Below are 136,678 nucleotides of genomic sequence, written 5' to 3' on the forward strand. Positions count from 1 at the left end.
ATACATCCATTTTAGTGCAGTTTAAACTATAGTCCATTAATCAGTGATCAATTTGGTACGTTTAATATAACTAAACACACTTTAACTCAAGTTATACTTTCAATGCAGGACGTTCACTGTGTACTATTATTCCTTTTATTCCACCACTGAACTTCATTTTACTTTTTTAAAAACACATTGGGCAGACCATTTCAACAGACACTTCACTGTAGGAAAAAAAATCTGAATAATTAAATCAGAGATTGATGACTTTTCTTAACTGTAAAGCCTCGCAGTCACATAAGAAGTCAGAGTCCACGTTAATTTGCTATTTAATTTTGAACAAAACATATGTAAAGAGGCACAAACACTGATTTTAATCTGAAAATCTGCATATCCTTAAATTATTAAGCTTTGAATGGTGCGTTTTGCTTAAACAATAGGCGACATCTTAGCTATGGTGCTGTAAATATTGATCAGAAAAGCAGAAATCTGAAAGACAGCAATTCATTAGTGACTAAAGTTTATTTTCTACTGAAAAGGTGGCTAGTTTTAGATAAAATGCAGTTAAGTTCCAGTTTAATGAAGCTAACAAACAGACTACAGGTCATACATATGATTGTAAATGTTAGTGAATGTTTAAGATAGATGTGAAGGTTAAAGGCAGTGAGGAGACAATACGACAACAGACTGATTTGGTGGTTTCAGTTCTCCTGTAAACCTGTCACCAAATGCTACTGACAAAGTTCCTTCTTTTCTTCTGTGCTTTTCTACAGTTTTCAGCTAAAATCTAAAATAATCTGATATGTATTGACGCTAGAAAACAACAGTCACATTCGAATAACAGCTACGTCTCCTTTACTGTCATTTAAAAACCTGACTCTGCTACTGATAACTTCCTATATCAGATGCAGCTCCTCTCCAGGTCTTTAGCTGATATAGTTCTCAGAGAGTGAGAGGAGAGGAAGAGGGGAGGGAAGGGCATGGCTGAGGGAGGAGGGGACAGACTGGGTGGGACAGAAATGATGGATGGAGTGTCCGAGAGCGAACCGTAACCTGCTTTACGCACATCCATCGCACTGGAACCTGGAGAGGCGTGGAAAAACACAGCAGGAGGGTCCATCGGGTCTGTGGTTAATTCTGTGGACAGAGATGCAAGAAAGCTGAAACTTTAAGAGGTTTTTTATAAATGGAAAAGCTGTTTTCAGCTCATAGGACACATGATTGAGCAGAGGACACTATAAAAGTTGTTCACAGAAGCAGAAAATGACACATTTCTGCTCGATCTTTAGTAATACCGGACTTGTTTTGCTGTTTGTTTATTAACTAGAGAACTGGGGATGTTCTGACCCTCGTAGGTCAATGAACCTGATCACGAACACATCATGAGCTCAGTCATGCTATCTGTAACTGTCCAACAGAAGAGTAAAGGATTTTTTTAACTTGCTATTTTTAGCATGCACTCATCGACTGACACTGCAGCACTTTGATAAAAGAAGAAACTTCTTTTTGATTTCATGAAACAACTACAAGAGCTGACAGAGGTAATGTCTGAGATTTGAAGACAGATTTTTCAGCTAAAATTGGAACAGATAAAAATAGGGAAAGAGTGATTTAATTGTTTACTACACCGCCAGGGAACACGGTGGACTTATATGACGATCAGCGTTGGTTTGTCTGTTTGTTCACAACATTACTCAAAAACAGATTGAGGGATTTGGATGAAATTTTCAGGGAAGGTCAGAAATGACACAAGGACCAACTGATTAGATTTTGGCAGTGGTGCGGCTTATAGTCTGGATCCACTGATAATGACACAGAGTCATTGTAATTATGCAAGTGAACACTACATCAACTACCTTCTGATGATCGTTCTACTACAAATCAACCGCTGCGGACTTATCCGTCGGAAATGATACAACCAAGCAGCCTTGGCCAGGTCCTGCGCTCTCCGAGTGCTTTTCTAGTTGATTGTTGTATTTCTGCATTCATAACCTTTGAACTGAATAGCATTTGTGTTGTTTATTACTGGTATCTTCTGTCGTAGCAGTCTGTCATGGCGACAACGACTGTTTCATTTACAGTAGGTCTGGTCAGATTCCTCCACGCAGCTCTGTCCTTAACGTTGTGCTGCCAGGAACTCCTAGGCCATTTCATGAAACAGCTTGCAAAGTGTTTGAGTACCGCTAGCTTTAGCTGGACTAGCAGCGCATTCTTGGTAGATAAAGGTATTTTCAGTGGTAGGGACAAGCAAAGACAAACTGACTCCAGTATCTGTTGCAGTGACAGACCTTCTTCTTTTGTAAATAAAGTCATCAAATCAAATAAAGCTCATTATCTGCATTTAAAAGAAAATTCTTCCGAAGTTTGCTTTCTGAAGGTTTCAAGTTTTAAGTGCCACTAGTCTCTATTTGGTCACAAGGCTTCAGATGAAGGCTCTTGTCAGCCTGAAGTCGACATTATCCTGACAGAAAAGCATATTTGCAGCTTAGATAATATCCAGAAAACGGAATAAAGATAAAATGGAACTGTCATGAGCCAAACTGTTGGGGTTGGCCAGTCAGAGAGACAGTGAAATAGAGGTGTGAAGGGTTTAGGCAGAGGACAGTTGGTCACTGGATGAATTTCCATCACTTCATCTTGTTTTGATGTTTGCTCAGGTCAGCTCATGTTTCCAGTTGAATTAATCAATAAAGTACCTGGGTAACTGGAGCAAAACTGGTGTTTATGGAGCTAAAAATTTGAATATTTATATACACACGTGGACAAAATTGTTGGTACCCCTCAGTTAAAGAAGGAAAAACCCACAATTCTCACTGAAATCACTTGAAACTCACAAAAGTAACAATAAATAAAAATTTATTGAAAATTAAATAATCAAAATCAGCCATCACTTTTGAATTGTTGATTAACATAATTATTTAAAAAAACAAACTAATGAAATAGGGCTGGACAAAAATGATGGTACCCATAACTTAATATTTTGTTGCACAACCTTTTGAGGCAATCACTGCAATTAAACGATTTCTGTATTTGTCAATGAGCGTTCTGCAGCTGTCAACAGGTATTTTGGCCCACTCCTCATGAGCAAACAGCTCCAGCTGTCTCAGGTTTGATGGGTGTCTTCTCCAGATGGCATGTTTCAGCTCCTTCCACATATGTTGAATGGGATTCAGATCTGGGCTCATAGAAGGCCACTTTAGAATAGTCCAACGCTTTTCTCTCAGCCATTCTTGGGTGTTTTTGGCTGTGTGTTTTGGATCGTTGTCCTGTTGGAAGACCCATGATCTGCGACTGAGACCAAGCTTTCTGACACTAGGCAGCACATTTCTCTCCAGAATGCCTTGATAGTCTTCAGATTTCATCGTACCTTGCACACTTTCAAGACACCCTGTGCCAGATGCAGCAAAGCAGCCCCAAAACATTACTGAGCCTCCTCCATGTTTCACCATAGGGACAGTGTTCTTTTCTTCGTATGCTTGGTTTTTGAGTCTATGAACATAGAGTTGATGTGCCTTACCAAAAAGCTCCAGTTTGGTCTCATCTGTCCAAAGGACATTCTCCCAGAAGCTTTGTGGCTTGTCAACATGCATTTTTGCAAATTCCAGTCTGGCTTTTTTATGAGTTTTTTTCAGCAGTGGTGTCCTCCTTGGTCGTCTCCCATGAAGTCCACTTTGGCTCAAACAACGACGAATGGTGCGATCTGACACTGATGTACCTTGGCCTTGGAGTTCACCTTTAATTTCTTTGGAGGTTGCTCTGGGCTCTTTGGATACAATTCCAACGATCCGTCTCTTCAATTTGTCATCAATTTTCCTCTTGCGGCCACGTCCAGGGAGGTTGGCTACTGTCCCGTGGGTCTTGAACTTCTGAATAATATGAGCCACTGTTGTCACAGGAACTTCAAGCTGTTTAGAGATGGTCTTATAGCCTTTACCTTTAAGATGTTTGTCTATAATTCTTTTTCGGATGTTCTGGGACAATTCTCTCCTTCGCTTTCTGTTGTCCATGTTCAGTGTGGTACACACCTTTTCACCAAACAGCAGGGTGACTACTTGTCTCCCTTTAAATAGGCAGACTGACTGATTATGAGTTTGGAAACACCTGTGATGTCAATTAAATGACACACCTGAGTTAATCATGTCACTCTGGTCAAATAGTTTTCAATCTTTTATAGAGGTACCATCATTTTTGTCCAGGCCTGTTTCATTAGTTTGTTTTTTTAAATAAGTATGTTAATCAACAATTCAAAAGTAATGGCTGTTTTTGATTATTTAATTTTCAATAAATTTTTATTTATTGTTACTTTTGTGAGTTTCAAGTGATTTCAGTGAGAATTGTGGGTTTTTCCTTCTTTAACTGAAGGGTACCAACAATTTTGTCCACGTGTGTATAGGTCAATATTCTTTACATATGTATACATACAACATGTTCAGATGTGAAAGGTGCTCTGCTACATGTGCTGCTGAAAGGGCCGAGTGGATTGAAAACAACAGAGCTGGAGCCACTCTAAAGTACTCTGACTCTCCCTTTCCTTCTTTCATGTTCTGATAATGAAAATTAGTGCCACACAGTTTCCCCAAGTGTGACTCGGTAACAGTGAAGCCCTCTACCTGGGTCGTCGTTAAGCTGGGTGTGCAGGTACTGCTGTTTGGTGTAGAACTTGTTGTAGATACAGTAAACTGCAGCCATCAGAGCGAAGGTCCCCATGGCAGCGGCGATGAACAGACCTACTTTGCCGTTATCTCTGTCTACATGAGCATCTGTGGAGGGACAAACACCATCAGCGTTCTCACACAAACACAGTGCAAAATGAAGGCGCCAAACTCCAAATTCTTCACAGAAAAATAGCCAAAATTTAACAGATAAACTGCTTTTCTGAAAGAGCAGCTATTGCACTAATTATCATAAGGATAATTCGCCCAAAACACATCAGAGCAAAAAACAAATAAACCCATCAAATTGAACAGGTCTTAAGATGCATGTAATGTTTGATACAATTTTTTTTACAGCACCAGAGGAACAAAAGCAAATTTTTAAATATGGTAATTTGTGAACATATGTTCTGTGACAAGCTGTGATGCATTGCAGCAAAAACATTTATTTTATGAGGTGCAACTTTTGAAATTTTAAGGACACTGGTTTTGAAAGCGAATACAAACACAATTTGATTTACACCAATCAGTTCAAGAAATATAAGTGTTACTCTTATGTCAAGTGTAATGTTGATTGTTTTTGTTTGAAATAACTTCATTTTTGACTTTCTGGAATAACTTCTTGCTTGTGTAGGAGACATGGACATATATCACAACAAAACAAACATTATCATCCCTGGTGGTTGTAAGAATCAATTTATTGTTGAATTGTAATTAACCACGCCTGACGTACGTCAGTGGGGTTACTGCAATCGCTTCGGTATGTGGCTGGCTGGGTAAATATGTACGTATGTGGGTTGGTATGTCCGGTCAGATATCTCTGCAAGTGCTGAAGTCAGGATGATCAAACTTGGCACTGAAGATCAGTCTAAGGTCCCCTGCTCAGTTGTGGAGTTAGAGGTCAGCAGATCAAGTAGGAAGGGAGATATGTAGGATGATCAAAATTGAAAGCTACATGTGTGACAGTAGGGGCTGCACAGTGGCAGCCAGTAGATGGCGTGGTTCTGCCATCTACTGAGGGCTTGTCTAGTTGATAATCTGATAGTTGACGTGTATTATTCTGTCAGATACAGGTTTTAGTCTGCATAAATATATGTGTACTAATATTTATTATTTAAATTGGTACACAAAGCTAATTTTTTACTCTGCTAATGAACAATTTTGATGTTCTATTGTCATCTTTAGAACATTATTAAATAATACTTCATTGTAAATATGCTGTTGATACCTTTAGAGTAGCAGTTTCTAAAATATTTCCAAATTTCAATACTAAATGTAGATAATTTACTTTCAAATAATGGCAACCATCTGTACATAATGATATTTTAGGCAGAAAATAGTGAAATTTTACAGTCAAACACTGTAAAGGAACAAATTACTATCTGTGAAATTTGGGAATTGTGTACACTTCAGGATTTATTTATTTTTGGTTAACGTGAATTCATACATTTTGCTGTGATTTTACCAGTCATCTGTAATTTAAAAGAACAGGGAAAACCTGAAAAAATGAAAGTATATACTTAAGTCTATACTTAAAATGTATCTATAACATTTCTTTATCAGTGTACTGCAGGCTGGAAGTCTTTGCTGAAAGTCCTGGTTTGACCGGCGTCTGTCGAATATTTAACCTTCAAACTAGACTTACAAGTCCGCTTGGTGTTTAAGTGAACGGTTTCCTCTTTCCTGAGCAGGTCTCGTATTTGTGGAGGAGGAGGAGGAGGTGGTGCTGCTGGGGCCTGATGGTTGCTGATCTGCTGGGTGCTCTGGGAGCTGCTCAGTGGAAACAGCAGCAGCAGGCACAGCGCTGCCAGGCTCGCCATGAGGCTCATCCACTGATACACCTGCAAGGAAAAGGACGTTTCTAGCAAAAGTGCAACCAATGAAAACAAACAAACAAACCAAAAAAAACATCTGCAGTACACTGTGCTTTCTTTAAGGATCAAGTTGACAAATTTGGCTTCTTTCCAGGACAGAAAGATTCAGAAAATCTTTCTTAACATCAGCAATTAGACTATTTAATTCTAAAGTAAACAGATGACACCCCAGACAATTGCATTTCTCTTCGGGGATTAATAAAGTTATTGTATTGTATTATATTCTTTATTTCTTTTTTTAGGGCTGATACTAATGCTGATTATTGGTTATCAAACTAGACCGATGACTGATATTTGGAATTGAAAAACATTACATGAAAAGTTTTAATAGCATGTGTGTGATAGCAGAGAACCTGTCATTCATAACGAGGCTATTTCATTATTAAGAAGAGTGATTATAACCGAATATGTAAAACAGAAATAGGAGTGATTCAATTAGGACACTGGCTACTGTTTATCAGTTTGTCTCCAGCTATTCCTTCTCTACTTTCTTAACCTTTCACTGTTCTACTACCTTTATTACCCAGTAAGGTCCAGATCTTAAAGCAGAGGTGTCAAGCTCATTTCAGTTCAGGGGCCACATTCAGCTCAATTTGATCTGAAATGGGCTGGACTATTTTTTTTTTTTTTTTACAAAACATCATGAACAACTTGAAATTTCGTGAGAAAAATAAATTAAATTTCAATAACATTACGACCCAGTTCATCATTTAGACATTACAACCTACAGATCACAGTTTATCTACAAAAAGGCACATGACATTTAGTCACAAGTATCTGGAACTGAATGATACCGTATTTTACTTTATGATGATGAACAACAAAAGTAAGACAAAAAAGACAACAAAAATAAGACAAGACATTACAAAAGTGAGACAAAAATGAGACAAAATGAGAAAAATTAGAAACAAAATGACAAAAAATTAGAGAAACGACATGAAACAAAACAAGAAAGACAAAAACTGGATGAAAAATGGACAAAAACAAGATGAAAAATTACACAAATGACACAAATTAGACAAAAAAGAAACAAAAACACCACAAGTGTGACAAAGAAATACAAAACGACACACAAAACAACGGATAAAAAACACAAACGAGACAAAAAGAAAACACAAAATGACAAACATGAGACAAACAACGAAAGTCAGACAAAAAAACAACATAAAGACAAAATATTACAAAAAAGAGGCAAAATTACAAAAGAACGATGAGTAATATAGCATTTCACTTAGGATCAAAGCAACTTATGGTCTAGAAATTATTTTAAATTCATAGTTTTACAAATTTACAATTTGTAGTTAATGTCTATTCTGTAATTTTTACACTTTCCAAAGTCGTCCCACGGACCGGATTGGACCCTCTGGCAGCCCGGTTTTGGCCCGTGGGCCGCATGTTTGACACCCCTGTCCTAAAGCATTATTGTTTCCAGATTCTGCTGTATCGCCCCGACGTCATGAATTAACGTATCTATCTAAAATTTGTTGCAGCTTTCTAACTTAGCCGTTAGCATAGCTTTAGCCGCCGTGAGACAATGTCCTGGTTTGTGGCAGCAGGTTGTGTTTGTTGTTCAGTTTTTGCAGCCTCTGCTTGAGACATTTCTGACACCACAGAGAGATACAGACAGACAGGTGGCTGCATCAGACCTGGAGTAGCACATTTAATTTATGAATAATCGGCAAATAAAAATACAGATAATCTGAAAAACGCCAAATACTGGCCATGATAATCAAATCTATCCCCACTTCACTTACTTTGAAAATAACCACATGCATGCTTGTGAATTACCTTGCTACACTCACCTCAAGTAACTTTGTGGCCTCAGGTATTCTTCCCAGTTATATGATGCAAATCCAACCCAGTCCTACACCAAAAAACACGGTTCCTTAAACCATTTAAGATCATCCCTGCCACACACAAACCCTCACTGCTACACAAAGCAAATTTTGCAGACATCTTACCAGCTGTGTTTACCTGAGGTCGAAGCGAGGAAGTCGTTCTTCTGTCTGCCGGGTGTTGGCCTTGTCCTCTCTGGCTGACTGAACTGAGCCCGCATCCAAGACAACTGAACTCTCCAGACACCTAATATTTCCACGGGGACACCTGCGAGCAGCTCTCCACATAAGAACACACATGTAGGAAATGGTTTACGAGTGCTACGTTTAGCTCAGCAAAGACTTCTTTTCTGGCACAATTCTTTACTGGCACAATTCTTTACGAGCTTTTAAAGCCCTGACCTTGAACAAACTATTTTGTTCAATCTACAACGGTAAAAAAAAAAAAAAAAAAAATCGGGATTTTTATTCAAGTCTTAATAAAGTTCAAAGAAAGATGCATCTATTGCAAAAATGTGAAACTGAATAAGCGCTTAAATCTTTTTTACTGAGGTCCCAACTGTAACGTGAGTGCAGCAGAGCTCCCTGCTGACACAGAGAAATACTGCTGTAATCTCAGTCTACTGGCCTAAATGAAGTGTTTAAATCTCAGCCTATTTGAAATGAAGTCCAAATAATTACTATAAGAAAAATTAACATGGGATTTTCTGAACAGAGATATGAAAACAAACAAAAAAAAAAATCACTGAAAAAAATACTACTAAATCTACTAGGAATGGATCCAGTAGATGACAAACCTTTTCATTATTGTAACATATGATGCACATCCAGCATAGGTCACATACTCAGTGCTTGTAGAATGTCTGGCGGCACAGAAATAAAACGCTTAGTCAACTTAAACCATCTGATGTTTGATCATCTGGGCAGTTCAAAACACTTCCCAGCAGTGACGGCGGTGGGCGTTTCATTCCTGTAGTCTCCACAACCCTGCAAAGAGACTGCTCAAGGACTCAGAGATACGAAAGAATAACAAAAGAAAGTGCACCGTAGCTAACAATGAGAACAGTGTTGTGTAGGCTACATCAGGTCAGCCGCCTCAGCACACATCCTGTCAGCATTAAGGTTCACGTTTCAGGCCACCTGCACTGCTTCTGCCAACATGAGCTGCCAGACTTCTACACACAAGAATACAATCTGCCTTCAGTCGGCCAGGGATGGGAAGGCAGAGGAACGTTTACAGACACTGCTCTTTGATAGCACAGGCCGTGAAATAACAAATGATTACATTGCATCTAAATGTTGTCTTCATTACAGCTGTTCAGATATTTACCTTGAAATAACTCGCGATATGCTTCGACTTTCCCAGGCAGATACTAGTGCAGCACGCAGCGGGCTGTGGAAGTGTGTTTATGCGGAGAACTTGATAGCAAAAAGCTTCTTTACTCCTGCCAGAAAATCTGCACCTTCAAGCGAGAGAGCCACCAAATGCAACAAAGAAACCTAAAACTGCAAAGTAAATGTTAATGCTGGTTCACGGTTACCAAGATAATGGAAAATGTGGCAAAAATAAAGCCCTCACTTCTGTCTGTTGATACTTATTAACACTTGAATGTATCTTTAAAGCAAACAACATTATAAAATGTGCAGAAAAAAAACATTGTGAAGTCAAAACTTGATCAGATAAAAGTCACAACATTGTGTCAACAGAGTGCTGAAAGTTGTTTTAATAAAATAGAAACACTTGACAGAGGAGTGGCATATTACACTTCCTTAAAAATTTATATTACACATTTAGAATCAGCACACTATCGATCTGACAAATGTTCTATAAAATTGTACATATGCTGGAATTCGTTCAGGTTTTTGTTCATTCAGCCCTATTAAAGTCGAAGGCACCCAGAATTCTACAGCATTCAAGTTCATGAACTCAAGTGATTTTGATAGTAACCCGCTGAAGTAACAGAAAAACTAAAAACAAACTACAGAAAACAAACTATGACACATTTGTAACCTGCCATCAAGTTTAAAAAATACAATCATATACTGCATGTAAATCTGAAGTGAGAAAGTACTTTGTGTGGATTTGCGTAGCTTGTTTAAAAACATACACAAAACTACTTTACTTTCCATACGAGCTTTACAAAAACACACACTCAATGCTTCATGCACATTTCCAATCTACTAAAAACAAAGCGGGATCGACATCCCAGAGGTTTCATCACTTTGTTCTTAAAGAGTTTTTACATTATATACATATTTACACTGCTAACAGGAGTTTACCTCAATGTTTTTAACCATGCTGACACAACAAAAAACAGCTCAGAGTCCTTGTGCACATATGCTCCGTATTACTTCAATGCTGATTTATTTTTCCCTCAAACATTCCAGACAGTATGTATGAGCTGCTGCTTTGAAAAGAGAATGCTAACATGCATATTTTGTGTAAACTGTGCAGCTACACCCGCTTACTGTATGAATAAATAGAAAAGTAAAACAGTGGCTCTGGACTCGTGTTTTTTATGGTGAACATGGTTGGATAGCTTTTGTGTAAAGGAGGGAGGATTTTAAGGAATCCGTTAGCAGAAATGGAACATAGCATTCATAATAACTTTCACATTAGTGTAAAAATTAGCTGACATTTTTACACTGAAATGGCATAAGCTGTAGCCTAGCCATTTGGAAAGGGAGGCTGAGTGAGTCGCTTGCACAATAAATCCTCCACACTGGACCTTTAATACTACCTTACAGCTGTACTTAAACCTCAAGTGGGGAACTTTTGTCTCCCCCTTCTGGTAGTGAGAGTAATTACACATGCACTGTCAACACTTCAGGGTCTTTACTTCTAGTTGCTGCTATCACTGCCTGATATGCAGCACAGCTCCATGTCTCTAGCCATCATTCCAAATAACTGTGAGGCAAATTTCATGCAATATTTTCAAAGGTTGCAAAAACATAAAAGCAGAAAATAAGAATTTTTACACGAACTGCTTTGGAGCAGGGAAGCTGTATAGAGTTGCTGGAAAGTGGCGGTTTAGGCTAAGCTCCTCGTGGCTGTAATAAAAAGAGCAGAAGAGGACGAAAACAAAAGCTATTGTTTGTCAACTGCTAAAAAAATGTAAAGAAGAAAAAACAAATCTCTGGCCATCTACAAGAGAAAAATGTAGAGTCCTCAAAAATTTTTTCAGTTGAGCAAGATGTAATTATCTGTTAAAGTCAGCTGGTATTGGTCAAGTTTCAGATGATGAAGTGGAACCAGCTGATCAGCTGTGCTTCCATCGCTCAATAGGCCTGCTATCGAAAACCACGTCAAGCAGGTGAAAAGGCTTTTTTTTTTTTTTTTTTTGCAAAAATGGGAAAGTTTTTACGAATTTTGCAGTTTATATGAATGTGATACTTCAAAACACATTATGGAAACATGGCTTCTGCCACCATAGTTGCTCCCCATTTCAGCTCTGGCGAACCAAACGGTGTCGGTTGACAGAAAACTTTGCTGCCAGTGCAGGAATGTTGCCACAGAGAGCAGATTAAAAGCTCTGTGAAATACAGGAAGATTTATCTGGTGCTGCCAGGCTTCATCAGCACTGCGTCAACTCAATTGGCAAAGGTTTGAATTTAGCAAATTCATTTTTTTTCATTTATACATTCATGTGAAAACGTCCCGGACTTCACCTTTAATTTCAGCATACATATCTCTCCTGGTGTAACAGTCTTAAAAAGTCTTTACTGTGCAGCCAGTTCACAAGGAAAACAAAAATATAAACATGGAAGAGCTTTAAATTGAAGAGAAGAGGTTTTTGGCAGTGATGAGCTGTAACTGTCCTCAAATGAATAGTGAAAGATTGTTGGAATATTTTCAGTAGCAGGTGTGAATTGCTGAAATTAAGGACAGCTTATATGCAATTATGTGTTTTTTTAAAGTGAAAAAATATTATAATACAGATAAATTAATATCTGAAATACTGAGCCAAAACAACCAAACTGCAGCAACATGACATGTCTTCTACTGAAACATTGTTTTTGCTCATTTGAATGAATGAGTCGGTCGTGTTGTTGATATTCCACATTGTAGGCATCAAACAGAAATAAATTATTTGCTCCATATTTTCCATACTACATACTTTTTAAAAGCTTTACTTGCTAGAACATTATTAGAAAATCATATCCCCTGGATATTCTTGGACTTAACCAAAGTTGAAAAACAGTGGAAGAAAGTTTTAAATACTAAAATGTTTTTTGTGTGGCATGTGCACTGAAAGCTGTGAGATAACAGAAGGGTCCTTAAAAATGGCTCGTACAAATTTATAGCGTGTACTTTAGGTCCTTTCCTTGATGCAAGTCCAGAGTTTAGGAAACAGAAGTAGCGACCCCGTTCCTGTGGTCCAGTTCTGACATGTCAGTCATAGGAGTGTCGACAGTGCTAACGATGCTGTACTGACCGATCTCTGTGTCTCTGGATCTTGGTTTTCTTCTGTCCTGCAGAAGAGCGTGGATCAAGGCCACTGGGACAGGCATCATGGCAAATATGATCAATGAAGCCAAAACAGCCAGAGCCCAACCAGGATACTCCAGATATTCCTCAGAAGCCTAAAAAAAAAAAAAACCATACAAACCCAATGAATCTGTCCAGAACTCAAACAACCTGAAGAGCATTAAAAATCCATTGTGTTAGTTCTTTCAAATAGAGAATTACTGTGCTTGGAATATATGCAATCACTTATTTTAAATTAGATAATTATTAATTGACTTTACTTTGTAGAAATCCGTTTATGAATTCTTGTCCAAAAACCCAAATAAAATGATTCAATGTTGAAAAGCAACAACACAGGAAAACTTCCAGTAAGGGAATGCTTTTTTCTAGGTACAGCAGGTGCAGAGGGAGCAAGACGTTTTACTTTGTAGTTTGAGTTTTTGATGTGCAGAAAAAAAAAAACCTTACTCAAGGCACAGCATGTCTTATGGCCTGAAGCTGTTGATAATTTAGAAGGCAAAGAACACCATGTTCAGATTTGTCTGAACTTATCCTCTGCATAGAAAAAAACATAAATGCACCAATACATCTCAAACAGCTGTTTGTGTGAACTTCTTTTCCACTTTCATGAAACTCTCCATACCTTCTCCTGGTTCCATGCCATGTAAGTGGGGCGTGCGATGAACATGCGGATAGTGGTGGCTAACAGCAGCCCCAGCATGGCGAGTAGGCAAATGTACTTCCACAGGTACTTGTAAACAACAGATGGACGCCATCCCAGCATCGCCTCAATGTCATCAAGGAATCTTGGGGAAATTGAAAAAACAAACAAAAAGATTCAACTTTAAGAACTTCCATGTTTGTGATGAAGATTTGTTCCACTGAGAGGTCGTGGAGTTAAATGTACAATGAACTCAGGATTTCAGTTTCCCGCAGTCTGAGTAGAAACCTCACCTATCGGCTCCATATAACCAAGACACACTGAAGGTCTCAAACACCACGACAATGATGAGGGGAAGAGTGGCGGAGTAGTCATCGAACATCGTCACAAAGTAGTTCCCACAGCGCTGGGTGAAGAGCAGGCCAATCACAAAGCCGACGATGCAGCTGAAAACTACAACAGCAGAAGAGACATAAGGTACAATAATACACCTGGGTTATCAATTTAATTTTAATATCTTTACCCAAAATGAGACACAGATCGCATGGTAATATCCTGTGACTGTGTCCATAAATGTTCCTGCTTCAAATGTGAGACCAATAATAGCGGGAGAAAGGTGTGTTTCTCTGATCTCTCTTTGCTTCATTGCAATGGGCTACAGGGCTTCCAGAAAACCTTTATTAGCTTCATGTTGAGGGCATGCGGCAAGACACAAATAAAGAATGAAATACCTGCCAGCACAGCAGTAAGATAAGACTGTTCTTTCCAAAAGCATTTACTGGGTGACATAAAACAGACACTTAAATTCAGGACAGTGTTCATATTTTTGCTCTAACTAATACTTGAACTGCAAAGTCAAGATTTCAGAGTTTTGGTGCTGTGCTGTCTTTTAACAACAAGTGCTCAGTCAGTCAGTCAGTCAGTTAACTGTGCTGAATCACTAATGTGATGTTAATCCATGAACATTTTTGGCTTCGGTCACATTTTTACTTACTGTGCGCTAAATTTTTCACTGCAATATAAAGTCCTGCACCCCTATGGAAACAGTACGACCATGAATAAAAGGAGAGAGCGCTAAATAATGTCCTGTTTGTGCAGTAGGACAGTTACAATGTTTCAAATTCTAGAAAAAGAAGCAAAAGTGGAATTTCTTTGATTACTCATTTTTACTAAAATGATACGACAATGGAATTAACATGTACAAAAAGTGCCCACAAGTGTTAGAAATACTGGAAAAATAATGGTGACTTCACATACTATAAATATTTGTACACATGCTCGGTGTAAACACAGCCTGCAGTTCAGCTGAAAAGCCGCTAAATGCTTATCAAGTGATTGCTGGTTGCAGAAATGTCACTAAACCCTTCAAAGTTGTACGCAGGAGCATCATTTTTTTACTTGTTTTTAAAGAATCCGCTTAGAACAAACTACATATTTTGTTCAAATTGTAAATAAGACATGGAGAATAACAAGATTTTTTTAAATATAATGATATTAAGCATAGATTTGGTTCATCTTCCCAACGGAATGGTTTTTCAAAGACACCATGCCTCTCCCTAACCTGCTGGTGGGGTTGTGGGAGACATAAGATCATTAAGAAAAACAAAAGTAGAGGTAATAGAGGTGTTTACCTGTCAGTTTGATCTTGTTGTTAGCCAGAGTTTTGAAGCGGTCGCTGAGGGGGGCGAGGATTCCCTCCATCGTGCCGAACATGGTGCTGAGTCCCAAGTTGAGCAGCATGAGGAAGAAGAGTGCGGACCAGAAGGGACTGCCGGGCAGGAGTGACATGGCCTCTGTGAAGGCAATAAAAGCTAGACCTGTGCCCTCAACACCCTGAAAACAAACAGAAGAGTGTGCTTTAGGATTTATGCACTGCACGCAAGCACAAAATAATGCTCTAATCAGTCCAAGAAAATCTGTGTTTACCTTCTGCATCTCCTTTTCCAGGTCACAGTCTGTTAAATTGCCGGTGACGTTACTACCGTATTGTTTAAACCAGGACCTGTACTCCCCCAGAGCAACAGACTTGGGATCAGAGTAATTGAATACTGGCATCAGCCCTTGGTCCACATAACCGCTGTGAAACTGCTCTGACAGCTCCTTTAAGTTACTAAAGAAAGCCAAAACAATAGACAATCAGAAACATATACTCATTCGTGTAAAAATGTGCCCAAATATTGACTATACATGGTATCAGAAGCAAGGAGAATTAAGCATGCATTGCAGTACCCTTCAAAACATACCCGACTACACATTTGATGACCTTGTTTTTGGCGCGGAAGCCGAGCACAGCAAACACCACCAGAGTGGCCAGCACAGATGTGAGAAAGTTAATAAAGGAGACAGTGAAGGCGTCACGGTGACAGTTGTTGTTCTTGGGATTGTAGGAGGAGTAGGCGATAATGGACCCAAAACCGAGACCCAAGGCAAAGAAAACCTGGGTGGCTGCCTGCCGCCACACCTGCACATCTGCCCAGATTTCCAGCTGTAAATGTGATGGGGAAACACAGGTGGGTCAGGGGGAATACTGACATTTGCCTCCTTTCTCTACACTCAAGCAGACATTTCATCAGCGGATACCTTGGGGTAGAACATGTGGGATATTCCCTCTAAGGCTCCATCCAGCATTAGTCCACGGACAAGAAAGCAGAACAGCACCACGTAAGGGAAGATGGAGGAGAAATACATCACCTGGGTAATGAAAAGCAATGATTATCTGACAGCAGAGGCACTTTGGGTTAAAGGGAACTGTTGTTTTCAAGTGGCTCCCCTTTTTTGTTTTTAATCATTTACAGGAGCAAATGACTTCATTTATTTTTACACATCTCCGTGTTTCTTGTTAGCATGCTGCGCTCCAATAAACTCCTTTCCTCAGACTGCTTATTTATATTCTTGCATGCTTTTGTAAACTGCCTTTTAGTTAGGTCTCTGCTGAATTCTAACAATTATGCTGCTATAGCAACACATTTCCCCCACGGAGAGGACTACAAATTGAAAACAAGACTATCAGGTTCACAAGAAAAGATATTATGCTCGGGCGACTGTGTGAACGCCATTCAGCAAACGTCAAAACAGGTGAACGAGGAAGTGTGAAAATGGTTGCACTTTCTGTTATTCGTCTCTGCAGTTTTAGCTGCATTCGTACTTTCAAGACACAAATGTCAAAGACGCATTTGTAACAAAGAGTAACCTTGACAGAAAGTAAGAAAGCTACAGCCTGTATCTTCATGGATACTTTGTCATTGTTTCTAACAATGTGCCTGTTGCTCGCTACAAACTGAACATATGGCCCTTCTAATCAATACAGCATGTGCGTAAGTCTGTTATCAGCTTGAGTGGGTTTAAACTCTCTCCAATGTTAGCACCAGCACAAAAAAATAACTTCCGCTCATGATATGTTTACTTGGAGTTTCCTTATAAATCAGAATCCATTTAGGTAGAACTGTTTGAAACGCTTTGCCCTGGGTTGTTACTGTATATTGTCCTACACAGCTTTACTAAGACTGGACTGGCTAATATGTTCAGGAAAACACAATACAGTATAAAAAAATGTACATTTATGTAAATGTAAAACGCATTTTGTAATCTTAGTTTTGAAGCAGGTTAACACATAAGCCACACATTCCACAGATTCTCTCACCCACACTAACCCTGAAATCTAAGCCTAACACATGACAGGGATTTAACCCAGCTGAGAATGTCCACACAGAGAGAGCAGGATGTAATTTTGTCGGTAAATCAGGAATTGTCAGGAGGACAAACGATGGGCTCCTCTTCATGTTTCTGTTGTTTAATATTCAGTCTTTCACTGAGCTAAGTCCACAGTAAACATGGCATTCAGAAAGTTATTGACAGAGTATTTGTAAGATTCTTTTAGAACAGTCACTAAATCTGCCCAGCTTGATTTTAAACTAACTTTTAAACGTCTTTGAATGGCACACCCTCCGTGACAGTAAAAATGAACATTTTGAAAGTCAGAAGTCACAACAGATTCGACGCGCACCTTGACAGAGGACTTGATGCCCTTGAACATTCCCAGGCACACAACAGTCCAGGCTGCCAGCAGACAGCAGACGATGTAAGTGTTGAAAGAACCCGTTTCATCGATGGAGTCTGTGATATCCAAAGCTTTACGGTACCAGAAATACGACGTGGGGGAGCTCTTTTCACATTCTTTCACTGGAGGGAAAAGAAAAACAAGATCAATTACTCGTCTTACACGTGGGTAAATAAATTTAGAATTTGATAACTCCCCGTGCCTTGTGAGCTCTGAACCTTAACTCTGTGTGTTTACCTGTTACATTCCCATGTTTTGGACACTGTTCCCAAGGTAAAGGATGCTGGAATGAATTCCCAAGGTAGAAAAGACTCCACGCAAGGATCACATTGTAGTAGAGGGCCACAAAGAAACAAACCTGAGAACATTTAAGAAGAAAATCATCAGATGATTAAAAATGATATTGTGCTTTAAAGGGAAATGTTGCTAATATCATTTATCAATCAATAAATCAATCAGACTTTACTTAAAAAGCATTTTTCATACAAATTACATGTAACAGGAAGTGCTTTCAGATGAAATGAATAACAAGACAATAAAACAATACCCCCTACTCATACAAACATAATGTTGTAAAAGAAGGACTCAAAACATGGATTGAGGAAGTGACATCATCATAAATAAACATATGGAATGAGGAAACACCGGTGGCAGGATCCATAAAAACATAAAAGCAAGATAAGAAAAAAAAAACAAAAAGGAAGTGATAAAGGACAGAAAAAAGACAAACTATATGTCAAAATTCACAAAAGAAAAATAATAAATTAAGAGAACATTAAGTAATAAATCACAGAGAGAGAGAGAGATTAAAAGACGTAAATGTGTGAATAAAGGGAGAAATCAATAAAAAGAATAACTGGGCAAGTGTTTCTCTCTGCAGTTAGAGCTGCATGTTGACGTTCAACAGACTACAAGAAAGACAAAACAGTCAAAAAAGGCACCAATCCAAAGAAATCTACAGCCTGCATCTTGGCAGTTCGCTCAAGGTAATATTTTGGAATAAAACGACATATCTAATCATATCATTGCTCTCTGTCTGTACACAATATATGAATAATAGTCCTACATGTGCTTTTGTATCGAAAACTGAGCTTGAGTGGACAACACACTTGGAAAGAATGCCACAACATATCCTTAACAAACTACCAGCATTAGAAGGAGGACTAATTATTCAGCGGTTGCCAACTCACCACACAGCTGGAGTAGCCAATGCCTGCGAGCCTCGGGGAAATGTATTTCCAGACTCCGATGCTGCCCTGTCGGATGGCTTGACCCGCTGCCAGCTCCAGGAAGAACAAGGGAATGCCCACAAGCAGCATCAGCAGCACATACAGCAGGAGGAAAGCTCCTGAGAAGAGAGGAACAACGCTCAGTCAGCAAAAGAGCAGCACATCTGAGTTTCTTCCAATTGTGCCCCAGCAGGATTTCTAACTGATGACTGCTCGGTGCAACACTACTTCTACTGAAAACATGTTTTATTTCGCCTTCAGATTTTAATATTAGACCATTTCTATTCTAAAAACGTGGACCATTTACTTTCCTGTCTGAGTAAATACTGTGTAGGATAAAAACAATCGTATAAGTTATACTCACCTCCTCCATTCTGGTGGCACAAATACGGAAACCTCCAGACGTTGCCGAGCCCGACGCTGAATCCCACCTGAGCCAAAAAATACTCTATTTTACTGTTCCATCCTGCTCGCGTGGACGACGATCCCTGCTGGCTCTCTTCACCAGCGTAGCCATTAACCTCTGACTCTCCAGCATCTGTTTTCTCATCATCGGTGGGCAAAGGCTGCTTCTCCATCTAAAAGCAAAGACGGCAAGGGAAAACAAAATAAAATCATCCTGCGATTATTTTTAGAGATGTATAATTAGGGCTGCAACTAATGATTGTTTCATTGTTGATTATTTTCTCAATTAATCTATTAGTTGGTGGGCGTATAAAATGTCAGAAAGTGTCAGCGTTTCTCAAAGTTCACGATGATGGCCTAAAATGTCTTGTATTGTCCATAAACTAAAGATATTTCATTAACAGTCATATAGGAGGAGACAAACCAGACAATATTTACAAGTAAATAGCAGAAATCAGAGAATTTCGGCTTTTTACTGAAAAATTACTTTAACTTAATTTCAGAAACTCTATCAGAAATAAGCACGTGCAATGAGCAAACACCAGAGACAGAGTCCAGCAAAATAAATAAAAAATAAGTTGGGCTAAAGGACAGATTAGAAAAGACTAAATATAGGTCAAAATTCATAAAAGCAAAATATGAAAGTAAAACATGAAGTAAAACTAACTAAAATATGTAAATAATAGATTAAAGAGATAAAGCAACAAATAGAATAACAGAGCAAGTGCTTTTCTCAATCTAAAGGCAAAGACGACAACAGAAAACATTAAGTAGAACATGCAATACTGCACCGGTGAAATAAGATTGCGTTTGTTTTACTTCATTTTATTTGATTTACGTCAACCAATTATCAGAATAGCTGATAACTACATGATAAATGGATTAATTACTGTAGTTCTAGTCAGCTTGAGGCATTACTACTGAGACAACACAAACCAATGAATTCTCTGGTGGTCAGTTTATTAGTTTAAAGCTTGCAATAAACAGCATTTTTAGTAATATTTTAACGTTAAATATTTTTTCAAATTGCTTTAGAATGTGCTCATCCTAATATTTGACTTTGGAGACAGTAGTTAAGACTAAAACGTGCAATAATAGAGTCTTTTCCTTGTATTTTATCTCACCGTTTATATGAGTGACTATGCTATGCTAGGTAAACCTCAGTGTTACAGGAACTGGCATCCCCGCTATCCCACCAGGTGGTGACTTACACTAAGTGCTTTGTAACCTAGGTTCACAATAATCCCTGATTAGAGAGGGACCAGTTAGCACATCTCCTCATATATGTAAATATGCTTCACATTAGAGTTAAATCGCCACTTGGATCAAAAACAAAGCTCGCTTTAACGACTTTGTACGTGAAGTGACACGTACCGGTGAAGCTACAACCCGTCATAGAGCATCCTCGGCAAGCTGACTCACAGAAAACAGACCCCTTGAACAAAACAAACTGACCTGTGAGCCGGTAAACGACGTAAACGTGGAGGCAGAAGAAACAAATCGATGAACACACCGGAGATAATCGTTTATCCGTCGCTCACTGATAACGAGCACGTGCGGCGGCGACTTCAACCGTTACTCTGCTGTGGATCATGTCCCGCGACAAGCTAATCCTCTATTTCATTTATTCACATTAGCTTTAGCTTAAAACGCGTTCGATAAACGTTAATAACGTCTAGTAAATAAATAAAAACAGACACATGTGTTCTACGCGCCACCGTAATCTCGCGGTTCACGGATGTCGTCGTGCGTGGGATTGTTTCTTCCGCGTGATGCAACACCAGCACCACACCTACTACGCGATGTGTTCAGTGGCTGGAGGAAATCTGAACACCAGCACGAACCGCAACAAAGCCGCATCCTGAAAGCATAGACAATTACAATCGCTGTGTTTAGTAGGGCATTTTTTAAAAATCTGGGGTTTGCAAAGGGATTTGACAGACAAAGCTAAAGCGGGATGCTTAGTCATTTATTAATTTATTGTCAATATTAATAAATATGAATAAAACGAGAAAAACTACAAAAAACTGAATTTAGCAATAAAAATAGCACATGCAAGCAAGTTGATAAAACAGATTTTAAAGAAGTTCCTTCACGTCTTATCTCTGCAAGCAGGTTCATCCAAAGCCGAGGTTTGAATCAGAATCAGAATCAGCTTCATTGCCTAAGTATGCTGACACATAGAAGGAGTTAGGCTGTGGTGTTGTCTTTGCTCTCAAAGTACTTACACAAAATAAAACACACATGCATTTAAACAAAGGAACATAAGAGTACAAAAAGTAGATTTAAACCTCCACTTCGTAGTACCAGAAGCGCCTCAATCTGAAAATCTGAAGCTGCGAGCTGACCTACATGGATCCACCTTATATGAATCCATCTACTGTGTATCTTCATAATAAAAGATCATAAATGAATGTAATCAAATCTACTCATCTTTGCTGATGTACTTAGTGAAAACATAAACATCAAATAAACCAGCTATACTTTCTAATTTCTGGTAAATTGAACCTAAAATGTGTCATTTTTTATTTTCAGATCACTTTAGAACTTATCAACATGAGTTCTTATTAAGGTGGTAGTGTATGAAGGTATTTCAGGTGCAAAATGTTTGAGCACCTGTAACATTGAATTTGTATGTGTATCAGCAAATCTTATTATGTATGTTTTAAGTAGACAGATTTTTACTTCATCTAATATTTCTGCTCAAATAGAAAAAAGGACTCTTTTCATGGTTATCATTCAAGTATACAAAAATAGGAAAAGTTGTCTAATTAAAACATACATATAACATAAGGAGTCAGCACACCAAATTTGGTGTTGATAGCTATTTTCCTTCTGAAGATATTTGTTCCATAAGATTTTTTGTATCTTGCCAAATCTGTTGCTACCATGGAAACTACAAAATGTGTAAGACTTTAGCTAAATGTAAAATGCTTCTACCAAATCTATCTTTCTTTGTGCCAAGTTTTGTGTTGATTGGTTGCATTGTTTAGAAATTATAACAAAATATGTTGTTTAATAAATTAGGGTAGACTACCACCTTAATTAAGGGATTTTGTCTTAAAATAACAAGCTGAATGAACAGTTCAAAGTTCACTCAACTTATTATATTAAGTAAGAGAAGAAACAACTCTAGCATATAAGTTGACCTCCTGGGATGCACTGTTAAGAGTTAAATTCCCTCAAAACTCTTGTTTTTTTGTGTTTTGATTGAACAAAAATGGTGGAAAGTCTTTGTTAAATTAAGTTGTGTCACGACGAAGGTCAATATTGCAATCACTTAGACTCATAGTTTTGTCACTGCAATTGGGAGCAGCCTCACTGATTATCTTTATGCTAACTCTGATCAAAATGGCTTTAACAGCTGTGACTTTAAGTTCTCAATGTTAAATCAAAATTACACTCCATTAACTTAGAAATTGTCCAAGTGACTACTTGATTCAACTTAATATCTTTAGTTTAATTAATAATTTTTCAAATCAAGTTAATTCAGTACACCTAGTTTAATACTTTTGCAACTCACAAGTAGACTTTAAACTAAACAATGAGAAGGGAAAAATTACATTTTTAAGCTGAACGATGTTAAAATGATTTACAGTCTAGATATGCTTTACAAATGATCAGAAAAATCTTAAAATCACATGGAGCCAGTGGAAAGAAGTCAGACTATAGGTGAAAGTACAATATTTGTGTATGAAGTGTAAAGGAACATACGTACAAATTACATAAAGTACAAGTGCACTAAAGCTGACATTATTAAATGTTATAATTCAAACTAGACCGGCAGATTTTGGAACTTTTATCTCCATTTAAATGAGCCGCACGGTTGAGTCCCGACGGCTCTCACATGCACACGACCGAGCCTGAACGCAGCAGTCGAACACGTCTATGAGATTTAATTTTCCGACACGTGTGAATGTGAGAAGCCAGGTAGATCCAAGTAGATCCGCACTCAGAAAGTGAAACTAGGATCCGAGAAATATTTAGAGTTTGTGGCAAAGACAAGACTTTAAATAAACTTTAAATGTTATGTTTGCACAAGCTAATGAAATAAAATTTAACCGGTATATTTCTGGTTTCCACATTTGTGAGATTACGACTTTTACCATTTTAACTTGTGACTTTTACGATCATTATCACTAACACTCGGTTTTCGCTCTCTATGATATGAAAAACTAAAAAAAAAAAAACTGGCTGATGCAATAGATCCCTCTGTCCTTGACTGACTGTACCAGCATCAGTGTTTAGAGTATAAATAGATCTACAAATATTATAAAGTGCATCCAGTCACACTGACCTGGCAGAGACATTTTTCTGGTCACACACACGCACTCACTCACACACACACAAACAGTGATCCGTGCACATCGTGTGCCACGTATGCCTGCTCTGGAGGTAAATAAAACAGCCCGCTGTCACTCCAAACTCGCAAACTACGAAATAATCAAGGTGTCTGAAAGCACCAGCACGTAAGCATGAATAAATGATAAATACCTCGTGGTGCCAAACAATAGTGACTCTTGGGAAAGTTCTCCAAATGTCCTCAAACCCAAAGTCAAGCGGTCAAGTCGCCGCCGCTTCACCTGACTGGTCTCCGCCCAACATCTCCCCGATTGGAGAATAAAAGGGAGGTCTGTCCGCTGCCTATCAAACTCTGTTATGAAATGTGACACCCCGCTTTCCATGTCACCCCACCGACCAGGCTATTTAGCTTATTTCCAAGGTCTTAAGTTACTGCTAGCCTGCAGAGATCTCACACAAAGAAGTGTCTTTCCCAACACCTTTTAAAGAGTCGTAAAGTAGCCAATTCAAAATAAAATATAAGGTAAGAAAGGATAAGCTCATCTTTAATGTTCCACTGAAGGGAACATTCATATTGATACAGCATCTCATGGGAATATATTAGGATCAAAGAAAGTCTTTTCCATAAATACCTACACATGAGATCCAACCATCCATTTTTATAAGTTAGACATCATCTGTGCATATGAGCAAGAAAACCAAAAACATCAATCTGAGCCTCAATTTTTTTGTATACATGTGCAATATCAGTGTTAAAGCATGTACACAACTGTTCAAAAGTTTAGGTTCACCCAGGGAATTTCATGTTTTCCATAAAAACTCACACTTTTATTCATGTGCTACCATAATAAGTGTGCAAGTGTTTTCTAATCATCAGTTATCCCCTGCGTCAGAGAGCAGAAGAGAGAATACATTAGTGGCATTTTATTCAAGAAAAGTCAACTAAATAACAAGATGCCTGAAGAAATACACCAAGAGGAGGAGCCTGAGACCTTTGCCCTCCAGGCAGAGATCGCTCAGCTGATGTCCCTGATCATTAACACCTTTTATTCCAAGAAAGAGATCTTCCTCGGGGAGTTGATCTCCAATGCCTCTGATGCTCTGGACATCGGAGGCATGAGCTAACACCATTAGCTAACACAATGTAGCATTAGAACAGGAGTGGAAATGTTCCTCTGTACCCCTATGTAGATGTTCCATTAAAGTCAACAGTTTCCAGCTAGAATAGTCATTTATCACATTAACATTGTCCAGACTGGATTTCTGATGAATTTAATTTGTCTTCATTGAAAAAAAAATGCATTTCTTTCAAAAATAAGGACATTTCTAAGTGACCCCAAACTTTTAAACGGTAGTGTATACAAGTGTAATATCTTTGGTACGGTATATATAGGCTACATGTGTACAGTGTACAGCGTTTAGTCACATAGATAAAAATGATTGAAACGCACTAACAAAACCTTTAGCCAAATAACGTATTGACAATCAATGTAAAAAAAAAAAAAAAAGAAGAAGAAAAGCTCTGCTACACTCTGTCCTGATTATGATTCCTTTCTGATAAAAGAGAGGCCAGATATAAAGCTGTTCTGGAAACTCATCAGGATTTGTTTCTTTTTCTTAAGGAATCTGACCGTTCTGTACTCCTGATCCTCCTCCTGACCAGCTTCAGTTCTCTAGTGGATTATCCCTTGTCTCAGATTTCTTTTGTAGCACAATCTTTGTGGTTGTGCAAGATGTAATATCTGCAACATGTGCAATGTTGGTATATAGATGTGCATTATCAGTATACTGTTTACATCTAATGGGCAGGATCTGTTGTATGGTGTAAACGTGCAATATCTGTGGTATAGTTCATATATATGGACAGTGTCTCTCTATATAGTACACACACATGCAATGTCAGTGTGGTTTATTCCTCATACATATGCAGTCATTGTGGAAAAGGGAGCTGTGTGTTGTTGTAAGTCTCAGTCAGCAGAGGTTGGAGGTACTGGGTGGCACTATGGAGACCGATGACATGAAAGATCACTCCACAAGTTGAAGTACGACAGATCAGTCTGTGGATAAGCATGCTGCTGAACTGACTGAACTAAGCATAAAGAGGAAAAGAAAGTGTGTACACGAGGCCTTTAAAACTCCTTCATGTCCTCCTCTCTGTCTCCACACTGCCCACTTCTGTTCCCCACCAGTTTGTCCAGTTTGGTGGCACCAGAAGTCCCAGTGGCTCAGCGAGAAGAGGCCACTGGACACGAGTGACTTCTTGGTACCCGTGTTAAAAAAACATGCATAATATTGGACTCAATCACCATGAGTATTAAATAAATTTGTGAATTCACCCCATTTTTTATTTTTGTTTTTAGAAATAACAATGGCCATGACCTCTGTTTTCTTAGCTACAGGCCTGCATAGCTGTCCTAAATACATCCCTGTGTGAATTATGCAGGCTTGTAAGTGTGTAGGTGTGCAGGAGAGAGAGAGAATAAATGTTTTTATCCCTAAGGTGGAGTGGTAGTCGGGGCGGGACTGCACAAGGTGACACACCTCTGCTTTGTCAGAGCTTTAATGCCAAAGAGAGCCGAGTGAGATACCTGCAGACACATTGAGACTCAGAACAGGTTTTACTGTCAGTATTAACTCACACACACAGCTGGTAACATCAGGGGGAAAGCACTGGAAGCAAATCGACCTTGGTGAGTCCATTCTATATCTATTTCCAATTATCTATCTTTTGTATTTGATGGAACTTCTAGCATCTAAGCCTACTGATTTTCAAATGTATTTAAACAGTAATTATGGATCAGAAACGATAGTGGAAGAAATCATGTAATTATTAATTAATAGTTGATAGTAAGGTATCAAACAAAAAGTTTAGACTGCACTGCTAATTGAGTATTTTATATCTGAAGGTTTAATAATGTTCACTCTGCATTAGCCATGTTAGCTGGACTCAAATGATCATTTCACAATATATGAACTGAAGAGTGACCTTTTTTTCTCCCAAATAGTTTTCATTTATATTAGCTTTGGTATAAACAGGGCAACGTGCTAAAAAGGTTGATTTCTTGTAACATTTTCTTCTTTTTTTCCAACATTTTAAACAGCATTTTTGCTTAATAATAATAGGCTTGTTTTAAACAATTGCACTGTCGCAGTCTTTCAATTTGAAATGTGTACATATGACAGCAGCCCCACCAGTTTGGCACTGATAGTGTAAACAAATGCATAGAAACAGTGACATTTTTGATCAGACCGGTTTAAGAAAGTGTAACTGATACTAGACTGCTCCTCTCATTGATACCGGTGATTCCTGTACTGGTGGTCTGACGCGGCAGCAGAGAAGCCGAACTGGGAGATTGACTCTACTGCAGACAGACTGGTTGGGCAGCTCAGTCACACAGTATAATCCCAGATCTGAGGCACAGGCACGCCGAAATAGAACGAAACAGGGGAAGGGCAAGTTTGAATCAGGATGTTGATTTCACAGGCGCTGGTTACGACTTGTTACTTTAGAGAAAGATGAGCAAAGATTAAAGCAAAGATTAGCAGCGATGGAAGAAGTAGTGAGATCATTCGCTTAGGTAGAAGTACCAGTACAGCAATGTTAAATATTCCATTACAAGTAAGAATCCTGCATTAAAAGTCTCACTCAAGGAAAAAATATACTTAAAGTATTAAGGTAAAAGTAGTGGCTTGGTCCCTCATTATATATGACATCATTCAGTGTGTCAGCAGCATGTTACTGTTGAAGCTGCTGCAGGTTTATGTACAGTTTTATATACAGTTCACTTCTACAACATAAACCTGCTTCACATTTTTGGACTTTATCTCTAATCTGTTATTTTTGGTGGAATATATTGAAATGAAACCACATAAGCAGTTTAAATAGGTATTTGGTGAAGCTGTTAAGAACCCGTAGACATCAGAAATGTGCCCCGACCACATACTGCTTTTCATAAGAACCTAAAAAAAAAAAGGTTGGGAACCACTGTTAATATTTAACAATGTGTTGTACTTGAAAAGCAAAGTCTTCATCTTCACCGTTTAACACCCAAGGGTCATATAGGATTTTAATTTGGTCTGTAAAAGAGTCATAAAACATACTATAAGTTTTTCAGAACAACCTAAGCTTTCAATATCTGGCAATATCTGACATAAACTATGTGTTTAGACAATCTAACAATAGTTTCAAGTGAAAAAAAACTGACTTGGATTTTTCTGGATTTGACTAAATTAGGAACTGGAGTTGAACATGCACAAAACATTAGACAACAAAAATGTAAAATATGAACTATAATAAACATTTACAAAAATTTTAATTTTATAATACTTATAAAATGGGGGCAGCGTCGCTCCTGTGGGATTTAAAGGGTTAAAGGTAAACAAATCTGCCAGATAGTTGAGTGTTGTGCTAAATAATAAGTAGGGAGAGTGATTAGTACTGAAATGTAGTGAAAGGGAACTATGAAGTGGCAGCAAATGGAAGCACCTCGAAATTGTACTTGAGAAAATGTATTTATTTATTCTGAGAAAAGCTGCTCTAACTCAAACATCTCTTCTTCCTCCCTCCAGAGCAGCGGACACAGTGGACACAGGATGACACGACATCTTGTCACCGTGAGCCTTAGTCTTAGTCCCATTTTCTGACAGACTGAGGGATATTTTAAGGCGCATTTCTCCTCACTTCATCCTTCCTTGTTGTCTGCAGCACCTCCTGACGTTCTCGCTCCAAGACGGCGACGTCCAGAGCGTGGAGGAGGCTCAGGCTCGTCTGTCCTCTCTGGCTCAGAGCAACAAGCTGTGGAGTCAACAGATGTACCTCGATGTTGGAACGGAGGCCATTCATCTCCGAGACATACAGAGCCAGGTCAGAGCAGATCAGTCATGGAAAGTGACTACAGAGATTTACTCAAGCACTTGTTGAGTTACTTTCATTTATTTAGTAGTTCCTGGTTTGTTACTTTGTCGTTCTATCATCTGTCCTCATTTAGTTGAGTTTAATGTTTCCCACATTATAATAATGTGGCCAACTGACATAATTTGCCTCATCTTCTCAATGGATTATTGTTTGCCAAACTGAAATATTCCTTCATGTTTACACAAATTGTGTACTATTTGTCAGTTGCCCAACACCAATTTATTGTGTAATGTTAAAGTTTTTTCTTCCAGTCCAAAGTACCAGATTTACAGCTTCTCATCCAACCTGATCTCTTAATATTGATGTGACTCAATGTTATTATGCAACTTTAAAGCAACTTCATTACATCCCCATTGCCTCACTTAGGTTTGTAATTCAAATTAGAAGTCAACTCCATCCAAATGTAGGCATAGTTTCACTGTTTAGTGTTTACAAATACAAAATAAATGCTGTAAAATGACATTTAAAGAATGATTTCCATGGATAAAAACAGAAATACACTACAATTTAGCATTGAATAATGTACTTTTTATTCCACTGCATTTCTTTGAGAACTTTAGAATTACTTTAAAAACACAAAAAATGCAACAAGTATGAAAATTTGCAGGCTCCCCAGCAGATAAACTATATAGAGCAGTTATTTCAGCGTCAACATTAAAGTGGTAAACACAGTGAAGCATCATTCTTCTGAAATATGTCTTTCTGTATAATGTGGACTTATACTTTTGGTATTTTAAGAATACTTTCACACTTTTATTGAATGAACCTTTTACTCTTTTGAGACATGAGTTCAAGAATTTCTTCTTGATGGTCAACAGGCCTGGAGGTTGTAAGTGACGAAACGAATGAAGAAGTAGCTGAGAAATATTTGCCATATCCAAATTCATGATAACCTTCAGTTCCATCTCCTCATGCAGGACGAGCTGGAGAGGTACGCTTTCCAATCCATCTACCGCTGCAACGCCGTCAACACAGAGAAACACTTCCCATCCCTCCTGCTGCTAGTCTGTCAGAGTGCGGATCAGAAGAGGCCCGACATTCACTTCTTCAACTGTGAAACCGTGAAGGCGAGTGTAGTAAAACTCCAGAGCAGTGAGTCACATTCGAGCTGTCCTCCTGGTTCAGGTTTTACAAGTGATGCTGCTTCCCGATTCTCGCAGGCAGAGCAGATCTGTGACGACATCTCCCGTGCGGTTTCGGGTTCGTCCCCCGGCAGGCGCAAGAAGGTCCCGGATGCCATCAGGTGAGGTGAATGTCAGGGTCAAGAGCTCTGAAGAAAGACGTCACAACGAGGCTCAGAGAGTCTAACTGTTGATTTGATGTTGTGTCCAAGCTTTCAAGTGCACAATTTTGAGATCTTATCATGGATTTAGGGGTGTTTTTCCCCTTTTCATTCTCTCTGTTTGTATTCATATTGTTTCGAAGGAGGTTGATGGAAAGCAACATGATAACAGACCCGTGACCACACAAAAAGCCCTCATAGACAATGAATGATAATTGAGGCCCATCTCCCGTTCTGCTCGTTTCGATTTTCTTCTCTTTTGTTGCCATTATGTCTCATTTTCCACTGAGTCGAAGCAGCCTTGTGCCACCATCCACCTGCCTGGGTGAGAGAGGGCAGTGTAAACAGCTGAGAGGTAGAGAGAGAAAGAGAGAGAGAGGCTTGCTTAACCGGTTTCTACATAACTTAAGAAGGTGTGACAGAGATAACAAGGCCATTGTGACAGAAAGTAGAGGGAGCAGAGGAGGGATGACGACGGCACTGTGCAGGCTCGGGGCCTGAATTGGATTACTCGTTTTGAAAAATCGAACTGGGCACACGTGTGGTAAGACAGACAGAGGGTGTTTCTGTTTTTTACTGTATTTAAATGCTGATCTGAATGCTGACGAATTAGTGAGAAGTTCTTTATTTGCATGTGTGTGTGCAAGAGCTTTTAAACATACAAAACATGTAACTTTGAGCGATCCTGAGCGTGTCATTGTCTTTTAAAACTGTTTCATTGCATGCTGCTTTTTGAAAAACAGCTGTGGGCAGTGCAGGGTGGAACCGTGAGTAAGCACTATCAGGATGTTTACTTTCATAGTGGAATAAGGGCTTGTGGGATTGAATTTCAGAGGCATTATACTTTTAATAGAGGACAGCGTTTGTTAACTGGATTCGCTTATTAAACATTTCCTCATGTTGCAACCGACCTCCAAAGCTGCATCCATTAGAGGCCTCTCAGATTGATAATGAGGCTTTAAAAGTGTGCGTTGTGTGTTTGACTTCATACGTCCTCGCTGAAGGGCGTTTTCCTGTGATGGTGCTGAGTGAGCGGCGGCGCCATCATCAACAAGAAAGCTGTGTCACCTGTTGGAAGTGTTGAAACTCTCCTCTCGTCCCCTCAGGCTCCCTCCCAGCGACGGAGAGATGCTCGACCCCTACGAAATCCCCAGCCCGCCCATCCCTCACGCTCCAAACCCCCCACCGTCCAACCCTCCGCCTTATCCCGGACTCAGAGGTAAGAAAAAAAAAAAAGAAAAGGTTTCTTTTTCCATGTGAATGCAGCATTTGGGTTGACATGTTGAGAAGGAAAGGGGAGAAGCGATCGGTATTTAAGGTTAGAAAGCTCCCAGGAGCACAGAGATTGCTTTGTGTGTGTGTGTTTGTGTTTGTGTTTGTAAGGGGTGGGGGGGTGGGGGGTTTTCAGTGGAAGGAATTCCAAATGTGAGAGAAGACCAGGATCATGAATGAAAATGGATGGACTGAATCCTGTCCCTTCTTTCTCAACACCAGCGAACGGCGTGAGCGGCGGGCCTGATATCTCCTTCCTGAGAGCAGAGAGAGAAGTGGTACGAGTCCTCATCACCTTTGTGCCTTTCTGGTCACCTCTGGATGTGTTTCATGCAGCTTAACCGATCTGGCTTTTTCCCTTTAGGGGATCCTCAATCACTGCTTCGATGACATTGAGAACTTCATGGCCAAACTGCAGCAGACAGCAGAGGCTGCCACGGTGCTGAACCAGAGGAAGAAGAAGAAGAAGAAAAGCAAAAAGCAAAATGCCGAAGGTAAAACATATACACTGACACCTCAGTTGAAGAAGCAGCAAGATTTCATCCGCTACAGCTCACAATAATTATCACATTTTGTGTGTTTATATTGCTGAACAACAGAGGATTTACTCACTGCGAAGGCTCGACCCCCACCAGAGGAGGAATTCATCGATATCTTCCAGAAATTCAAATACTGCTTCAGTCTTTTGGTGTGTATTCAATCGAGCCACGTTCATTGTTTACTTTTTGCTCAAGCTGCTCAGCTTTGAATTAAATTCCTCTATTTGTTTCTCTTTAAAGGCCCGTCTGAAATCAACTATTGCCAATCCTTCGTCGGAGGAGCTCGTTCACCACGTCTTCAAACCCCTCGATATGGTGAGTCAGAGTCACAACTCAGCACCTGTTGTTGCTATTGTTGTAACCATGAGGTCTTTCACATAGACATCCCATACAGGACACAACGGACACCTTAAAATAAATCCAAGTGTCTCATGATGATATCTGGACACTGATGTGGTAGTTAAGCTATATATAGAAGAGGTTATTTTAATTCTTTACCTTAAAGGCAATGGTTAAAAACTAAAAACGTCTGAAAGCTGTAAGCATGTGTCAAGTCAAAATATTGGCAAGTCCTCAGTGTGGCTCAGTGGTGTTGCCAGAAGCTACAAGTCTCATTTAGTGTTTACACAGGGCAGCTCCCTCTAAGGCGACCTAAATGAAAACGCCAAACACTTGATAAATGCAGCATTTGTTTGATCTGATTTGTGTGTTCTCGGTGCACACGTCTCAAACATGCGGTCCAAATTTAAAAGGCCCCATCGCTGTTGCTCCTGTTTGCTGCTTTGCATTAGGTTCTCCGGCTGCAAAAATAAAAGTTCAGAAAAATAGCGACCAAAGTCAGAAAATGATCTGAACAAGCAACATTTATTTATTCATATTTTGTGCCTCAAAAAGCTTCCAAAGCCTTTTGTAAAGCTGCTTTACTCTTTATGTGTCTGCAGAAATGAAAAAAATGTATTGCAAATATATGCAGTGTTTACATAATCTCAGGTACAATGTGAAGCATCTGATGTGGAATTCTAGGTGTGTCCCAGCTGATGTTTGTCCTTATAGGCATATACTTGAATTTTCCATTCAGCTATGAATCATTGTCCTCATCAAGAGAATCAAAGGCTGGAATGGGTGTGTGTTCAATTAGTATGTACTGGCACACCTGAGTGGAAACACACAGCCTCATATCTCCGGGACTCTCCGTGCCTCTTCTATGCACTTTTATGCACAGATACGTCCATTAGGCTTTTATGTGTGTCTGTGCTCCAACAGAAGAATTGTCGACCTCACTTGGTCCAACCCATTAGTGATTGTTTGACTTTTGAATATCAGACCCGTCTCTGCAGATCTGGCAATGTTGACAGTGATTTTGTCTTATCTGGGTGTGTGCAGATGGTGAAAACAACAGGAGGACCAGCTCTTGGAGCTTCAGTGTCCAGCCCTGCTCTGACCAGCTCTGCTGTGTCTCTGCTGCAAGACAACCTGAGCGAGGAGGAGCGGCAGCTGTGGACGTCTCTGGGACCCAACTGGACACTTCCTCGGTTAGTAGCAACAATCACCAACATCTGAGGCCTTGATAATCACAGTCACCTGTAATGGCACAGTGATATTTTACACGTTGTAAGACAAGAATTCCAGTTTTTATCTTATTTTGCTGGTTTACCATCAGATAATTAATGATGCACCAAATATTTCATGGTGTGATTTAGGTATTTATGTGTTATCTTGAGGATTTATTGAATCCTCATAGTAAGAAAATAGCTAGATGTTTATTATTCAGTGTCATTTGTATCGAACATTAACCTCTTAAATGATGGAGATTCTTAACTGATCACAGCTGCATGAAAGCATAAAATCTACAATGACGTTTTTTTTTGTTTTTTTGTTTTGCTTTATCTTGTAAACATCTGCTCACTATCTTTAATGGGGAATTTTAGTGTAACAACAATTAATGTGCTTTTGAACTGGGGCAGTCTTAACATAAGTAAAGGTGTCTAGAAGTGTCTATTCAGAACTTCAAAAAGAAAATGTAAGAATTGGTATTAACATCCAAAAACCTGGATTGAACCTCATTAAACAGCAACCATAGTTTTGGTTGCGTTCTAAAAAATGCCGCTACAATCAGGCCGGAGACAGTGACTTCCTCTGCTCTGTCAGCTCTCAGCTCAGAGGACCTGTAGCTCCGTACACTCCTGTGTTCCTGAGCGGCTGGAAGCCGGAAGCCTCGAGGGCAGACGGGCAGGTTTGGGAGGATCCGGTCGAGTCACAGCACAAACATGAAGCCTTCCGAGTACAGCAAGAGGTATGGAATACCTGCGTAAGCTATGAGTTTGAACTCGCTGCATTGTCTGTCAATAAAGATGAAAGCTCAAAATGTGTAAACACCGGAAGGGAGCTTTTTCTTTATAGTTGTTCCACAGTTGTCACATAGGTACTGATGACTGTATTTGGAGGATTATAGATCTCCTTTCAGTGAAGACTGTTATCACTAAAATGCCCTTGTCTGCAACACTTTGGCTCTAGTGAGATAAATTTAACATGTAGCAGCAGAATATTTGGACTTGAATTTTTTTTTTTCCAATATGTTTGTTCTCGAAGTTTAATAATTGCAAATCCTGAAATATCACCTAATGATTGGACCTTTTTTTCCAATGTGTAGGGCTCCAGGTTTTGTTTATCACTTATCAACATTTTGTCTTGGTGGTGGCCTTGGCAAGTATAGCATTTTAAGAGTGTTGCTTTTGCTGTTTTAGAGTGTCTGATTTTAGACATCCCCATATTGCTGCCCCCCAAACACCCCTCCACCTCACCCCAACCCCTCCTTTTTTTCTTAGCAAATTAATGTCAGTCTCAAATGAACACAGAATGTACAGATCATTACTTACACCATACCTGTTATCTCCCTGGTTTTAACCCTGTTACAAACTGATTGTTTCAGTGCCTGCAGCTTTATATCTGCCTGAGCTGCTGCTGCTGCTCGCAAAGTGCAGGAAGAGGGCCTCAGACATACTTTTCTCTGGCTGTGTGTCAAGTCACATACTTTGTCTTTTCACTTTCAGCACTTGGGTCACCCTATGTTATTGTAATGTAGCACCTTGAGCTGACTGTCTTGCTCATACTGTATATCTGTTACTAGTCACCTGTGTGTGGGCTCTCGGTGGCTCAAGCTTGTTTGTTCTTGCACAAGACACTGTGTTGTGCGCAACATATTTAACATACTGTCTGCTGGACAGTTGATTGTGGGTCAAAATGGCCAGAAATGCTTGCTGGTTGGGACATACTATATTGCCTTCTGGGATGCTATATAATAGAGTATGGGTATGGGTATTTAAATGCACCTCTGCTCTGTTCTGTCAGTGGCATGCAGGAGCTGTAAGAAGGAGGAGAAGCCAGTTAGGAGCGATGCATTTGTGACAACACAACCAGCTGCAAAAATTAATTTAAAGACAGATTTTATGTTTAATGGAGAAAAGATAGAAACATGGGGATGGTGTTTTCCTATATTTGTGGGTTGCAAGACACATAATTATATTCAAAACCAATCATTTATTTATTGATTTTGTTGCATAGTATGACCTCTTTAAAGAGTGATTTTTCTCATAAATAAAGGAGATTTGTACTCAACTTTCTTCCCTTGGCCAGCTGCCTAAAGCTCTTTGAGAACAAACTACGCGTGTGTTGAGCAAACTTTTGTGTATGTTGACCACTCACCTGTTTATCTGCAACTGTTGATGCATTTTTCTACTCTCAATGTTCATGAATGTCATTTTCTTGCAGCAACAGCCACCTCAGCCCATCAGTCCTCCAGACACTCACATCGATGAAATGTAGGTCATCTTTATGAAGTAAATCACTCAGCTGCTGCTGTCATTTACCTCGACTGCATAAAAAAAACTCCTGTGTTTCCTTTTGTTTTAGAGACGGCCCAGAGCCTGACAGACTCTACAGCTGCAGCTACGACTTCATAGCCAGAAACAGCAGCGAGCTTTCAGTGCAGCAGGGAGAGACACTCGAGGTGAAAAAGTCGAATAAGTTGATCTAAAATGACACAGAAAAGCATGTAAATGGTGCATTCAGGAGCCCACCATGAGCATCTTCATGGATTTGCGATCAGCTGTATTAATGGTGATACAGTAGAAAGGCAGTCGTTGATCCATCCCGACTCCTCCTCCATCTGACAGGTGATTGAATCCTCCAAGCGCTGGTGGAAGTGTCGTAATCGGTTCAACCAGATCGGCTTCGTCCCCTTCAACATCCTGGAACCCGTGGCTCACATAGACAGCCCCGCCGTCCACAAACCCCCACCTGTAAGACATAAGAACACAAACAGTGCAGTCACACAGGAATCACACAACATACAGGTGTGCTCTCACCTTGTACATTCCAATGTGAATTCCAATGTTACTGTCTCTCCACTCCACCTTCCTGTAGGCTCCAGCTCCTCCTCCCCTCGCCAAGACTTTTACTGTCCCACCCAGCCCTCCTACTCTGCCCAGCGTCCCCCCGGAGTCCCCCAGAGACCTCGCAGCTTACCAGCGTACAACCAACACATGGCAGCTGCAGAGGAAACAGATAAAGGTACCAAAGTTGATGTTTGAGTGAGGCAAGACGGCTCTAATGTCCCAGACAATGCTGAAGTTTCAACATTTGAATAAAAAGTTAGATTTTGAGCCTAATTGTGAAGTAGTTCCTGAGCTGAACAACTGTCTTGAGTTGTTTGAAGCCCAACAGTCGTGTGATTTTGTCAATCATCTTCAATCTTTTCAGTCATGCTGGTGAACGACGAGCTGCTCCAGAGGCTGACCAACGGAAAGGCCAATCTGAACAAACCTCTCGTCATCCCTCGCTCTTCTGAAACCTCCGTCCCTCTCGACTATCACTCTCCTCCAGAGGAAGTGGCTGAGTGGCTCCGAGGGAAGGGCTTCAGCGAACCGTGAGTGACGTCACGACTCCTGAGAACAGACCAGATGAACCACATTTCAGTTTAGTTACACTGGGAGTGCTGGCTGTACACTTGTGTTGATTCATTAGGACGATGTGAGAGGAGCAGCTATTCATTTTACTGGCTTTGTTTTAATCATTTCCTTTTATGTCCCTCAGGACGGTGTCATGTCTGGGTGTGCTGACAGGCGCCCAGCTCTTCTCCCTCAACAAGGAGGAGCTGCGAGCTGTGATTCCAGAGGAGGGAGCCAGAGTGTACAGTCAGCTGACTGTGCAGAAAGCACTGCTAGAGGTACATTAAAGGAGGATTAGCGCAACTTTAAAGCTGGATCTTATTACCCTGGTGTTTTTAAATCAAGGCCATCAATGACAAATTTACTGAATAAGCAAAAGAAGGTTTGATTGGTACTTGAGTAATCAATAAAGTGTGCAGAGAAGTTTCAGGACTAAAGGCCCAGTTCTAAGTGTAATCAGTGTTTTATACTTGCCAAACTATGAGTTTTTTATCCAACACTGAAGTTAGCCTCTGATTTGGCCGCTAAGGAGAAGGCAAAGTGAAACTTAAAGTTCTCATATGGTAATTTTTAAATTTGTTCAGTAGTTCTTAAAACAGTCATGAGACCCACTGACATATTAAAACATTCACTTGTATTTTTCTCAAGACCCACCCACAATCAGTTAGCTTCCTAGCTTCATAAAGGAGTAAGAACTTAACTGCTACATAACAACTAAGCAATAATCATCAAGTGGATTGGTTTGAGAGCAAAACAGTCCATTTAAAAGAGCCTTAAATCAGGAGTTGTACAGTCACTGTGAAATGAGCCATCTTTGAAGTATTTAAGCTGAAGAACTGACAGACATACGTCTGAGACATAGGAGATTTTTAAGAATTATTTGAAGATTCACAATATGGGGCCTTCGACTAACAGCTCAGAGCCACCGGTTCTCTTTTATCCACTGCACACTGTACAACATTTTACCTTTAATGATGTCTGAAACCTAATATCAGATTGTTGAGACCTTTATTATGTTTCTAAAAGCAGAAATTTCACAGATTTTCTGTATGTTTTTTTTGTAAATACCACATTCGATCATGTTCACATAAAATTTTTTATATATTGACTCGGGTTTTGGATACATTACTTGCAGCAGAATCAGGCGTACACTAACCTGGCCTTCATTTATTTCCTATTATTTTCCTGAAAATACACCCTAATGACCATCCACAGCAGCATTTATTAATCACAAAGTGTCAGAAACATGAAGCAATTGATGAATATTAATTTGCTTTGTGACTATCAAGTTTACAATTTGTGTACCATCATACTGACGTCAGTTTATCTGGTCATTCTGTGAATTATTTTTATTATTGGTAGAATGTGTTGGATGCTTTTTCTGAGCAGTAGTGGGATAAACGGAATACCACACTCTGACATCTCTGCCTTTAAACTCAGTGACTCGAGAACTTCTTAAACCTGCGCAAATAGCATTTTATTACCACATATTAACAGTGTTAATAGCACTGAACCTCACCTTCGTCTGATTTGATTTGCTTCTACTTTCTGCAGGACGCCCGAAGAGCCACAGAGCTGGAGGCAGTGATGGAGAAACAGAAAATGAAGGTTGATCTGAAGCTGGAGAGCAGCACGTTGTGAGCTGTAGCATCGGCATCATGAAGCGTCAGATGAAGGATCGTGTTGTTCTGCAACGGCTGTCACTGAACAGTGAACTCTTGAATTATTAATTCTATTTACCAGAGAGCGAATGTGACAGAGACGAGTAGTTATGTCAAAATGTCTGCGGTGACACACTTATTTCATGTTAAAAATCAAAGCATTTGGCAGCAAATACAAAATTTAAGCTTCTAATGAAAGCAGGCGCTGTGCAAATTAAATATTATTCAAGTGCCCCATTTGTAATGCATGTTCATTTCAATGTGAATAGTTCTCTCCTGTCTCCTGATCTGGTAGTTAGACTAACTTAAATGTATTTATCTTTGTAACATACTTGTCTAATCACAATTAACATGCTTTGACGATGACAAGACCTTGGCAAGAAAGGTCAGCAGACAATAAAGATTCAAATGATGGGATTTTTTTTTAATTGAGACTTTAAAGAAAAATTTTCCAGCAGAACATAAACATATGACTTCGCACATTAGGTAAAGCAGTGCATCCATTAAAATCGGTTTGCTTTTGATAATTCTAGCCAAAGTTGGGCCAATATTCGGATTTGTGACTTCATTCAAAGGTGTGTGCAACTTAAACATTGGATTTTCAATGTCGTGTGTCTGAACCTGCTGCTTCACATGCCAACACTAATTCTGAACATACCATTTATTTTCATTATGTTAAATAAAAGTAAATCAAAAGAGAAATGAATTATAAAACAAGAGACTTACCACCAACACAATTCATAACAATCATGTACTTATACTGGTCAAACTCTGGACCAGATAGATTCCCTTCACTACTGGAAGCATAAACTAAAACCTGATTAGAAAAGAAAAAGGATAACAGGAGGTTTGACGCTAACTCTAGGAAATTTTAAAACCTTGGCGTTTTAAATTTGAATCCCTAAAACTTTAAGTGGGCATTTAGAAAAGTATTTACTGGACACAATTATGTGGACATTCGAGACCTGCACTTCACCATGAGACAGTGAAAAGAACTCTTTAGAGGGGAGAGGGGAGAGAAACTACTTGATAGGACAAGGCTTTTCAGACCATGACAATCAGTAAACGCAAAAGATATTTACAGACAAACTCTTTATCAAAAGACCATCAGTTAATAATAAAAGAATATGGATCAGTTATATTTTATGCTCCAGTCCAGCAGACCAGCTCGTATTTGCGTTTACTACTGGGCTTCTTGTAGGGAAGTTTATAACAAGACATGGGATGGACTGGATACAGACAGCCACCAAATTGCAGATGTGGGTATTACAGCACACTCCACTACTGATCAATAACCAACCTCCATAATCCCAATGCAATCTGATGGATGTGGATACTAGAAAAGTGACTCCATACAATATTTCAGTTATGTGAAGACTCTGGATCGGCTGCATTGACGATTAAAGCAAAGAAAGGAGGCAGGCGGGAGAACAGAGGGATCAAGGCAAGGACTGTGTGTAACATTAGGTTATTATAAATGGACAGACGGGTGAGAAAGAGAGACGGGGGGGAGGCTGTGTGTGTCGTGGTGGATGGAGTTTGGTCTTCAGAGGTCCCCTGTGTCCCTGTCGTCTGCCCGGCGGGCGTCCGACCTGCCGTTCATACCGTCCCTCCTGTCCCGCTCCCGTGACCGGTCTCTGGATGAGCGCTCTCGGTCCCTGGACGACCTGCGTGAAAAAAACCACACAACTGTTCAGGGAAATAACACAATATGCATGTACAACAGAAAAGGATTTGAAACTAGATTGGATCTGTAGCCAAATTACAGGCTTCAATTGAATTCTCAAAACCTGAAGGTTTTTTTGGATTGTGAGATGCAAAATTCTAACAACCAAAAAACATTAATTGTTGTCTCTGCTAAAAACACTAAATAAGCTCTGTCCAAGTACCATTATGACCGCTTATATACATTGACTGCATTATTGACTGTGTAATAACGTACTAACTTTCCTGTTGTCCTCGTTTACGGGCACCAAAAAAATGTTGTTTCCTTGTCTGAAAAAAATTCTGAAATTCAGCAAAAAAAAAAATCCCCAAATTTCTGAACATTTGCGAAACCTGCAGAAAAATTTATTTTCAATAATTCCTTAAATGCTTCCCTTAAAAGTTTTATTTTTTAAAAAAAATCCCCCATAATGTGGCAAGAAAATTCTTGCAAATATGTTCAAAAAATAAGTAAAAATCTTCCAAAAAATTCCTAAAAATATCTAAAGTGATTACATATACATCAGTAAAACTTCTAATATTTTCTTTAAGAACATTCACAAATATTTTTTTGTGAATGTTCTTAAGAAAAATTTTTAAAATTTATTTTTTCCACCCAAAAAATGTTCAGATTTTATCAGAAGTTTCACTGAAAATATATATACATTTTTTCCACATTTTCAAACTTTTAAATGGGTCAATTTTGGCCCACAGGACAACACGAGGGTTAAACGGCAACTGGTTAAGCAATGATTTATTAACATCCAACACAAACCTTAATGAGTCAATCTACTCACAAAATGCTGATCAGCTTTCAATTTTGCACAGGTCTGAACACAAAGAGGCAACCCTACACCTAGCAGCATAAGCAATTTCTCTGGAAAATAATTAAAAACCCAACAAACAAGTCCTGACAAAACGCTTTCTAGCAGTTTGTTAAAAGGAACACAATGCTGGGGTTTGGTGTGAAACATGTAAGCTGTGATTACTTGTGTCTGGAGCTCTGCTCGTGGCTGTGACGGTGTCCTCTGCTGCGTGAGCGAGATCGGCTGCGATGCCGCCTCCTCCTCTCCCTGGAGCGTGAGCGGCGCCTGTCTCGTGAAGAGGAGCGTGAGCGCCTCCTTCTACGGTCGCGAGAACGAGACCTGACAAAAAATAACAGATGACACTTTCTAAGTATAACATTCATCTCATATCCCATTTGAGCAGAGCAACCCTGACTGATTAAAAATAGTACACCAAATGCAGACTAACTACATGGATGAGGTCGCTTCCTTACCTTCTGTGCTCTCTGCTCCGTGACCTGGTCCTATAAAATAAGCAGATGACAACCACAAGGTCAAACGGTTAAATATGCATTTGACACAACAATCACATTTCCATAAATACCACCAGGATTTTAAGTGTCTTCACTCACCTCCTCCTCATCCTTTCCTCCTTCTCCCTCTCTTCTCGTCTCTTTAAGCGCTCCTGGTTTCTCTTCTCTTGCTTATCCACCACAGTTTTCTAATCAAAACAAAAAAAACTCTACTTAGTGACAGTTAACAGTTTATCATCCAGCACGATCATCTTCAGTATGTGACAGGCTAGTGCATACCTTTAGCTGGTCCAGTTTCTCTCGGATCTGGATGAAGCCAAGATGAAGTTTTCCACCAAAATGGTCGGCCAAACGACGGTCGTTGTCATGGAGGCCCAGGTAAGCAGAGCACACCTCACACACCCGAAGCTTCTGCTGCTGGAAGCTGGAGGCCGGCATGGAGTTTCTGTATTCTTCCTGAGGAGGCAAAAGGAGAATGAGGATCTTGACAGCTTAGAAGATCAAAGTATCACAATAAAAGCACAATATTCTGCTAAGCTTCAAATGCCTCCCAAGCACTCCTTCCTCACCTCTGCATCCTTCTTCCTGGTGCGGACTTTCTCCACTTCCTGCAGGACCTTCTGAGCCTCGTCAACGTTGCCCTCTGCTCCGAGCTGCTCAGCCTTGGCCAGGAGTTTTCCTATTTCCTCATTCAGCTCGTGCACCTTCTCTGCCTAAACACAGTCATAGCAACAGAGTTCACGGCTGGTAACGTCTAGCCCAAAGCACACTGACAGGATAAAGTGAACACTGCATTAAAACGGTAAAGATCCACAAACTGCTTCACAGCTTCTATTAATCTGTTGTCATTTACCTTTGCTGCCACTTCAGCACTGATTTCTTCTTGGGTCTCAGCAAGGCGCTTCTTGGCTAGTTCTGTCCTTCGGTCACAGTCAGCAATGAATGACTCCAGATGATCCACCGCCTTCAGGAGCGAGAACATTTGTAAACAATGAAACAAGACTTGTGTATCTGACTCAGATGCTTGTGGATGTTACAAACCAACTTATCAAGGAGCTTTCATCAGAACTTCAACCTTATTTTGAATGTTCTCATTGAACTACTGTATTTTAAACATACGGATTCTTAAATGTTTGAGCTAAAATAACAGCTATTTGCTCCTGACTGCAGATCTTTTACACTTAAAGTGTATATCTCTAACAAAGTCAGCCATCCCTTTACCTTACAGTAACAGTTATTTTAGTATGGTAGCTAACAATTTACAATCAGCACTCTATTTATATTTATAGGAGGATATTACTTACATCAAGCTCAAAGAAAAGATCCCTCTCCTTGGATGCAATTTCATAATCTGCTCGTAGTGCCAGGTCATGGATCTTTGTGCACTCCCCCAGGTCCATACGCTGTCACCAAGACAAAGGCAGACATTAGTGAAACTGCAGAAATTTAAATACAAATAAATGATATTGCATTATATTATTGCATACTATCAGTTATCTCAAAATACATATTCAGTTTCAGTTGCTTCTTCTTTCCAGTATTTTACTGAGGAGGGTGGTGGCATCCTGTTAAGAATCAAATGAGGTTTTAAAGCTTTCACCACAAAACTGCAACCAATTTTAGACGGTCTGAAGCTAACTGTAGGCCACTTACAGTTCCAGACAGGATGTCATGTGGACAGCAGTTGAGAAGGTGACTTTTGCAGACTCGCTCATCAGTGAACTTGACCCTCTGCCGCGTCTCATCTCCTGAAACAGTCCAAAAAAATAAACAGTGAGAATGACCTCACATACTTGGTAACAGGGGCGAAGCATCCAGTGCTTTAAGTTATATTATGGCAATTACAGGACATTCATTTGGCAAATGTGTGTCACCATTATTGCATTTAAATATTTTGTGCCCATGTACATGAGTAAAACACAATTATATTACCAATTGCTAGAGTTTTCATTAAACTTCAATAATGTAAAATTACATTTCACATTAATTGAGGACTTGTGCCTCTAGCGGCTATAGATGTGTGTGATACGTCCAATAATTCTTGGTCCTTACCTTACCCAAACCTTATTAAAAATGTGAGACTGTTAGAGGTTGAACTCAGTTTATCTTGGTGTGAGACTAATGTCCACTTTGTAAATGTGGAGCATCGAAGGACTGGGCTAAGCGGAGTTCAACACAATGTAAAAAATACTACAAGACAAGCGTTTCAGTGTTCTAGTGTCAAAAGAGATATTCTAATTTTGTATGCATGAAAGATGGCTATTGAGACTATGAATAAAAATCTCAAAGTTTCATACAAATATACCAGCCAAGCCTTTACAAATATGAAACATTGAAAGAAAATACAAAACAAAAAATGCAAAAATAAATCCAAGGAAAAAAAAAGTAGTTTATACACACTGCGATCTGCACCACATACTGTACCCTTCTGCATCTTCAAGACCTCAGCTGCAGTATTTTAAACCCGCTGTAGAAAAGTATAAATGGGAACAGTTTTCTTGCCCATACCTGTAGTAAGAAGTTGGGAGTCATACACAAGTCAGAGCGTAAATGATGTGTGAAAAGTGTTTGAGTGGACTGATTGCTAAAATTGCCTTCTGTAAACAGACGTGTAATGGAAAACTGCTCGTTTGGATTCAACGCGACCAGACGTCTTAGCTCAAGCTGCATATCACTACTCCAAATTGAAATTCTAGTGCCACTGAAGATTTAACCATTTGTATGATTTTAAAAAAAAAGGCTACAATGACTTCCGGAAGGCAAACAAATTGTTTGGATATTCATCATAACAGCTTTAAAAATTATGTGTGACTCACGGCTCGATGAACATGAGGCTTTTCTGCAACTCCTTTGCAGATTGATGTAGGCTGGCAAAGATACACTGAACCTTAATGAATAAAATAAAGGGGCCACAATTGTTCAGTTTGTATGCAACAAATGTATGGGAAGAATTTGATATCAATTTCATCACACATACACCCACAAACTCACAACACAAATGCACTCTTACTGTACAGACCGAATTATTAACTTATTAAAAGATGATCCACAGGGCTGCAATTTTATCCAAACAACTGTCAGAATGAAACTCTGATGTATAAAATGGCAGGGTGGCAATAAGCTGCCCTTTTCTGCCCAGAACATTCAGAGCAGACAGCTGATTTACCGATTAATGTTTGTATCCAAATGGCTTTAAGCTACAACAATAGCTTTATTGTAATCATTTCAGACAACCATATACTTATCATATAAACATAACTATTGTATTATAACTAAGCAATAAAACCGATACAGTCTGCATTTCAGGAGCAACCAGCTAAGACGAAAACTTTTAAAATCAGGTGTGATCTTTTTACTTGAGTATTTCTACACTGCATGAACTTACACTTGCATTCATGTAAATTTCCTGAGGCAAGTTTATTTTTACTCCCTAGTGACAGCAGCAGCTACAGATTACATAGCTGATCAACATAATAGGCACAAATTGCATGATTAATTTAATATACGATGCCGTGTACTGACATTATGCATCCAAATGTATTTAAGTAACTAATATTAGCTCCACCTTAAAGCAGATAAACTACTGAAACACTACTGACAAAGTATTATTTGCAATATTTTAAAAATACAGCTTTGGAAATAATTGTTAGATTACTGTGATGATTATTTTCTGCCTCTTCCTTTGTGGTTCTCAGTAGAGCCATATTGCACCATCTTCTTCAGGTGTTTTGCTGATTCTAAGCCAATTAGAAATTACTCTCACTGTATCCCTCTTTGTTCAGCATCTAGACATCTTCTTGAGTGATGATTTAGTATGAATTCTCTGTGGATTTTATATTTCCAGGTTACAGACAAAATAACAGTGATCCCAAAAATACTGATCCATTTAGTGTAAACTTCGATGAGTTAACAGTATTAATATCTATAATCGTTACTACTGCGTAGTAACTGTACATACCTTGTCTATTTTTTCCATATTTCTTACATCTCTTTACTTACTATCTTATTTTATTTTAATTTATCTGCAATTGCACCAGGAGCACGAGAGAAAATTCCTTGCAAGAGTAAAAACCTACTTGGCAATAAACCGCATTCTGATTCTGATATAAGTACTTGACTATTATATTCATTTCACAAGTCTCTTAGAAGATGCTGGAGTTTTTTTAGTCCGTATAATGAAATTAAAACAAAACTACCAAGACTATTGAAGAGACTTTATAAAAAAGAAATAAACTGGAAAAACACAACAACAGGTGGTCCAATCATTATTTCCAAAGCTGTAAACTGAAGGAATGATAAGCGGCAACTTTAAATGTGAAATTAATTTTCTGATATCTGTGGAGTTACAATGTGGTAATATTACAAGGCATACTACATGCCTGACCTTGAGCATTCTGGCTCATCCAGTGTACCAGGTGAATAACACGGTTCATTTAGTCGACTGTTAAGGCGGCATTTAACGCTAATAATGGGCCTAATACGACGTCAAGCCCATTTGTGTGCTAAAAGCGTCTCAACTAAATTATTATGGAATTCGATCAGTAGAGTTAAAATTAATTGAAAAGTGCCAGGTATAACTTGTATACAGACCAACAGTCATTAGCATGGCGCCTGACTGCTCCAGAACTTCACAATTAACATAATGCTAGCATTAGCTAACTTAGCTACGAGCTAAGATTCGGCAAGCGCTAAAAGTGTTAAACCGAAACTAAAAATGTATTTTTAACACAATTAGCCAATGTGGATGCAAACATTATATCCTAACATTAATCAATAAAAGCTAATTAAGTGTAATGATACTGTATTTAACACAGCCCTCTGCAGTACATCCATTCATGCAGGTCTGTCCATCACACGCCAACACCAGCCAGCCTCAGCTGTGGCTCCATCTTGGCTAGCTAGTTAGCTCAGCTAGCATGCTACTGAGACTCACCGTCCCTCGCTGTTCCCATGAGCTGGTCGAGCAAAGCTCTCATTTGAGCTTGGGCAGACATTGCTGTGGCTCTTCCGTCGGTAGCGCTATATAAAAAATAAGCAACTGAAAACAGTTCCTTAGTTACTCTGTTGGTCTATTTCAATTTTAATTTATCCGAGCATCCCCCCTCGCAGCTTTTCTCTGTTTTGTGAACTCGCCAGTTTCCGTTTAACATTACGGACATGACGATAGGGCCTCGTTCAACAAGGAAGTTCCGTTCCGTAGGGGGAGGGCTATATGTCTGAAACTGACCAATCATAACATTTGAGAGTAAGTAAATTGACCAATCAGAGGATCGTATATATTGGATATATGCCCTGAGTTTAGTCTGTCAGGCATTAGCTCTTTGCAGTATTTTGCCTACTAATAGCGCCCCTAACTACGAGTTATATATAGGTTTGAGTTAGGCGGTGTAAATGTTAGGGTTATTGACGTGTTTTATGGCTTTCATTATCGGTTGAAACTATACATTTTTCAGCGTAGCACTACCTGAGAGACAAACTCAGGACACATTATTCGCAACACCAGGTGGGCTTGCCTCTGAAATGTTTACGCAGCTAAAGTTGACAGGCCTGCTACCTCTGTTAGCCACACCAGTGACAAGAAACGAGAGTCAAAAGTAAGAAAAACTTTTACCTGGTCTGCGTAAACTGTTGACTAAAGCTAAAATGGAAGGTGTTTTTGCGCTAGACTTGGCCATGGTCTTGTTTCTGTGGAACCGAATTCCCCGTTCAACAAGTTAGCAAACAAACCTAACCAGATGTCAAACTTTTGCTAACATATTTTACATTAAGCCAGGCAGCGAAAACGTGTTAAGTGAAGAAACACCACACGGCATTTCAGTAAATCTGACAGCGCATCTGCTTGCTGTGTTTCGGTAACTAAGTTTCTGTGGCAAACCATTGTCACCTCCCCGTTTCACACCGGAGTAATAACCCTGTGGCAGCCATGATGACTGTTTATTGCGGGTTTGTTGTTTTTGTGCTGAGAAATCTCTGGAGTGAGAGCTGGCACGTCTGAATAGAGAGAGATCCACAAAGGTTGATACAGCAGAAACAGCTGGACTGACAGACACTGCTGCCTCCAGTATTTTTTCATGTGCTATATCTGTGAATGCCAGACAGTTTTATGTGGTGACTTGCAGATTTTGCAATCCACTCAACGCTGGGATTGACAGGAGCACTCTGGAGTAAATTACAAAGATTTTGTCTCTGACTGTTTTGCATATAGTAAATGTCTTTCCTCCTGTCAGGCAGATCTATGAGTCAGTAATGCGTTGAGGCAGCGATGGAGACCACAGAGCATCCCACTGAGGGCGACCCCCTGAAGAGGGGAGAAGATGGGGCAGAGACGGGGACAGCCCAGACGGCAACAGAGCTGAAGAAGAAGAGCTGTAAAGACGGCTTGCATTTTTCCAAATTGACCCACTGGCGAACTGCAGTCTTCTTCCTGTCCTTGTTCATCTGCCTCACCATCGTGTTTGCCTTCTCCTTCATCCTCCCCTGTCCTGTGAGACCACAATATCTTATTACGTGGAACAGGACTTTCTCTGAAGCAGGTGTGTATAATTTTTGCCTGTTTCATCTCTTGTCGTAAACGTGACACCAACTGCTTGTTCTTTCTGCTTCCCGCCGCAGCAACATATGACTTCTTAGCTATTGAACATGCAAGCGACGACAAGGTGATGGATGTCATGTTTGTGCTCAAAAACACAGAAGTCACTGTGAACAAATCCTGTGCTGATGCAGGTATGAGGCATTTCGAATTTTAAATCTAACCAGTTGAATTGCTCGCTGTATAGCTGCTCTGTATTGTATTTTTTTTCAATTTAATTCAGGTAAACTCTGTGTGTTCTCCAGGTCTGCCTTCGCCATGTGTGTTTGTGCTGGCTGTGGATGGTACAGATGGAGAGACACTGTGGGAAAGTCCACTAGAACCCGATTTCCACTGGGCTCAATGTGGTCTGAACACAGAAAAAGGGAGAACCTGGGACTGTCTGCTGTCCCATTCTGACAAACTCACAGCCATGGACAAACGCACTGGTCAGTGACTCATTCCATGTCTTTTAGCATGCTTCCTACATTACCCAACAGTTCTGTATTGTGTATATTATGCAGTCACAGCATCACAACATGCAGCTTACACTCTCAAAATAAGTTCTTCGTTCAATCACTTTTTATTTTCAAATTAATTTAAATTGATGTGTAATGTTTTTAGTCAGACATTAAAAATCCCCGCCTGTGGATAATCTTCATTTGATTGTATAGCATTTTAAATTACTCCGATATTGTGTTTTTGTGTCAGCATTACCTTGAACCCATTAACTGAGTGCCTCTGGGAGTTGTTGTTTCAGTCACATGAACTGGACTGACTGGAAAAACTGCATTTCTGTTTATGCAATGGCAACAACTGGATGACAGCTAAGTTGCTACGGCACACACACAAAAAAAGAGGTTTTGATGTTTGGTCCAGATAATAATAAACTTTAGATACGGTCCTCTGTTGGTTCACTTAATGCCAACGTTAGAACCTTGGAAGAACATTTGATAGCCACTCATCCTTTAAGCAGCAGACCAGAGATATCATCCACACAGATCCAAGATAATGCTCAACTTTAATGACAAAAAAATCTGGACTACTGTGGCTCTCTTTTTACCGACTTTATTGTAGTATTTAATATTTATTTTAATGTCATTACAGATTATAATTGTGCTTGTTTTAATATTTATCATTTCGCTACTTTACACATATATATTGACACTTTAATCTATTTAAAATTAAAAGTTTGTTCTATTATTGACATTCTAGTGAGATCATTTTAGTTTTTATGTTTGTATTTTATTTTCTTTATACATGTGGTTTATTTATGGTTTTTAAATTTTTACCTCTTTCATCTGCATTTCACTTATTTATATGAAATTACCTCTTTTGTGCTAGACTTGCACCTCTGTTTGTTTATCTGTTGGCTCCCTGCCGTTCATATTCATACTGGCATGTTCCTAAACTTTGGATGTTTTGCAAGATGGCCACGCATAGGACACTGATTTTTAAGTTTTTAAATTTGTACCTGCAAGTCTTTAAACTGGACAGTTTGTGCTTGAGATTTAAAAGTGCCGTAGAAATGGAATTATTAGAGTTAAAGAGAGGATGTACAGCACCGTGTATACAAAAATAATAGTATCAAGAAAGCTGCAACACAGTCAGACTGAATGCTCTGCTCCTGAATGGTTTGTTTTCAGGTCATGTTGTTTGGCAGCAGCCTCATCCTACCGGTCTGCACAGCTCCAGGCCTGTTCTGAGTGTCCCTGATCTGGACGGGGACAAAGTCAGCGATGTGGCTCTGGTGGCATCTGACAACACACAGGTAAGCTTCAGCCATGCTATTTGTTTACTTTGCAGCATTTCATTGTTGTGACATTTTTTCCATTATTATTCATCTTAAAGTGCAACTTTCGAGTTATAATATACTTCTCAGTGTTTGGAATTTGCGTATTTTTGATTTTCCTTCAGTTATAATCTACTGTAACGCCACTGAATCCCCCGATTTTAATGCCAATTGTCATATCTGCAGACTCAGCTGGTGCTGCTTTCAGGAAAAACAGGTCTCCAGATCGGTACCACAGTGGTTCTTGATTTAACACAGACAGCCAATCATCTTCTACACTGCACTGCTGAAGGTTCTCACTACGTCCTGCTACAAAAAGGTTTGTATCTGAAATCAGCCATGACAATGACAACATATATGCAGTCAAACTAGTTAGATTCTTCCTAATAGAGGAGTGTAGCTCTCGATCCAAGTCGTTCAAAGGTGTCAGGAATCTGAGTTTTAGCTGAAGCGCTTTTTAGAACTAAGACAAAAATAATGTGACATTAAAAAGTCCTGATTGCATGTCTTGAAACCAATAGGATTTGATGTAAAACTCTGCATGTATGATTAGAAGTAGCAGAGTATGACTGTATTTTAGTCTCTTTCTGTTGTTATAAAGCAGTTTTATGTAATACATTTACAAAGACATTTTTTTTGGAGGTTAAAGATCTAATTTTAGTCTTGGTGTTATTTCTGAGAGCAGATCTTATTATGAGACATCCTGTCATTACTCTGTTTCAAGAAGCAATGAGATGTTATGACTTTTTTGGTTCCCACTGTTGATAGTGGGACAAGGAGAAGCCAACCAGTTATGTGCCCAAGTACAACTGAGGGACAAATTAAAGGAAAACCCTACTTTAGGTGTATTAGTAAGGTGTTGGGCCACCATGTGCCATCATGGCAGGTGCAGTTCATCCTCGGTATTGAATCTCTACGTCTCTGGAACTCTACTGGAGGGATGAAACACTTTTCTTCCAAAAGACATTCCCTCATTTGGTCCTGGGTGATGGCGGTGGAGAGCCAGTCGAAAATGTCCCGTAAGGTGTTCAATGGGGTTGAGATCTAGTGACTGTAAAGATCAGAGGATATGATTCACATTATGTTTAATCAAATTGTTCTGTGATGCCTAATGCCCAAAGGATGCGGGAATTGTCATCCTTGAAGAGATCAGGGTGTCAAAGTTTCGTCAAAGAATTAAAAAAAACGCTCAACTTTGTATTGATTTGCAGTGACTCTTCCCTCTAAAGGGACAAGCCACCTGATCCGCTCACTGTGGGGGGGGTCAAGAGTTCAGGTTTTCCTTTAATTTGCCACCTGTCTGTAGATGTGTCTCTTGGATGTGGCAGCCATAAGTAAGTGTGTATTCATTCACAGATACTGGCTTGTATGGACTGGCTCTGTGGAGGATCGCTGCCAAGGCTAAAGCAGGGATGGAGGCGGGCCTCAAGAAGGACAAAACTTGGGAGAAAAATGCCAGTGCCACATCTGGCCTTGTACCCATCTACGAGTAAGAAACAGCCTACATTAACTTCTCAGTTTTCACTTCGATAAAACAGCTTGTTGTCACTGTGATGCTTTTGCAATGACTTTGTAGGTCTGAAGCAGTGAGTCGAGTGCTCAGAAAAGAAGAAGCAGATGATTCATCCAGCCTGCTAGTTGTGACCAACAAAGAGGTGGCTTTAGTTGATGGACAACAACTGCAGCTACTGTGGAGATTCAATACCACTTCAGTCCTCAGGTAACCCTTCTGTGTGTTTTTTTTATCTTCTAGTTCCAGATATTAAAAATGCATTCTTGCAAGCCTCTCATTTTATGGACATGGGTGTTGCCGGTATAGTAGGTATTAATTAACTTCAGAAGTCTGCCTGCTGTTGTGTAAAAGCGTCTTAAAATTACTTAGAGCTGAAAGGATCAGTTGAATAATCGATCAAACTGGCAACTATTTAAAAATTGCTAACTCAAGTATTTCTTTTAAACAAAAATGCCACAAAACATTTCAATTCTGGTTGTCAAATGTGAGTATTTGCTGGTTTTGTGCGATGAGATTTTACCAACAAAATAATTCATTCCAGTTGTTTAATGCTATTATAAATAGCTGCATCGCTACAGTGAATAATTTACCTAGTGATTTATATTTACCTGATAATGACGTTGTAATTTAACAAATGAATCAGCATTTTGTATGGTCTGTAAGAAACTGGAATAGTAGTCATTATACAAGAGATCTAATTTATCATCCACTGGTACATCAAAATACAAAGTAATATTTCTGATGCGTGCCATTCACTTCTAGTAAAACCATAGAAACCAGTAACTATCAGTAACAGGTTCTCCTCTCTGTTCTTCTTTCAGTGAGCCCTCCTTTGGTCACTTCAACAAAGATGAAATACTTGATATTGTGGTTGAGGAGGATATTGGCAACTACACAAAGAAGGTAAATTGGATTTAAACTGTATAAACACTGCTGCGTTTTATTTTCTACGCCCTGCCTGTCTCTTATGGGAATCGATTTGAATCCTACAATAACTGCACCACTTCCTGTCTTGTAATTAGGTGATAATTCTGGATGGGAAGTCTGGTGAAGTGCTGTGGGAAGTCAACCTTTTGGCCAGTCCCAATTCACCGAGACCCGCCTCAATACACACCACTAACTACTTCTCAGTCTTTATGTTCTGGGGAATGATGCCCTCAGAGTTCAACTCAACTGTAAGTATCTGCCTCCATTAAAAGGCGCTTTTCATAGTTTCTCCATGGGTAAAATCTGACAACTCCGATGTTCTCTTCCAGATACCGTTAGCTGGTGACCGACGTTCTTACATGCTGCTTCCTCTGTATTCTAAAGTTCTCCTCGAGTCCACGAATGTCTTGGACCACATCGTAACATTCAAAGGTGCTTTTTGTTCTCCCACAGTTGTATGACCAGTGACGCATGGCTGCACAGTTAGAGGGACACACAGGGATCAGCTCTGTTGGTGACTATATTTGCTTTGTTTGCTGTCTTAGCTACGCTGATGGAGCGAGGACGCCACGCCGCCTACATCCTGCTGACCGGCCCGGTGACGGAGGGAGCTGAAGGCACCGTGGTCCTCAGCAAGCGGAAGCTGAAGCAGGACGTCCCCGACAGCAAAGTGCTCCGCATTGGCACCGGTGGGACTTCGGAGAGCAACGAGGACATCAAAGAGACCTTCAACCGACTGCGCTTCAGCGAATTTTGAAAGGGCCAACTGTAGAGTGCAGATTATGTTCAAAACATTCTGACTTCCAAAAACAAAAGTATGTACGGTTGTTCTGACTTTCCAACTGCTGACCACCAAAGAAATTCCTTTGTGTTTCGTGAACTTTAGGACAGGGTTTTTCTCATTCATCTTCCTTGGACAAACTGGGCATTATCCGTCTTGGCTGCAAATCAGAAGTTTAAATTCATCCAGTGTCCAAAGAGCTGCTGTTTGCTGACAATCACTCCGCACAGATTGCTGTTCTCCTGCTGATAAACCCATCCAACCTGTCTTGCTGTATTGTTTCTCGCACTTTTTCGCATCAATGCAAAGCTCTTGAAATTTCTAGAGGCTGGATTATCATCTGGATCTATGCAACTGTTTGCCATCCTGTGCCTTAAAAGGTAGCAGATGCAGACCACTGAATCCTGAGTATTTCAAACTACAATCACCTTAAAGAAACGGTTTCACTGTAATACGGTTAGTTTAGTTCTGTAAGTCTGACACATTTAAACTTGAAATACGACAGAAACCATATGAAACTTATGACATTCTTTGTTATGTATCCTGTCCGTGAAATATCAGCAAGGCAGCCTTGTCGTCTACGGTACTGCACATGTCTGTTACTTGCTCAAATCAAGATGCTGTAACTTTGTGATATTCTTCAGCGCACACTGACTAATCCTCCACTCTATGCTGGGTTTCAGAGGTTCGCTATAATACTGACTGTTTGCTGTGGGTTTACAGCTCCTATAAAGCTGTTTTTTCTCAGTGATTTATAGAAGATAAATAATAAAAATGAGGGTCTTGTGTTTGCTGAGCATTAATATATTGAACCTGTGGAGCAGGCTTTTAATGGAGCTGACTTTTCTTTCTGACTTGTCCTGAAATGTTTGAATTTGAGTTACATTAAACATTTTTAAAATAACGGCTTTTGGCTGAGATGTCTCAATACCAGAGCAAGTACAGTAAAAACAGATGTATAGTAGAATGAGTGGAAAAGGGATCCTGGAGGACTTTCATTCAGCACAGCCGTTTCATCACTGCTGTGTCTTCATCAGAGTCAGAGACAAGCTGAGAACCACAGAGGACCCTGTTTCTCTGAGAAATGTGGGCAACTTTGCAAAAGTAGAATTAGTTATTTGAAAGGGAAAATATCAACTTAGTGTGTTTCATATTATTTAACATCATGCTGTAGATTTAGGAAGAGGCATCGGCTCAAAACATTTCCCCTGTGTTCACCACCGCTGGACATCAGAAAAAGAGCAGAATTTTCACACATTTTCACCAGTTTAAGTATGTTTCTTTAAAAACTTGCTTAACCAAAAAATACACTGTAAAAAAATAAATCCTGTAAAAAGTTCTAAATGTCAACAAATGGTAGAATATTGTGATTTTCAAAAGCGGAATATCTACAAAAAATAGTATAACATCTAATATCTGTAAAAAAAAAAAAAATTGTGGATGTAAATACAGTTAAACTACAAAAAACTAATTTTATTTCTAAAAAATGGATTTTTAGTCAACATGTGAATCAATACTTTTATTTCTCTGATTTTCTAGATAATATTTTCCTTTTTCCAACCCTAATAGATATAATTTTTTAACCTGTACATATTTTTTTGTTGATTAAAAGTACAGTAAAAGTAATGTAATTTTAAGAAGTAGCATTTTTTAAAAACACAGATTTTCGATATGTATATTACAGTTTGGATCTGTGGTTTTATGTTAATACTTTGTGATTCGATTAGTCATCATGTGAATCTCAATGTGAGGAAAATATGAAAAATTACAGTAAATTGTTAAAAAATGTAAAACATTAACACACAGCGGTACTCTGGCACATCACATATTGGAGTGTAATAAATTTTAATATTAGTCATTTCATGTGCTGAAGAAAAATTAACTGAAGTGATTATAGCAGAGATCTAACTAAATGTCCATTGATGACACAAAATAAAAGAATGTGTTTGACAAGGAATCAAATTTGATCTTGATGTCACTCCGAGTAAAGTAATTATTCAAGGTTTGTGTTGATGAGCAACCCTTTAAGAGCCCTTCAGATAAATTCTGGTCACTTTTCAAATCTGAAATTAAATAATTTAGTTTTTGTGTCCGAAACAAACAAACAAAAAAGAACAATGCATTTAAAGGTACATGCCATAGTAATACTCATATATAAATATGACTGAAAACTTTTTGTCATAAACCATGTCTAGATACATGCAATCACCCCATCCTCTTTTCCTCATTTATAGGCACCAAAAAATATTGTTCCCAAATTCCCAAATTTCTAAAAATTTGCAAAAACATCAGAAAGAAAATTCCAATAATTGTTTAAAAGTTTCCCTTAAAAGTTTCATTTAAAAAAATCCCCTAAATCTGACAAGAAAATTATTGTAAATATTTTTTAAAAATAAGTAAAATTATCTAAAGTGATCACATGTATATCAGTAAAACTTCTTATATCTTCTTTAAGAATATTCACCAAAAAATCAATTTCTGTGAATGTTCTTCAGAAACATTTTTAACATTTCTTTTTTTTTTCCACCAAAAAATGTTCAGACATTTCCAAAAATTGTTGAAAATGTGGACATCAGAAGTTTCCGTGTGAAAATATATATATATTCCCACATTTTCAAACTTAAAAACGGGTCAATTTGACCCACGGGACAACACGAGGGTTAATCCCAGTCCATTTGGGTCCAGAATCAGGCACTTTGCTGCCCCCTGGTGCTCGTTTACACAGCAGCCATGCGCAGTGCAGCTCGGTACAGTGAAGTCCATGGATGTATGGAAGTCAGTCACGTATCACAGGGGCAGTACTTCATCGTTTACTCCCTAAATAATTACAGCGCGTGATTTGTTCACCATGACGCACAACTGCTGACGGAGTTTCTGCCCTCATGCACAAACACCGGGAATGGAAAGCGTCTCCATGTAGGGAAACAACCGGATGGTTCATCCCGCCGCAGTACCTGCCGTCTCTTTTTAACCAGAAGCCGCTACACGAGGAGGAAGGAAACGGCTGGAGGGTGTGGAGGCGGGAAGGCGCACAAACGGGACGCTGCTGGGTCACGATCAGGATCATGAATGAGCGGATTTACTCTGAGACACAGCGGGGTTCATTTTAGCCAATATAAAGCACAATGCAGCATTTTACCCTCATGGATTTCAAGTCGGAGCTGCTGAAGTTACACGCACTGAAAAAATGTCCCGTGATCAGTCTGTTTAACAGCACACCAATAAAGCAACCTGCTATGAGAAATGATCAGGGCTGACCTCTTCCTTCTTGTACATTTGACACGTGTCCTAAACGCTGTAGCTGCTGCCTTTAAGCACGACCCTCTGATTCCTAGACAGCGCATTCCTGGTTTGGTCACCGCCTCACATGTCAACCCTCCAAGTCTACAAAAAGCACAAAAATGCTTTCCATCTTTACACCTCCTACCCAGCCACCTGAGCCACTTCAAACAGAAACAAACACCTATTAATGATTAACTAAAGTGCTGAAGGGCAGACTGCTTCCGCCTCGAACATGTGAGCACAGAGCATTACATTAAAACACTAAAATAATGCCACGATCGCCCATGTGCGGCTTCATTCCACCCCAGGGAACCTCTCATTACGCACTCATCACCTAGCAGCAGACCTGAGCATGCACCCTGAGCCGTGAGACTGCGAAGTGTCTGTCAGTTCAATGTGACCTGAGTCCGCCATACCTTCATGATGGGACTGCACGGCTGCAATATCTCTCCAAACCGGAGCGCAAGCGTGAGACGCGCACCGCTTATCAGAGGAACGACACACTTTCACCGACCGGTGTAAAGTCACTTTGAGCTCGAGCCAGAAACAGCGACAAAGGTAACGTTCACCGACGTGTCCTTTTATTCTTTTTACACCATTTCTGCTCACACAAACATCTGGAACATGTGTTTTAACGGCAGGGAATATGAAAAATGTGATTTTTTTTATATAAAAAGGTGGATCTGCTGCTGCGCACAAGAATTTCAGTTTCGCTTCTAGATTTCTTTCTATTTTCAGACACATTTTAAACGGAATGATCAGATTATTTAAATGCTTTAACAATGGGTTACCTGTATTTTTTTATGGAAAGCAAACAGAAACTGGGCTCTGTATGAAGGAAATGCCAGTAATGGCCTGGTGGACGAGGCTGATCATGTCTGCCAATACCGTTCGATACATATTTACGCATTTTTGGAGTAAAATATCGATTGTCGGGCGCTCTTTTTGACAGTCGATCGCATCTTCAGGCCTCTTTCATACCACGAATTTGCTCTGTAGAAGGACTATTGCATGAAAACAGCTCATTTCCAGCCTCAAGGTGCCGCATGCAGCACCCCAAAATGTCCCCAAAATAATCCTCTGCTGAGCCGCCTCTCACTGCGCTAAAGAATCCTTTCAACGCGCAGGTTAAATAAACATCAGACCAATAATCTGCATGTGCATTTATATGGGGGTGTCTCTGCTGAGTGTGCTTGAAATAAGCTATGGTATCTAGGTAACGGAAGGGGCCCTTTGTTTTGCATCCTGTGACAGTATGCATAAACAGTTTTCTCCCGACAGAGGTGAAAATGGCTGAAGAAATCCGAGATAAACTTGAGAGATATCGCACTGCTCCCTTTGACGCCAGATTCCCCAACCAGAACCAGACCAGGAACTGCTGGTCCAACTACCTGGGTAAGACAGCACGTCAAGGTCAAAGCACTTTTCTAGCTTTGGGTTTAAGGTCTAAAGCTACAGATGTTGTGTTGTTCGGTATTGAAATATTCTAAGATACTACATTCTAGGTTATATTCCACCTCTGTTTACTGCTGTAGTAATGTTGATTAAGCTAATTTAGGTCACCTGGGGGTCTTTAAAGGTGAAGCCTATCATCTGAGCTGGAGCCAATCCGATTTCAGAGGCTATTTTTGATGTTTATTGTTGCAGTTATTTTTTTCTCTCCTCTATTTATAGACTACCACCGCTGTCAGAAAGCTCTGGATGCTAAAGGAGTAGACACAGCCCCCTGCGAATGGTACAAGAGGGTCTACAAATCACTCTGCCCCATGTCCTGGGTAAATATACTTTTTACTACTTCAACTTTTTCACGAGGCTTTGCAAACCATGGGCATGCTGAAGAAGAATATACACAGTCTGTTAGAGGGATGAGTTTGTTTAGCAGGGGTCAAAGAACTTTATCGTTCCAAGCATTCCTGTGAGTTTCTGCTTCAGGCTTCAGAATCAAAACATTAGAAACGCAAGATTCCCCCCCAATTAATCTCTGAAGAATAAGAATACATGCAAGTATTTATCTGTAAAATCTCATTTGTTTAACCCTGGTGTTGTCCTGCAGGTTAAATTGAAAAAGTTTGAGAATGTGGAAAGAAATATATATTTTCACAGTGAAAACTTCCACATTTTAGGGAAATGTTTGAACATTTTTTTGGTGAAAAAAAAAAGAAATGTTAAAAAAAAATGTTTCTTTAAGAACATTTTGGGGAAAAAAATCAACCAAAATCCAGCGAATTTCGCTGGATTTTGGTTGATTTCCCCCCCCCAAATGTTCTTAAAGAAAATATTAGAACTTTTACTGATTAAATATGGAATCACTCTAGATATTTTTAGGATTTTTTTTGGAAGATTTTTTATTCATTTTTTGAAAATATTTACATTTTTTATTTTTATTTCTTGCCAAATTTGGGGATTTTTTTTAAGTAAAACTTTTAAGGGAAACTTAAGGAATTTTCTTCCTGAAGATTTATCAAATTTTTATAATTTTGGGGATTTCTTTTGCTGAATTTTTGGATTTTTTTCAGACAAGGGAGCAATATTTTTTGGTGCTGTAAATGAGGACAACAGGAGAAGCACTTGGGGTTACCTCTGATATAGGCCATGTTAAATGGTAAATCCACAACAACTGAAAGGTAGTTTAGGTCACAACTTTATTGATAGTGTTCCAAGAGAGGGTGTTTCTCTATGTCAGCATGGCAAATTATCATTTAAATTCCATATTTATGTCTCAAAATACACCTTTCTCTGAATTTCTGTGCCTGTAGGTCCAGAAATGGGACGATCAGAGAGAAGAAGGGACCTTCCCAGGAAAAATCTGAGGTCGTCGCCTCCAAAGATGTAATCTTTTCAGCTAAATGTTTGTAAAAGTAATGGTGAGACTGAATGTCAGGCTTCTTTCTTCTGCTAATGCTCTGTCCTTAGAGCACACCGAAACTTAGTGGTCATTCCTTAAAGATACCCTGAAATGTACAGCAGATTCTGCATTAAAATATCTCAGGATGTATTTATGGAGCTCAAGTGTCCCCTTTTTTTATTTTATTTTTTGTCCTTTTCTGGTATGCTGTGCACGGCGAGCATGGTAGTGCACTGGTTCTATCACAGTTCTGGGTTCAAACATGTGGGTCAGATGGAGGCTTTCTGTGTTGAGTGGTGCAGTTACAGCTGAAAGACATGTGTGGCAGGTTAATAGGTGATTCTAAATTGGCCCTAAGTGTGAGTGTGAGCGTGCATGGTTGTCTCTTGGCCTTATAATGAACTGGTGACCTACTCAGGGTACCTCAGGTTAAGTTTCAGCCCTCCACAACCCTCTACTGGATAAAGCAGGCACAGCTGATCGATGGATGGATGGTGTCCTGTTCATCCCGACAGAGAATATTAATAGACACTCTTTGTTGGCCACATCAGAAGTATGTGAGATCATGCGGGGACGTGGAAGTGTGAACATACAGACCTGTGGCACAGAAGGAAGGGACAGTTTTATCTGTAGAGCAGCTCTGCGTTCCTCACACCTTCATGCTGCTCAATCTAGACACTAAAAAAAAAGAACTTAAAAAAAAAAAAGACAAACCAGTTGACATTTTTCACAAAACTGATTGATAAATATTTTTTTTTTAATTTTATTCATTCAAATAAACCTACATCAAATATACATATTTAATCAAGATTAGAAAAATAATTAAATATTTCAAAACACTAAATGTCCCGCGTACAACAATAGCCACCACCCCACTGATCAGAACTGCAGCACAGAGTAAAGACTATTGTCGCTGCTGGACATCCTGAAATTAAATACATAAAACTGCATTTCAGATACAATTACTCCCCAAGTGTAAGGAGTGTGAAATAGTTTATACCGGGGCTCAATGAAGCAGTAAAAACTCCTCCAAACAAAAGTATTTAAGATAAGAACTGCTAATGTTGAGGAAACTGTCCCATGCAACAAGTTAGTACAGTAAATATCCAAGGAAAGAAAAGTACAACACCAACTACCGAGTACTATAGTGAGAGTAGAACCATATTTATCCCTTTTGAAATACCATTCTTCTCAGTTTGAGGTAAGTTTAAAGTATTTGCATATTAGAAGTTGCCCGTTATCTACTCAGAATCTAAAATGGAAAATGTTTCCTGTTTTCAGTCAAATTACTCAAACTGCTCGAGAAGTGTTTGCCCCCAGGAATCTACCTCAGGAACAAAGCAACTTCAAGAAAGGTCACTTGGATTGCAAACGAGCTTTTTCGACCTGGTGCTAAGCTGAAAACGCATACCGACCTAAATCTGCGAAGCCAAATAGACGTTACCGCAAAGCTTTATACAGCTTCAGTCGTGACTTTAAATGCACGAAAATCTGCAATTTTTCCATGATCACGTTAGCCATTGATATAAATGTTCTGAAAGTGAAAACCTCTCTGAAAGCACTTCCCCCGAGGAAAACCATTTAACTTTGAAACATGTATAAATAATGAATAGATATAAATTAGTGACTGCATAGCATAGCGATCGGTTGGTGCACTGGTGGGAGTGTTAGTCAGTTTTCATTAGGCCAAGAGCTGATCTTCCAGGCTCATCGGTGAATAAATTCATTAACAAATGTTGCATCGACCACATCCTGATGTGAGAGTGTGTTCAAGTGGTCGAGGAGCTTCTTTTTTTTCTTCCTTTTTTTGTTTATTAACACGCCACAAGCAGCATTAGAATATGCAGCACAAAAGTCACAAGTAGCAGCCACAGATATAGTGTTTAGTACTAGGCACAATAAAAGGGCTGATAAAAATGCAGCCTTGCAGGTTTCTCCTGGCACTGTGAGAGGGACGACCAGGGCAGCTGTACAGTACACGTCGAAGAAAACATGTATCTGCGGGTGTGTTTTCACAGCTAAGGAAAGGGGAATAATCCAACCATAAAGTGGAATCCTGTGGGTCGATGTTTGTGTGGGAGTGTGCGCACATCCAGTGGACGAGCTCAGTCCTCCTCAGGGTGAAACCATGTGAACCACAGACACGGTGTCATTACTAATCAAAGTTGTTCTGGGACTCTTTGTGAAGGAGGTCTTCACACCAAAAAGTGGAAGGAAACAATCAGCCAAAGGTTCGCGCCCTCAGTTCTGCTCTCTCTGTATAAACATTGAATCCGTGTCAGTCAGTTCGTCACTCAGTACCTCCTCTTTCCATGTTTCCCACCATCAGTCATGCAGGTTTTAGGTCGGAGAGCTAGATCAAGGGAGAACAGTAAAAGTGAATATTTTCAAACTAGTTTAAAAGTCACATTGCAATAATTCATCCCATTGTTTCTTTGAATCACCTGGATCTGCTGTCTGCTTCTTCTTGTTGTGATGAACTATCTGATTCTCATTGGTCATCTTCACATCCTGATCCTCCACATAATTACTGCAAAACAGCAAGAACAGGAAGACACAGCAGATTAAAGTACATCTGTGGCGCCTGTGGGAAACTGAAAAAGGGAACAAGACACAAAATGGAGGGTTGATAAAGCTTGAAGCCAGTAGGTCCTGGCCTTAAGGCCCAGAATGGAGCTAGAGAGGTAACAAAGAAGAAAGAAGGGGACAAAGGAGAGACTGAGGAATCACAAGTTAAATGTGTGGTAAGGAGGGTGTGGGATGGCTGAGGGACGTTTGAGGGCACTGGAGGAATCTTCAATACAGGGTTTGACCACAGGGAGGTGCTGACACGGGGCTTTCAGAGCTCAGTTACTCACTGTTGGTGGTGTCTGCTGCCACGAGGGCTGAAGTGGAAAAGAGTACAACTCTGTTCAAAACAACTGGGCAGTCAGGTTTAACCTAACCTACTTTTTCAATGAGTCCATTTCTTTATATTGGACTGTCTACAAATCAACTACTTTTTTGAAAAAATTCACAGTTTCTTCACACGCGAGTTCTCCGTCTAACAGCCTTTGACCCCTAACTTTGTAGATAAGGCTAACTGCAAAGACAGTGTGCATTTGGCCCTGCAGCAGTCAGCCATTCAAGACCGCATCTATACAATCTGAGGTACCTGATGACAGTGTTCCTCTCACGGTGTGCAATGTAGACATTGTCAGTGAACAGGATGGTGTGGTAGGGCACCACAGGGTCACAGGTTGGCAGGATGCCTCGTGCCACGTGGCTCACACTGTCCAAAATGCCGTTATACACCAGGAGGTCATCCACCAGCAGCTGTACACACAGAGAGACGTGCAGCTTCAGATCCACATGTAAAACAAAGAGTGACTGCCAAACTCACAGCAGAATAAGATCGGCTTACCCCAAACTCTTTCACTCCTCTCTGAGGGGTCTTTGAATAGTTCCATAGCTTGATCATTGACACCGTCACTGGCTGGTCAAAGATGACGTACACACGGTTCACCTACAAGGAAACAGGACGAGACACTCAATTCCACTGCAGAATTCGATCGGCTCACTTGTGTCAACTTTCTCTCTCACACACACTTCCTCACCAGTCCAGGTAGCACCGGCGCTAACCACATGTGTCTTCCGTCGTGGGTACTGTTGACTCCATCTATTAATTTATCTGGAGTCCTCACATCACCACTCACATTATCCAGCACATTAACACTGTCTGGAAAAGCTGCAATGTCTGGTGGACAGAATGTTGAGGACTGATGAGAGCATAAGTTCTTAACACATTACCTTGACAACAGCTGCTATTCATTTAGCATCATTAACTCACTATATGCAACTTTTTTCTAAATGTCATTAGGATAGGAATGGCTTAGTAGCAGCTATGGAAACTCATAAAGATATTATGGAGCAGAGTCTTGAACAGGTCCAGTTCTGCAAACCTGCACCTGCAAAGCTTTTTACCAGAACTGATCTGTTACCTGCTAATAACTTCAAGTTGTAAACTTGTTTGAACCTGTTAATATAAACATGAGCGGATCTCTGATTTAACACAATAAAGGTGCTTTATTTTAATGTGCACTTGGCCTTTTATTGTGGGCAGTCTAAGGCACACCTGTGCACTAATCATGGTGTCTAATCAGCATCTTGATATGGCACACCTGTGAGGTGGGATGGATTATCTCAGCAAAGGAGAAGTGCTCACTATCACAGATTTAGACAGATTTGTGAACAATATTTGAGAGAAATGGTGATATGGTGTATGTGGAAAAAGTTTTAGATCTTTGAGTTCATCTCATAAAAAATGGGAGCAAAAACAAAAGTGTTGCGTTTATATTTTTGAGTGTATGTTGCTATTAACTATGCTGACAATGAACAGCCCTAAGGCTGCTGTGCAGAAAATAATATCGCCCGCTTTCACAGTTTTAAGTTCGGCTTTACTTTCTAGAATCACACATTCTGCAAAGGAAATGTCTCTTTCACATGCTGTGGTCAGTAGTGAGCACATTGTGTGAAATCAGCACTAGGTGAGGAAACACTAAATATTAGTTTTATTAAGAACTGTCAATAAATGAAGAATATCATTTCACTTTGCCTTTTTGCAACATTTTTGTTGGCACTGACATGACAGACAGAAATGATCGACATATTTGTCTTTATAATCAGTTTCTATAGCTTCTCCATTCGATTAGTGTTAGCGTGAGACCAGAAAACGATAATCTCTAAAGTAATTTGTGATTTTTAACACTTAGTAATCTATATTGACAGATCTACAACCCAACATGTTAACCAACCAAACAGATGATCACTTGAAAGGCAAAAGAATGCATATTTCAGTGAATGAAGAGAGTGCAGGGCTGTGAAGAATTCTGGCTGACTCGTTAGAAAGGATACTGTTATCACTGAGACTGATCCTCTCATGGTTCTGGTTGTAAAACTCAAGGCCATTGAGACCGATGTAGTACGGGTCTCCCCAGGTTGTTAATAGCTGCAGTTGAAAGATGACTGTCAGGTGAAGGTCAAAGAATACACAACATAGAACATTTTACATCACATGCCACATATCACACAAGTCACAATGTTATAAAAAATATGACTGGATGCACCAAACTCATTTCTACACAGACATTTTTTAAAGAATAAAACAAAACAAACAAGAATAATAACTTTCTGCATTGAGTTGAATACTTTTACTACCAAAAGTATATTTTCTGAATATACTAACATACATTTACTTTAAGTAACATTTTCACTCCAGGACTTCTACAGTGTAGCATTCTGATTAAGTGAAGAATCTCAGTAGCCCCTCCATCACTGCCTATCTTTGTAAATCAAGGTAAACAAACACTCAATTATGTGTTAATATAATTACATGTTTATGAACAGGTCACGTTAGCATAACCACAGCCTGACTGCACATCACCTATGAGGGCAGTGATAACATACACCAGTGGGTTTGTTGTAGGAAATGAGACTTTCCTGATATGTCAGAGTATGAGCACATTATTGCAGTCACAGATATTGTTGCTATTCGAGTAAATAAAGTTACTTCAGTGAGCCATAGGATGCGTCAATGAGAATAATAGTAAGCGAGGGTCTGTGTGTTCTGTCACAAAAAGGGAATAAACATTCTCTGTTCCTGTTACCGTGACATCCTCCAACACTCCTCACAGCAGAATTGTGTGAAAAGTTCCTTATTACGAATAAATCGAAACAACAGATACTTTGCTGTAATATAGCAGAGTCCAATCCCATCCTTGTAAAGTGTTTTGTTGCAATTTAATTTTCTTCATGATTCCTTTACAGTTATACTTTTGGAACTGGCTCCAAGCTGGAAATGATTCTCGATGTCCATCACTGTTGAATAGTGTGACACTGTGCATAAACGATGGAGCAGCCTTTTGTCACGACACCAAAACTATATGATGGTGATGTTGTGCTCCAATCACAGAATTGCTTCCCTCTTACCCATATACAGTTAAATGAAACATAGCTGCAGACACAGTGACAACCAAATCAGTGATTGGTATTCGGAACCATCTGCATTATTGCTTAATATTACTGTGCACTGAAATGAAACAGATACATCTCTATATCCCCTCCAGTCTGTTGTTTTGCTTCTGTATTTAAAAAAACCTGTTAGTGAGCGTGTGCATGTCCGTGTTGTTACCAAAGCAACTGATGCAAATAATTTGATGTTTACTGACCTCAAATCTGATACGCATATTTGCAAATGTCCAAACATTACTTTATCACTAATAATGCGGTTGGGGCCAAAACACACTGCTGTGTAAACCACATGTGTGCTTCATCAGTTTATCAAAGGATACATCCACAAGGCATGATGGGAGCTTCATAGTCCATGCTGGCTTGTTCTTGTTTCTTAGAGCTTCCTCTGAATTGCAAACAACAAAATTGCAAATTAGCAAGATTGTTTAATTTTCTTTTGAAATAGCCACTTATGCAGTGAATCAAACTCTGGTTTCTACCTGTGATAATCTTCGTGACTCTTGCTATCAGTGGGCGTCTGAAGGAAGTCGACAAAGAGGATCTCCTGGGCAAAGTCAAAGTGACAATTGCCTGGTCCTTTCCTGATCAGGAATCCTTCCGTTGGGGAGATGGCAACATCATCCATGAACAAATGGATCACTTTCACCTAAACCAAATGTACAGATTTGTACATTTTATATGATGCACACAGATATTAAATGTAAAGCTATATAATAGCTTTTATAAAAGCTATTTTTATAAAAACATTCCACCATCAACAAATATGGTTTGAGCCCAACAGAAAAGCACCTCACCCCTCTGTAAGAGTCTTCAGGAGACTTATTGTAGTTCCAGATGCGGAGACCGGCGATGGTTTGGGCCTTGCTGAAGGAAATGTTCAAGATGTGGGGTTCTCCATAGGAGAAAGGAATCAGCCACATGTACTGGTCGTCAGTGGTGATGTTGTGGCCGTCAATGAGCCTGGTTGAAGAAAGCAGACACATAGGACAGCACCAATCACAGTATTTATCCGATCCAAGTCTGGGTTTTGATTGTGATATTAGAGGGAATACTACATTTAGCGTCAGACATACTTATCAAGTGTGCGCAGGTCATGTCCGTACTCAGGAAGGTCGTTGAGGTCTCTAGGTGAAGCAGCCATCATACTGAGGTCTAAAGGTAAACTCTCTCCATCCTTCCCAACCACCTCCAGTCCTGTCAGGCCCATGTAATGGGAGTCGCCCCAAGTCAAGACCAGTTCCAGTCTAAGGCCTGTGATGAAAGAAGACAGTTACTGCAGTATCCAAAAGTATCTAAAACACAAAGAAAAAAGAGAAGTTGACATGTTGTGAGAGGTCATGACTGCTGTACTCACACTTTCCAGTGTACATCCCAGGAATAACGTCCAAACTCTCCTCAGATTGGCTCACTGTAGGGTTGAGTTGAAGTTTCAGCTAAAAAGACACAAGGACACATTTAAGGGATAATTGTATGACACTGTGCTGCTGATGGTGTAGCTAATTTACTCTTGATAACCATTGAACTCAGTAATGCTGTGACCATCTGGGTTTCACAAAGAAATCATACAACATGTCTTGTAGAATCGATGGATTGAGCGGGCTGAGCTTTGTTTGGCTAGTTATCACTGTCAAAATCTGGAGTAGAATACACTCCTCAAAGTGTTGGAACAATGAGGCCAATTCCTTTATTTTTGCTGTAGACTGAAAATATTTGGTTTTGACATCAAACAATGAATGTGAGACAAGAGATCAACATTTCAGCTTTTATTTCCAGGTATTTACATCTGGATTTGATGCATAGCTGAGAAGACAGCACCTTTTGTTTGAACCCACCCATTTTTAATGTGAGCAGAAGTATTGGAACATGTGACTGGCAGGTGTATTTTGTCACACTGATTATTCAAACAATAAATAGCGCTTAATGTCTACGTTCAGTTTCAGATTTGCAGACTGCATCTATAGTTAGAGGTGTAACCAACATGAAAACCAGAGAACTGTCTGTGTGAGAAAAACAAGCAATTGTTTAGCTGAGAGAAGATGGAAAGTCAATTAGAGTCACTGCATAAACATTGGCCATAGCCAGTACAATGATTTGGAATGTCCTGAAGAAGAGAGAAACCACTGATGTACAAAGTAACAGACGACCAAGGAACACAGCAGCAGCTGACGACAGAAACATTGTGAGAGCTGTAAAGAAAGACCCTAAAACTACTGTTAGTGACATCAGCAACACCCTCCAGAGGGCAGGAGTGAGGGTATCACAATCTACTGTTAGCAGAAGTCGAGTTGATGGTGTAACACATGACAGCAGCAGAAAAATGAACTCAGAAGTCTACAGAAACATTTTGTCTGACAATTTAAAGAAAGATGCAACCAAACTGATTGTAGATCCTTCATCGTGCAGCAAGATATTATGACCCAAAACACAATGTCGACAACAAACGAGTTAATCAGGGGCCAGAAGTGGAACATTTTAGATTGGCCAAGTCAATCTCCAGACTTCAACCCTATAGAGCTGCAGTTTACCTGCTAAAGAGGAGACTGAAGGGTGTAACCCCCCTTCAAAACAAACAACGACGGAAAGAGGCTGCGGTGAAAGCCTGGAAAAGCATCACAAAAGAAGAAAGCAAACGTTTGGTGATGTCATTGGGTCACAGGTTTGATGCTGTTATTGCAAGCAAAGGATTTGCAACTAAATATTAAGTCTTATTCACTTTAAGTCTATCTGTTCCAACACTTTGGCTCACCTAAAAAAATGGTGTTCCATTTCAAATAATGCTATCTTCTAAGCTGTGCATCAGATTCAGATGTAAATGCGTTGAAATAAAAGCTGAAATGTTGATCTCTTGTCTCATATTCATCTTTTGACGTCAAACCCAAATGTCTTCAGTCTACAGCAACAATAAAGGAATGGTAGTGTCTACAGATACGGACCTGTACCCGTAGCCTGTGGGCTACGGATACAGCACTTTCCATTTGCCAGATAGATACGGACCCGTACGCGAGTCTCGCAAGTCAAGAAGCTGCTAACCACTGCAAACTGTTGAAAGGTAAGCAAAGGTTAAGGTTAGGGTTAGTGTTAGGGTCAGGTTTAGGGTCCGTACCTGTAGTACCGATGCTACGGGTCCGTACCGCTAGCGTCTACCGGGAGTCACGTGACCAGATCTCGCGTATCTGATTGGCAAATGGCAAGTGCCGTATCCGTAGTCCACAGGCTACGGGTACGGGTCCGTACCTCTAGCAACAACCTAAAGGAATTGGCCTCACTGTTCCAATATTTATGGAGGGGAGTGCACATTTACAAGTCCTTGACTTTGACATGATGTTGATGAAAACACAGAAAAACTGAAAACATGAAAACTTTCCCTCACTGATGACAAGAGTTATACTTACAGTGAGGTCTTCCTCTCTGAAACCAGCCTGTGTGAAAGGTCTTTCCTCCCCTTCTCCATCAGCGGTGCGTGGCCTCTGCAGCTCCTCCTCATACACCAAGTTCTCAGGACCATCACCTTCACTAAGGAAGGTTTCATCATAGCGAGACATGGCCTCCAGAATTTCATCGTCAGTGGTGAACAGGATGGTGTCCCCAAACTGGTCCAGCCCTGAAGTGACAACAGACTGAGTTTAACAAAACACAAAAGTAACGCAGAACAGAGAACCAAACCTTGTGAGGTAGTTCTGGTGAAATACCTCCAGAAAGGGTCCCAGAGGCCTTGGCAATCTCTCCCCTGAAGATGCACCTTCCATCCAGCATCATTTCCACCTCTTTCACACCTCTGAATGAGTGGATGCGTGACTTGTTGTAGTTCCATATGCGGATCATGGCCACCTGGCAGGGAGTGCCAAAATCCAGGAAGATGGTGTGACTTCGACCAGGAGTGAATGGGGCTAGCCAAAGATGCATGTCATCCTGAGTGCGATTAATGCCATCGATTAGGTTGGTGACCACACGGGGATCTTTGCCATATGCTGGGAGAATGTTGATGTCTGGAGGGTCGGCGAGGATGTGAGCAGGTCGAAGAGGCTCTCCACTAGAGCTGAACACCTCCAGACCATTGAGGCCCACATAGTGACGATCACCCCAAGTAGACAGGATGTTGATTACCAGCCTTTGTCCCTGCGGCAGCACCGGGATCTCAAACTCATCTTCCCTCTCCATTGATGGATCGTCATCAGCGCCTTCACACAGTGTCCCCTGAGTGTTCAAGGACAGTGGGCTCCTGGGGGCTGTGGAGGGGTTGACTGGGACTGTGGGTGGACCACGGCCCTGCCGCTGGAGGAACTCATCGAAGATGTCACCTTCGAAGCCCATGTTGGAGATGCGTCCACGCTGACACTGGTTGAACTTAGTGAGAGAGTCCCAGGACTCCATGAGGGTGTCGTCCTGCTGACTGTGCAGCTGGGCTCGAGAACTGGACTGCCTCCTGCTGGTGTTCACCAAAGACAACGGTTCCTCTGGAGAATACACAAACATTAAACTATCAAGTATTACCAAAATAAAGAAAGAGAACATTTTTTATGATTGCAACTGCCTTTAAATTCATCACCAAACATGGAACACAAGACAAAAAATATATATTTGTATCAAAGTAAAATATTGTGATAGATAGCTAGATAGCTAGATAGATAGATAGATCTATCTTTATTGATCCCTTTGGAGAGTTCCTCAGGGAAATTGTAGTTCCAGTGACAACATAGCACTAACAGTACAGGATAAAATACAAAAGAAAAAAACACCTGAAATAAAGTACAGAAAGTACAGAAACAACATGGAGAAGTGACAAAAAAAATAACATTTAATCAGTTGCAGAAAACATTCTTTCTGCAACTGTGTGAATAATAGACATGGCTGATCATTAAGGTGCAAGTAAGAATTCTAGTAAATGCAGTTATATGAGTAATAGCTCTATCATTGTTTAATAAATCCAGTGACATGATCCCACAATGCTACAGCTTCACCCTATTAACACACAGTCATGTGATGACTGTCTTAAAACAAACTAATAAAAACAGTAGGGTGAACAAACCAAATTTACATTCACACTCAGTGTCATATTCTCCAAAATGCAAGGAGTCTATCTTTGTATTTCTGATGAATGAACTTCCTTTGTCATGACACTTGCATAAGCTATCCTATTAGGTGTCTAAACCACATGACTCACTGAAGCTGAACGAACAGCAACACAGGAGAAGAATCCAACTACAATGATATTAGTAGTATTTCTTCTTGATTCCTTCTTTGAGGATTCCTGATAAAGTTAAAGCATAGATGTAATACAATTTTAATAGGTTCTAATATTACATTTAGAGGTGTGCTAACCTATTAGCAGTCTGATATATTTTATGTGGAAGAGAGCGGGAAAATAACCATCAGAATAAATAGTAATAGTAAGAGTAATACTGTAATAGTAATACTGTTGCAGTATTATAACATTGCGAAGAAGTAGCAGTGCTTACCTGTGTTTGTCAGTGATGTAGCTCTGAGGTGCTGTTCCTCCGTCTGCCTGGCACTAACTGCAGGGTTTCTGAATGAGCTCCTGCGTCCACTGATGGGTCTCTCTGGCTTTTGCTCCCCGATTTCCTCCAGCAGGTCGCAGCTCAGGTCTAAAGAGTCAGCCTTCCACTGAACTCCATTTGTCGTCCTCTCCCCTCCTCTGCACACCCTGCCTGGGTTACATGGCAGCTCCGGGAGCATAGAAGATGACGAAGATGATGGCGGTTTGGGGTCTGCAGACTGCTGAGGAACCAGCCACCGGGGCCTCTCCCTGCTGGACTCACAGCCCTCTGGGGCGCCTCTGTTCAGGGGCTGCAGCCACTGGGGTGCAACCCGTGAGGAAGCTGGCTGGGTGGTGACTGTGTGCTCCATGGGTGCCGGCTGCTCGACCTGCTGCCTAAGGGAGTGGGGCTCTTCTGAGGCGGACAGGTCAAAAGAGTTTCTCTGTGTGGAGGAGCGACGACTGGACGATGAAGCACCCACTGAAGGAGCGATGGGTGGTAGTGGTGCATGTGACTTTTCCTGCATGTCTATCATAGTCTGACCTGCGGTGTCTGACAGGGTATTTGAACTCTGGTATCGCTGGGTGCTGCTACTGCCCTCTCCACCCTTCCTGTCCTCATAGCGATGGGGGCTGACACCCCGTAGATTGTGTCCTGATGACACAGGGCTGGAAAACACGGAGTCTGAGAGGTGGAAATCCAGGAGATCAACTGTGGTGCTGTAGTCAAAGACTTGGTTGCCACAGCCCTTCTCCAGCTCGCCTTCAAACACCAATGTGCTGTTGAGGTACAGCTTTATGTGACGGGCACCTATGTCAAGCTCCTGTAAAACAAACAGAGGTTCTGTTTACTAGCATCCTGCACTTATAGTGATGCTGATATTTTGCAAAGCATTTGACTTACAGCAGCAATTTATGCCACAATAATTAAGATTTTAACATTTGAAATTTACACAAAAGAAACCTCAAACATTTTTGTTAAGATGTAAAATCAGACATAAAGTGCTAAGGCACAGACTACATTACAGAAAGATTTTTTAAATGATGGTTTTGTATAGAGAACAAAATATATATTTCTAATTCAAGCAAAGGTCCTCTGAGCATGAGGTGTACAAAATGTATCTGGGAAATTTAATAAACATACACAAAACTGAGCAATTTCCTTCTGTCTTACAAGAGCTCTCCAAGCTAGCTGTAATTAGTACTATCACAGATAACAAGTCAAATCTGCTCAAGCGTCTAGGCAGTAAACCACTATCAATCCAGTTCAGCCTAGGAACTACGTCCCAGCAACAGATCTTTCCTTACCTTACAGGTTTAATGTCTTATTCACCATCCAGGACAAACATCAAGTCATTGCCGACGGTTTTAGTAAACTAGAAAAAGATACGATGGGGTCTTTGTACCCCTCTATGAACAACGGCAAAGCTGAGAGGCAGAAGCCCACGTTTCGCTAATCCTCTGGGGCTAATCTCTCACTGTTCCACATTTGGACAGAGTGACTGGTAGCTCAGCCAACCACTGCTTAAAGATAACCGCACCCCTGACGTAACCACACAAATATAGTCAACCACTATTATAATGACAGCGCACAAGCGTACGCCATCCATCAGTGAGCTGCAGACAGCAGAATGAATAATCTCTGAACTCCACTGAGGGATAAATCAAAGCATGGAGAACAGATTGCACCTGTGCTAAGCAAAATGTAATTTCACACTTATTCTTCTTAGTATTGACATTTTAAAAATATTTTTAAAAACACATACGTTGAGGCTTCTGTTGTAGTTCCAGATTTTAATGCAAGATATTCCAAAGTCTGGGGAGCGCTCTGTGTTCCTGATGATAAAGTAAAGCTGGATGGGAGGGTGGAACGGACACGTCCACATATGACGCTCTTTGGTGGTCTGTGAATCCAAGAAAATAGAAACAATCAGCTATTACTTAGTCCTTGGAAGTAAAGTTGTGAATTCACAGATGTCAAGTCTAAACATTTTTATGTAACTGGCCTTGGACACTGCAGTAAGATATTTAAGAGCAGGTTAATTACTAGCATTAATGATAGTTCCTGCTGTTTAGGTATTTTGGCTTCAGGGTTTTGTTAATGCACATACTTGTTTGCCATCATGGCTTACTGGACTGTAAAGAAAGTGTAACTTAAGTGAATGAATTTATTTTACTTTATGATTTTTTCTGTATGCTTTAAATGCAGGAAAGTATAAATAAAAAAGCAACAAGACGACATGGTCATCAATATCCCCCGCTACATGTGATGTCCATGAGTCTATATCCAAAATAGTGATAAAGGGCCATAACTCTGTTAAATATTATCACACAGGTCTCATTTTCGAACTCGATCAAGGTGTCCATGGTGTGAAGCTACACACTAAATTTCGTAATCCTAGCTGTTATAGTTTCCGAGAAAAGCTGTCCCCTTCATGTCGGACGGACGCACGGAAGCACGGACGGACGGAGGCCAAACCTATAACCCCCTTTTCCACTTCGTGGAGGCGAGGGATAAAAATAATAGAAAATAGAAATATTAAATAGAAATAAACTGTCAATTTACATGTGGAATGAAAAAGAACAAAAAAGACCAATGAACAACATATTCTATATCATGAATATATCATAAATCATAAATATTTCCTTTTTATTTAATACATTAAGATGCAAGATTTGAGTCCAATATTATAAATGGTTTTTTTTAAAATTAATACCATTAGTGATAGTTAACAGAAAACATGTTGGTGCTGTAATTTTACACAGATTTGTTTGTGAAATGAGACATACAATAATGTACAATCACAAATGTACAAATTTACAGATGTAAATATCCTTCAATAAACATTAAAAAGTCCCAAAATACACATGATGTTATAGTAGGGATGGAAAATGCACTTTATTATGGAAAAACTACTGCTTTTGTGAAATAGCTATTCTCCGTTATTTTAGAATATTATTTTGGCTCACACTTCTAGAATAAAGTTGTTTTTTTTAGCGTGGAGCAGAGCTGCTTTCACAAGTCAAAACACCTTCCATGACACGGGTTTACTGTATTATTTTAATTTTAAATGAGATGAAACAAGCATTAAAATATGTTACCAAAACAAGTCAAGCAGTTGATGCACATTAAATGTATTTTAGACTTAGTTTGTTTGGCAGGTATCATTGAATTAAGATGCTGAGGCAGCATAAACCCACCTTCACCTTTCCGTTGACAAGCGCCCCCAGATTCCCGGGGTAGTCAGCATTCCTGATGTCTAGGTCATGAGGTGATACGTACAACTTCTTGTTTCTGAGGCAGAAGAACTGCAACTCAGTCAGCCCGACCTGCAAACTGTTCCCCCAGTTCGACAGAATCTCCATGGTAACATACAGTGCAGGGGTGACCTCTGCTGAGGACTGCCTTCTCTGCAACAGCAACACCAGACATTCATAAGTATCACACCCAGCAGTATCGGGATTAATCGGCCTGATCTGCGAGACGGTGTCATGTACTCACCAGCTGCTTGCTGTAGTCTGTTTTGACACTCTGAGGAATGTGGTAGCTGGGTCCAGCATCAAGTTTCTCCAAGGCTTTCAGCAATTTCTGTTGTTGCCTGAACAGAAGGATAACATTCTCAGCTCATCTGTGCTGTCTGTTGACCCTGACCTTCATATTAGTAGTGAGCAATGGCTCTGTACTGTGATAGCTACACCAATAAATAATTCTTCAAGGTCATGGGTGTACACATCATCAGTTTCAAACACAATTAGATGTAGTTTAACACTGAAGTGTGTACAGTATTACAACAGGCACTAGGTATCATTTTGCCCCTCATTAGACAAATTATAGATGTATGTTTAAAGGTCAGTGTATGCCAGTTTACCTGGGGCCCATGAGTGTGATTCTCTGCATGGCCACAGACACTTTGTTCTCATCCTTGTCATGGGTGTTGTGGGTTACTAAGCCATTCATCATCTGGTGTCCCCTGGCCTGGATGTGACCACTGGCCTGGATCAAAAGGAGACAAAATGAAAGAGTCAGACAAATAACCCTCTGGTACAAGCTTCATGTGTGAGCCAAACACATAAAAACATCAAGACAGTCCAGCTGCAGAGCTCCAATGTGAGCACAGGAAATGCCACCAAAATACATGTGATTTTGTCAATGGCATTAAGCGTTTTTCAGTATCTTATTAATTAGAACAATGTTACGTGACTGATTTTGGTCATTTTGTCAACATACTGTCCTATCATTTTAATGAAGCGCCACTGATTCATTCTGTCTGCAGTCACATCTTAGCCTGAACCTTTAGTTTTCATACAACAGTTGACCTGCAGTGTCTAACAAACTGAGACTAACTGTGATCAAGTACATTTCAAATTAATTAGAAGAAAGAAAGAAAGAACTTGCAGGTTTCCTGTACTTTAGCTACATACAAGTAAAGTCAAAGGTTACAAAGTGCAGCAATGGTTGGTTACAATAATGTACTTTCGACATTCATTGCCTCTGAAAATACACCTGGGACCAGTTTATTAAGAATAAATTCTTAGCATATTATTTTTATCATCACTGCTGCTGCTAGTCTATTTTGAACTGTACTAGGATTCATAAATAAAAAATACATAAATATTTGCAAGAGTCATTACTCGCAGGACTCTGTTTATAATACAATAAAGTAGATACACTGTAGTGCTTGTGGTACTGAAAATACAGTATATACCAGCAGCAGCAACACGTGATGCCAAAGTATAAAGGCTTCTAATGGTTCTGTGTAACGCTGATATCTAATGTTATAAACAGCTGATTAGCTGTGCAGAGATAAAAGCCAAATCTACTATAAAACTTAATGAGCTAGCGCTAAATACGTTAGCATACGTTGCACACAACAGAGAGTTGTACTAAATATGTGACATTAAGGAATTCTAATGAACATTTACACAAACTGACGGCACCACTACAAAACTGGGAGCAAATCTACATATTAGTTTCTGTCCTCACTGGAGGTCTGCAGCCAGACGCCTCTCAGAAGGATCACTGTATTAAAATCAAGAGCCGACACAGGACACGTGCAGAGCTACAGATGGGCTGTGAAAAGAGGTACCAGACTGTCATCATAAATTGCTCTGGATAAACATTGAAACTGCTGCTAACATAAAGAAAAGTGTTTTCTGCTTGTAACAAATGGTCTGAGTTAAGTGAAAATGTGAGAAGTGAAGTGCGTGTCAAACAGACTGTGCTGCGACTGAAGAGCTCAGCACTCCGCACGGGCTCATTTTCTCTCTGTATGGCCTGGCGCACCCGGCACGCAACCTCCTCTGGGTCTCGCTCCTCAACAGAAGCCTTTCTGGCTGTTGACAGGGGTCTCTCCACACGACTCCTCGGTCCTTAAGCAAAAAGCACACGTTTTTTAAAGCTACAAACATGCATCCACCCAGCCCTTGCAGAAACATTTCTCCAATAGTTTAATCATTTTTTTAGCGTAAACATTGAGCATCAAGTACATTTTCCAAAAAAGGTAAAACACTTACTCTGACCATCCCGGCTCTCTTGTGAAGGTGGTCTATCTAATGTTTTGCTTCTCACCAACATAGGCTTGGTGGGTATGAAGGCGTCAATGCTTTCTTTCCTCTTTGCAGACAGAGAACGTTCAATCTTACGGCCTGAAAGAGTGGAGAAAATTATTTTCAATCAGGATTCGACACATCTATTCATCTGCATCCCATATGCTGATGTCAGTGCTGATGAGGCAGATAGGGAGGAGATGGAACCAGCCTTGACTCACCCTAAAAATCAATAACAACTCTGCATGTTAACCTACCTTTAGGTGAGGGTCCAAAGTCCAGAACAATGAGGTTAGCTGAGTCGAAATGGCTATGGGAGCTGCTGGGCCGAGAGTTGGAGGACGACTTGGAGGAGGGGAGAGGCAGCCCCAGTTCATCCAGACTTTCAGTGCTCTCCTCCCTCTCAATCTGCTCCTCTATCCACTCTTCATCTGACTCCTCCCCCGCTGAGTCGCGGCTGCTCCGTCGCATGCTAACCTCCAGGCTCCGACGCAAAACCTAGTTTACAAAAGGTCAGCATTTATGCACGCATTCAAGCACACAGCCATCAGTCTCAGCAGTCGGCAGCACAAACAGACACACAAGTCTGCTGACAGCTTAGGCATCCCCTTGATTTGTGTGACTACCACTGAGAACTGTCACACTCCCAGCAGAGTGAAATAAATTTATAGCATTCACTACATCTCGTGCCACGTTGACCCGATGACATCAAAAAAACGCATGCATTTTTTAATTTTTTTTTTTAAAATCGGCTCACCTTCACTTCCTCGAGGTTTAGAAGAACCTTCTCGCTGTGCTCCTGGTTTGCGTGGCTTCCCTGACTCTCAGGCCTGGAGCTGAAGGAGCGTGACACCTTGCAGGGGTCCCTCGAGCAGCAAGGACTACGAGGTGAGCGTGGACTGGAGCTCTGCAGGGAACATGGTGATTAAGTAAAGGGGAAATGGCAGAGATAGAGAGATGCTAAGTGGTACAGACAGCTGCATCTGACACACAGCCCCTCCCCTAAAAATAAAAAACACCCACACACAGGCTTAGTAGGCATTGTTATGTCTTCACTGTACCTCCATGCCTACACTTTCATAGGGCTCAAAATCCTCAGAGTAGCGCTTTTGTGGGGAGATTTGTAAACTTGATCCATCCTTTGTTGGAATTTTAACAGGACCCTGCATACATTACAGAAGAGGAAAATGCAAATATGTGTACTTTAATACAAGTGCAGTCATTTTTGGTTGAAAATTCAAACATTAAAGGATCAAATGAAATGCTTAACAGCCTGTACCTTCACCCATTCTTTCCTCTGGACCTTTCCTGGGGCAGTTTGGCTCCTCTTCTTGTGAGTCTGCTCCAGATTACAACTATCTTCAGTTAACTGGTGGGCGCTTCGACAGACATCTGCCGATGAGTCACAGCACAGAAAGGAACATGAGCAGCGTGCAGCAGACCATTGCCTCAGAGGAGAAGGAACACACAGCCACATACGCAGATGGTCCACAGCACATAGAGGAAGAAGAGAAAAACAGGCTGCCAGCTACAACTGTCACTATCATTTATTCACTGGGACTGGGCATGGGATCATGCCACGCAAACTACCAGCTGAGGAGTGGTGGCTATTAGCTGCTATTCCATATGGTCTAAGGATGACAGAAGCAACAAGAACTAGGGTAAAGATGGCACCTCGGATTCCTGCGTAAACATGACTGAATACTTAAGAACAATACTTCCTCCTGCACAACAGAGGTGAAAGATAATGAGGTCGTCACATAAACGGTGCAGCAGCACTGTACCTGCAGTTTGTGAAGGCCTCCAAGCAGGTGGGGCGGAGACAGTTTTGCATTTGGAGCCCCTCGGCTGTTTTCTACTGGCTTCAGCATTGGCTCCGTTAAGGTAAATTGAAAAACCTTGCTCAAGCTGTTCCAGCTCAATCTCCCTGCGGTCTTTGACTTTAAGGCGCTTTAAGATCCTGAAGAGCAAAGACAAGTGATAACTATTCTTGAAAACATAACCAAAATTGAATAAACTCTATTGAGAAGGGATCTAAGATGCACAAAATAACACAAATCCCACATTCTCAAGCTATTCCAACCTTCATGCTTCGACCTTTCAAGCACAAAATTCTTGTCTCTCAAAGGAAGGAACCAAACCAATCAGTGCTGCTATTAGGCAGCACTGAAAGTCATGGAGGAGTTGTGTGTCTCCCCTGTGAAATCCAATCTGTCTCTCCCCAGCAGCCTGTGCTCACACTTCACCTGTTTTTGTGCTGGAGGGCGATTAAATATTCATCCAGAGTGTCATCTACAGCAGAAGCAAGCTTCTCTCCTTGGCACGTCTTGTTCTCCTTCAAGAATACACGCATCAGTAAACACACACACACACACACACACACACACACACACACACACACACACACACACACACACACACACACACACACACACACACACACACACACACACACACACACACACACACACACACACACACACACACACACACACACACACACACACACACACACACACACACACACAATGAAGAGTCAGAAATGCCTGCATCAGCTGTTTGAGGAAAGCAAACGGTCATAATATACCTCATTCCAGCACAGGTATTCATATTCACAGACTTTAATCAATATCCACTTTATTCTGTGCATCACAACATTTATGCAAGCAGTTTGCTCCTCCAGTCTTGTGTATCAAAGCTTCCCTACAGGGCCTATAATGTGTCAAGTACATAACATATAAGCAAAATACTATTAATCAAACTTGCAGTGTGGTAGGGTCTTTTGCGCCAAATGTGCCTGTTAAAGCACCTCACGATTCAAGGACAATATCAGATCAAAAAACATTCAGCGACTGTCAGATTTTAGGTGAAACACGTCATCAGGAAAAATAGGAGTATTTTTTTGTCAAAGCTGACTATCTGTGAAACACAGCTGTATCGTGGGGCAACAATTTATAAGCTTGTCAACTGAACTCTGCTGAATAGGGCGGAACAATACGCAAAAATAATAATACTGTGATGATTATGACAGATGCTGCAATTGCGATGAGTCACGATTTTAGTGGGAATAGTATTTTTTTCTTTACAACTGAGAAAAGAGTAAAAATGATTATGCCAATTGGGCTACTGTTTGAACCAAAGAAACACTTTTCCTTATGTCTGAAGACTATGGTTTATAGGCCAAAGAAACTCCACAGCACCACAATGATTGATTTACCAAGAAATACAACTCCTATGATTTGGACATTGCACAAGCTTATATTGTAATTTTGATAATATTTGGATTCATTATACTGCTACTACTGCTGCTGAATAACACACTATCTCTTGGTGACTTCAGAAGTACAAAAATATTTATCTCCAAAGGCTTCTAAACTCTAAAGGCCTGCAGACTCTCAATTTTGAGATGAATTGGCAGAATAGGGATGACAGTAAGAGGCACTGCTGAAAAATATGCACAAACTGAGGGACTCTACTGACTCAGCATGGGCCAAGATCCCCGTGGAGTAAGTCCAACACTTACATGTCAATTTCAGTCTCTTCTTTACAAACCAGTCCTATCCTGTACTCATTAGACGATTGCAAAAATAACTGGAAGAGAGCTAGTACATTCTGCAATCTTTTTCAAAGAAACTGGCATTGACTACACATGTGACACATCAAAAATTCAAACCATACTTCAAGATGCCATATAGTTGAGTGATGGATTAACAAATTTTGCATTTGAAAGCATCTTATTTTAAACTGTAAAACTACATATATCACCTTAGCCAGTCCTGTTAACATGCACTTTGCTCATAGACCCCTGGAATCCACTAAAATGAAATCCTCCTCACTAAAACACCAGATGTCTGCCTGCTTCAAGCTTAAAAATGCCTGCCGTGGTGAATTAAGCACATCAGACGCAAGTGTGTCTCGGAGGGAGCATCAGTTGTCTGCATGCATAACACAGTCACTTACAGCTCATACCATTCCATTTTTAAAAAGTCATCATGCAAGACAAGAAAAGAAATCACAAAGCTCTTACTCAGTTTCTACAAGTCAACTAGGCTACAGCATCTGTCAATGTCAGGAGCAGAAGAGAGGCAAAGAAATTTGAAGGAAGAACAGAAAAATAGTTGTTAGTGACAGATTTATAGAGGCACAGAGTGATTGCTCAGTCACTGCTGTAAAATATGACATGCATTATTGCAGTTAATGTCCTGTGAATATGTGTGTGTGTGTGTGTGTGTGTGTGTGTGTGTGTAAAGTAAAATGACAGATGATCAGATGTGAACTTAAAGCTGAGGTTACAGACAGAGCAGATGAGTCGTTACATAAAGCCTCACCTCGTTATCCATCGTGTGGCTGCAGATGATGCTGTTCACATGGCCCTATCCCATATTTTTGACCAGGACCGATCCTGCTTCAAATAAATCTCTGAAATCTGTGCTGTGTTTGATCACCCCTGCTGAGGGACACATGAGAACCCCAAGGTTAACCGTGACATGAAACCTAAATTACACTGAATGCAGTTCGTTAAAAATGTCGCCACACCCGGTGGACGATTCAGCAGAACAAATACCTGATACGTGACGTCTCGTTAACGTTAAATACCGCGTTTAAACCGGTTACAAGTCATTTTAAACAGCTAAATATACCGTTAACCTGCAGGGAATTGGCATGCACGATAACGTTTGCCATATTTGTACTGCATTAAATGCTAACAAGCTAACCTTGCATGCAAGCTAACGCATATTGTTTCTGTCATTTTTAGCGCTATTGAGAGTTAGCTGTTCAACTCCCGAGGTTATTGGTTGACGTTAGCATGTAGCATACAGCTCAGGTAGGCTAGCACTGGCGCTAATAACAAACCGAGAAGGCTAAGTCGTTAGCATGTAACTATTTCACACACAAAAAGACGCAAAAACTGGGTGTCACTTTCAAATTCTAGAAGACACTTCACTCCGGCTGTGATAGCTATTGGAAAGAATACTTACAGTCCGTGTGAAACGCTACTTTGTTAGCCATTAGCTTTGAAATTAACGAGTTTTTTGTGTTTTCTCATGTGCCCAATGCGTTGTGTTGGTTGGTAACCAGGATAGCTGTCCACCAATGGGAAGAGCAGCATCCGAGGTAGCCACGCCCCCCGCCGGTCCGCTGCCTGCCTCCTGCTCCCCCATCCAGCAACCCTCCACGAACACACCGTGGACAGTCTGTTCTCTAAACTGTTATATGCCTATTCAAGTGAGGGATTAATGTGTAAATGCTGCAGGGAAATATTCAACGAAAAATCACACAGATTTTCATGGTCAAAAATTCAACACTGTTTTTATTTATTATAAATCAATACATTTTATATAAAAAGAGGGCAAAAGGTGTCTGAAATAAAACCATTGTTGATGTAAACCCAACAGATCAGGCTATGGCCACCCTCTTACACTGAACCCCTATCACAGACTCTTGATTAACCAGAATGTCTAATTAACACTCAGTCACTCATCCTCAAAAGACCCTAGGCTATACTTAAGATCAATCTACAGTTTGGAGAAGAGGTTTCGAATAGGGGCAAAAAAAAAAAAAAAAATGTGGTTGACATCAATCTCTCTGCAAAGCGTTCCAAAGTATAGCAAATTAGCATGCTGTTGCTTTTTGTGCAATTCATTACAACCATCACCAGCAGCAGTCAACATCATTTGTGAAGTGTGCACACTTTTTTTTCTCTTTTGTATAGCAGTTCAAGGATGTGAAGATTCAAACTCCTGAAGGTAAACAATATAAGCTTTTTTTGCCCAGTGTAATAGTCCTGAAAGAATCGCAGGTTTAGGCATTTTCTGTCCAGAAATGACCAAAGACCTTTCTGTAGCTAATCTATTGTGATGCAGATTTCCTAAAACGAGATCAACGAGGCAGCTGAGAATAGCCAGCATCATTGTGTGGTATTGAAAATAAGTGGACATCAATATGGTGGATGCTAGAGGTCAAAAAGGGAGCACAGCAGCTGCTTAAACAAGCTAAGCTGCTCACTGCACTAGTAGCACTCAAAAACACTCAACACAGAAGAGAGGGTGGGGCTGTTACCATGGAAACCAACTCAGATTTTAAGTGGATGTTGATGCATACAAATCTATTTGTCATTTGTATTATTTTTACAAATAAAAATGCCCTTGTGACAGAATTGTAATCATTACTGTTTGCCTCGTAATTGCAGGCCAACAGTTGTGAAGGCAATACAAGTGCAACCAACTCATCTTCACAGCACTGCAAGATAAAAAGCATACAATCAAACAAAATTAGTCCAATCAAGATCATCTTCACTCACTGACCTTTATGGTAAATCTTATGTTTGGTAGTAAGAAATTATTTGTAGACAGGCTACCAGATTTCCCTTCTTCTTTAAAATAAACCATTTCTTTTACCATGTTACCAGATCAAAATTGTTTACGTGATAATTGTGGGAAAAGGTTATGGCTTTCTGTTGCCTGTTTTTAAAACCAAGCTTTTAGTGAGCTCACTGCGGGGTTATGGTAGGCAGGTGTACATTAAAGTGGACCACATGTCCAATTGCTAAAAAACACTTATGGGAGGAGAAAAAGTAAAACAATAACTTAAATAGAAGTGCTTAAAACATAACAGTTCGCAGAGCCCTTTCAAAAACAAAAAAAAAAAAAAAAAAAAGTTGCAAAGCAGAAATCCCACCCCAACAGAAAAGGAGAGCGAAATGAACAGCTGTAATGGTAATACTAATATTCATCCAATGATTCACAGATATACAGTTCACTTATAGGTCATATCCTTCTCTCACTTACAAATATTTATTTTTTTCCTGGTCAGTGGCCCCCCCACGTCTGTGAGCCGCGGCTTCCCTCTGTTTCAAGTCTATCTGTAGTGGGGGAACACTCTGTCTCAGTACACCTCCCCTCTTCCTCTTTTGCCATCAGTGCCTGTTCCTCCTCTTTTTTCCGGTGCTCCAACTCCCACTCGACGAAGGTGTCAAAGAGGCTGGGCCAGGCCTCGTCCTCGCTGTAGTTGCTCAGATCGGGCCCGATAGCCTGGGTGAAGTTCAGGAACATGTTCCACGTGTCCCTTGAGATGCCCCGAATACCTGAGGGGTTCTCCGCCAGAAAGTCCAGCCAGCGCTCCAGGATCGCAGGTGTGTCCTGTGTGAAAACCAGACGCCACAGGGCAATGGCGATCTCCCGCTGCAGTGAGCGCTGGCCCTCCTCAGCGTCCAGGCCAAACTGGAAGGTGAAGCGGTACAGGTCCTTGAAGTTCTCCTCACACTGGGCCTCCAGCAGCATGCAGGGGAAGCGTGAACAGATACCCTCGAGGCTGTCTGCCTGGATGGCCTTGCAGCCCTCAACAAACTCTTTCCTGATGACACCAACAAAACAGAACTGAATGTCAGAACATTAAAAATAAACTCAAGATGAGATTCAGAGATAACATTTAGACAATAACCTTTATCATAAGACTAAGGCTGAATTAACAGCCCCATCTGCAAGAGGTTCATGATCACACTGCAAAAATATCCAATACAAACAACACAGCAACCGTGTATAAAATCACTATTAGCCCATAGCAGTTCAAGAAGCACATCATAAACTTTACTGAAACATTGACTTCCGCATTGTAACTTAAGCAAATGTTATTTTCACTTCAGCGTTGTGGGCCCTGACTCAGGCAGATATACTTTATCTGACCCCTACAACAGTGTAGGCTTTTCAGAGTCAAATGTAATATAAAGAGCTTCAGTAAGCAGCAGTTGACAATGAAACATGTTGGTTACCAGAGTGTGGTATTGTCCAAAGCCTCTGGATAGAAAAGTGCTGAGTTAAAAATCAGAGAAGGGGAGCAGGGACCAGTGACCCAGGCAGCAGGCAGCCCTATTCATCTCTGACAGTAACTGCAGGATCTATTTCCTGTGTGCCCCTACCTGATAGTCAGTAACTGAGCATGGGAGTGTGGATTTGTATGGCTCTCTTTGTAAGGACTAGTTTGGGTTTTACATGTTGGGAGTGAAACAGTTTAGTAAAGTGAGGCCAGTTGGCCGGCTGTCATTTTCTGGCACACCTTGAAAACGCTTGATCGGTGTGAAGCACTGACTATATGAAAACGCAACGCTTGTCGACGTCACCCATAGGTTTACTGATCAGTAGTTTTGAAGCTCAGGATGTGCTCCAATACCTATACTACTAGCCAAAAACACCAGGATGTGCTACTACATCCTGTTGCAGCACACAGGTCAGATTGCTTTTCTCACCATTCTGACTCACAGTCCTCCACACAGATGCGTCACATTCATCAGTGTCTCTCGTGAGTATAATCAAGCTTGAGCCACCAACAGAAATTGCACAGACAAATTACCCCTAATTTCGCACTTGCAGACCGCGACAGATATATGACGAAGTCGCAGTATGCATGCTGAACAGAACAGTATGTACTTTGTAAGTGATGCTGACTCTTCCTATCTCCGGGCTAATTCGAAAATGATCAAAGAAGCGGAGTAGAGTTGCAGTAGGCCATGGACTGTCCTATATTGTCACCTACCTGTCAATTAAAGTGACCGTACCCTTAATTATACATCATTTTAAGCCTTAATATTATTTAAGTGGGTGCATTATATAAAAATGAATACCACAAATAGTTGAATAATAATATTGGTAATTAAGACCAAAATCATTTATGTACCAGGCTGCAAACATGTTTATTTCTACTGTAAAACTGGGCACATGGAAGTCGATGGGAGTTGAATCACGTTTGGAAGCAGGCTAAAGTGGCCATTCAAGGAACTCTTTTTTGGCACTTCCACCTTGGATTCATTTCTCAGACCTGGAGGTTGCCGTTAAGACTTGGTTTTATGGTTAAAAAGTACAGTAAGGTTTAGGACAGTGGTTGGGGTTACTTATTCAGATGTAATGTTAAGGATGGGATAAAAGCCTCAGATTCCTGTGAATATCCTCACAGAGAGAGAAGTGTGCAAGTGCTTTGAACTGCCGGATGAACAACTGCGCTGTTAAAGACTGGATGGTAAACAGAGCAGGGAGGGGCAGCTGCTGCTATCTTACAGAGTACACAGTAGTATGAATTGTAACATATAATGCTATTGCTCAAATTCATCTTTAACTTTGCTTATTGTGTGGTTTGTTTCTACAGTGGTACATTACAATTGACAAGATGAGTTTAGGGAGGTGAGGAGAGTCTGTAATTGTGTTGTGCCATCCAGATAATAAGAGTCACAGGATTATTTACGGTATTAAAATGTTTCGTTCAAGTTAAAACCAGTATATTGTGACACCTCTAAGCAGAACCAATTAGGAAACATAGGAACTTGTAATTAATAAAAAATCCTCTGCTTCTCAAAACAAAAGTAAGTAAAAGGGGGAAAACAGTGTGACATTTATGATAGCTGTTTGTTATAGCCTTCTTACACCTTCACTTAAATGTGAACATTTCAGGCTGCTTTCTCTTATCATTTACATAACAGCTTAGGCATTTACCCAAACTTTTCTAATCATGTCCAAGTGATTAACTCCTTAATTGGATATCGGCAGTGGCGTGCAGAGAAGAGGGCCTGGTCAGAAAAACTGTGCCTTTCTCAGTGACTTACAGTAGCGTTCATGTGTTCTGATCATGTGGAGATGCGTCAACAGTCTGGCTTTGCAACATGTAGGGGGCTGCCCCAACATGAGTCAAAGTTAGTAAAGCCTGTCTACCTTAGGCGGGATGAGTTTATCAGCTTTTCGGTTTATAGTACAGCGTTACACAACGACAGGGTGGAATTCTGTGTCATAAATGTTTATATCCACATATTATTATTAAAGGCGGAAGATAGCAGCAAAGCTGGTTTAAGCAAGACAGCAAATGCTCTCCGTCTTTTTAAATGTCAACTTGACTTATCTCTTAACACACCTGACATTAACCTGCATTTTGTTTCATTTTAGCAAACAATACTGTGATCGCAATAAAACACGCTTGTCTGCAGCATCAAGAGTTCTCCCTCCCTCCATCTTTTTGTCTAGCAGGGCCCACAGTCGTAGCAGCAGGTGCACCACGCACACTGTGCTTGCAAATCTGTCTTAGGAGGGTTTAAGGTGCTCTCAGATAGCAAACTGTAGCCGCCACTGCTGCCTCTGTTGTTTTCAATGTAAACATGACTGCAGAGTGTGTTCACAATGGATCGCCTTTTTCCAACTCGCGACCACGGCTTGTTACGTTACTGTGGTGATCACTGAAACCTCAGGGGGAGAAACAATACAGGAAGAGATTTCACAGGTCATCTGAATGGCATCTCTTCACCAGGAAACGGAGACAGCTCAGTGAAGAGAGATGGTACTGGAGCAACATGAGCCGCAAAGTCTGATTATCCGATCTAGGACAACTCTATGATACCGGTTTCAAAACTTTCTAGATTGGCTAATCATATCATATTACCAGCAATTTCCTCTATTTTAAGCCACAACCCACTCTATTTAGCTGCATGATTAGATTATACTATGCAGACAGCAGCAGCCTGAGGTGTACAGGCCGGTAGGATGTGAGTTCCTATCAGTGTTACGTCCTGATGTAGCGATGGCAACCTGATGGCAGCTTTAATGCCATTTATTCACTGCAATGAGAAATTTTATGCAGCTGGAGTGAATGGGGTAGAGTGAGCAAAGGTTAGGACATAAATCGGGCAGACCATAACCATTAAATAAACAAAAAAAGGTGAGATTGTCCTCATCCCAGAAGAATCCTTTAAAAGTTTGCCACATGAGGTAATAGTGTTGACAGCATGAGGTAATAGTGTTGACAGTGTGAAGTAATACTGTTGACAGTATGGTACAGCGAAGAGAAAGGCCAGTTTCATGAAGCAGGAATACTTTTGCTGAATAAGCCCAACAGTTTTTTTTTTAACATTTTGAACATTAATGGCAAGTCCGACATGATGAAGCAGAAGGGAGACAAAGGGAGAGTTTCAGGTATGAGATGAAACAAAGGAACCTTACATGGGAAGTCAACGCCCTAATGGTATGCACCTGAACACCCAGGAAAATGGTCAATCAAATACTAGAGCAAATGCGGAATGCTTGATGCATCTAAATTGTAGTACTCTGAGTGTCATCATAAATGTAGACAGATACTTGAACGTGTCATCCTGTTGGGTAATACAATGGCAGCAGATAGTGGTAAAATGCTGTTTTTTTTTGGTTATCTGACAAAGGCACACATCTGTACCCATATGAAATGTTCAACTAGAGCAAGTTCATGAGCAGTAGTCATGCTAGTTTATCCTGATCAACAAACGCCAGTATAAACAACACGCCCCATTCCCTAATCTCCACCTTACCTTGTAAACTTGCACATGGTGGCTGCTTGAAACTTCCAGGCCAGAACAAGCACACGAAACTCTGCTGGGTCCACGCATAGATCATTACAAAACCTCTCCATGCCCTCCTCCAAGATGTTGTCTTCCTGTTCATCCTTGTAGCAGCAGAACAGCTCCTCAATGCGCAGCATTGACAGCCCATCTCCGTCCGAACGCTCATCCTTGCATGGCCCCAAAGCAGGAATGACGGGCGTCTCCACTGTAACCTCTAAGGGTTTGGTGCCATTTGACAGCTCACTGGTGGCTTTGCTACACGGGGCACTCGGCTCTTCTTTGTGGCCCCCACCACCAGCACTGCCACCTTTCTTGTGGGACTTGGAACTGCTCTCCTTGTCTCCACTCTTACTGCCGAGGGAGGACGTCGGATTCTTACACTTGGTGACACACTGGCCCATGTCTTTCTCCCTGGTCCCTCTTCTGCCTTTCCTCCTCGCCTTCAGTCCCCGTCCGAACCGCCTAGACGCCTCTGCTCTGGCCTGGCGAGACGTCTCAACATACCCTCAAGCCTGAGGTGAGGAACAAGAAAAACTGTTAACTATCATGGAAAGTAGCTCCAAAATGTATCAGTCTTGTCCACAATATAAAAGTTAAAAGTGTAAACATTAATGGAACAAACTCAAAATGGAGGGATTTTTTTTTGGACACTGGTGGTCAAGATGCTAAGCTACCTGTGCCAAATCTGCCAAGATCCAGGTCTTCAATTAGCAGACTTAAAATCCCTAAAAAGTGACCAGAGAAAACAACAGTCTATAGGTATACATACAATGTTTCCACAGGGCACATTACCAAAGAAACCTTGATCAAAAAAATACAAGAAAAACTTCACTTGTAACCAAAGAAACCACTGCAGTAAAACTATGTTTGTGTTGAGACAAAAGATATATATAATATTAAAAGTTTGGGTTTTTTTGGTGCCACCAAAGTTTCCACAGCAGAGAATGAAAATATCACAACATTTCTATACATTAATTTCATCATACACCTTACTAGCCTCATTGCGTTTTTAATTTTAATTTTATTATTTATTTTTCTCCATACAAATGGGAGGTGTACATTTGGCCGTGTCTATCTTTCTTGGTACAAGAAGTGAAAACAGAATTCAACAGAGGAAGTTTTATAATAGGAAGAACATACTTTACTATACACCAGCAGTAATGGCAGCAGACGCCAAAAATGCAAGCACACAAAGGATGAACTTACTGAAACAGCAACCATCAGCCAAGACCATGATATTACTAAGAGTGTCTATTAAAACTGCAATATCTTTTCTATGACAATTACAGCATTTCTTTTATTACATGGACTTTATGTAGGCCAGTTATTTATGGAATTACTTCCAACATTTGGCAGTAGAACATATGTACAAGAGCTTCTTCAGATTAGAAATTGAAATTGAGATTTAAAAAGCGTTGACATGACTACTTGGTTATTTATGTTCCTTTTTATGGTATTCAATTCTTTTAAGGTTGCAGAAATGTGCACTGAACAGATAAGGGAAATGATGTGACGCTGAACACTGCCTTGGTAGAAGTTGTGAGATGTCTGGAAAGTCCATTTCTAAATATTCCCAATAAACACTACAGTGGTAACCGAGATTGTGGCTGACAAGTGAGTGTAAAAAAAAACAGAAAGATATGGACATAAGATACTGAACAAATTGCAAAGAAGTATTCTCTGCTTTTATCTACCCATTTGCTCAACATAACCTGGTTTTATCTGTACATGTTCCTGCAGTTAATGTTTCTGCTGTCACATCTACACACACAAATGTATGAGGCGATCATGTGTTTGATAATAAAGTAGCTGATTAGGATAGTACTTACAGACAGTCCTTCAGATGGCATTGTCTTTCTATCCTGCTCCATCACTGTGACCTTGACATCCGCAGTGCTGAAAAGACACATTATATTGTCATCATAAGCAGAAAGTGATAGCTCATCATTCCCAAACCTGCAGGACTATTTTTGTCAACATGCTATGAATATGTAATTTGAGCACGACCAAACAGTTTACCCTGTTGCAGGATTATTCAGTAACTGATTTATAACTGCAGAGATGGTTCATAGTATTTTCATCGAAAATATATTTAGCACTAGCAAGACTTTTACATCTCTTGTTCTAAGACTTCATATATATCGTCAGGTGAGGGCAGACTTGCTTAGTCTTGCATCGGCTCTACTGTAAAACCCACAACTTCTGGTTTCTGTTCAAAGCAACTTCTACTCATTTCGGCGATCACTGATTGTGTCGAGCCATCATCCTTGGCCTTACAATAATAAGACAATCCGTGTTCAGTAAACGCCTGCACTGATCATCAGTGGACATGTATGGGCAAATCTCTCACAGGTCTAATCAGGCCAACTTCACCTCACCAACATGAGATGGACGTCTGAAGGCCTACTTATTACATTAAAATTTTAGCTAAACATCATCCTCAATAAGATAGCATGACACTTAAGTAAACACTAAGTAATCAAGTAACCAATCCGTTAGATTAACCAGCTTGTTAGCTCAACCTAAAACTGTCCCAGATAAAGTTAAGCTACACCACGAACACTGCAACACTCTCGTCAAAGGACATTTAAAGTTAAATCTGTTTACGGAGCTCAACTAACATCAGCACTATTTTAACAAGTTATGTCTGTTACGAAGTGTCGAGCACAAACAGGATCAAGTGGGCTTAACAGCACATGTACAACACTCCGAAATGTCATGTAAACAGAGTGTTGGTTATCATTTACAGCTGCTTATTTACACAATTACACGCTACTTTAAATGGTGCGTGTTGTTAAATTGTTGTGGTCCCACAACACATCACCGTCACCGGGCCATTTAACATCCGAACTGCTTGGCCGGGGCGACGTCGCCATAGCTAGCTAGCATCAGCTCGGTTAACTAAAAGTTAGCTATCGGCTATGCTAGGTCTTTTTCGATTAAGACATCGAGAAATACCGCAAAGCTCCTCGTAAAGAAACTTACCTCTTTGGAGAATTCTCTTGTGTGGAATTTGGATGTACATCACTTCGGGAATGCCAGTACAAATTAAATAGTTAAATAAGTTGGCCGAAATACCATATACGACCAGAAACGAACTGAGGCAAACTCGTCGCGTTAACTCAGATTGCTAGCTAACTAGCTGGCAGCTGACAAAAAAAAACTTCCACATCAATGTCGAATTCTTTTCAGCCTTTAGAAAAAAATAAGTTACCAGCTAGCAAAAGGAGTTTGCTTTTGAATCCATTTTCTATTGTGTTCGCTCTCTGGAGTGAGTTAAAAGACCATCTCGGACTAAAGCAGCCAATTTCTTTGTGCTTCCCCCTTTTAGTCATTGAGTGTAGCTACATTATGGACATTTTCCTGCATCACTTCCTCCCTGCCTACAAGCGACCAACAGCTGATCTCCATCTGAGCGACGATAAGATACATCTCTCAGTTTTAACTAAGTTAAGTGTTTGTAATACAGATGGACAAGTTATCATAAAAACACGAACTAAAGCACGTGTTTTGGCGATGACATTTTATAAGATCACTGAGAGAATAAAATTCAATATTGGGAAATGTGTCACAACCCCGTTATAACTCAGATTAAAAGGCTAAAATCGAGCATATAAACAGTGGGTATCGATATTTTTCTGGTAATTTAAATAAGTGAGACAGCTGCAACTTTATTCACGACTGAAAGTAGAAGTACTCTTTTATATTTATGTGTTTATTCGCTTCTTCCCGATTAGCAGGCAGCTCAGGGGAAACGTCATCATTATGCGACAGCTGTGTTACTGCTGCCCCAGCAAGCTGCTGCCAAACTAGCCTCTTCTCCTTACACAGTCGGTAGGTCAAGTTTTGTAATGGTAAACAAAATGTGAGTAGCGACAACGAAAATATGAGTTGTTTATGTGACTGACACTGATATCGTTGTTATTTAAATCTACGTCCTTTGCTTGAAGATAACTCAATTTGTGCTGTCAAAATGAGGTTCAAGGATAGCTAGCTTAGTGTTTACAAGTGATGCTAAAGTAGTCTGTTGGGGAAAGATTAAGGAGTACAAATGCTCTAATAGCATCGTTGTATGACCTCCGTTTATGGCGACACTTACCAGAACATACAATTAATACCTTATAGTGAGTCATGTAACAGTTTGGGAAACAGCTCAGTGTTGGTTTTAGTGGCATCTAGCGTTGAATAAAAGGAACACTAAAAGCTGGACAACAGACCAGACTCGTCAAACAGAGAAACTAGACTTACAGGGGCCCCAAATGTCTATGATTCTCTACTGGATTTGGTAGTTTTATTAACTGCAAATTTATCAGCAAAACTGAAGTACAACACCAACAAGTTATGTCCTATATTACACTGAAAAATGTTTTAAAACAGTGGGTAATATTCGATCAAATTCTGTCCCTTCTGTTCAACACAGCGATGTTGAATATCTGTTTGTTCTGCGCACACCATCTCAACAACGGAACGGATGCCATGAAGCAAATACGTATGCCCTGTATTTGAAATAATGGTGCCACTGATCAGAAATCAGAAGTCAGTAATGAGTCACACATCTGTGACGCATAAAGATAATGAGATTGTCGGTGGTGGCTTTTTGAGGTTTGTCCCACATTTCCTGAAGGGTATGGTGAAGTTGGTGGACATTTTAGGGGACAGGATCATGTTGAACACTAGAGCATCATGCAAGCAGATTTTCTGTCATACCATGATGTCTGAAATAACCTCTTAGTGAAGTTGTGGACATTTAAGTGCCTGGCTCAGCGTCAACACTCCCTTTTGTTGTTTGTCTTTTGTCATCTGTGGCATCGTTTCATTTAAATGAAGTAGCATTTTAAGATGGCCTGTTGTAGTCAGTTGCCAAAAGTAGTGTTCTTTAGAGCCACATCTGTCTAAATTTAACCCTTTCCTACCAGAACAATAAATGAGATTGTTAATTTTTCCTCGAAGTCATGAAAAATGTGCTAACAAATCCTGTTGCCCCGTCATGCAGGCAGAGGGGCAGCTTTGTTGTTTTGTGTTTGTTCATTTTTTTCACATGATACATATTAGTAAATATAAAATTACATGAGGTTTTGCTTAAATTAAATTTCCACAAACTTCTTGTGACACTTTCTGTTTCATTCTCGTGTAGAACTGTCTGATTTTTGTGGTCTCTGGGCAAATAATGACCCTGCCACATTAAGTTGGTGTATAGACTATACTTAATAGAAAGAAATCAAATACCAAACGAAAGAAAATTTAAAATCTTTTAACTAAATGAGCCCACCCTCCAGGCATTTCGATGGATCTCATTACAAGAATAAGTTTTACAAATGTATTAAATTGGGTCGGGAAGCACAAAATGGACAATAAAATACAATCACTAGGATTTGTAATGTTCCCTCCTTTCATTGCCTTCATTGTGCAGGCATCTGTTGTTTTCTCAGATTTTGAGCCCTGATGACGGCCTCCACTCGCAGTACAGTGTTGTCGCTATACAGGCGTGTGATTCGCATCGCCCGAACCTGGCAGGCGCAGAGCGGTGTTACAAGTGACACAGAGACTGAGAGGAAGTACATAGTTCAGGAGGCCCACACTCTGTTCAGACAGAACCAGCAGGTGTGAAAAACAATCGAACAGAAATGTAAAAACACTAGTAGTAGTTTTCTATCATGTTGTAAGACTCATCCTCAGTCCTTTGTTTTCAGCTCACGGATCAAGAATCAATAAAGAAGTGTATAGAAGAATGTGAAGCAAGGATAGAAATAGGTAAGAGTGGAAAGATACTGCAAGTTTTTCTGAACTACACTTCTTCCTGTGCAGGCAAAGGTCCACAGTAACAGTTTAAAGTAGCACTATTTTTTGTTTTTTGCTTTCCATGAGTTTCAGGGTGCTTTTATGGTTTAGGTCTTGTTTATCCTGAAGTCATAAATAAGCATCCTGAGTGGGGAAGTGGGCCAAATTTAATGAAACATCCAAAAGATGCTGACTTGTGAAGTCATGCTACTTTCAGATGCTCGTACAACGTTTCTTTAATTTTTGGTCATTTAGAGCAGATGTCATCCCGGCAGGTTGTTTGACAGCCGTGTCAACCAGTGTGATGAAGCATCTTTCATGGGGTGACTGAGCACCTTTAGCTGAAAGTCTTGTGTTTCAGCATGAGTGAGCACAGGAGTAAACACTGATCTGAAAGTTTATGACAAAATAATCTTTGTACACTGCAGAAAAAGCAGAACTATCAGCACAAGCTCGATTATCATTCATCAAGAGAAATACAAGCCTGCTGTAATAACTGGTGCAAATAAGATCAGTTCAGTGTTATGCTCCTGCATGCTTGATGTTTTGTTTTTGTTACATTAGAAGAGATTATTTAGCTTTAGCTGTGGGCAAATGGAATTTTCCACTCAAAGGTGAAATTTTGTTGCCTTAGATTGTTGTAGCCACCTTAGTGGTTGATATGATATTAACATCTGTCACTGACACCTTGTTATTTTACAGGTCTACATTATAGGAACCCATATCCAAGGGCTGTAAGTAATAACCATATGTTATATACAGATTAAAAATGAAACATTCTTTCTGTTTGGTTGAGATATTTGATGTTATTACTGTATTATATTCTCTGATTGCTCCATAGACCTACTTACCACCGCTGGGGCTGGCAACACAGAAGGGCAGGAAGCTGCGAGCACAGCAGCGCCTGAGGAAGCAGGCCAAGCCAATTTACTTACAGTCACATGACGAGACCTGATGCTTGATATCCTTGATCCCCGCCAAGAGTTCAAGTTACCAAGGACAGGAAACTAGAGTGCAGTCACAAGCTGATCTTGTGCGCTGAATTGTAGCACGCACTCACTGATGCAAGAACGCTCATCATTCAGGGAAAAGCCACTTTTCATTTTTTTTTTTTTTTTACCATGAACATGAGTTGTAATTGTAGGGGATGTTTCAAATGTCTAAATCAAGTTGTATATCTTATTTATACTTATGTCTAAATACTGATTATTGTTCATCTGAGTAATAAAGTGTCTTGATGTGAGGAATTTCTGACCCGTTCAGTATGTGGTCTCATCATGAAGCCCAGTGATTGAATTCTCAATGAAATAAAATCAATTTTGTTATTCTGAGACTGACGCTTGGCTGCATATTTGATCAAAATGTGTTAACAGACCATCTCTCCTGAGATATAATTAAAATTTCTGAATGTCTGTTTTTTTTAAAGAAATATAGTTTTAGTGAAAAGATGCAACAGAGACGTGAGAAAGGTGACAGTTCCTTAACGGATAATGGTTTCACAAGCAGAAAATGAGAGATCAGTTTAAGCTCAAATTTATTCCCATGCAGGTGACCTTCCTTGTTATTCACAAAATCTGAACTGAGCGCTACAGAGACAGCTAAATAAAAAAAATTCAGGGCTATTTTAGTGCATGATGATGTTCTTCCACTGAAGTCATAAAACTTAAAGAGGAAGGTACAAAACAGTCAAAAGGCCTTTTATGTACGTCTCTGTCTCTAAGACGTCTACAGAAAGCACATGCAGTAATAGCATGAAGCACCTGTTTGCTTTAAATAGTGTAGATGGCACTGAGACACGAATATCGCCACAAAGACCATGGAGAAGCTGTTCTGGTGGTTTTGATCATGTCACAGATCTTATCATCAGCAGATGGAGTTTGTTCCAGAATTGCAAACTGTGGTAAACGTGCCTCAAACTGAATCTAAACGCCTTCCTTTTTTATTTTTTAAACACTCAAGCACATGATGTGACAGATTGTCTGCTCTGAGGAGGCTGCAGAAGGAGAGGCGAGATGTTAACAGTTAAACTACGCTACACTTAGATTTCACACTTACACACTTGAATATCTGGTCTAAAAATATAAGAGATTTGCTTCTTTTTAGGAAGGAAGTCATGATTAACTGCTGTACTGGAGATTTTGGCAACAATATACAACATTTGTCTATAGACTGAAGGTTAGCATGTAAAGTAGTGAGGATATAACCGAGATTGCCTCGATTAAACTAAACATTTACCTATTCAGCATCCTCCTCTCACCCCGTTATCTTTAATTTGTGCGAAGGAAAGCTTCCTACAGACAGGAATCAGATTCACATGTGTGATATTTTTTCTGCCATCATATTGAAAATTAGTGTGAATTAGAGTAATTTCATGTTCTTTAACGAGACGATGAACATGATGTTGGAACATGTTCATCAAAGTGTATATTAACAAAGTGCAAGCAAAGGTATTCGCTTTTTTATGTTCATAGTTTTATTTTAACAATCATTGTTGATTTAAGCTTATTCCGATGGATATTGACTATGGAAAAAAGTCCTCATTATAACTTGTTCTAAATTCATTCTTTTGGATTTTCACTCAAACCAACAGTCAGAATCAGAAAGCTATTCTACTCTTTTGGATTGCTGCAAACTGTATTTCAGATCTTATTAGAAAATAGCACAGACTTCTACAGAATATCAGGTCTGTGTAAATATTTTCTTTGCCTAACTCTATCCTTTCCATAGTGTGGTGAAGAGCAGCTTGGTTTGTACATTGCTTTCAGGTCCGTCTAGAAATAATTCAGACACTGACAATAGTAGCAGTGACCTGCAGGTGGGGTCAGTGGCTCATATTCAGTATGATGTGTGCTCTAATTGACTAGTATCTTTTCAGTACAGACCATTAACCATTTAGTCATGTTACTATAATTTGGGAAATAGTGTAGAAATGTTATGCTCTATTTTAAATGAGAAAATCCTGTTATGTTTAAAGGACACTGTCTCATTTATGACATTAAATTGCATTTTATGTGGGGTATTCACTGATAGCAGTGCTTGTATAACATATATGGACTCACTTTTGCTTGTACAATATCTACAATACTGTTCAAAAGTTTGGGGTCACTTAGAAACATCCTTATTTTTGAAAGAAAAGCTGTTTTTTTCAATGAAAAAACATTAAATTAATCAGAAATAAAGTGTAGAGATTGTTAATGTAGTAAGTGACTATTCTAGCTGTAAACGTCTGATTTTTAATGGAATATCTCCATAGGGGTACAGAGGAACATTTCCAGCAACCATCACTCCTGTGTTCTAATGCTACATTGTGTTAGCTAACGGTGTTGAAAGGTTAATTGGTGATTAGAAAAACCCTTGTGGAATTATGCTAGCACATGAATAAAAGTGTGGGTTTTCAAGAAAAACGTGAAATTGATTGGACGATCCCAAACTTTTGAACGCTAATGTATGTACACCAAGCAGCCACAACAATAAAACTACTGACAGGTGGAGCAAACAATATCGATCATCTCATTACAACGCAATGCTCTGCTGGGAAACCTTGGATCCTGGCATTCATGAGGATGCTATTTGGACTCAGACCACGCATCTAAACACTGCTGCAGACTAAGCACACCCCCTCATGGCGACAGTGCTCCCCGACAGCAGCAACACGCCCCACCGCCCCACAAAAACTGCTCAGGAACAGCTCGAGGAACACAACCAAGAGCCCAAGATGTTGGCAAAGTACCTCCAAACTCCCCAGATCCCAATCTGACCAAGCATCTGCAAGCCCAATCCATGGAGGCTGCACTCTAAAACATACAGGACGCAGAGAATCCTTGCAGATGTCCCAGACACCACAAGATACCCCCAGAGAATAATAATCCATGACCCAGTGGGTCAGAGCTGTTGGCAGCATAAGGTGGGGCTTACACAGTAATAGGCAGGTGGTTTTAATGTTGTCACTGATGAATAATGGTGCAATTGTTCCCTCCTTCTCTAAAAGATGTCACTTTAAATCAATATTCCAAGAGAACAAATTCTCTTTGTTGCAATTTACTAAAAAGAGTAAACTATCTGGATTTAATTTGTTGTAGAAATTAGTATTCTGAAACAGCAAAAGAGTACAAGATACATGTAAGTTCAGTGTTTTTAAGAGCCATGGAACTTGCAGAAATAATTGGATTCCATTTCAGTAACCTGGTGCATTCCAATAAGCTGGCTAAAACCCAGAAGTACTTGAAAAGCCCTCTGTAGGTGTTGTGTTCTGTGGGGATTAAAGCATGTCCTATGTTCTGCTCTACTTTTCCCAGCAATAAGTGGAAAATCAAAAATGTGGATCAGCAAATATGACCTCTGATGATCTCAGTGGGACGCACGTTTACAGTTCAGTCCTCTGGTGATACGGTACAGAGCTGAATACCACTGAGCTGTAACACCCCACAACCCACAGACTTCATCACGTCATTTTAATTTCACTGTCTGGTCGGAGCCACCTTGACGAGCAACGCCTCCTCTCTTCTAGGACGTTTCGAGGTCATTCTGTTTGTCCTCCAGCGACACATTAACCTGCATGCAGCCACATGATGGAGCCCAGTGAACGCCAGAGGTCAGACCAGTGGCTGACACAGGAGGACACAACCTCAGGCATCCGGCAAGCGAACAGAGCCCTGGCCCAACTGAATGGCCTTGGTTTAAACACGGAAGTAACCTGTCCTACATAGACAGTATTCTGTCCTCACACCGCAGGGAAGAGACAGAAGGAGTGGATATATGTTTCAGTCACAGATCTACATGGCTGCTACAGGACCTAGTGAGTGACGCACACAGAAAATAGGGTTTGTAAAGGAATCCTCAAGGGAGACTGTCTGTAAAGTAATCTGCTGAATGACGAGGGATCAGACAAGGAGACGGTGGGAAGGTGAGCCGGTAACAACATCAGAATTAGCTGAAGAACGGTGCGGACAAAAAGTGCACAAATAAACCAGTGTGAGGACAGACAGACATTATCCACTCTGGGCATTAGCTCTGGATTTTGCCTGATAAACTATGATTGTGGTTGATATTCAAAACTTTAAAACATTAAAAGCAAGTTAAGGCTAAACTTTACACCTTCAAATTTGATAATGGAAAAAACCTTTCTAAAAATCTCATTGATATAAAGTATTGTTGGGGATATTCTATCTCAGATCATCAGTTGACTTCTGCCTGAGCATCTCTGATTTGCTTAAAATCTTCTTTTATCTGAAACTATAGAAATGTAAAATGATATATGTAAAATTTTAGATTTGGATGACAACTTCTAATATATAATGTGAGGACCATTGGGAAACTCCAGAACTCTGTTCTACTTGGATTCGATTATTTAGTAACTGGTTTATATCTGCTCAATCATTTATGAAAGTTCAGCAAAAATAACTTTCTTTTTATTTCTGTGACCAAGTATTTCATGTTAAAAGCTATCCCATATGTTTTGTTTGGTATTATTGTGACATGCAACTACTTATGGTTGAGAAAATATCACGGGTTGACTAATCGGTTATTTTGTTTATATGTGTTCAAAGATGGGACTTTTCGTGATGGCTTTTTTTTCTTCATTTTTAACCTCACCCATAATTAGAGTGTATTTTTATCTACTTGCCAATATTGCATATCAATGGCATGATGACAAAAAACTGAGAAAATTTCAGGCTTTTATCTATAATAGTTCCTGAGATATCGTCGTTCAAATATAGCCTCAAAGTTCAATGCAAGCAAAAAAAGTGTCTAAAGTAAGTCTTAATGTGCAAATTTTGAAAAAAAAAAAGTTCCTGTAAAATATTTGATAAATCAAGCTAAAATCTCACAGATATCTTTATAAATACTTTTTTTTATAACAAAAAAACCCAGGAAATTCAGAGAATGCCGACCAGAAAATTTTCTCAGAATTTGATAATTTAAGCTGGAATGATGCTGTTGGAAACTGTGGGATCTGTTACACTGAGAGGCATCTTCCCCAGAGCAGTCATACATAGGAGGACAAACAACAGCCAAACAAAGACTGAGCTCAGCTAAAAATAATCATGAAACTGTTATCTATTTTGACTCTATATCCACCAGGGGTCACACCATACTTAGTACTGAAGCCTGGTGTAGTTCAGAGAGTTCACACCTCAGAACCATGACTGAACTTTACCAGTAGGAGTAGACTGCAGCCATTTGAGGTTAAATAGGACACCAACTTGATGCTCAGAGAAAAAAAACACCCATTGAAAATGAGTAATAAAAATCCACTATTTAATTACGAATGCAGGTTTTTTTTTTTTTACATAAATTGAACTATAAGCATTTCTCTGCTAAGAGTTGTGAGTCATCTCATTTTTGATTTCACTCATTACCACTTCAGACTTAAATAATTCTGATGCACAGTGATTACGGTTGGTTAAAGTGTGGGGCTGCTGCTGCTCCCTCTGTTCTCTCTCTGGAGACTGTATTACCTCTGTGATAAATGACTGTCCTCACTGTAATTGACCACTGATGGGAGACCAGTGGCGGCAGCAGACTGTTTTAACATTAATAGTAGTAGGTAATCACCCTGTGCATTTATATATATATATATATATATATATATATATGGTCAAAAGTGACTCATCGCTTTTTCAGAATCATTCTGAGTGTACTAGGATTTCATTCATTTAAACAATTCAGTAGCTGTTGAATGGCTGAACTAAATATTGGCAAGGAGAATTTTTCACATGTACAATTCCTCTTCTGCAGTCAAACAAACAACCACATTTGAATATCCTTTGTAAATATTATATTGTAATATATTGCATCTGTGAACCACTGTTGATGCAGTGAAAACACAAACCTGACTTAAATCCACTGGGAGCTCTGGATTGTTATCATCAAAACAATATGACGAAAGGCTATTTATATGTCAGTAAATGTCATTTGACCTCATATATATCTTCTCAATTTAACATTTTTAACACAGCATGCCTCCGGGGATGACAACAATAGGTGGTTGACAGTCCACCGCTTTGGTCCAGATTCAGATACCTCTGAAACTATTCCACTGATTGAAAAATTACTTGAAGCAACTTGAATGATGCCTTCTATTTGTGTAGCACCAACAGCAAGACATCTAATTTGTACAATACAATGGTTTTTGAACAAATTCCTGTAAAACTAATGACATAGACTGCTGCAATCTGTGTTTAGTGCAAAGTACCACATGTTAGCAGGCTAGCATGCTAAACCAAGTGAATTTCCCCATCTGAACATGGACACCCTGCTTAAGTACAGCCTCCCAGAGCAGTTATTGTGCTGTACACGCTTGTACTAGCAGTTCTTCCCATAAAATATTGTATTTATCATTTATTGAATAAATCTTCTCAATAATTTTCTAAGAATATTTTTAGTCCAACTGTTTTACCGGTAAAAGAAGTTGTGTTGCAGCAGGATGATCAGAAATCTTTTGCTTTGCAACATAGACTGTATATATAGTGGACGTAGCATCTGGCTCCAGAATTGAAGCCAACTCGGAAGTGTCAAAAACTTGAAATATCACGCCGTCCGCTAGGGTTGGCTCCAAAAAGCTTTTTCTCCATAGACCCCAATTCATTTTTGGAAAAAATAAAATTTGATAGACTGATTTTCTACAGCTCAGGATTTGTTTTCCCGTTAGTTTTCATGGTCAAAATGAGAGATCAGGTGGCCGATCTTAAAATAAATCAATACTGAATTTTAAATAAATCGTTAAAGTTGGCGGAGCCAGGGGGCGTGGCTATACTTGATAGGCAGCAACAGAAGCCTCTGCGGTAAAATGTGGGTGGGATAAGAGAGTCCTCAGCCAATCCTGCCCCTAGTTGCTCTCCGGTCCAGTCTGTTTGATGACGCTTTTTACGTCACTGGCTCCAAAAAATCCAAAACGGCGACCAGGAAGTAGCAAAATCCGGGCTTCATTTTCTCGGCGTTGAAACCAACGGGTGACGTCACAGTTAGTTTACGCCTGCTTTGCAAGCACTGTCACCTTCTTCTGTGGCAAGACGCACATGGAGAAAGATGTTTAAGGGCACAATATGCAAGAATTTGAGGTAGTGAACAAACTCGGTTCATCCCAGCGTTTGTTCCAGTCCAATAGACCGTGGAAACAGTTATACCTGAATTGGAACAGGTGGCAACACCTTCTCAATTCTATTTTTTTCCTACAATGCTAGAATGTGTTTATGGTTGTGACTAGCTAATTTTATGCTGACTCTCATGTACACAACCTTTCTGGTTGCAAATATAAGTGAAGGGAGGAGGGAAGTCTGGCCAACATGCCCTGCTGGTGCTCTGGCATCATCCAGTGGTTCTGAAAGTGTCAGAAAGAGGCTTTAATGACAGAAAATGTACAGTTGATGTAGAGAGTTTAAAGCAGAATTAGCGAAATTGCATGCAAATGTAAAAATACTTAATTTATAACATGCTCTAACTGCGCTCATGTTGCCCATATCTATTCCTGTTGTGGTACCAGCCATAATGACTTTGTTGCTGATCCCTCCTTAATCAGAATCAGAATCAGAACCAGAATCACTTTATTCATCCCCGAAGGGAAATTCAGTTGTCAGGGTTCTTATCTGTTTAATTTTGAATTGAATAGCCTGACTGCTGATGGCAAGAAAGATTTCCTAAACCTTTCGGTCTTGCAGCGCAGGGATAGGAGCCGTCCACTGATGTTTCGTTCTTCATTGAGGCAGATGTGAAGTGGATGATCCATGTTTGTCAGAATGGCCTCCATCTTGCTCAGTGTCCGTCTCTCTACCTCATCCTCCAATGTGTTCATTCCAATTCCAACCACAGAGCCAGCTTTTTTAATCAGTTTGTTCAGACGCCTTGCATCCTTCTGTTTTATGCTGCCTCCCCAGCAGACTGCAGCATAAAACAGGACACTTGCTACCACAGACTGATAAAACATCTGCAGCATCTTACTGCAGATGTCTAGTGATCGAAGTCTTCTGAGGAAATAAAGTCGGCTCTGGCCCTTTTTGTAGATGAAGTCTACGTTTGTAGACCAGTCCAACTTATTATCAAGGTGGACACCTAAATATTTATATGATGTCACCATCTCGATGTCCACGCCACAAGTGTTCACTGGAAGAAGAGGGGGTTTGGATCTGCGGAAATCTATGATCATTTCCTTTGTCTTTGAGGCGTTGAGTAGCAGGCAGTTTTTGTGACTCCAGTCACTGAAGGCACTTATCAGATCTCTGTATTCAGCTTCATGTCCATTTCTGATACATGCCACGATAGCAATGTCATCAGAGTATTTCTGAATGTGGCAGGTCTCAGTGCTGTATTTGAAGTCAGATGTATACAGTGTGAACAGGAATGGAGCCAGGACTGTTCCTTGTGGACCCCAGTACTACTCATTAATGTCCCAGAAACACAGTTCCCCAGCCTGACAAACTGTGGCCTTCCTGTCAGGTAATCTGTGATCCATGAAACACAGGAAGGATCCACTCCTATCTCTGTGAGCTTGTCTTTGAGGATGGGGGGTTGGATGGAGTTGAATGCATTTGAAAAATCAAAGAACATGATTCTCACATAAACTCCAGGTTCCTCCATATGAGACAGGGCATGGTGAAGCATGAAGAGGATGGCATCATCCACTCCAACGTGTTCTTTGTAAGCAAACTGCAGGGAATCCAGTTTGTCTTTGACCTCAAGCCCTAGGAGACGTAAAAACCAGCCGCTCCAGAGTTTTCATGATGTGTGAGGTCAGAGCAATAGGTCTGTAGTCATTTAGTTCAGCCGGACATTTGATTTTTGGTACCGGTACGATACAGGATGTTTTCCATAGAGCAGGCACCCGCCCCAGCTGTAGACTCAGGTTGAAGATCCTGTGGAGAAGTTGGCACAATGTGTTCCACCTTAAGTCATCTGGTCCGTCCTTTATGACAGAATGCACATTTTACACATTTCAAATATGTCACAATTCATACAATATTTGTGAAAAGACAAAATAGTCACACTAGTCAGAACATTCAGATTGTTTTACGAATAATTTTTGCTCAGGATTAATTAGGATTTTTACCTCCTAAACTCTGTATTAGATCATCAGTATTTGTTGTGTTTTACTACATTGTTATTCTTTCCTACTGCAGTGTGCTTATTTCCCCATGGGGATCCTTAAAGTTTCATTTTATCTTCTGAGTGGACTTTGTGTTGACATGTAGTTTGTTTCAAGCACTGTTTATGCTGGAGAGGACTCAAGTTTCTTCTCAGGGGCATTTTCTCCCCCTTCCCAAGCCAAAAACCTATTAGGACAATCAATAAACATTTTCCCAAAGGGTTGAAAATGTACACAACTAGTCTAAGATTGTTGGATTTATATCTTATATTTTTAGTCTTCATTTAGATACAGACATTCATTAAAACTTAACTAAAACATAAAGCAAGTGAATAAAAATGCTGCCATATATTATTTAGCAAATCATTTCACAGTGAAATAGGAGCTACAAGTGCAGTTTTGAGATTTTGATGTTGTTTTTGAAAAATACAGCAAAGGTTTGAATTCAGGTGGAATGTTATTGTTGTTTAAGCTTACTTATGAAATGCAGACATAATTTCTGTAAATTGTGAGCTCAGAAGTAAGAATTTGTAGTTTTGCGTAAACATTACAACCAACAATTCCTGATCTGTGAGAAAACTCCAAAATAAAAGTCCCAAAGCAGTTGTATGACCCATTTTGTCGGTGATGTCACATGCTAAAAACTGGATCATAGAAAAAATTGTGGTTCTTTTTAAAGGTTGTCTGGTGTAAATATAGATATTTAGAGATTCACCTGAGAGCAGTGTCATTATGGAAATGATAAATAAGCTTCAGCACCAGAAGAATACAACAGTTCCAGAAAGAGGAGAGTGATCCATCATACAGCCCCTTTAAGCCCTTCACTCGCTGTGCATTATTTAGGGGTTTCAGAGAGACCCTGGGGGAAATATGGTGCAAGAAACAGCGGGAGCAGGGGTAAAGAAAAAGAAGGGAAAAGGATAGGGTAAAGAATAATGTAGGAGTTGGACATCTGACGTTGTACTTAAAGAGCTACGATAAGGTAATTAGATGCTTGTAAATAGGGAAATCCATCTCCTCGTCTTACCTGGTCAACCTGCTTTAATGCTTTGATGGAGATCACATTATCAGCTGTCCTGACAACACTTGAACCATCATTAAATAAATATCAAGTTTGTTTTCCCTTTACAATGCAATCAAAACACACAAGGTAAGGCAAATAATTGTGTTGCTATAATGGAAGGTCATCTCCAATGAGGTTTATAGCAAACAGACTCTACTAATCCTGACATACCTTATTACTGAGGACAATTAAATTGAATTAATTTTTTTTAATGTATCAATTCAACATTTTGTGCTTCTTCTGCAGCTATGGCCTTTATCATTTTTTATGCTTACTAATGTAAAAAAAAAAAGCACAACTGCAGATCTTTGATACACGTTTGATTTAACCCTCATGTTGTTCTGTGGGTCAAAATTGACTCGTTTTAAAGTTTGAAAGTGTGGAAAAAAATACACATTTTTACAGTGAAACTTATGATGTCCACATTTTCAACATTTTTGGGAAATGTCTGAGCATTTTTTGGTGGAAAAAAAAGAAATGTTAAAAATGTTTTTTAAGAACATTCACAGAAAAATCAACCAAAATCCAGCGAAATTCGCTGATTTTTGTTTTTGTGTTACACGTCACTTTAAATATTTTTAGGATTTTTTCTGGAAGATTTTTACTCATTTTTTGAAAATATTTACAAGAATTTTCTTGCCAAATTTGGGGGATTTATTTTTATTTATATAAAACTTTTAAGGGAAATTTTTAAAGAAATTCTGGAATTTTCTTGCCCTGCACAGTGAAATAGTGGTTAGCACTTTCGCCTTGCAGCAAGAAGATCCCCGGTTCAAATCCCAGCCTGGACCTGGGATCTTTCTGCATGGAGTTTGCATGTTCTCCCTGTGCATGCGTGGGTTTTCTCCGGGTACTCCGCCTTCCTCCCACAGTCCAAAAATATGCTGAGGTTAATTGGTTACTCTAAATTGCCCGTAGGTGTGAATGTGAGTGTGATTGTCTGTCTATATATGTAGCCCTGCAACAGACTGGCGACCTGTCCAGGGTGTCCCCTGCCTTCGCCCAAGTCAGCTGGGATAGGCTCCAGCACCCCCCACGACCTGAGTGAGGATAAAGCGGTGTATAGAGAATGGATGTTTTTGCAAGTTTTCAGAAATTTGGGGAATTTTTTTGCTGAATTTTTTAATTTTTTTTCAGACAAGGAAACAATTTTGTTGGTGCCCGTAAATGAGGACAACAGGAGGGTTAATCAAGTGTTAGGTCTTAATTGGATTAAATGAGTGCTTCAGAGATTTTGTTAAAATAGTCATGATATGAAAAGGCTAATGCTTGTGCTGTTTTGTCTGTCTGTTTTTCTATTTGTCTTTCTTTCTTCCAACACTTCCTTTATACATCATATGGAGTAATTTATAATAAACATAGTATGTACTGCATGCTATGGCCATTTTTGCATGAAATGTACATTTAAAATAGGAATACTGAGGGCAATTCTGCACACACTAGACTCAGTTTCCCATCTCTGGTCCATTAGACCATAACTTATCACATCGTATTGAACTGATATACTTTTGCACTATGTATGACTATATTTGGACTAGTATGCTACTAAGCTGTGTTTTTTTGTCTTATTTCTCTCTTTTTATTTTTATTTGCATTCTTATTACTTGCTCTAGATTTGTATATATATTTATCCGTATTTCTTCATTATGCCATTGTCGCAATGACTGCTCTACGTGCCTTTTTAATTGCCCTCTGGGAACAAATACAGTTTGTTCCCAGGGGGCATATGTTTTCTGAATTTAGCATAAGATGCAGCGTCATTACAGTAGCAGAGTAGCGAGTGTGAAAAAGGGTAATATTTTTCAATGAAATCAGTATTTGTAAAGCAGCAAAACAACAAAATACAGTGACTTTATTTCATTTACCGAGTTATATTTGGAGGGACACAATATAGACAATAGAAGAATGAGATGTTCTTTTATGACTAAGTGCTTAATAATGCTTTCATTTTGCCGCAGACGTTTGTCTCATCGCCAGCTCTCTCACTCGCTGCCGTCCCACTCACTCTTTGTCTTTCTCTTGGCTTTTGTTTGGACTATACGTTTCACATTGTCTCAGCTCACGGAGTATTTAGTCCGCGATCAGTGGAGGAGGACTGAGGTGTGTGTGGGTTGGCTCGAGTAGTGTAGTGAGTATTGCTGAATGCCTGCAGTATGGAGAGTGCCGACGAGTGCTGATGCATGCTTGGTTAGGCTGTGTCTACTGGGACGCTGCATGGAAAGTGTGTGAAAGGAGAAAGAGTGAAAGAGTGCTGGAAGGTCAAGGTGAGGTCAAGAGTGACTGGATGATGATTAGCTTACGATGAGGAAGACTGCAAATGCAAGACGTACAACATTTTTCTATATTTTTAGAGAAAAACTAGGGATTGTAATCTCCTCACACACAGTGGCAGAACATCTACCACCTGAATGAGTCGATGCGGCGCACTGAGAAGCACTCTTTCCCTCTGTTGAGAGTCATTACTGCATCTACGGCTTCAATACAAAGAGCAGAGCGAGCACAAACCTGAGAGTGCTTTATATTATTGCCACCCAGAGTCATGTGCCCACAAATGTCAGTCGGTGTTCTGTAGAGGTGTTTAACAATGACTGGATGTGCTGAGGTCCAACTCTAGTGTTGGGTCACAGGGTGACCGTTCCTGAGTAACTTGAAGAAGCCATCAAATATTTAGCTGACCTCCTTTTCATGATCATGGTATGTAAACAAACATATTATGTGTGTGATTGACACACAATCTTTCGTCCTGGCACGGCAGTGAAAGCCTAGACAGCTCTTTAGCGTAAAAGGAAAAGAGGGTCACAGCGGAGGATTAATTATCAAATTAATTTCCGCAAGATTTGATCAGACAACCGGGAATATCACACTTTTGCAGACACACTGAAGAACACAGTTTGGGTTTTGGAAAGTAAGCAAAGTCTTGACTGAGTATAATTAGTTTTGAGTGATAAATTAGAAAATAAAAGACAAATCAGTTTCAGTGTTACAGCTTGTTTTCTACACTCAGTTGTTATTGTTTTTAGGGCGCCCAATCTGCTGAAAAATGTACCCTCGTGTTGCATTCTGTGCTCCACTATTTAATTCTGCCTCACTCATTCATGCTACTTTACACTTAGGGACACTTAATGCAGGATAGATGCATAATACCTTGATGGGATTCAATTAAAGTGATCAAACACTGTAATTGTTTCTTTTAATTGTGGTAGATGCATGAAGGTGGATGGAAAACTCATTAAAGGAGGCCGATGAATAATGGAGGAGGGTGTGTTGGTGTTGTGCTAGCTTAGTTTACATCTTCGCTGGATGGAGCACTGTTGTGGCTCCTCGGGGGGGAGGCGGGGTGTGGGTTCGGGGCAGATGGGGTGGTCAGACACAAAGCAAAGGGGGCAGGAGGAGGAGGCTGGCAGGGCGGGGAGCCAGAGTGTCTCAGCACAGTGCAGTGAAAGTGAGGAGGCAGCTTCACTGAAAGGCCCGGCCAGCACCGGCTTCATCAGGTAAAAATGGAAAAAAGGTTAGCCGGCCAGACAGCAAGCTGCAGGGATGCAAGGCAACCATGACCACTGGCAGCCATGACAGGAAACACAACCTTTCTCATTGTAGTTGGTGGAAAAACAAGCGTGGGTGGGAATTGCTTCATGCAATATGAGAGGCTGCCTGATTATGCATGTTTAATGCACATTTTGATTTCGTTACATACTAGCTCAGCTGTAGGTGAGTCAGTCAAATTGCACTGTGGAAAAATGCCTTTCTAGGGATGCATAAAAAATCATTCTATTCTAATTCAGTTTTTAAAAATTTGTGATCCCGGAAATAATAAACGACATCTGTTTGCAGACCTTATTGATAAGTTATCACTGGCTTCTTAAAACTGTGCTTTGCAGAGCTGTGGGGTGAAAGTGACAAATGAGGCTGGCTGCTTGTAGGTGGCTGTAGGTGCTGGGTTTCAGGTGACCAGTGTTGCATGGTCAGTGTGGTAACCAGAGCTGGAATCTCCTTCACAGAATAAAGAGTCCACATTCCCCCAGAGTTAGTCTGTACAGGTCCAGACATGAAAGGGGCAACATGGCTCCAACGCTGATGCACACAAACTGGTACCTGAAAATTCAGACTACAAAATGCATGCCCTCCTACATACACACACACGTGAACGCACACACACAACTGAATGTCAGTCATGCTCAGTGCTCCTTTTAACCAGCCATGCTTCCTCTTCCAAGGTGTCAGGCAGCATCTGGAAGCAAAAATTAATCATCATAGATAGCAAAGTGTGATCTTCTGCACATCCTTTACATGCGCCTTGTTACGAGGGACGAGGCACTGATGTCCCTGTCTAATTTTAGAATGTATCTAATGGCTGTTGGTAAATCATGTGTGACATTAACATTTCTACAAAGTAAAATCAGGGTAAAAATTTTAGGAGGTTGGTAGATGGAAAAAGGTTCATTTGTAGCTCAAAACACAAATGTACTAAAAAGGAATGTGGGGAAGTATTGCAGAAGACAACATCACTTGCTATTACTTTCTTGAACACTTTTCTTTACATCATTAACAATAAATTTAACTGGATCCAAGTGTGGAGGACGCATTAGTCATTCTACTTGACAGAAGCACATTCACCTTTATTGCCTATTTGTTTCATCAGCTTTGTCGTTTTAGAAGTTGTACATACAAAAGCCTTTCATTTTGTCACTGCACTGTTCTGAGTCTATTTAGAAAGAAATGGGATTCTCATTTGTTGCTTGTCACCTGTGGATTGAACCATTTTAAGCAGAGAGAGGCGGGCAGCGGTTGCAAACTGAGAGAATGATGGTGGCAGAGATAAGGTTCAGCCGAGGTTTGCGTTGGTATAGCAATGGTCCTCGTGCAGCAGGTAACCTGGTCTGAAACGACGCACTCAGAGTGGCAGATGATTCATGTTGAGTGCGTTTGCACAGCACTGAGAGAACAGAGAAAGAGAGCGTGGTTGAGAAAACACTCACCGTGAGTAGGAAGACTAACAATTCGGAGCTTGGCATTTAAATCAAAAACAGATTCATTTTCCCTGCACCTATGCTGTCACGTGTAGGTTAACGTTCTGAACAGCCAAATAATATATGCTGTTGAGGTTTAATTATAATAATTTATATGTAACCGGTTCAGCATGATCCCCATCTCTTGCCCATTGTTAGCTGGTAAGGCTCCGGCCCCATGCAACCTCTACAGAATGAAGCCAGTTCAACAAACGGATGGATGGACTACGATCTGATGAATACCATAAAGAAAAATCTTGTCTTGTTACTTATTATGTTTCTAATAGTGTGAATGCAGAGTCAGAGTTCTACAGCACTTACAGTAACAACAAAAATAGAGCCTCCCACAAAGTGCAATGAGGCAGTGTAAGACGCCCTTTAACCCTCGTGTTGTCCGTACCAAAAAATGTTGCCTTGTTTGAAAAAAGTCCAAAAATTCAGAAAAAAATTCCCCAAATGTATAAAAATTTGCAAAATCTTCAGGATGAAAATTCCTGAAAAGTTTCCCCCTAAAGTTTTATTTTTTAAAATAAAAAATCCCCAAATTTGACAGCAAAATTCACTGGATTTCGGTTTATTTTTTTTCTGAATGTTCTGAAACATTTTTGTTTGTTTGTTTTTTCCACCAAAAAATGTTCAAAAATTTCCTAAAACAATTTTGAAAATGTGGAAGTTTTCACTTTGAAAATATTTTTTTTCACACATTTTTAAAACTTTAAAACGGATCAGTTTGACCCGCAGGACGACAGGAGGCTTAAACAGGAGATCAATATACCACGTAATATAGATTATTTCAGTGTTAACAGCACTACGTAGCAAGTAAAAAGAAGGGAATAACCACTAATGTAATGGGCTAACCATCATTAAATACAGTTGCTTGCAAAAATTTCTTCAATTCTTCAAACGCTTTACTACTCTCTATTAAATGAACTTTAAAAACCTGAATAAGTAAACCTTTTATGCTGTGTGATTTTTGGTGGACAGCTTCTAAAGTCACTAAATATCCCTTGGAGTCCAGTATAATTCATAACTGAGAAATAGAAGGAATGTGGTACTGCCCACATAAACAGAATGGCCATGCAAATTAAAAAAAAAAGACCTACGACTCTGAAGGAGTTCCACCCTTCAGCTGCTGCACACAACAACTGTAGTCTGGGTTGTTTAACAGTTGAAAACTTTATAGTAGAGTGGCAAACAGCAAATCACTGTTGGAAAAAAGCTCATAATAAATCTCAACTACATTTCACCGGATAGCATGTGGGAGGAGTCAACTGGAAGAAGGTTTTTTGGTCTGATGGCTAAAACTGAGCTTCTTGGTGGTCATCAGCACAGAAGCTATGCTTGGCAGACATCACACACTACGCATTATTAGAAACACGCCATTCCCAACATGAAGCATGGGGGTGGAAGCATAATGTGGAGAAGGAAGCGAAGATCCTTGAGGGCAACCTGATGCCCTGAAAACAGCAACTGGGGAGAAGAAACTTCAGCATACAATTGAAAGAGGATCTATCTATGTAGCTATCTACTAAATAGTTAACAGCTATTAAATATATGGTATTATTCAATTATACAACATTTTAATCATCCATCCATCCATTCATTATCTATGCACCGCTTTATCCTCATTAGGGTCATGGGGGGGCTGGAATCCATCCCAGCTGACTCAGGATGAAGGCAGGGGACACCACGGTCAGGTCGCCACTCTATCACAGGGCTACATGCAGAGACAAACAACCAAACACACTCATATTCACACCTACGGACAATTTAGAATCCCCAGTGTACCTCACTGTGTCTTTGGACTGTGGGAGGAAGCTGAGCAGCAGTTGAGACCCCACGTAGGACAGAACATGCAAACTCTACACAGAAAGATCCCAGGCCTTCTAGCTGTGACTGGACAGTGCTAACGACCAAACCACTGTTCTATTTGAATTCTGTAGTCTTTTTAAATACATTTATTCCAGCCAACGGGATGACCTAGACCACATTATGAAACCTTTTGTCATAAATTGATTGCTTTCAAGTTTGTTTCAACAGTGGAGAGGACAGCCAGAAAAGCACAAGCACTTACTGCTGAAGAAGGTGCACATTGGTAATAGAAAAAGGATAAAACAGCCCTTGTCTATTTTATTGTGCCTTTAACAGGCTGGTACAGTCCCTTAGAGGAAAGTTTTTGGACTGGATGTTTGCCTGTGTGGGCAGGTCAGTGGTGATCCTTCCTGTCGCTACACATCACTCTTAAGACTGCCTGTTGGCTGTTTGACGAGATGTGCCCTCCTGAAGGTCACTGCTGGGTTTAAATGACAAATAAAAATATTATTTATAACAATAAATTCAGCAAATTCTTAAAATACGTAACTATCAACAACCAAAGTTTTAATAAATGTTGTTTGTGATGTTTTATCTTAACTTTACATGCAATCTTTATTCCCTTTTTTTTTTTTTTTTTGCCAAGCACCTCCACAAAGAGCATTTAGTACTGAGCTGTATTGATCAGTGACAAGGAGGAGCAAAAACTGCACTTATTTATATCAAAATGTCACATATTGTTATTTAGAGTTAGTGTCCATCTTTGTAAATCCGTTCATACAGGTCATAGGGACATCGAGCTGACCTAGATACTAAAATTACCACTGGCTACAGTTAATTAGAGAAGTAATAAGATTAGATAGCTCGATTGGAAAGAAATGGACAGGAGCTGGAGCACAAGAGCACTAATCCGGCTCAGCAGCTGTGAGCTTAAGCATAGATCCATACACAGCATTAATAGAGCTTTGATTCACTCAGCAGACAAAAAAAAGTTGAATTGTGATGTTAAATAAATTAACATGAGAGTAGCATTTCAAATTATGCATCAATGCAGGTTTATAGCAGCTGTAGCAGCCACAGAAAGTCTCAGCTTTATACACATTGTTTTTAGATCAGATTTCAGATTCAAATTGAAGGGCCATTTTTATAACTGGGAGACAGAAACACATCGTGATCATTATAGCAACAGTTCCCAGTTTTACATGCATTTTGATGAGATGTCTGCTTGAAACTACTTTTAGCCATTGGCTGAGGGATAGCCAGCATCCATAAAAAGACAAGAGGCGTCAAAGAAGCAGATGGCAAATGTTGGCAATCTGCATTCAAATCTGAACAAGAAGGAACTGAGAAAGTGTACCTGTGCTTTTGGAAAGGGTCTGTGTGCTTTGGTGTTTCATGTTTTACCCCCATTTCACCACTGCTGTAGCTACGGTTATCTGTTGGGTGATTATACACTCAACAAAAATATAAATGCAACACTTTTGTTTTTTGCTCCCATTTTTTATGAGATGAACTCAAAGATCTAAAACTTTTTCCACATACACAATATCACCATTTCTCTCAAATATTGTTGACAAATCTGTCTAAATCTGTGACAGTGAGCACTTCTCCTTTGCTGAGATAATCCATCCCACCTCACAGGTGTGCCATATCAAGATGCTGATTAGACACCATGATTAGTGCACAGGTGTGCCTTAGACTGCCCACAATAAAAGGACACTCTGAAAGGTGCAGTTTTATCCCACAGCACAATGCCACAGATGTGGCAAGATTTGAGGGAGCGTGCAATTGGCATGCTGACAGCAGGAATGTCAACCAGAGCTGTTGCTGGTGTATTGAATGTTCATTTCTCTACCATAAGCCGTCTCCAAAGGCGATCAATTCTTGGAAGCTGAAAACGTCCCAGTTCTTGCATGGCCAGCATACTCACCGGACATGTCACCTATTGAGCACGTTTGGATCGGCGTATACGACAGCGTGTGCCAGTTCCTGCGAATATCCAGCAACTTCGCACAGCCATTGAAGAGGAGTGGGACCCCCCCAGTAAAACAAAACTGCACCTTTCAGAGTGTCCTTTTATTGTGGGCAGTCTAAGGCACACCTGTGCACTAATCATAGTGTCTAATCAGCATCTTGATATGGCACACCTGTGAGGTGGGATGGATTATGTCAGCAAAGGAGAAGTGCTCACTATCACAGATTTAGACAGATTTGTGAACAATATTTGAGAGAAATGGTGATATTGTGTATGTGGAAAAAGTTTTAGATCTTCGAGTTCATCTCATAAAAAATGGGAGCAAAAACAAAAGTGTTGCGTTTATATTTTTGTTGAGTGTATGTTCACCTACCAGGGCACAAGCTTACAAATGATTAATTTTTGATTACCAATAACACTAAAGAATAACTGTGATTCAGTGATGTAGTGTCATGGTACTTGACCCAGCTTTGGGTCAGCAGTGGACAAAGAAGAAGGAACACTACACTGACCCTGCAAAATACTCAAAGTCCTGTTGTACTTGGGGACTCTCACTTCTTTGACAGTGCGGTAGCTACTTTGCCGGACAGCCGCACGCTCAGCATGTCTATAAAAGCACAGAGCACTTTATAAGTCCTCAGAGGGAGTACAAGAACAAACACAAAGTGACACTACATTTTGGATTTCAAAAAGAGGAAGCAAAGTGGGAAGAAATTACATCTGTCTGACCCAGTAAAGGGAAATTGGTCAACTTCCAGGCAGAAGCACAGCTTGGTGTTAGTTGACTGCTGCTGAACGAATCCAAATGCTCCTCAAAGACTTCATTCAGCCAGTGGCAGACAATCATGACAAACTGTTCATCTGCTGTTTTTCATTTTCTATCTCTACAACACTGACAAAAACTGAAAAACTGATGTAAAGTATATTTAGTGATTTCTTCTCCACCAGTAGGTAACATGTAAGTTTCATTTAAAACACAAAGCTCTGTTCATGCAAATAAAATTACATCATATATGCACTTTGGGAAAGTATACTACAAACAAGTTATGAAGTATTGGCTGATATAAAACATTTTAAATCTTCCCCTCTTCTCAAATCAATATAGAGTACTTCTATGCAAAAGAAGGCCTGATGGGACAGAACACATACCTCCACTGTAAGAAGTGATAAAGCTTTTACATCGAACAGATGAAAAGAGCATTATGCATTAAAGGTTTTAAGGTGAAAAAGTGAGAAAATGTACAGCATCTTATTAGAGTTCCCAGCTCCCTGTGGACACATCGTTCTCTATTGTAACCCAGAGTACCAACGGTGAAGCAATAATTGCTCTTGCCAGCGCTACAGTTCACATTGTGTGCGTGCGTGTGTGTGCGTGTGTGTGATTAGAGCCGATGTCCCACTCCTGCAGATCATCTTAACACAGCTCCAATTACACAGGAGTTGATTAGATGTTCCCTAAAGAAAAGGCCAGGAGGAATACAGAGGACCCAGACAGACAAATGGGCTGCACAAAAAAAAAAAGCTTCTTATTATTATGAGAGCAAAAAGCTTTACTGAATGAAAGGTTTCTTTTTGAATCCTCAGACAGACAGGTGCCAGCCAAAACATGACATTTAGACATTATCAGTAGAAATCGTTTAGCAGAAACATTTGCTAATGTCTGACCTTCCCTTTGAACACTCAGAGAGATGGTGAGTGGACAGTGGTTCTTTAAAGCTATTCTTAAAGGCAGAGGGGTTTGAACTAAATGCAACATGCTCAGAGTGACAGTGCCAACATGTTAATGATCAGCTACCATGATTACATAGGTAAGAAAGAACACTGAGGAAAAGTTATTAAAGTTGCTAAGGTCTGTAGGATTCATCCTATAAGTGTCATGATTGTCTGTATGAAGTCTAATTAAAATCCATGGAATATTTGTTGAGCTATTTCAGTCTGAATTTAAAGTGTGAACCAGCCCGCCACGATTAGTTGACATAACTCAAATGAAATGTTGACATTGAAAATGCATCATCATCAATATTTTAGACTAACGTGTGGTTTTATTTTTTTTCCATGAAATGCTTTTATTCTTTGAAAACAACATTTCTCTTCCTCATCATTGCCACGTCATGTTTTTGGTTGCAGTCATTGGCTGGCTGCCCTCAGCGCAACAATTTTAGACGATGCCAGTTCGGTCCAGGATAAAAGTTTGGAAGCACTTCAAGTTATTACGATACAAAAAGGTAGTTTGTAAGACTGTGCAAAACCACCAAAAGCATTTTCTGTTAATTAGTAGGAACAGCAATTTGCTCTTGAACACTCTAAAAAATTATGTTAGAAAACCTGTTTTCATCAATCTTTTTGACTTATCTGACTTTTTATGAAACTATGTTCAACCAACAATCTACACTAAGTTAGCAGAGTTAGCTTTAACTCTGCAATCAAAAGCAGTCTTAAATACCATTAGCCAAATGATTGCATAAATACAAATTTTTAAGTTGATTACTCAAAAGAATAAGGTTGTTTTAAGTCAGATTTTCACATTGTTTGAAATTATTTTTTAAAGTGGTATTAGTGCTAATTATAAAGTTGTCAAAATGCTGTAATTATGTTGCTTCAGTGTTAAGCAGGTTTAATCCTAACCTCAAGATGAAGAAAAATGTAGTTATCAAACCGACTTCCTGAAGTTACCTCAACTTGAATTTAGCTTTAAATTCACTAAGTTTGAGTTCAAATCCCACCAAATCAATCAAAATAATGTCTGTGGCTTTAGTTTATCTAAACCATTAAATCAGAACAGGTCCCTTAAATTATTTTTTTTTTAGGATTTAGCAGCTAAATACACTCATTAAGTCATAAAGTCGTCAATGTGCTTACTACCTTAGAATTTCTATTAAAGAAGTGTCTGGGATAATGTGTAAGTGAGAATCTGGGCTCACTGCACTTTAACAGTGTCAGTGTGTGTATGTTCAGGCAAATTGGGTTTGTTGAGACATGCCTACATCTAAAAACCATTTTCATCAATTATTCGTTTACATTATTCCACTGATCAGTAAAATAGTCAATAGATTAATCAGCAGAAAAGTAGTAATTAAAGGCAGGCCTAATGGCTGAGTAAATAGCAAAGTATCACTGATATTTCTTTCAAAGAAAACCACAGTGACACTGCATTAACACACACCGTCTCATCCATACAAACACTGATGCCACAGGTCAGATTCTCAGAATGAATAAGCAAGACCGGCTCTCTAGAGAAGCTGTTTTCAACACCCATGCAAAGGGAAACCCATCACAGAAGCATGAGAGTCCTCAAACTGTCTAAAAACAGAAGCCTCAAGACACCATGATGCAAAGCAACAAAAAGGCATTTTGTGTTCAGTAGTGGGTGCTACTCTCAGCTTTTATCAGCTGAAAATTCTCTCACTCCAGTACATTTAATTGCTCTGTCTGCCTGCTGTACACATGTAAACCGTGGCTGAATGCAGCGACTTCACACCCAGCCACTGGAGGCTTCTGAGCAACACTCTGGGAAATGTAGAAAAACAATAACTGAAGAAGAGGCAGACAAGGCTGAGAAAAAGTGGGTACATCAGTGATAGAAATATAGAAATTACAACACAAAGAAAAACAGACGAAGAAATATGAATGCTGTAATTTCGATAACGTTAAAGATCAGAGACTAAATGGCACAATGACTGTTTGCTAACTGCATGACAGTGTACTGGACTGCTTTATACCCAGTATGAAGAACGTAAAATAAGAAGTAAATGGATTCTCCTAAGATGTCCAGCGGAGAGAGCAGTCCAGGGTGACTGTTGGGAAAAGGTTGCATGTCCTGGGAGTGTCACCGCTCTGCTGGTGCTCTGCCTCGAAGCCTCACTGACAATAAACCAGGCTGACAGCACCATACACTGCTGCCTCTTCATCGCACTCCTCCTACCTCAGCTACTTTCAAATCTACCTGGTCTGAAGCAAAATAAAAATAAAAGTCTCAATGGCTCAAAGGGACTGAAAAACATTTTTTGCCTGGAGTTACACCTCATGCTTTAAATTGAAGGCAAAATGGAAGTAAGCAGCTGAGGAAATAACTGTTAGCTTTAATCATGGAAAAACGATCAACCAGAAAAAGGTGCTTCGTTTTATCTCAACAGTTTTGATTATGTAAATTGATCTCCTAAGCTTTTTCCTGCATTGATCCGTATACATAGCGCTGCAAAGGGGAGCAGCTGTGGCACAGTTTTGTAATAATTAAGTGATTGATTAATGGATTGAATCTTAGCAGGTTTCGCTTCCAAATCCCACAACACCCGGACAAAATCAATCATCAACGAACAAAATAATTAAGCAACTCAGCCTGAAGGTGCAGTTTTTACCATTCATGAATAAGTACAACATTGCATTATACTAAATTACTCCTAAAATTACAGTGTTCAATATTTCATCCACTCTACATCGCTATTATACCAACGTTTCCATAAAGCTTTCAACAAAAACTGCAGGTCTTCTACCCACACGGAAACACAGAATCCCTCCCTGTGGGGTCGTCGGTGGGGGGGAGGGGTGGATGTGAAGAGCTAACTGGCGAAACACAATCCAGGAGGATAGAGTGGTTCGAGGTGATAAAGCAGCTGAAGCGATGACGCTCGGAGGACAGTCAGAGGCCGGTGATCAGGGTGCCACCGTGGCTGTTCCATGCCACCACACCAGCTTCCTCACCAACCAATTACAGTAATTAGAGGATCGTTTCCAGTTGCTGAAAGATTAAACGCTCAATTTCCTGGCTGCTAAGATCGCTCTTACTTGACATGTTTCATTATCTGCATGGAAAGTGGAACTGTCATGCAACAGTTTGCAAAAGCTATGAGACTTCCAAACTATCCAATAACACATTTAGTATGTCCGTATGAAAATGTACATGTGAGGCAGTGAGCAATGCTAGGTGACAGTTTTGCTGAAGTGTTTCTGCACCATTTCTCGGAGACCAACTGTACAAGCAAACTGTGTGTACATGTTAAACTGAAACTGAAAAATTCTGGGTTTCTGTTCAAGCTTTTGTCATCCAAAGAACAGTCTGACTCACATCCTGTTGGGTATAAGCCTGTCACTGGCTGCTCATTTTAGGTGGCCACTCTCTTGCTCCCAGTTTTCTTCACTTCATAAAAGAGCAATAACAACCTCTGACCAGCAACCTGAAAACACTGAAATTTCAAGTTTTGCTTTGGATTTGTTTTGATTTGGACTGTGCAATAAGGCAGCCATGCTAGCTTTGTCTCAGCAAGTTGTCTATTTTAGCCACAGTGCTCATTTCTGTGCGAGTTCCTCCACCCACAAAGACTGACTGGTTTAAAGAAGTACAAACAAGCCACAGTGTCTTTTTCCACAATAGCAGAATGATCATGAGGTGTCGCCGTACCATTCTGTACGGGCTGGCAGAGCGAGATTAGCCAAAGAAAATCTTGTTCCACTAAAATCGTATCTATTCTTAAACCAACTGAGGGAAAAAAATCTGCATGTTATCTCTAGATTAAACGTTCTGCGCTCCACCCGCTAGCCTATTAAATTAGATATAAATACACATATAAACTAGTATCTACAGCATATAAGGTCATGTTAACCCAGGTATTTTATACTGAAATGACCACAACAGACTTGGATCAGACCATCATGCATCTGTTTATATTCATATTATTTCCAAAAATAGAATATCATTTTGTGTTACCAGAACAAGAACTATTTAGGAGCATAACACTGACTGGTTTGGCCACATTTTGGCAAACCTTTTTTTTTTGGAAATGCAGCTACCACAACTTCTCTAAATTAGTTTGGACTTGACTCCCTGCAAAGTTTATTATATAATAAATATGTCAGCTAGACATTGTGGCCTCCATTACGTTGGGTGAGTACAAAGTTGTGAGAACATGGGGGTGCTCACATGTAGTCTGCTCCTTCAGTGACCAAAAATAATGTATCCACCCTGGAAGACTATTCATGTACTTTTTTAATGACAGTAACAAGAGTGATTGTCTAACTAGTCTGAATTTTGTCAGATGAGAGCACATCGACCAATCAATTAAATATTTAACCTGATTAATATAACCCTGGTTTCAGTATCTTGAACTTTTTAATTTTCCCTTCCAATCATTACCACGACTGTTTAGTTATTGCGATAGTTTTTTTTTTCTCCTAGGTGTTACAAAACCAGTTTAAAGCACATTTGTGTGAATTGTGTGTCACTATATAGAACAAAAGAATATGTGATCATTGATCGGAAAGTCTGACTCCTCGCATGAACCAAGTCAACATGATTTTGTGATCAAAATGACGCACACTTCTAGCCAAGTCAAGCTCTACCTGTCATGCAATAATAGCCAGGGCATCCAGGTTACTGTACAGAGCTACTGGCACAGCCACTCTAGCTCTTGTGTATGGCGAACGAGCCAAAAATAAAATAAAATGAGAGCATGAAACATCACCACTTGGGACCTTCCTGTCCTCTGCTGTTATTGCCTTGTAAAGCTCTGATGCAACCCAGTGAATAACCTGCAGCAGTAGGACACTTGTGCCTCGGTCAGAATGTACTGCAGCCTAGTAGCACCCTGACACAAAACGAAATTCACAAACTGAAGGAGAGGGAGTCATTTATAGGAGCCGAGGCCTGAACAAAAAAGCTGCTTTTGGGTTACGATTATTTTCAGGGATGATGAAGCCTCATCAGTGATTTAGACACATTACATGAGCTGTGATAGATCTATTGTGATTCTGAAACTCACATTTGGCTGCTCATTACGGATTTGCCGACTATATCCATCTTTATCCACTGTCGTGAAATAAATGATGATATGCATAAGAAACACATACAGTACAACAAAAAAGTCAAATGAGACATTAACACAGAAAAGAGACACAAAATAATGTATTACTAAATATAAAATGACCACAGAGATCCTGTAAGTAGAAAAACAACGCATCACTTCAAAACTGACCTCATCTCAGTCATTTGTGCTGTGAGTAAATTATAGTTAAGTGTCAACTTGAAAGAAAAAGACAGTTTAGAAGAGATAAGCTAGAGTTACAGGTGAGACAAAACCTCAGGGGGTGTCCTGTGTTCCTAGCCTCACTGACGAGCGTATTGTGGGGTTAATAAGAGCCTCTCCCATCACTGTAATAGAGACGAGTGGTGACTGCCAGTTTGCACCTCTTCTTTCATGTTGCTGTGGGTCTAAACCTGATGGTGACATGAGGGCTCACTCAGGAGGCTGTAATGAGAGCGCCCCATCCCAGTGTCTCCTGAGTTGGATAATATTATGAGTGCACAGCTTTACGCTTTAATGCGAGAAGATTAGATGCACTAAAGCTAAATGTTACATAAGTTTGGATCCTCCATGTCTGAAGTCTCCACGGTGATGAAAGGATCTTGCATTAAGCACAACAACAAAGTCTTCCCCAACAAAATCCCCAAAGGTACAATAACTTCAAGCCTGTAAAGAAACCTTTTTGAAAGCCTAGTTTTAAGTCTTTATACTGGTTATCTGTTAATTTTCATAATGATTTTAAAATTCATTTTTGTTGTTTTTTGTTGTTGTTTAGAAGGCGCTGCATGGCCACACACCAGACTACCTCTCAGAAAGGCCATTAATCTGTGAATCAGGTCGACCTCAGAGCCTTCAGTTCTTCTGTTTCAAACCAATTAGATTTGGTTTCGACAATTATGCTCCAAGCCATTGAAACACATTTTCATACTTTTTAATATTAATTAATTAATTAAAAACTGTGAAAATCTTGCTGCAAAGATGCAAGAAAAAATAGCTGCAATACTAAAACATTTAGAAAACTGTAAAAACAGTAAAAATAACAGCAAATATCTGTAAAATGCTGATATTTTTGGATGATTTAATTAATTAAGGCAGTATAATTTTACAGCCACATGATGGTGTTTGTAAAAATACAGATTGCTGATATGGACATATTTATGGCCTGTTTTTCTTTTTACAGGCAACATATAGATAAAACTGTAATTTTGACATGAATTATCTGTAATTTAACAACAGAAAATTCTGTGAAATAAGTTAAACCAATTCTTGAACATTTTTAATCCCTAAGGTACAGTACTTTTTCTTTCAAATAAGGACATGTTAGCTGATTTACACACGTGGACAAAATTGTTGGTACCCCTCAGTTAAAGAAGGAAAAACCCACAATTCTCACTGAAATCACTTGAAACTCACAAAAGTAACAATAAATAAAAATGTATTGAAAATTAAATAATCAAAATCAGCCATCACTTTTGAATTGTTGATTAACATAATTATTAAAAAAACAAACTAATGAAATAGGGCTGGACAAAAATGATGGTACCCATAACTTAATATTTTGTTGCACAACCTTTTGAGGCAATCACTGCAATTAAACGATTTCTGTATTTGTCAATGAGCGTTCTGCAGCTGTCAACAGGTATTTTGGCCCACTCCTCATGAGCAAACAGCTCCAGTTGTCTCAGGTTTGATGGGTGTCTTCTCCAAATGGCATGTTTCAGCTCCTTCCACATATGTTCAATGGGATTCAGATCTGGGCTCATAGAAGGCCACTTTAGAATAGTCCAACGCTTTTCTCTCAGCCATTCTTGGGTGGTTTTGGCTGTGTGTTTTGGATCGTTGTCCTGTTGGAAGACCCATGACCTGCGACTGAGACCAAGCTTTCTGACACTAGGCAGCACATTTCTCTCCAGAATGCCTTGATAGTCTTCAGATTTCATCGTACCTTGCACACTTTCAAGACACCCTGTGCCAGATGCAGCAAAGCAGCCCCAAAACATTACTGAGCCTCCTCCATGTTTCACCGTAGGGACAGTGTTCTTTTCTTCGTATGCTTGGTTTTTGAGTCTATGAACATAGAGTTGATGTGCCTTACCAAAAAGCTCCAGTTTGGTCTCATCTGTCCAAAGGACATTCTCCCAGAAGCTTTGTGGCTTGTCAACATGCATTTTTGCAAATTCCAGTCTGGCTTTTTTATGAGTTTTTTTCAGCAGTGGTGTCCTCCTTGGTCGTCTCCCATGAAGTCCACTTTGGCTCAAACAACGACGAATGGTGCGATCTGACACTGATGTACCTTGGCCTTGGAGTTCACCTTTAATTTCTTTGGAGGTTGCTCTGGGCTCTTTGGATACAATTCCAACGATCCGTCTCTTCAATTTGTCATCAATTTTCCTCTTGCGGCCACGTCCAGGGAGGTTGGCTACTGTCCCGTGGGTCTTGAACTTCTGAATAATATGAGCCACTGTTGTCACAGGAACTTCAAGCTGTTTAGAGATGGTCTTATAGCCTTTACCTTTAAGATGTTTGTCTATAATTTTTTTTCGGATGTCCTGGGACAATTCTCTCCTTCGCTTTCTGTTGTCCATGTTCAGTTAATCAACAATTCAAAAGTAATGGCTGTTTTTGATTATTTAATTTTCAATACATTTTTATTTATTGTTACTTTTGTGAGTTTCAAGTGATTTCAGTGAGAATTGTGGGTTTTTCCTTCTTTAACTGAGGGGTACCAACAATTTTGTCCACGTGTGTATATACTTTAAAAACGCGTAAATTTATGGTTGAACATTTTAAGAGAACAAATTACCCTTTTATTTAAGAAAAGATTTTTTTTAGATGGATGCTATGTACAGTTTTGGCAATTTTTTAATGAATAACATTTAAAATAAAACTTTAATCACTTTGTGGTTTTAATAGTTATTATATGTAGTTTCACAAAACAAGGAAAATATGTAAAATAACTGTAAATTGCTGAAATTACTGCCGTTGAAACTTTTTTCTCACACTGCAGATGATGTGAAAGGAAATAAAAAATATTGATATTCATAATTTAAAAACCTCTCTGTTCAGTCTTGCTTTATGCAGTATTTTTAGTGAATTTTATGGGTTTAGTATTAACATATATTTTTTTCATATTATATTTTTCATATTATTTAAAATTACTTATATTATTCTACTTAATTAGCATTTCCGTGGGTACTGTAAGTTGTTTATGTATCATTTTATATATCCTACCTTTATGTGCATTACTTCCTGAATCTCTTTTTCATCGAAAATTTTGCTTGTAAAACACTTTCAACTGCATTTGGTTGTCATAAAAATGCTCTATGAATCAACAATTATTGATAGATAAAGAGATGCAAATGGTTTATGACTGTGTATCTGTCAGATGGCTGGTTTTGCTAAACTTTTAGACATTTTATAAGATTTAAATTGCTTGCTTTAAAATAATTTGAAATACTGTTAAATGTCTCCTCATCACAGCAGTTTGTTAATGGCCACTAGAGTATGATCAGATTATGCTCTTAGCTGTTCTGGTGTGTGTGCGTGTAGTTTAAGAGGAGATTCTGATATGAATCCATACGTGTTATGAGTCTGTAACCTCTCTCCCAACATTATGTGATTCCCACAACTAAAATGAGGGCTGACTTTAATAATTTCACACACCCTCAGTCTATTTCTCACTTCTCATCCACACGCCCACAGTGAGAGCTGTTAAAGAGAGACAGCAACTCAAAAAGCTTAATCTCACACAGAGCCAAAGTGAATCCCTCTGTCTTATCTTGGGTCAGTGACACCCAAACACACTCACACACTTTTCTATCAGATATTCTCCAACAGTTGACAGAAGGTTTTGGTGAACTTCACTCATATAAACAGCAGCAGTCACCCCCCCAAAAAAATTGCTGAACATCATCCCGTTCCCCAGCCATCCCTTTAAATCCGGCCTCTCTCACGGGAACAATGGGAGAAATGTTTGGACTTTGGAGCCGGTGAGCGGGGCCATTGAGCGCCTTGCTGCGGGATCGGATGCAGTGAATTAGTGTAAAGCCTCAGCGGAGAATAAAGCTGACGCAACGACACTGCTGTGGCCGAGCTAACAGCTCCTGCTATGCAACACTGAGCCCAACCTGATCAAGTCCAGAGATGGGAACAACTGAATCTACCACGCCCAGCAGTAGATTTTTACAAAGACATGCAGATGTGGATGTGATAAAAAAAAAGACTGAGTAAATGCTCGAAAGAGGAAAAATGTGAAATTCCATCTTCAACTAGAGGTTGAGCAGAATTTCCCAAAGGTTTACCTGGCAATCAGCAACTACATCTCATACAATTTATTTGCTAAATATGCTACAATGATGGCATGTTTTAGTCCATTAACTGCAGATTAAAATATAAGTTTCTAGATTTTTGTGTAACTTTTCACACAGGCAGTGGATCACAAGTGCAATCTGTTCGCAGAGCCTTTAAAGTTGCTGGCCTTTGTGGAGGCAACAGCTAACAAGACATTATCAATAATTTAGTTTGTGTTTGTGAAGGTTAACTTGTGTTTCACTGTGCTGCAGGAGAGAGCAGGTACCATTTTGAAAATTCTTGCGGTTGTTGCACTTGAAAACATCCTGACATTTACGACTTTTGAGACTGCTTCTAAACAGAACTGCATTTGTAAACCATAAAGTCAGGCTGACAGCAGCCCAAGTCTAAAACTCTTGGTGACCTTGGGTTTTTGTGAGTACACCAACAGGTACACAGTTTCACAGTTCCAGCTTGCAGCAACACCTACAATACAGCAACAAATAGTAGCTTGAACAATAAAATTACAGTGATGTAGGGCTGGGCGATATGGCCAAAAAATAAAATCTCGATTTTGTTAGTCATCTTGGACGATTACGATGTTAATCGATTTTTGTTGTTTCTTTGCGGTCTGTTTGCTATGGCTAGTGCTAGCCATACCGCACTCCCGTAGCTGCGAGCACTCTTCCCATTCTTTAGGATGCCTCTGCCGGACGTGCTGAAAGAGGTTAGTTGTGCTGCTACTCTTCGTTTTCACAGTACTTTTGCAAACCTTGCACATGACTGTAGTTTGCTCTGTGTCAGTCTTGCCAAAGCCAAACCACTTCCTATATAATCGATGTAACATGAGGCCCTTTTCTCGCGACCAACTCTTTGTCTGCTGTTCTGTCCGCCATGACGGGGGTGTGAGTGTTTTGGCGGAAGGAGATGAGAGGCGGAAGCAAACGCCAGTGCACAAGTCGTGAAAGGCAGAAGAAGAATCTGTATTGTTATATATTTAAGCTCACCTCGATTTTACCATTTGGCAAATTTTCAAAACGTCAGGTTTTAAAAAGGCAAATTAATCGAATTAATTCGATTTATCGCCCAGCCCTACAGTGATGGATGGAAAATTCACTAATAGACTCCAATCAGGGTTTTTCAAGTCTGATTTTCATATTTTACTAACATGGATGCAGGCCAGTAGCTGCCTAAAAGGAAGTGCCATTTCTAGATATTCATTTTAGAAATGTAAAGCTACAGGTATTTTCCTTTAAATACCTACAACACATGGTCCTGGCATGTCTTCTTTACTCCAGCTCTCATGTGTAAAGAGCTTCCTAGCACAGTCTTATGAATGGCATCTTGTTGCATCCTCCAAAAAGGCCCCAAGCTAAAGGGGCAAGTGGCATCTTACCATATGCCTGCACAAAACCACCATATGCCTCACTGGTTGATTCATTTTTCCAAGGCCACAGGCATATTTTTCTGCATGTCAACATAGCGGTCATACCACAACACATATTTAAATATTTTCCCAGCCCCCCTTTACTGCCTAGCATTTAAGTTATCCAAAGATATCTCTGACTACCAAAAGCTTGTTGCCACTTAAATCTGCTGCTTCTTGTGTCTATTCTAGTGACATTACTGATGAGTGTGTGGGTGTGAAAGTGACTGTGCCGCCCCGAGTGTGTGAAAGAGCATACGGAGAGTAAAGATAGGTCTTTATGAGCGTCTATGCCGGTGAGAAAGGAGAAGAGGGAGAGAGTGTAGCGGACAGTGTGAGTGGGAAAGCAGAGAGAAAGTACTAGAGAGTGATGCAAGGAGATAACGGGGTCTATGATGCCACGGAGAAAAAGGGTCAGCTGCTGGTAAATTTAGGGTAAAATTTGGGCTCAACTGGGCTCTGCTGTGTGGAATCGACAGATGGAGGATGGACTCTCAGGGAGCTAGACCTGCTACAAATAGCTGTGTACGCACACATCCTCTGGTGTGCTCGTACACGCCATCATGAAAGAAGCTCAGAACAAGGAGACAAGCACTAGCACAGATGTACACCCTCCCACACAGACAAATCTGAAAACAAGCACAAGGAGTATTCCATATTTGAACCTTTCAGACAACACACACAAGCTATAATTAACCTTTGGCTTATGCAATGGACAGAGACACCTATTACAACAGACCAGCATAAAGACATCAGGTTTGTTCTCTACTATCTGTTTGTACATGAAAACACTGAATACGGGTTTTGGCCTGGTTTTGTCTAAAGTCACACATTCTGTGACCAGTCCCCTTCTTGGGACTGATTCTGAGGCATCTACAGGAGTTGTCCAATCACACTGCAGCTCCACCGTTAAGGTTAGGGGAACAGAGGGACAAGGGAACACATACAGTAGCTTTGATGAAGTCACAATGTACCTGTTGACTCTTAACTGCTCTCGTCCTCTTTCTGTCAGTTAAAGTGAGCTAATTTGCAAGAAATGTAAGGGATTTTCAAATGTTGAAGAACGCAAACCATTGTAATAAGGGCTAAGTGTCCTTGTTCTGTGACCATTCACCCATTTTCTTTGTACTAAAGATGGACACTCTTTGGTCATAATAATAATGCATCCACTTTTTACTGGATGAGTGACAATTAAGTCCTCCATAGCAGCTGTGCCTGTGGAAAAATAAATGAGCAAGGTGAATTCTGTTTTGCTTTTGTTTTTTTAAAGGTTGTGAAACCACCTGTAAAATTTCTGTTGAGCAGAGAGGCTGAATCTGTGTCATGAGTGACAGCATTTGCTGTGTTGAACTTGCCAAGACACAGTGTCACATGGGAAAGAGGCGGCACAAGTGGAACTTTAGGTGAGCGGCTATCTCTCATCCAAACATTACCTCATTTAGTAGTCAGTCTGCAGTGGAGCTCACTGAGGCTTCGGTAAGTGTTTGCTACGACTAAATTAGGAGCACTCGAATGGCTTAAATCCTAACATAAATGGATCGTGAAAAAAATCTTGCTATGGCACCATAAACACACGATATTCCTGAGCTCGTGTTCAATCTAAACTGCATCATGTAACTACATTAGCAACAGTTTACTTTTACAAACCAACAAGGGATTCCCAGCTGCATTAAAGTCTTGTTGTGTTCTGTGTAATGGCAAAGCCTGAAGCTAAACCATTCATGATTTTGTACAACCTCCAATTGCTGATGCTGGTGAAGGGCAAATGTGAAAGAAACATCCCGGTTAGCTGATTTTAGTTAGGTTTATCATTGTTTCAATGACGTCCACTCTCACTGAAAAATCCAGAATATATGATATGTTTCAAAAATTGAACTATTTGATATGAGATACCACTGGAGAACTATTCTTAATTTATGTAAGACGCCAGCTTCAACTTTCTATGTCTCATAAGCTTCCAAACAGACATATTTCTGATCCAAACTAGTTGAATTCTGTTTACCTTAACTCAGATTTTAGTTCAGCACAGAAAATGTTGTGCTTTCGTGAGCAGCACAGATAAAAACACATTCTTCAGTAGAAGGGGGCTCTAAGTAAAATAGTAACACACAATGTAACAATACTCTATTAGAATTAAATGTTTTATATTCAGTATTAGGAATAAAAAAAATCTGCATAGGCAGTAAAGCAAAAATGACAATTTCAGTGCATTATATTGTTAGAAATATTTTGTTTTATGATGGAATATTTTTAGGGAGCCATTTTATTCTGAGATAATTACACAATTTCCAACCTTAATCAACTAAATTACTAGTATTTACTGCTGTAAGATCAAGTCGATGTGATATGTAGTAACAGAAAACTCAAAAAGGAAATATTCAAGTAAAAGTACCTCAAAAATGCTTGAGTAAATATACTTGAGAGCAACACTGCAGGGGTGGTCTGTCGTTTGGGCAGAGGCAGAGGTCAGGGTCAGCGGAGGGAGGGGTGGCTGCCAGGACACTGGATCCTGAGCCGATTAATTTCTCACCCCCAGGGTATCAGTGGAAAGGCAGACAGGAGCTTTTCTCAGCGTGCTGTCAAGGTGAGGACACAGTGAACCATAGACACGCAACAGCCACCCCCAGCATCTCACCGCACAGCGCATTAGATAATGAAACCCTTGTGAAAAGTGAGGGTACAAGTTTCAGGCAAGGTAAAAAGTGCATGAAGTGCGGCGGTCTGTATGAAAATATTGTTCCACCAGACATTTACCAGACAATGTGTCTAAGACTAAAGAAATGTTTATAGACTTTAGGAAACATCAGTCAGTCTTCCCTGCTCTTGTCATCAAGGATCAAGCCGTCGAGCGGGTCCATACTTATAAATATCTCGGCACTAATGTTGATGACGAGCTGTCTTTCGACTCTCGTGTCGATGCTGTTTGTAGGAAGGTGCATCAATGCATGTACTCTTCGAGGAAATTGCAGAGTTTTAAGCTTACTTTTATGAAAATGTTTTATTCTTGTTTTATTGAGTCTGTTTTAACCTTTTCTTTTATCTGCAGGTACAGCTTACTTTCACTTAAAAACAAAAGCAAATTACAGAGTATAGTGAGAGTATGCAGCAAAATTGCAGGTATTAACCTCAACAATCTCTCTGATGTATATAAGCTCAGAACCTTAAATAAGGCCCGCACACTCCTCACTGACCAGAGCCACCCCTTGGTTGGTGAGTTTGTGCTTGCTCCCGTCAGGCCGCAGGTACATCCTGCCAAGATGCAGGACAAATAGACTTAAGCATTCCTTTGTCCCTGTTGCAATTGTCCTGCTAAACAAGTGACTGACCAACCTGTTCGTGCTATCTATTGTTATTATCTGTGCTTTATGTAACTGGTACTTTGCGATTGTTGTTGACTTGCTCTGCTGGCTGTATAGTGATTTGCCCCACGGGGACAATAAAGATTCCTTGAACTTGAACTTGAACTTAGCATGATCGAGAAATGTCTTACACTGTTGCCAGGAGCAGTCAGAGTGAGTGTTATTGTACTAGTCATTGCAGTGTGAAAGATTTCTCACTGAACAACGAAACTTTTCAATGCACAGTGCCAAAATACACTATACTAAACTGAAATATCACATGGTCATAAGTGTTCAGACCCTTTGCAGCGACATTCATATTTAACTCACATGCTGTCCATTTCTTCTGATCCTCCTCAAGATGGTTCTGCTTCTTTATTGGAGTCCAGCTGTGTTTAATTAAACTGATTGGACTTGATTAGGAAAGGCACACACCTGTCTATTAGACCTTACAGCTCACAGTGCATGTCAGAGCAAATGAGAATCATGAGGACGAAGGAACTGCCCAAGGAGCTCAGAGACAGAATTGTGGCAAGGCACAGATCTGGCCAAAGTTACAAAAGAATTTCTGCAGCACTCAAGGTTCCTCAGAGCACAGTGGCCTCCATAATCCTCAAATGGAAGAAGTTTGGGACGACCACAACTCTTCCTAGACCTGGCCGTCCAGCCAAACTGAGCAATGGTGGGAGAAGAGCCTTGGTGAGAGAGGTAAAGAAGAACCCAAAGATCACTGTGGCTGAGCTCCAGAGATGCAGTCGGGAGATAGGAGAAAGTTCCACAAAGTCAACTATCACTGCAGCCCTCCACCAGTCGGGGCTTTATGGCAGAGTGGCCCGACGGAAGCCTCTCCTCAGTGCAAGACACATGAAAGCCCGCATAGAGTTTGCCAAAAAACACATCAAGGACTCCCAGACTATGAGAAATAAGAATCTCTGGTCTGATGAGACCAAGATTGAACTTTTTGGTGTTAATTCTAAGCGGTATGTGTGGAGAAAACCAGGCACTGCTCATCACCTGCCCAATACAATCTCACAGTGAAACATGGTGGTGGGAGCATCATGTTGGGGGGGGGTTTCAGCTGCAGGGACAGGATGACTGGTTGCAATTGAAGGAAGGATGATCCAGAGATATCCTTGAGGAAAACCTCTTCCAGAGTGCTCAGGACCTCAGACTGGGCCGAAGGTTCACCTTTCAACAGGACAATGACCCTAAGTACACAGCTAAAATAACAAAGGAGTGGCTTCAGAACAACTCTGTGACCGTTCTTGACTGGCCCAGCCAGAACCCTGACCTAAACCCAATTGAGCATCTCTGGAGAGACCTCAAAATGGCTGTCCACCAACATTCACCATCCAACCTGACAGAACTGGAGGATCTGCAAGGAAGAATGGCAGAGGATCCCCAAATCCAGGTGTGAAAAACTTGTTGTGTCATTCCCAAGAAGACTCATGGCTGTACTAGCTGAAAAGGGTGCTTCTACTCAATACTGAGCACAAGGTCTGAATACTTATGACCATGTAATATTTCAGTTTTTCTTTTTTAATAAATTAGCAAAAATTTCTACATTTCAGTTTTTTTCTGTCAAGATAGGGTGCTGAGTGTACATTAATGAGAAATAAAATGAACTTTTTTGATTTTGGAAAATGGCTGCAATGACACAGAGTGTGAAAAATTTCAAGGAGTCTGAATACTTTCTGTACCCACTGTATACATGACAGTGCCCAAGTTGCTGCCACACACACACCTTTGTGTATTATTTAAACATCAAAACTTAAATTCATCTTGTTTACTAAAGTTTAACCTTCAGGACAGTATAAAAGCAACACCACTGGGACATACAGCTAGTCATTGCATCATGAGACCAAAAAAGGTTCTCAAACACAATCAGAGCGAATTGAGCTGGCATGCTTAAATCCACTGTAGATTAGAGTTAGCGCCAGGAAAAGTAGATGTTAGCTAAGTGGGAGTGAAAATACATCCGAAACATGGCATGGAAAAGGATTTCCGGACATGTGGATTACCTAAGACACTGCAACGTCACAGAGTTTACACAGGTAGACATACTGTCGGTAAATACATTAATCAAATGTGGGAATGACATATTGTGCTAATGAAAAAAGTGGGTGGCAGAGTAGTGCAGTGGATTGCACTCCAGGGACGTACACATTAGTTTAAGTGGCGACTCTGAACAAAGAAAGCACCAGTATCGAAGAATAGTTGTCTTGCTGTGCCATTCAGTGACCTATTTTAGCATTAAGTGCATTAATTGTTTATTAGTTCTAATGTTTAATTCAAGACTAGTCATAATCACATCTAAATAGGCATACCAGTATTTATTAGAGACAGATTTCTGTCATTATTACAGCAGTGATAAGAAGCAAAAGCTAGTGCTGCTTTTATTAAATAACTATAGACCTAAACGAAATTTATTTAGTACAATAAAAAAACAACTGAATTGATTTCAAATCTAAATTGTCATTTAAACATTCAGGATTTATTCATGCATGCCCATTGATCACTGTTCCATTAATGTGATCTGACTGACATAAGTCCAGTTGTATTATGTATTGGCAAAAACATCATATTTTTACGGTTTAAAATGCTGTGTCCGTGGCTTCACAAATTTACACTTTTGATTGCATCTTGACCAGTATTGCGCCACATTTTATTTCTGTTTCACACTAAATATTGAACTGAAGTTTGACATTAAAAATTACCTGGCAAATCAAATTATAATCTCTGCCGGAAAAAACACAATTAAATAGTTTCCCTAAACTGTTCACCCTCACTATACTCGATATGCTAATATACATATTGTTTGAATTTTACTGCCAGCTATATCTGTAGTATATTTAATGCCAGAGCTGTACACCATAACAGTAAACTATGAATCAATTCCAATGTTAGCTTGTACTTTGTATGTATCATCTACCTTATCATACATGTATCCAGCTGTGTGTCATATGTTCCTCGTTCCCCACCCCACTCTTCTCCCATCCCTCCCCCTTTCCACCCCATTACCCTTCTACCTCTCTACCTTTTCTGTCCCTCCCAATTCGCCCGGCCAGCAGGCAGATGGGTCCCCCACATATAGAGCTGGGTTCTGCTTGAGGTTTTGTCCCTGTTAAAAGGGTGTTTTTCTTGCCACTGTCACCTTAGGGCTTGCTCTGGGGGTCAGGCATATAGGTTTTGTAAAGCGTCTTGAGACAATTTGACTGTAATTGGTGCTATATAAATAAAACTGAATTGAATTGAATTGTTCAGCCCCAGTGATGGAACCTGACAAAAAGTGATAAAAAACAGAGATTGCTTAGTTTCACAAGCAAATGCAGAATTCTTATTATGGTGTACTGTAATTTGAGAATTATCTACTAATCTGTTTACTGTTGTAGTTCACAAAGTCCTGATGTACAACTGTATAAATACCTTCTTGCCAATCATAAAGCTGGCTGTTAGTCCTCAGCTACCTAATTACTGAAGTCAAAGCGGACTGGAGGAAACAGTGCACAAGTGTAAGTAGGCCGTGAATAGTTAATTCTAGTGTAAGATAGGACTAACATTATTAAGGGTAGTTAAAGTGTCCCTCATATCAAACCTCCATCATTGTCCTTTCCCTGGACTTAAAGGAGCACCAGCTGCCCACAGTGAGGCATGGAGAAAGTAGGATGGAAAGTTCAGCTGTAAGGAATCATTACGTAAAAGCTTTAAGTCTCTGTCTTCGCATGCAGCCATGGCTCCTGCAACACTGAAAGTGTCGGTGTTGTGGAATGCAGCGATGTTGTTTTTTTGGCACCACAATACTTTTTCTGCACAAATCTGACAGTGTCACACCTGGCTTGGTATGAACTGTGGGTTCGGCTGGCATATATATAGGAAGGATTATATAATGATGGAGACTTCTGCTGCTTGATGACAGGTGACAGTATGCAGAGCAAGCGGTGTGTTTTCCTTAAAGCCTGCAGCCACATGTTGGCGATAACATCTACAGCTGGCTTAGGACAAGCATGTTTAACAAAAAAACAACTAAATTTGAAACATTTAGACATATACAATGTGCACATGACTATCTTTAAGTATTGGTCTTAATTTCTTTCTAATAAACACATTATTTCCTCTCTTAAACACATCAAACTGGAATGTGATATCAAAATCTCCAGCGATATGATGTAACTGATAAAAAAAAGGTAAAAAAGTGAAAATTTGGTAGGAAGGGTACCAGAATAAAAAAAGGTTAATGAAAATGGTGACAACCTGTAACGTTCAAAAACTGAAAGGGAATTTTTAAAAAATAAGCAAATATAAATAAAACAATGTCTAAATAGAGTAAAATAGCAATTTTATAGTCACATACTGTAAAAGAACAAATTACTATTTGTTAAAATACAGATTTTTGATGTGATTATGCAAAGTTTTAGCCCGCTTTTTTTTTGTAGTTGTTGTTGTTGTTTTGCATACAGTCATGTATGTAAATTAATATTTTCCTCTGTGATTTTACTAGATATTATTCGGAATTTAACAATACAGGGAAAATCTGTAAAGTTGCAGTTTTTATAAATACTTATTTATAAAGAATTTACGATTTTCTTTATGAATTCTTAATGAATTCTTAATGAATATAATTTTATATTTAATTGATGGCAAAAAAATAAGTAAAATAATTGTTTGCTGATACAATCAGTAAAAAAAATGTAACTTTATGGTCAAACACTGTAAAAGTATTAACTACGGTTTGTGCTGTGGAAAATATTTACAGTTGTAGTCTGTTTCTTTTGTACAGCCAACATGTGAATTTATACCTGTCGCTTTGGTTTCACTATTTTTTTTATCTGAAATTCAACAAGACAAGGATAATTTGTAAAATGAGAATAAATTGTAAAAATAAAACTGCTTTCAGATAATATTTTTTCAGTGTAAAAACAATAGTGTGGGTAAAAGTGCTTGATGATGTTCTGCAGCACTGATATGAAAACAATCACTTCAAACTGAAATAAAGAAACACTGAAACTTTTCTATAACCCAAATCAAGCCTTTGTGGGTTTTTTTGTTTTTTTTTTGTCTAGTTAAAGATGTCGCTTCCACACTGTCGAACAATGAATCAACCCCCAACACAGGCACACCACCGCCACACTAAACAACAGCCAGCTGGGTCCAAGAACAAGAAGGCCTTTTCACAACTATTCCAGCCACCGCCAGTACAGTAATATCACATTCCTAATCCCTACTGACAAGAAATGAAGTTGCAAAAAATGAAATGAACAGGAATGGCTCCAGAGCCTGAAATAGCTGCATCAGACAGGAGACTCAGAGAATAATGTAATTGGGGTGCTTAGTGACAAGCTGAGCCGGGGTGGGGGGGTGGGGGGGAGTTCAGAGCTCTTCTGGGCTTCCACACAGTAAAGAGATGGATTAGTGCAGGGCAAAAGATGAAAGGCAGAGAAAAGTATGTAACTGTAGTCTTGTAGCATCAAAATAACATACTACTTTGCATTATTTTTCATAATATGTGATGAGTCATTGGGACAGAAAGCTGGAATTTTCCTTTCCGTGGTCAGAAAAAATGGCTTGTCTATCACTTTCAAAAGCTCCAGAAATTAATCTCCACCTAAATTAGAAAAAAAAATACACATGCTGATTTCATTACATTCAAATATGACACATCACTAATACAGCAAGTATTTCATATGTATTTCTCTGTGTGTGTGTCAAAATCCTTTAGATGGTATTTCTTGATTATGATGGAGAGAGATTGAGCTGTCAGCAGCAATAAGTCAACAGAGCTCCTGTGCAGTGTCTGCCTTAGGCGAGTGTCACTGTAAAAAATGAAATGCCACAATCACTATCACCAGAAAGATTGTGAAAAGTTTATTCTTAGGACCCTTTTGATTAATGCAAATTACACCTTGCTGCATACAACTGGCAGGAGTAGAGTGATTGCACTATCACCAACTTTTTTCTTCACTTTCTCTGCTCAGCTGCAGTTTTAATACCTCAGCGTGCAACCCTCTCGCTTCCATTTTCACTTCCAGGCTTCACCTCACAGGTCCCAGATTAGCTTGCTTTAAATTACACAACAGCTACATTTTGGACTCTAACAGTCTCCTTTTGACTTATTTAGTCAGTGAATTGGAATTATTTCAAAACGTTTCAGTCCAAATCAGAAGGTGCATTGATTGGAGATGCTGTAATACAAATGTGATGGCCAATTCAAAATGCACACATTTTGATTAGAAATTTTTAATTCCTACAGACAATGACAAACTAAAAACAACCCGAACCCTTAATCCTTACAAGTAGGATGGTCGTCTTACCCTCCTTACATGAAGGGTCTCTGCAAATCACTGCAAAACTGCTCTGAGAGATCACCTCTACCCTTTGATTAAGCGGTTTCCTTCTGACAAAAGCTCTCCATAGAGACCAAAGCATCATAGAAAGATTTGATGAGTATGACAACAAGGTGAATCATATGCTTTGGCTGTCGAGGCCACACAGACTCGAACCAATTGCACACTGACTGATGTGTTAGACAGCGCTCTCCATTACCATCATCAAAACACCAAATGAGACAATATCACTTCAAAAGCATGGTGTTTCATTCTTTGTCATGGCCGCACATGGTTGTCTAACACTCTACTAAGATACTCTGTGTTGTTTTTGCCTTTAACTGGTCAGCTGTCTGTCACCTCTTAACCTTCTGCAACCTCAGTTTTTCATTTTTCCAACACGATGTCATTTTCAAAGGCCTTGATTTTGCAACAGCCTGGAGCTGACCCCCGCCTTTCTCTTTCTCTCCCTTTCTCTCTTTTTTCTTAATTTCGGCCAGTTGCTATTGGTCTGAAAATAGTGAAAATGTGTAGCTATGGAAGCGGCAGTGAATCCCACTTATCCATCTCCCTAGGAGGCAAAACCCTCTCATTTAGGCACAGACATACAAAGGATATGTGAGCAGCCACCTGTGATTACGGTGCCGTTACATAACAAGGTTTACAGGCTAGATGTGTGAACCTTGTGATCTACTGTTCTCCAAGCTTGCAGCGCTCCGTCGTCGAGGCTTTACATTATGCAGGAACCGGTACAGTACCTGTTGCCGACACAGAACGAGAGGGACCTTAAAAGGACGCTTTGAGCTCCATTAGTTGACGTCCTCGGCCAAACACAATAGCCTGGTGATGATCACACACAGGCTATTGCAAATCACCCTCAGAAGTCTGAAATCAGAGGCTGCGAGGGAGAAAGAATAGGAGCACAGAGAGAGAGAAAAAAAAAGAGAGAGAGAGAGAGAGAGGGTTCCTGCACTGATGAATCATTAGTGATAAAGCTGGGGCTGAGCCAGTATGGCTGTATTTAGAAACTTCTCACTCTTTCAACCCCCTCCCTTACTAATTGTCATCTCTTTTAGCATTTGACTGATGACTGGCTCTCTGAAAAGACGTGAGAAAAGGGGAGCGAGAACTCAGCTCTGAGGATAATGTCACACTGAAGTTGTCAAGGGTAACAGTAAAGTACTCAACAGTGGCGGTAACTGACAAACAAAGCTACAGATTGCTCCTAAAAACAACTGAAAGCTGAAGAATGTTACAGGCATAGTGGCACATCAAGACAATAGATCTAGTGTCAACACTGAAAACAGATCTTCCTCAGGACTTTTCCTGAAGGTCTTTACATGGAGAACTGTGTTACGGAACATGATGAAATAAAAGAAGTGACTAATAGTGATTGGCATTGCTCTAGTAATTTCAATTCCTCAGACAAGGAAGTCCTGGCGTGGCGAGATTGTCATTTCGCTAAGCACACATGCACACACACACACTCATCCTCGGGTCAATTGCAGCTGATTAGTTGTTGGTGACAAGTGTGAAAAGCATCAGGCTGCAGTGAGACACAGCAGCAGGCAGATTGATATTTTGAACCCATACA

General features: G+C 39.9%; 7 protein-coding genes and 1 pseudogene across 19 annotated transcripts; 4 read left to right on the top strand and 4 right to left on the bottom strand.

Moving 5' to 3' along the window:
- Positions 1-10,052: 10,052 nt before the first annotated feature.
- LOC110964027 (sodium-dependent neutral amino acid transporter B(0)AT2-like) lies at positions 10,053-23,773 on the bottom strand. 2 transcript variants are annotated; one of them, XM_022212598.2, is made up of 12 exons: positions 23,658-23,773; positions 19,123-19,336; positions 18,720-18,877; positions 17,767-17,887; positions 17,476-17,651; positions 16,053-16,163; positions 15,716-15,957; positions 15,399-15,582; positions 15,104-15,305; positions 13,766-13,925; positions 13,455-13,617; positions 10,053-12,927 (listed from the first exon to the last, which is right to left on the bottom strand). In XM_022212598.2, exons 2-12 carry the CDS (start codon positions 19,334-19,336, stop codon positions 12,688-12,690), a joined length of 1,971 nt encoding a protein of 656 aa, XP_022068290.1. In that variant the 5' UTR covers positions 23,658-23,773; the 3' UTR covers positions 10,053-12,687. The 2 variants fall into 2 exon arrangements, with proteins under 2 accessions (XP_022068290.1, XP_022068289.1); XM_022212597.2 differs by lacking the exon at positions 23,658-23,773 and adding an exon at positions 20,619-20,956.
- Positions 23,774-28,006: 4,233 nt separating this feature from the next.
- On the top strand, positions 28,007-38,493 carry LOC110964037 (epidermal growth factor receptor kinase substrate 8-like protein 1; annotated as a pseudogene).
- luc7l (LUC7-like (S. cerevisiae)) lies at positions 38,484-46,280 on the bottom strand. Of its 5 annotated transcripts, XM_051939612.1 has the most exons (11): positions 46,036-46,278; positions 43,919-43,989; positions 42,756-43,610; positions 42,407-42,505; positions 41,956-42,066; positions 41,672-41,815; positions 41,382-41,558; positions 41,202-41,290; positions 41,064-41,093; positions 40,774-40,929; positions 38,484-39,747 (listed from the first exon to the last, which is right to left on the bottom strand). In XM_051939612.1, the coding sequence occupies exons 4-11, from the start codon at positions 42,500-42,502 to the stop codon at positions 39,627-39,629; spliced, it is 924 nt and encodes a 307-aa protein (XP_051795572.1). In that variant the 5' UTR covers positions 42,503-42,505; positions 42,756-43,610; positions 43,919-43,989; positions 46,036-46,278; the 3' UTR covers positions 38,484-39,626. The 5 variants fall into 5 exon arrangements, with proteins under 5 accessions (XP_051795572.1, XP_022068305.1, XP_051795571.1 ...); XM_022212613.2 differs by lacking the exon at positions 43,919-43,989 and having other exon boundaries at positions 42,756-42,850; positions 46,036-46,280; XM_051939611.1 differs by having other exon boundaries at positions 42,756-43,989.
- Positions 46,281-46,439: 159 nt separating this feature from the next.
- Positions 46,440-53,587, top strand: fam234a (family with sequence similarity 234 member A). Of its 2 annotated transcripts, none has more exons than XM_022212601.2 (12): positions 46,440-46,696; positions 47,330-47,635; positions 47,715-47,825; positions 47,937-48,119; positions 49,317-49,441; positions 49,649-49,781; positions 50,819-50,951; positions 51,039-51,182; positions 51,797-51,878; positions 51,998-52,150; positions 52,232-52,334; positions 52,448-53,587. In XM_022212601.2, the coding sequence occupies exons 2-12, from the start codon at positions 47,365-47,367 to the stop codon at positions 52,657-52,659; spliced, it is 1,650 nt and encodes a 549-aa protein (XP_022068293.2). In that variant the 5' UTR covers positions 46,440-46,696; positions 47,330-47,364; the 3' UTR covers positions 52,660-53,587. The 2 variants fall into 2 exon arrangements, with proteins under 2 accessions (XP_022068293.2, XP_051795570.1); XM_051939610.1 differs by lacking the exon at positions 46,440-46,696 and adding an exon at positions 46,990-47,117.
- Positions 53,588-56,317: 2,730 nt separating this feature from the next.
- Positions 56,318-58,960, top strand: LOC110964033 (cytochrome c oxidase subunit 6B1). Its single transcript, XM_022212610.2, has 4 exons — positions 56,318-56,523; positions 57,247-57,360; positions 57,640-57,740; positions 58,722-58,960. Exons 2-4 carry the CDS (start codon positions 57,255-57,257, stop codon positions 58,773-58,775), a joined length of 261 nt encoding a protein of 86 aa, XP_022068302.1. The 5' UTR covers positions 56,318-56,523; positions 57,247-57,254; the 3' UTR covers positions 58,776-58,960.
- Positions 58,961-59,527: 567 nt separating this feature from the next.
- katnip (katanin interacting protein) lies at positions 59,528-80,978 on the bottom strand. Of its 5 annotated transcripts, none has more exons than XM_022212622.2 (29): positions 80,840-80,978; positions 80,189-80,310; positions 78,107-78,195; positions 77,645-77,820; positions 77,140-77,252; positions 76,922-77,023; positions 76,618-76,767; positions 76,118-76,358; positions 75,828-75,959; positions 75,598-75,683; positions 74,183-74,307; positions 73,816-73,912; positions 73,515-73,724; positions 72,080-72,217; positions 70,276-71,137; positions 68,509-69,273; positions 68,212-68,420; positions 66,174-66,252; positions 65,893-66,070; positions 65,614-65,779; positions 65,299-65,465; positions 65,140-65,204; positions 63,704-63,814; positions 62,407-62,546; positions 62,214-62,315; positions 61,965-62,125; positions 61,669-61,695; positions 61,255-61,340; positions 59,528-61,163 (listed from the first exon to the last, which is right to left on the bottom strand). In XM_022212622.2, exons 2-29 carry the CDS (start codon positions 80,198-80,200, stop codon positions 61,105-61,107), a joined length of 4,848 nt encoding a protein of 1,615 aa, XP_022068314.2. In that variant the 5' UTR covers positions 80,201-80,310; positions 80,840-80,978; the 3' UTR covers positions 59,528-61,104. The 5 variants fall into 5 exon arrangements, with proteins under 5 accessions (XP_022068314.2, XP_022068310.2, XP_022068311.2 ...); XM_022212618.2 differs by having other exon boundaries at positions 75,532-75,683; XM_022212619.2 differs by having other exon boundaries at positions 75,532-75,683; positions 80,189-80,307; positions 80,840-80,974.
- Positions 80,979-81,153: 175 nt separating this feature from the next.
- dcun1d3 (defective in cullin neddylation 1 domain containing 3) lies at positions 81,154-90,601 on the bottom strand. Of its 2 annotated transcripts, XM_022212606.2 has the most exons (5): positions 90,190-90,601; positions 89,034-89,100; positions 87,879-87,929; positions 87,172-87,716; positions 81,154-83,213 (listed from the first exon to the last, which is right to left on the bottom strand). In XM_022212606.2, exons 4-5 carry the CDS (start codon positions 87,603-87,605, stop codon positions 82,670-82,672), a joined length of 978 nt encoding a protein of 325 aa, XP_022068298.2. In that variant the 5' UTR covers positions 87,606-87,716; positions 87,879-87,929; positions 89,034-89,100; positions 90,190-90,601; the 3' UTR covers positions 81,154-82,669. The 2 variants fall into 2 exon arrangements, with proteins under 2 accessions (XP_022068298.2, XP_022068299.2); XM_022212607.2 differs by lacking the exon at positions 87,879-87,929.
- Positions 90,602-90,931: 330 nt separating this feature from the next.
- On the top strand, positions 90,932-94,313 carry lyrm1 (LYR motif containing 1). 2 transcript variants are annotated; one of them, XM_022212609.2, is made up of 5 exons: positions 90,932-91,038; positions 92,615-92,805; positions 92,895-92,955; positions 93,685-93,716; positions 93,824-94,313. In XM_022212609.2, the coding sequence occupies exons 2-5, from the start codon at positions 92,647-92,649 to the stop codon at positions 93,935-93,937; spliced, it is 366 nt and encodes a 121-aa protein (XP_022068301.1). In that variant the 5' UTR covers positions 90,932-91,038; positions 92,615-92,646; the 3' UTR covers positions 93,938-94,313. The 2 variants fall into 2 exon arrangements, with proteins under 2 accessions (XP_022068301.1, XP_022068300.1); XM_022212608.2 differs by having other exon boundaries at positions 90,933-91,038; positions 92,634-92,805.
- Positions 94,314-136,678: the final 42,365 nt, after the last annotated feature.

The sequence above is a fragment of the Acanthochromis polyacanthus genome, chromosome 19 (assembly GCF_021347895.1).
Source record: "Acanthochromis polyacanthus isolate Apoly-LR-REF ecotype Palm Island chromosome 19, KAUST_Apoly_ChrSc, whole genome shotgun sequence".
NCBI classification, from domain to species: domain Eukaryota; kingdom Metazoa; phylum Chordata; class Actinopteri; family Pomacentridae; genus Acanthochromis; species Acanthochromis polyacanthus.

What these genes read in the sequence shown, in the direction of transcription:
- LOC110964027 (XM_022212598.2), bottom strand. Translation starts at nt 19,336, where the DNA reads ATGGAGAAGCAGCCTTTGCCCACCGATGATGAGAAAACAGATGCTGGA. An exon ending in TTGGCTACTCCAGCTGTGTG is followed by an intron (nt 17,888 to 18,719) that starts GTGAGTTGGCAA and finishes AAATGTTCTCAG; the next exon opens with GTTTGTTTCTTTGTGGCCCT. An exon ending in TGGCATGGAACCAGGAGAAG is followed by an intron (nt 12,928 to 13,454) that starts GTATGGAGAGTT and finishes TTTTTTTTTTAG; the next exon opens with GCTTCTGAGGAATATCTGGA.
- luc7l (XM_022212613.2), bottom strand. Translation starts at nt 46,096, where the DNA reads ATGTCTGCCCAAGCTCAAATGAGAGCTTTGCTCGACCAGCTCATGGGA. An exon ending in ATCTTTTCTTTGAGCTTGAT is followed by an intron (nt 42,067 to 42,406) that starts GTAAGTAATATC and finishes TCGCTCCTGAAG; the next exon opens with GCGGTGGATCATCTGGAGTC. An exon ending in GTGCTGAAGTGGCAGCAAAG is followed by an intron (nt 41,816 to 41,955) that starts GTAAATGACAAC and finishes GACTGTGTTTAG; the next exon opens with GCAGAGAAGGTGCACGAGCT.
- fam234a (XM_022212601.2), top strand. Translation starts at nt 47,365, where the DNA reads ATGGAGACCACAGAGCATCCCACTGAGGGCGACCCCCTGAAGAGGGGA. An exon ending in CAAATCCTGTGCTGATGCAG is followed by an intron (nt 47,826 to 47,936) that starts GTATGAGGCATT and finishes TGTGTTCTCCAG; the next exon opens with GTCTGCCTTCGCCATGTGTG. An exon ending in CTACGTCCTGCTACAAAAAG is followed by an intron (nt 49,782 to 50,818) that starts GTTTGTATCTGA and finishes ATTCATTCACAG; the next exon opens with ATACTGGCTTGTATGGACTG.
- LOC110964033 (XM_022212610.2), top strand. Translation starts at nt 57,255, where the DNA reads ATGGCTGAAGAAATCCGAGATAAACTTGAGAGATATCGCACTGCTCCC. An exon ending in CTGCTGGTCCAACTACCTGG is followed by an intron (nt 57,361 to 57,639) that starts GTAAGACAGCAC and finishes CTCTATTTATAG; the next exon opens with ACTACCACCGCTGTCAGAAA. An exon ending in CACTCTGCCCCATGTCCTGG is followed by an intron (nt 57,741 to 58,721) that starts GTAAATATACTT and finishes CTGTGCCTGTAG; the next exon opens with GTCCAGAAATGGGACGATCA.
- katnip (XM_051939605.1), bottom strand. Translation starts at nt 78,213, where the DNA reads ATGCGTGTATTCTTGAAGGAGAACAAGACGTGCCAAGGAGAGAAGCTT. An exon ending in TCAGAGAGGAAGACCTCACT is followed by an intron (nt 66,253 to 68,211) that starts GTAAGTATAACT and finishes GTGTCTTTTTAG; the next exon opens with CTGAAACTTCAACTCAACCC. An exon ending in AGTCACGAAGATTATCACAG is followed by an intron (nt 65,205 to 65,298) that starts GTAGAAACCAGA and finishes TTTGCAATTCAG; the next exon opens with AGGAAGCTCTAAGAAACAAG.
- dcun1d3 (XM_022212607.2), bottom strand. Translation starts at nt 87,605, where the DNA reads ATGGGCCAGTGTGTCACCAAGTGTAAGAATCCGACGTCCTCCCTCGGC. An exon ending in ACCATGTGCAAGTTTACAAG is followed by an intron (nt 83,214 to 87,171) that starts GTAAGGTGGAGA and finishes TGGTGTCATCAG; the next exon opens with GAAAGAGTTTGTTGAGGGCT.
- lyrm1 (XM_022212609.2), top strand. Translation starts at nt 92,647, where the DNA reads ATGACGGCCTCCACTCGCAGTACAGTGTTGTCGCTATACAGGCGTGTG. An exon ending in TGTTCAGACAGAACCAGCAG is followed by an intron (nt 92,806 to 92,894) that starts GTGTGAAAAACA and finishes CTTTGTTTTCAG; the next exon opens with CTCACGGATCAAGAATCAAT. An exon ending in GGAACCCATATCCAAGGGCT is followed by an intron (nt 93,717 to 93,823) that starts GTAAGTAATAAC and finishes ATTGCTCCATAG; the next exon opens with ACCTACTTACCACCGCTGGG.